Source organism: Aythya fuligula, chromosome Z (genome assembly GCF_009819795.1).
Source record: "Aythya fuligula isolate bAytFul2 chromosome Z, bAytFul2.pri, whole genome shotgun sequence".
In the NCBI taxonomy this organism is placed as follows: domain Eukaryota; kingdom Metazoa; phylum Chordata; class Aves; order Anseriformes; family Anatidae; genus Aythya; species Aythya fuligula.
Genome location: NC_045593.1, coordinates 51478699 through 51622877, shown reverse-complemented (window position 1 = coordinate 51622877; position 144179 = coordinate 51478699). Strand labels below are relative to the sequence as shown.

Below are 144179 nucleotides of genomic sequence, written 5' to 3'. Positions count from 1 at the left end.
AAACTGAGCCTCAAGATTTTGTAATTATGTAATAATTATGTAATTATCTGTTCAAGGACTTCCACTTTGTAAGAACAGAACAATATACCATGATTCAAAGGCTATAACCAACATATATATAGTTCTTTTAAAACATGCCTACAATTCTTCAATAAGGCAGTGTAAATCAATCAAACATGTAGAAATAAACAATCAAAAATTGTAGGTGTAATATTTAATTTTAATTAACAATTCTTTACTATAATGAGCTTCAGAATGTTTTTAATATTTGTCACATTTTCATAAAGACAAATAAAGCTTTAAGTACTTTCAGCCATTAAGTTTAATTGCGGTTAGCATGTGCTAGCATGGAAAAAAAAATGACAGAATTGCAGACCTTTTATTTTGGTTATAAATTATCATTGACTGAAAAACTGGATGGTTACACAGTTGGCAATGAAATACTCTTGAAAATCCTTGAGTCTTTAAATTCACCAGTTCAGTGGCATCACCAAAAATTGTTTTTATGGGAAATATCGCAAACAAATTACAGGACTTCAAACAGGCCAGATACAGGATCTATACTTGAAGAATTCAGTCAATACAACAAAGTAGACCAGACGACAAATAAAAGAAAATGGGAAGTCTCAGCTTTATGTTAACAGTATCACTTGAGTAGTTATTTAAAGTGAAATAGGAAGAGTTTTGAAAACTGTTTTATGAAAGAAGATTTCTGGCTGCAAAACTCCAGCCCTTTAAACAAGGCTTTTTATGCAATGAGTGGGCTAAACTGCATCTGTGTTTAAAGTGTTGACAGATATGGCTCAACACTTGCAAGAAAGAGATAACTGCAAAATACATTGTTTAAAATGTTATAAACATTACATCAGTTTCAGAATTTTTCTAATTCTCTCGTATTAGCAATTAAAATCTAGCATTTTGAGGGCCTTCTGCTATGCTTGTAGGAAATTTCTTCTAATTAACACAGACTTATTTCCTTTAAATAAATGTATAAATTAACCTGTTACAATCTAGCAATTAAATTGTCTTTAAAATAAATGAATTTTGGATCCATTTAAAAATTCAAACTGAGCATGTTTTATACCAGAACAGTAAGACATAAATTGAATCTCCATGAATTTCTGGATTCTATAGATATGTAGTCTTTCTCTTTTGACTGGCAACAAGTGAATTTGCTGGGAAATGTTCAAATAATCTGGATGACATCAAACTGACATGAAGGAGTAGATTGAGACAAGAGGCTTAAATCTTTAAGAGAACAGCACAGCAAAAAAGCAACCAACAAACTAAAAAAAAAATAATAATAGACTTGCAACAAATTTTGTGGGATTTTTCTAAAGAACGAAGAAGAAAATATAACAATAATAATTAAAAAAAAAAAAAAAAAAAAAAAAAAAAAAAGAGAGAGAGAGAGAGATGTTGTCCAAGACCCAATTTAACACTTTCTATCCAGTTCACAGAGGATGCTTTCCCAAACATGGTCACAAACAGGATGTGGTTATGCATAACTAACAAAACATTTGTGAACTCCCATGTAAAGAAAATGGGCAGAATTCCTGTATATTCTTCTGTTTCCTCTTTTATTTTCATGTATCTTTGTGGGGATTCTTGTTTAAATAGTAAGATCTTTATGCATTTGGATCCACCCATGGCAGAAAACGTTTTACAGGTCTCTTTAAACTTCTACTTTTGCCCAAAGTGTCATTTGACATTTGCACCATTAACTTAAGAGCAGCTGAGGAAAGACTGTGAGCTTAAATTTTTTCATAATGGTCCCACCTATACTTTAGTGCTGAATATTAGAGAAAAGATGGTAACATGCTGATTTATTCTACTGCTAACATTAAATTATTTGCATGAAAGTAAACAAAGCTTAAAATATTTTCCTTATTGTAACCTAGAGAACCTACTTACTATGATTTTTGTACAATATCTTTATAACTGTTTTTTACATGTCAAATCTACTTGCAGGTCATTATGTGATACTCATGATCTGATGAAAGAGTCATTTTAGAGTGAGACATAAAATAGTCCACTCCAGAGACATACATTTTGCACTTGACTCCCTATACGCAATGTAACAAGTCTGTAGTTGTCTCATGGTTTTCCATTCATGTTAATAAGTGTTCTCACCTTGGCATTTGGTCAGCAAATTTGTATTTGTGTCCTTGCCAAAACAGTGTTAAGTAGCCTATGTAGAGAATAAAATTTAAATACAGTTACAAATCTGATGATTTTTTTTTTTTTTTGAATTCTTAGTATGTCTACAATGTTTTGACATCATATGACTTTAACATAAATTCAGAACAACATCTTAGTGAGTTTTACTTTATGCCCAACTTTTCTGAAATCCTTTTATTCAAATACTTACAGTCCATTAATAACACCAACTGCATTGACCTACCTGATGTTCCTGAGGAGCCTGTGGATAACTCATAGGGCAAGCAATCAGTGATTATTATCAGTTACTGAATTTTAAAATATAAATATTACCCATGAATTTGAAGAAAACTTCCCATGTCAGAACTAAAGAATTCTTGAACCCAAAGGAGACAACATACATTTCCAAGGGTGTGATTTCCAGAATGTACCGAACAGTTTGTTTGAAAATCTGACCCTTTTAAGCTATGCTTTGCTGAAGACAGTTAAGGTTTTTATTTTGTTTTGTTCACCTCCCTCCCCCACCATTTGCATTGATATATATATATATATATATATATTTTTTTTTTTTTTTGGATATATAGTGATAACTGTATGGTAAGAATTATCACACAAGATAATTTGTTATTGATTTTTCTATTTAGTATCATATTACAAATTAAAATGATGAGTTTAGGGGCTAGAAAAAACTTATGCTTATAAATCCAGATAATATGTCTACTGAATATCTTATGGTATGTCCTAAGGAAATTAAATAAATAACCTATATTCCATCCCTTCTTAGTAATAAGTTGAACTTGTCTGCCAGTATAGTAAGCATTCTAATTCAGTGGCATAACATTTTTCACAATCAGATTTTGATACTACTGTTCTGATAGTACACACAGCAATATTTTATCCATTGCAAAGTTCATTGATACGTAATTTTATATTTGGCTCTACTGTTCATTTTGCATTACACGTGGAGGTGTTGGTGACTGCTTCCTGTACTTCAGACATCAGAACTCCGGAAAGGGAATTGTAGGTAAGATTCAAGTTTTTAGCTGAGAACTAAGATGAGGAATATGACCACCATAAATTAATTGATTCAAAGAATCAATACAGTGAGCTGAAGTTGCATAATCTTCTGTTTGTCCCACTTCTACAACAATTGATGGAGAAGGAACAATCAGAAGTTTGTGTGATGATGGAGTGGAAATAAACCAAAGTTGTTTTAGAAACTGTCAGTATCTGTCTCTGTAAATTGTACTCCCTTCTATAGTTGCTTCACTTATGCCGAATTTCACTTCACTTTCTAATGGTTTTAATTGTACTGGAGCAATCATAACAGACCTCATTTACTCAGGGAGAGTCATCAGGATACCACATCGTTCCTTGGTTCTTCTAACTGCATTTCATAGCACCGTTTACAACGTTCCCTATCGTTCTTTCTTGGGCAATAAAATGCTGAAAAATGTTGTTTGACAGCGGGAATAGCGGCACCCTGTGGCTTGTGCTCCACTTTGCAACATTTCAAATACTACAGTAAAGTCTGCTAGATGATGGTTATTATTAAACGTGCATACAAATGGCTATTAAATGCAGATTTTGTTTAGAAACTTCGATTCTCTGCATATGAGATAGAGTGTATTCAGAGCAAGAAAATGACTTCCACTTAGGAAAGTTATCTAAAATAAACGGTTTTCACTCTTCTTCACCACTTTTCTGTTATTCACAGAATGCTACAAAGTCATCTCTGAGCACATACACATGCGTATATGTATGCAGTGGTATGGATTATAGTGAATCAAGTTGGTCGGAACCTCCAGCTGTGCTTCATTCAGCGTTTTACCAGCCTAGAAACCCAATATGTACTATTTAAATTCAGGTGGGAAGTTAAGTAAACCTGCTAGTCACAGAGTGTTCAGATTATAATGAATAAATGCAAGCACATATTCCAGTTTCAGGAGGCCCTGTGTACCCTTTTTGGCATGTGCAAAGGGCACTAAATAATGAGATAATGTTCTGTACACCTTCCAGTGTTGCATCTACTGCACACCGGCATCTGGCTGTTGTGGCAAAGACTGGGAGGTCTCCGTAGCTTCTTTGGGTGTCTGTCATTAATCATGTTTTGACAAAATTCAGCCACAACAGTCACAAATATGAGACAGTGACATAATGACAAAGGATGCTATTGTTTGTGCTCTTACTCAACTGTTTTACTTACTCCTTGTAAACCAGCCCTAAAATCACTACAACTTCTTTCACAACTGATGTAATGGTATACCACTCTTAATAAACACACCAGAGTTTGGTTCTCTACTTGGGAAGAAATGGAAACATTGACAAGGGTCTGCTTTGATAGCCACCAAATTTATGGTGCTTTGCAGGGTTCAAACAACCCTGGTTGATGGATTTTGTTCCAAAATCACAAACTCTAAATCCTGGTCCTGAACACTGAATATAAACCATAAACTGTGTTTCTTGGTCAGTAAAGTATACCTAAAGAACATGGAGAAGTGTAAGGGGTGATGTCTGGACTGAGTTTGGGTGGAATTTTGGTTATATTGATGAAAACATGGCTTAACTTGTTGTTCAAAACCAGCCCAGACTGTGAAACATTTCTAGTAATAATTTTCAGTTATTTTGTTTGCATATAGGTAATGCTGGAGGTGCTTATTTCATATGTCACATCCAAGCTAATGTATGCCAACTTTTCTCACGCATGCTAATTTTTCACTATTTTCTCAGACATTTGCCTTAGACATTGAAACAAGAACTGGGTAGACTCTGATAACAGATTGTTTCTCAGATACATTTAAATGAAGGTGACCATTTCAGAGTGAGCAATGGTATCTGTTTGTGGCTGGGATGGAAGCAACAATACTGAGGCATGAAATCCCAGAGCAACTCAAGTGGCAAATGTAAGAAAACAAAGGGAAAGAGGGCTGAACAAATGGTTTTGTGCGTGCTAAAATGGGAGGAAAAAAGATCCTTTATTTATTTATTTATTTATTTATTTATTTATTCATTCATTCATCTTTGACAGCTATCTATCAGATTATCCTTCCATGCAGAAAAATGATGGAAACAAAGAATAGGGATGCCTGAGATTGTTTTAAACTGGCTTCATGCAATACTTAGCAGCTTTGCTGTACAATTATAGAGCTCAGTGGGGAATTAGTCTTAACGAGAAGTTAACTAGCACATTTATGTACTAATAGCTACTTACTCTCACAGTCAATAGTTCTAATGGCTACGTATTATCAATACTTAACAATACCAATCATGTCTTTCAGGTTTGGACTGTTACATATTCTGCCAAAAGTTCAGGAACCAGCTCCTTTTGAATGACAGAACTATAACATTGAAAATTTAGTGAGCAGGTCTTAAGGAAATACTCCTCACATTTCAAGTGGATTTGAGAAAAGAAAGCATGATTTTGGCCTCTGAATCATTAGGTGTCATAAGTACCTTTGCAATCATTTATCCTTTTACATTCTAATGCAGAACAGAAATAATAATTCTGACACATTTAGAGAAACATACTGAAATCTGTCAGTATGAGATTTCAGTAACTGTGCTGTGTTCTGCCTATGGTTATTGATGGATGGAGTTGTTAGCAGTTCAAGACCTTCTATAATGAGATCCTTAAGAGAAGTCTGAGAATGAGATTTAAGGTATTGGGAGGTTTCTAGGTCAAATCCTGCTTGTGTTTATCTTCAAATGTATAAAGATGAATATGAAATTCAAAAGAACAATCCAATTATTCAAAATATAGTATGAAAGATATGTGCTTTTTTCCAAAATATGTGTTGTATTTAACATTTGAAGAATTTTCCAAACATATCCTGGGCTGCATCAAAAGCAGTGTGGTCAAAAAGCATCCGCATTATAGTGGATGGAGTGTCTGCAATTGTTTGTGGGACAGTACAATGAACTATAGAACACACCATGCAAGTATTCCCCCACTACTGTATTATGACTCTGCTGGTTGTGAATCTATAACATAACTAAGGGAACACACATTAATAGGCACCATATAGACTTCCAAATCTTTCAAATTCTGACATGCGAAAATAATTTGTCATTTCTATGAGTGAAGTTAATATTCACTTTAGGCAAAATGAACTTCATAATTAGTAAAATAAACAGTAACACTTCTCAACAAAGTGCAAAGTGTAGGGTACTTTATGGAGTAACACTTCTCAGCAAAGTGTAGGGAAAAAAGAAAAAGTTGTGCATACTTTCCAGTGAAGGTAGACTACTTCATAAAAAAAGGAAAAAAGATAGTTACATAAAACCCAAAGGTTATAATAATGCTATCAATGCATGCTGAGCTGCAATGTGGTTGCTTTCCAGTCTGAGACTCAGAAGTTTCTGTACTTGATCTATTGCCCTCAACATCATAGGGATTTTGCCAGTAGCACTGCATTGCTGCAAATATAATTGCCTTATTGATTTCTGTCCTCTGAGATATCAATGTGTGCAGCAGGAGAAGAGAGCTGTGTTGAACACAGACACATCTGCAATGTCTCAGAGTTGCATGCAACATCTGTATGTTTTCTGTGCAACCTATTTCCATATATCCTTTGTAATGCAACTATCCCATATCCTATTTATGTTGCACTTAGGGCACTGGGCAACATTACTTCCAGATGTCCCACATGTTACAAAAATTGGAAATGTACAACTACATAATGAAAATAAATGTCCAGGACTTGAGTTAGTGCAGAGTGCATGTAGCAAATAACCTATGGCATATAATTGGTTTTCAGGCTGTGGAATTACATTGGAGGGAATGTGGCAGTATTTTGAACTTTTATTTTTCTAGCCTGGCAGGCTTTTCTAGACTTTTAAATTCCCAACTCTGACAGAAAAATGTAGCTATAAATATAGCTTGCATTAACTTTGAATAACATGCCTTTAGCAAGGAAGACTAATAAGATGTTTAACCTAAATTTGCAATTCAAAAGGCATAATCCCACAACACAATTTTCTTAAAAAAGTAAATAAAAAAGCACTAAATCTTTAAGGAGGGTTAATTAAATGCTCCACAGTTTTACATGCTACAGAATCTGAAACATTTAAACATGTATTTGAATATATAAGGCACCTCTGACAATTCCCAAAGCAAGCCAGTATGTCAGCAGTCAATGCCAGGCAGCACATAGCACTCCAGTGTTTGTGGACCTAATTAAGTGATAATTTACTTCTGTTCCCTGCGTGTAAAGGTTTGATTGATTTACATTGCACTCAGTTTTATGAGGCTCTGAACATCTTAATTTTTTTCTCCAAACTTTGTGGATGGATTTGTGTAAAAGCACATAATTCACTACTTAGCTTTAAATTTTTGGTAAAACAGATTAGATTTAAAACAAAACAAAACAAACAAACAAAAAAGAAACAAAACAAAACCAGACAAACAAACACAAAGTAAAGAAGTTCTTAACAGCCAATTTACAAATGAATTTGCCTCATTTATCTAATTTCTGTGTTCTTGTTAATGTTAAATGTCTCAACATATCATCCTCAGGATTTTTGTAGCTAGGTTGTCTGTTGAGATTTCTACTTGGATACCTTTGCAACAAATGAACAATTTCCTTTTCTTCCTTATGCTAATGTGATGTACCTTACTGAGATGTTATAATGAACTGGAAAATTAATTCTGTTTTCTTATAAGGTACCAGAACCTACAAAAGAAGCACTATATTTTTCCACTGGGTTCAGGAAAATCTTTTGCCTTTATGTAATGCAACAAAATTAAAAGTTTAAATATGTTACTTAAAAAAAAAAATAACTAACTTCAAACAATGCTCTTTATTTGTGTGTATTTTTTCCCTACTGGGTTGTCTCAATGTTAGTTTGTCAACACCAACTTGATAGGCTATATACAAAATTACTTGAGACACAAGTGATCTCAAAAATTACCGAGCTTATTCCTGTCACCTCAAACCACGTATTCCTCATTCATATATGTAGAATCTAATATTGGAATAGGATAAGTTATAGTTTTATACTAGACACTGAATAAATAAAATTGCCATGGCTCTTTTGGCTACAGACACTTCTTCTAGAGTATGTGAGTGAGTACAGAGAGCAGAGCCTCATCTATTGTCATCATGTTCATGAAAATGTCTTTGCTAGATTGGAATTGTTTCTTGGTATAGACTGTCATATACATTCATTTTTGTTTATATGTAATGTTACAGACAGAATACCTGCATTTGTTGGTACAGAAGATTGTATGCTGGGCCTGAAGTATTTTTCCAGAAATGAAATTTGAAGACCTTACTAGCAACCTTGAAGAATTTGAAGTGACAGCCAGTCAGCATCTAGTGTAATCAGAGATTTTGGGCTATGTTTTTCAAAAGTTACTTGTAATGGGGAGAGAGGGGAAACAAGGATCCTAATAGAGAAGCTGTTGAAGTAAGGGCTGGATGAGCCAAAAGTGAGGTGGATCAAAAAGTGACTGAATGGCTGGATCCAGAGGGTTGTGGTCAAACTCTAGCTGGAGACCAGCAACGAGTACAGTACCCAAGGGGTCAATAATGGTTCCACTCCTCTTTAACATCTGTGTTAATAATCTGGAAAATGTGGTAGAACGCACCTTCAGAAAACTTGCACACCACATGAAACTACAGAGAGCGGCTGACTGACCAGATTGTCGTGTTGTTATCCAGAGGAACATTGACAATCTGAAGGACAGAGTGGCTGGAAAGCTGTGCAGAGGAAAAGGATCTGGGGGTGTTGATTGACACTCACCTGAACATGAGCTGTCAGTATGCCCAGGTGGCCAAGAAGGCCAATGGCATCCTGGCTTGTATCAGGAATAGTGTAGCCTAGAGAGTAGGTGACTGTCCCCCTGTACTCTGCTATGGTGAGGCATCACTTCAAGTACTGTGTTCAGTTTTGGACACATGAAATGTCCAAAAGAAAGACATCAAGGCCCTGGAGCATGTCCAGAGAAGGGCTACAAAGCTGGTGACGGACCTGGAGCACAAGTCCTGTGAGGAGTGGCTGAGGGAACTGGGGTTGTTTAGTCTGGAGAAGAGAAGGCTCGGGGGAGACCTCACTGCTCTCTACAGCTACCTGAAAGGAAGGTGTGGGGATCTGGGGGTCAGCCTCTTCTCACAGATAACTAATGATAGGACTGGAGAGAATGGCTTGGGAGTTTCAGGATGGCAATTGAGAGATATTTCTTCTCCTGTAGAGTAGTAAGGCATTGGAATGGGTTGCTCAGGGAGGTGGTGGAGTCATTGTCTGTGGGCGTGTTGTGACTGCTGTGAGCCTTCTGGTCCCAAATGTTTGACAGCATGTGCCACACATGCCATCTCAGCCCCGGCATCGCCAGCTCCTGGGGCACTGTTGAAAAAGAGCAGTGAGTGCCCTTCTTTCAACGCCCTGCCTGCATGCACTGTTGTAGAAGCATATAATTTTCCAGGTTGGAAAAGACGCACAAGATTATCAGGTCCACCCATTAGCCTCACCTAGAGTCCCATGATGAGACCATGTCCTTTGGGCCACAACCACTTATCACTTAAATACCTCGAGAGATGGGGATTGCACCTCATCCCTGGGCAGAGAAGCTGTGGATTCCCCTTCGCTGGAAGCGGTCAAGACCACAGTGGACGGAGGTTTGGGCCTCCTCAATTAACGGCAGGTGTTCGTGGCCATGACGGGGCATGGTGGGAGGGGTAGTGTGACTGGGTGGTCGCGAGGGACCCTTCCAACCCAAACCATTCTGCGATCCTATGGTTCCAAGGTGGTGTCCAGCAGGACCCCAGAAGCTTCCCAGCAAAGCCCTTCTCCCCAGCTGGACAGCTCCCAGCGAGTGCTGCTTCCTGGGGCCGTTCTTGCTCAGCTGCAGGACTTTGCCCTTCACCTCGTTGAGCTTCTTGGGGTTCCTGCCTTGTCTGGACACCGGGCAGCTGCAGACGTGCAGGCCTGGAAACGGGCAGCAAGCGTTTTTGGGGGGAGCAGCTCAGTAGTGCCTTGTTCGTGGGGAAAAATCACACCAACACCGACACCCCAGCTGGCCCTGTGAAGGGCTGCATCGACGTATCCTTCTGCCACCTGTCTGAAGCCATTGGCCTTCAGGCCCAGCGGACACACGAGGAAGTGGTGGGAATATCAGGAGGCAAAGGGGGAGGAAGCAGCGAGGGTAGGGACAGAGACACCAGCTGTGTTGTCACAAATACTGAGACATTTTCTGCAGTTTTCATGGCTTTATTTGCTGTCTAAAAGCCTTAGACTGCTGTGAGCCTCCCTGTTCCCCCCCGGTTGCCGGCAGTGCCCCATCTGCTGGCCCAGCCCCAGCTAGGCCAGCTCCTGGGGCACTGCGCTAGTGTCGCCGGCGGGGTGGCCTCTTTGCGGGTGGGGCAGAGTCCTGGGAAGTGGGGGCCCTCCTCTTTGCAGCTCGCCGGGGCCCCCTGCGTCTTTGGTCCCTGCCCTGGCCGGCAGTGGAGGGACCGGCCGCGGCCTCCTCTGGCTCCTCCGCTGGCGCTTGTTGGTTTCCAGGCGCAGGAACCGGGGTGGATGGACGGCGGCTGGGTCCCCGGCGGAGGGCAGCGGATGAGGTGCCAGGGAGCTCCTGTGCGTTGCTTCCCTCGGAGCTCTCTGGGCCGGCTGCTGGTGTCCCCAGCGATGCGGCGGCGTGGCTGGGGACTGCTGCAGGGCTGCCCTCCTGTCCTCCGGCAGCTGGGGAGGCCCCCAGGCCCAGGATGTTTCGGGCCTCCCCGCTGCAGCGCTGCACGGCAGCGGCAAGGAGCCGCTGCACGAAGCCGGCCGTCTGCCTTCCCAGGGAGGTCCTGAGCAGCAGGGCGAGGGCCCCCTCGTCCAGGCCAAAGAAGCGCAGCCCTGAGATGACGTTGCGCTGCGCTTCTGAGGCTGCCCTGCCGCCATCCCCGAGGAGCTGCCCCAGCTCGTGGCGCAGCCAGGGCAGCAGGGGCTGGAGCACAGCAGGGTAGACGCGGAAGAGGGACGCCCAGACGAAGGGGTGGAGGCCGCCCACAGAGGCTGTGGGCACTGGTCCTGCAGCCTCTGGTCGGGCAGCTGGCTGGGCAGGAGCTGCGTCTGCATCTGCCTGCTGGGCGCTGACCGGTGCCTCCGCAGGTGGTGGGATGACGAGCTCCTTGAAGCTGTTGTCCGCCCGCACCGAGTGCACGATGGAGCTCACCCTGCGCTTGCAGAGGGGGCACTCGGGCTTGCTCTCAGCCCACCGCTGGATGCAGGCGAAGCAGAAGCGGTGGAGGCATGGCAGCACGTAGCTGGGGTTCACCCAGCTGTCCAGACAGATGGGACAGCGGGTGTCCAGCTCCGTGGCCATGCTCTCCACCTGCTGAGGTGAGCTGGGGAGAAGTGGCGATGACGAGCCGCTCCCTCTCACCGGCGCTGCAGCAGCAGGAGTCACGCTGCAAAAGGCAGACAAGAGGCCATGGTCATGGGCTGAGCCGGGGGCGGCTGCAAGAGTTGTGCAGCTCCCTCCAGGAGGAAACCCTTCCAGCTGCCCAGGGCCCAGGGCGGGGAAGGTGTCCCCACCGCGCTCACCTCTGCTGCTCTGAGCGCTCGTCCTGGGTCTCCCGACGGCCCGAACGACGCAGGGCTGCGGAAGAAGCTCCGATGGCTCTGGGAAGGGCACTGAGAGCTACTGCAGCAACTCCCAGGGCACGACACCAGCACCAAGGCCAACCTCGCTCCTCACTCCAGACCTCACGGAACCGCTCAGCCGGAGTGCGGGCACTAGCCGGCGCGGTGGGACTCTGCGCCCGCATATGAGCAGCGAGGGCCACGCAGTCACAATGCGTCGCTCACGGCTCTCACAGGGCATCGCTCGGAGCCATCACAATGGGCCGTCCTGCCCCGCAGCGCTCGCTCTGGCAGGGCTCTGGCCCCGGCACCTGCGTCTGTGCCTAGCACAATGTCATTACCACTCTGCCCCACAAAGTGGTTGTCTTCTTCTGGGCATCAGTGTTCTCCACCAGTCTCTGCAGCCTTGGCTGTGTCTCCCCAGGGCACCATCAGCTCACCCTGACCACGGCAGACATCTCCAAGTCCATTCGACGACAGTGTCCAGTCAATAAAACCTCACGCCTGCCTTTGAGGCAGCACCACACAGTCCCACAAGCTCTCCCCACCCTCCAGCTCTGCTGGCCAGTTCTCTGAGTTGCCCTGCTTCTTCCCACGCCAAGCCAAAGGCAGCCCTTGACTTGTTCTCAGTGTTTTTCTCCCTTCTTTCACCCCTCTCTGGGGTCATCTAGAGCAGATGACCCCAGAGAGGGGTCAGCACTTGTCATCCTTTGGGGGTCCTGGGTGGGAGAGACATCAGCAAGCCAGAGGGGTTCAGGAGAGGCCACTGATGCGGTGGGGCTGGAGCACTTGCCCTGTGAGGAGGGTGCGTGGAGCTGGGGCTGGCTCAGCATGGACCAGAGGAGGCTTAGGGACACCTGACAGCACTGCCTGGCGCCTGGGAGAAGGGATGACAGGGATGGGGACAGGCTCTTCCCAGCGGTGCCTGGCAACAGGAGCAGAGAAAAGCAGCATCAGCTGGGACTGGGGAGGTTCAGGCTGGAGATCAGGAAATACCAAAAGTTCTGTGAGGCTCACAAAACACCTGAATGGTTTGTCCAGCAAGTTGTTGGCATCCCAGAGCTTGGAGGTTTTTGAAACCTGCGTGGGCCCAACCCAGGGCACAAGTGTCACAAGCCCATGTAGGGAGGGACTCCCGGGGAAGTCCAGGAAGATACAGCATTGCCAGTGTGAAATCCAGCAAACATTTCCAAATATGCAAGAAATTCCAGAAGTAGCTGTTTCAGAGGGTCCATTGGCTGCAGAGCTTCACCCAGCTCAGCTTTTCCCCAGGTTCCTGCTGTGTGTCTGCAGGGTCCGATGTGGCTCTGCCATTGGGACCTGGCTCTCACTGGAGGACCCTCCAGCAACTCTTGGTGCTCCAAAGCAGCAGTGACTCCAAGGTGGAGTCCAGCAGGACCCCAGCTCCTTCCCTGCAAAGCCCTTCTCCCCAGCTGGACAGCTCCCAGCGAGTGCTGCTTCCTGGGGCCGTTCTTGCTCAGCTGCAGGACTTTGCCCTTCACCTCGTTGAAGATCTTCCCCGCTGTAGCTGGCAGGAAGAGCAGAGGCAGATCTGGGCCTGGACAAGTCCAGGCTGGTGATAGGGAAAACCAGAGAAGTCTTCTCAGGGTTATGAAGAACAGTCAGGAAGCCCTGTCGGGCTTAAGAGTGGGTTTTCTAGCAAGTTGGGGTCACCCCTGAGCATGGGGGTTTTCAAGAGCTGAGCGGACCCAGCCCAGAGCACAAGGGTCACAAGCCTGGGAAGGGACACACGAGGAAGTCCCGGGAGGGAAAGCGTCGCCCGTGTGAAATGGAGACAGGGTTCCCAAATGAGCTCACTGCAGCCCAGGCAAGGCACAGAGGCTCTACTGATGCAGAAGGCCCAGCTCCATGGGGCGCTCTCTCCTCAGGGCGCAGAGCCCCTGCGAGAGCACACGTCCCCTCTCTGTGGAGCTCCGAGCAGGGCTTTCGAGCCCTGTAGGAGCAGAGGGCCAGGTGCCATGGTGCTTGATTCAGGGAAAGGGCACCGTAAAAGGCCCTGGTACCAGCAGTGGTGGGACATGAGTGAGCGGAAAGAGGTCCAGCAGGAGCAAGCAACCCAGCTCAGAGGTGCTCAGCTCAGCACCAAGAAGCTGACTCGTCTATAGCACCAGGCCCCACGGTGCTCAAGGAAGGGAAAAGGTCCCCTGCAAGAGTAGAGGGCTCAGCTCCTTCTGCTCTGGAGCAACAGGCACCCAGAGAGCTCAGCTCCAGGCCCCACGAGGGACAAATGGTGGCAAAGAGGCTGTGCAAGAGCAGCCAGAGCAGCCCCCCAGCGCTCTGTTGACGACAAAGAGGCTCTGCAAGAGCAGTGGGCAAGGACAGCTGACCCAAACTGCCAAAAGGGATATCCCATACCAAACTGGGATACCAATACAGACGATACCAAAGTGGGTGGAGCTGTTGACTCCAGCGAGGGTGCTGAGGCCCTGAAGAGAGACCTAGACAGGTTGGAGAGCTGGGCAATCACCAACAATCTGAAGTTTAACAAGAACAAGTGCCCGATTCTGCACCTGGGAAGGGGCAGCCCTGGCTATATGTACTGCCTGGGGGTGAGATGCTGGAGATCAGCCCTGCGGAAAGTGATCGCGGGTTCTGGTCAGCGGCGAGCTGAACACGAGCCGGCAGTGTGCCTGGGCAGCCAGGAGGGCCATCCGTATCCTGGGGTGTATCAGGCACCCAGCCAGTCGAGGCGTAGTGGGTTTACGTGGCAAGGGTTTTGTAGCAGAGGGCTGCAGTGGTGCCCTCTGTGAGAAGAGCCCAGCAGCCGCCCCGCGTTAGATGAGGGCCGATTTCAGCCAGATCCAAAGGGACCCGCTGCTGCCCAGAGCCGAGCCAGTAAGCGATGTCTTTTGCACCTCTGTGAGAGCAGATTGAAGTAAAGGAAGAAACAAACCAACCAACAAAAACCAACAAACAAACAAAAATCTACTGCACACCAGCACGTGGTAGGGTGAGGAGTGAGAAGCAGCCCTCCGGGACAGTGCAGCAGGGGGGCAGGTGGTGCTCCAGGCAGGCAGCAGCACTTTCCGCAAGGCCTGTGCAGGGAGAGGCCCCTGGAGGAGCAGGCTGTCCCCCTGCAGCCCATGGGTGCCACATGGAGCACATCTCCACGCTGCCTCATCTCAATCCTTCTGATGATCTGGCAGGGAAGAAGACTGGTGTGGCTGAACAGGGAACTTTTGCTGAGTCTCCGGGAGAAAGAGAGTCTGTATCCAGTGGAAGAAGGGACAGGCAACTCGGGGAGAGTACAAGCAGTTTGCTAGCACATGCAAGGAGAGAATCAGAAAGGCTACAGTCAAACATGAGTTTAATCTGGCCACTATGGTAAAGGATAACAAAGAAGGTTTTTCCCGATATATTTACAGTATGAGGAGGGCCAAGGAGAATCTCCATCCTCTATTGGACTCAGGGGGGAAGACGAGTACTGAGCATAAGGAAAAGGCTGAGGTTCTGAATGCCTTCTTTACATCTGTCTTTCCTAGTCAGACCACTTATCCTTGGCGTACTCAGCCTCCCGACCTGGAAGTCTGGGATGACGAGCAGAAGAAACCCTTCACAGTTCAGGGGGAAACAGTCCAGCTCTCAGGGGGAGACCTGCAGCTCCCCCTGGACTGTCAGTGTCTCATGGGGCCAGGTGGGATCCACCCGAGGGTGCTGAGGGAACCAGTGGATGTGATTGCTGAGCCGCTTTCCAGCACCTCTCAGCGGTTGTGGTCATCCGCAGAAATCCCAGATGACCTGAGGCTTGCTAACATGATGCCCATCTCTAGGAAGGGTCGGAAGGAGGACTCGGGGAACTACAGGCCTGTCAGCCTGACCTCGGTGCCAGGAAAGGAGGTGGAACAGGTCATCTTGAAGGCAATCGCACAGCATGTGCAAAACAAGCGCAGAATCAGGCCCAGTCAGCGCGACATCATGAAAGTCAAGTCCTGCCTGACCAACCCCATCTCCTTCTCTGACCGGGTCACCTGCCTAGCGGATGAGGGAAAGGCTATTGACATAGTCGACCTAGACTTCAGCAAAGCCTTTGATATGCTTTCCCACAGTATTCTTGTGGAGAAGCTGGCAGCCCGTGGCTTGGACAGGTGCACTCTTTGCTGGCTTGAAAAGTGGCTTGCCGTCTGGGCCCAGCGAGTGGTGGTGAATGGAGTGAGATCCAGCCGGAGGCTGCTCACCAGTGGTGTTCCCCAGGAGTCGGTGTTGGGGCCCATCCTCTTTAATGTCTTTACTGATGATTTGGAGGAGGGAATTGAGTGCTCCCTCAGTAAGTTGGCAGATGACACCAAGTTGGGGGAAAGTGTTGATCTGCCGGGGGGTAGGAAGGCCCTGCAGAGGGACCTGGACACGCTGCAGTGATGGGCAGAGGCCAGTGGGCCACTTCAGCCACAACAAGGCTATGCACCGCTACGGGCTTGGGACAGAGTGGCTGGAAAGCTGTGCAGAGGAAAAGGACCTGGGGATGTTGATCGACGCTCACCTGACCATGAGCTGGCAGCGTGCCCAGGTGGCCAAGAAGGCCAACAGCATCCTGGCTTGTATCAGGAATCGTGCAGCCAGCAGGAGCAGGGAGGTGATCGTCCCCCTGTGCTCTGCTCTGGTGAGGCTGCACCTCGAGCACTGTGCTCAGTTCCGTGCCCCTCAGCAGAAGAAAGACATCAAGGCCCTGCCTGGAGCATGTCCAGAGAAGGGCTACGAAGCTGGTGGCGGACCTGGAGCACAAGTCCTGTGAGGAGCGGCTGAGGGAACTGGGGTTGTTTAGTCTGGAGAAGAGGAGGCTCAGGGGAGACCTCACCGCTCTCTACAGCTACCTGAAAGGAAGGTGTGGGGATCTGGGGGTCAGCCTCTTCTCACAGATAACTAATGATAGGACTGGAGAGAATGGCCAGGGGCATTTCAGGATGGCAATTGAGAGATATTTCTTCTCCTGTAGAGTAGTTAGGCATTGGAATGGGTTGCTCAGGGAGGTGGTGGAGTCATTGTCCGTGGGGGTGTTTAAGGAAAGGTTGGACCTGGAACTCAGGGACATGGTTTAGTGGGTGATATTGGTGGTAGGGTGGTTGTTGGACCAGATGATCTAGAGGTCTTTTCCAGCCTATCATAATGATTCTATGATCTTTGCGGGTTCCCTCAACGTGGGTGTCTTCTACGATTCTATGATACCGAATGCTGCCACGCTCAGCAGTAAAAGCCGGCGTAAAGAAGGAGGAAGGAAGGGCAGGGCATCTGAAGTGATGGCGTTTGTCTTCTCAAGAAACCGTTAGGCATGATGCGCTCTGCTTTGCTGGAAGTTGCAGGCTGAACAGGCTTAGTGACCTCAGCCGTTCCTCGTATGCCTTCCCCTCTAGGCCCTTCTCCATCTTAGTGGCCCTTCTCTGCACACTCTCCAATAGTTTCACACCCCTTTTGTACTGAGGTGCTCCGAACTGCTCACAGCGCTCGAGCTGAGGCCACACCAGCGCAGAGTGTAGACGGACAATCACTTCCCTCAACCGACTAGCAATGCCACGCTTGGTGCACCTTGCTAACTAGTTCCCTGAGCAGCCTGCAGTCTGCTCTCCCCACATGCAGGGCTGAAGTTTGGGTGGCAGTTTTCCTCCTGTCACCAAAAATTTTAAACTCAACCACTCCATGGTCACTATGACCAAGACGGCCACCCATTGCCATGTCTCCCACAAGACCCTCTCTGTTCTCCAGCAACAGCTCTAGGAGGGCACCTTTCCTACTTGCCTCCCTTAGCACCTGCACCAAGAAGATATCAGAGAGGTGCTTTAGGAACCTCCTGGACACGCTTGGGCTGACCATGTGGTAATCCCAGTTGATGTCTGGCAACTTGAAGTCCCCCGTAAGGACAAGGGCAGTTGATCTCGAGGTATTTCGTAGTTCCTCAAAGACTAATTCATCAGTGTCGTCGTGCTGGCCAGGTGGTCTATAACAGACTGCCACGACGACATCCCCTTTATTTGTTTGTCCCTTAATCCTTACCCGGAGGCTCTCAACTTTGCCATCACCAACAGCAAGCTGCACACAGTCCAGCCCCTCCTTTCCCCCTTCGATTCTAGTTTAAAGCCCTATCTGTCAGCCCCGCTAACTCCTGGGCAAAACTCCTTTCCCCGCTCTGAGAGAGGTGCATCCCATCTGGTGGTGCCAGCGGGCCTGGTGTCACGTAGACCTTCCCATGATCAACAAGCCCAAAGTTCTGCCGGTGGCACCAGTCTCAAAGAGTCACATTTGGACGAGCCGAGTCTGCCTGTCAACATTGATCCCTCCCATCGGAAGGACAGAGGCAAACATGACCTGTGCCCCTGATCCTTCAACCAGTCGACCTGAAGTCCCTTTCGATTGCTCTTGGACTTCTCCTTGCTACGTTGTCATTCCAGCCTTAAAAATCCATTAGCGGGTAGTAGTCAGAGGGCTGCAGCAGGCGAGTGACTTTCCTGGCAATGTCTCTTACCCGAGCCACAGGGAGGCAACAGACTTCATTGTGGGTTGGGTCCAGGTGGCAAATCTCTGTCCCTTTTGACAGGGAGTCCCCCATGGTGATAACCATTCCGTCTTTCTAGACAGGAGATGGAGTGATGCAGGGGGGAGGCTGCCTTGTCTTTGGCACCCCCTCCAACCGGGATGGGCTTTCATCTCCATCGTTGTTTTGACTGTCAAGTTCTATGAGCCTCATACCTGTTACAGAAGGGTGGTCGGGAAGGTGAGGTGGGCAGGGAGAGGGCTCACCTACCATGCCGAGCAGAACCCTGCTTCCGTTCCCCCCTTGACCTAGGTCCCCTCCTACTGCCTGGCGCGATGGGGGAAACCTTGTCTTTTGGGTAGTGGCTGCCTGGTGGGACGGGGGACCCTTTGTTTCTTGTGTGGCGGCTGGCTCCTGTGTCTGTCTCCGGGTGGCTGGAGGATGCTTCCAGCAGCCAGTTGCCCTCTCTGACTCCCTGATGCTCCTCAGCATCACCTCCTCGCAAAGCTCTGCCACCAGGCTGAGCAATTCTTCAGCCTGGGCACACCTCCCACAGGCATACCCAGCGCTGCTGCTGTCAGACACTGACAGAAGACTCGGGCACAGCCTGCAGCCCAAGAGCGGGACGGCCGCGTGTTTCCCCGGCACCTCCGTCTGGGTCGCCACGTCGCTAGCTGTGGCTGGAGAGGCCGCGAGAGCTGCGGAGGCCATGGCTTTCTGCGGGGTGGATACCATGGCTGGGCTCTTCCCACGCAGCGGACAAGCACGGATGGCAAAGACCGTTGCGACAGACCGTTAGCAAAGACCGCTAGATGGGGATCCCACCACTTCCCTGGGCAGCCCGTCCCGAGGCTGGAGAAGCCTCTCCAGGAAGAAACTCTTCCTAACAGGCAAGCCTGCTGCAGCTGGAGCTGCACCCTGCGCATTGCACGCTGGCTCCGCTTTGGCCACCAGCGGGTCCCTTGTGGGGGAGCCAGCTCCATCCCGCTTCTGGCAGAAGCCGTCCCTGCAGCTCCCCTTCATGGTCTTGCCACGTCAGCCCAACGCACTTCCCCGCTCAGCATTACAAGGGAAGGTAGTGATAGGAGAAAGGGTGACGCTTCTATACTTCAAGAGGGTAGACGTAGATCAGACTTGAGGCAGACGTTCTTTGCTCAGAGGGTGCTGAAGCACTGCAACGGCTTGCTCAGAGAAGCTGTGGATTCCCCTTCGCTGGAAGCGGTCAAGACCACAGTGGACGGAGGTTTGGGCCTCCTCAATTAACGGCAGGTGTTCGTGGCCATGACGGGGCATGGTGGGAGGGGTAGTGTGACTGGGTGGTTGCGAGGGACCCTTCCAACCCAAACCATTCTGCGATCCTATGGTTCCAAGGTGGTGTCCAGCAGGACCCCAGAAGCTTCCCAGCAAAGCCCTTCTCCCCAGCTGGACAGCTCCCAGCGAGTGCTGCTTCCTGGGGCCATTCTTGCTCAGCTTCAGGACTTTGCCCTTCACCTCGTTGAGCTTCTTGGGGTTCCTGCCTTGTCTGGACAGCGGGCAGCTGCAGACGTGCAGGCCTGGAAACGGGCAGCAAGCGTTTTTGGGGGGAGCAGCTCAGTAGTGCCTTGTTCGTGGGGAAAAATCACACCAACACCGACACCCCAGCTGGCCCTGTGAAGGGCTGCATCGACGTATCCTTCTGCCACCTGTCTGAAGCCATTGGCCTTCAGGCCCAGCGGACACACGAGGAAGTGGTGGGAATATCAGGAGGCAAAGGGGGAGGAAGCAGCGAGGGTAGGGACAGAGACACCAGCTGTGTTGTCACAAATACTGAGACATTTTCTGCAGTTTTCATGGCTTTATTTGCTGTCTAAAAGCCTTAGACTGCTGTGAGCCTCCCTGTTCCCCCCCGGTTGCCGGCAGTGCCCCATCTGCTGGCCCAGCCCCAGCTAGGCCAGCTCCTGGGGCACTACGCTAGTGTCGCCGGCGGGGTGGCCTCTTTGCGGGTGGGGCAGAGTCCTGGGAAGTGGGGGCCCTCCTCTTTGCAGCTCGCCGGGGCCCCCTGCGTCTTTGGTCCCTGCCCTGGCCGGCAGTGGAGGGACCGGCCGCGGCCTCCTCTGGCTCCTCCGCTGGCGCTTGTTGGTTTCCAGGCGCAGGAACCGGGGTGGATGGACGGCGGCTGGGTCCCCGGCGGAGGGCAGCGGATGAGGTGCCAGGGAGCTCCTGTGCGTTGCTTCCCTCGGAGCTCTCTGGGCCGGCTGCTGGTGTCCCCAGCGATGCGGCGGCGTGGCTGGGGACTGCTGCAGGGCTGCCCTCCTGTCCTCCGGCAGCTGGGGAGGCCCCCAGGCCCAGGATGTTTCGGGCCTCCCCGCTGCAGCGCTGCACGGCAGCGGCAAGGAGCCGCTGCACGAAGCCGGCCGTCTGCCTTCCCAGGGAGGTCCTGAGCAGCAGGGCGAGGGCCCCCTCGTCCAGGCCAAAGAAGCGCAGCCCTGAGATGACGTTGCGCTGCGCTTCTGAGGCTGCCCTGCCGCCATCCCCGAGGAGCTGCCCCAGCTCGTGGCGCAGCCAGGGCAGCAGGGGCTGGAGCACAGCAGGGTAGACGCGGAAGAGGGACGCCCAGACGAAGGGGTGGAGGCCGCCCACAGAGGCTGTGGGCACTGGTCCTGCAGCCTCTGGTCGGGCAGCTGGCTGGGCAGGAGCTGCGTCTGCATCTGCCTGCTGGGCGCTGACCGGTGCCTCCGCAGGTGGTGGGATGACGAGCTCCTTGAAGCTGTTGTCCGCCCGCACCGAGTGCACGATGGAGCTCACCCTGCGCTTGCAGAGGGGGCACTCGGGCTTGCTCTCAGCCCACCGCTGGATGCAGGCGAAGCAGAAGCGGTGGAGGCATGGCAGCACGTAGCTGGGGTTCACCCAGCTGTCCAGACAGATGGGACAGCGGGTGTCCAGCTCCGTGGCCATGCTCTCCACCTGCTGAGGTGAGCTGGGGAGAAGTGGCGATGACGAGCCGCTCCCTCTCACCGGCGCTGCAGCAGCAGGAGTCACGCTGCAAAAGGCAGACAAGAGGCCATGGTCATGGGCTGAGCCGGGGGCGGCTGCAAGAGTTGTGCAGCTCCCTCCAGGAGGAAACCCTTCCAGCTGCCCAGGGCCCAGGGCGGGGAAGGTGTCCCCACCGCGCTCACCTCTGCTGCTCTGAGCGCTCGTCCTGGGTCTCCCGACGGCCCGAACGACGCAGGGCTGCGGAAGAAGCTCCGATGGCTCTGGGAAGGGCACTGAGAGCTACTGCAGCAACTCCCAGGGCACGACACCAGCACCAAGGCCAACCTCGCTCCTCACTCCAGACCTCACGGAACCGCTCAGCCGGAGTGCGGGCACTAGCCGGCGCGGTGGGACTCTGCGCCCGCATATGAGCAGCGAGGGCCACGCAGTCACAATGCGTCGCTCACGGCTCTCACAGGGCATCGCTCGGAGCCATCACAATGGGCCGTCCTGCCCCGCAGCGCTCGCTCTGGCAGGGCTCTGGCCCCGGCACCTGCGTCTGTGTCTAGCACAATGTCATTACCACTCTGCCCCACAAAGTGGTTGTCTTCTTCTCGGCTTCGGTGTTCTCCACCAGTCTCTGCAGCCTTGGCCGTGTCTCCCCAGGGCACCATCAGCTCACCCTGACCACGGCAGACATCTCCAAGTCCATTCGACGACAGTGTCCAGTCAATAAAACCTCATGCCTGCCTTTGAGGCAGCACCACACAGTCCCACAAGCTCTCCCCACCCTCCAGCTCTGCTGGCCAGTTCTCTGAGTTGCCCTGCTTCTTCCCACACCAAGCCAAAGGCAGCCCTTGACTTGTTCTCAGTGTTTTTCTACCTTCTTTCACCCCTCTCTGGGGTCATCTGCTCTGCTCAGCACTTGTCCTCCTTGGGGGGTCCTGGGTGGGAGAGACATCAACAAGCCAGAGGGGTTCAGGAGAGGCCACTGATGCGGTGGGGCTGGAGCACTTGCCCTGTGAGGAGGGTGCGTGGAGCTGGGGCTGGCTCAGCATGGACCAGAGGAGGCTTAGGGACACCTGACAGCACTGCCTGGTGCCTGGGAGAAGGGATGACAGGGATGGGGACAGGCTCTTCCCAGTGGTGCCTGGCAACAGGAGCAGAGAAAAGCAGCATCAGCTGGGACTGGGGAGGTTCAGGCTGGAGATCAGGAAATACCAGAAGTTCTGTGAGGCTCACAAAACACCTGAATGGTTTGTCCAGCAAGTTGTTGGCATCCCAGAGCTTGGAGGTTTTTGAAACCTGCGTGGGCCCAACCCAGGGCACAAGTGTCACAAGCCCATGTAGGGAGGGACTCCCGGGGAAGTCCAGGAAGATACAGCATTGCCAGTGTGAAATCCAGCAAACATTTCCAAATATGCAAGAAATTCCAGAAGTAGCTGTTTCAGAGGGTCCATTGGCTGCAGAGCTTCACCCAGCTCAGCTTTTCCCCAGGTTCCTGCTGTGTGTCTGCAGGGTCCGATGTGGCTCTGCCATTGGGACCTGGCTCTCACTGGAGGACCCTCCAGCAACTCTTGGTGCTCCAAAGCAGCAGTGACTCCAAGGTGGAGTCCAGCAGGACCCCAGCTCCTTCCCTGCAAAGCCCTTCTCCCCAGCTGGACAGCTCCCAGCGAGTGCTGCTTCCTGGGGCCGTTCTTGCTCAGCTGCAGGACTTTGCCCTTCACCTCGTTGAAGATCTTCCCCGCTGTAGCTGGCAGGAAGAGCAGAGGCAGATCTGGGCCTGGACAAGTCCAGGCTGGTGATAGGGAAAACCAGAGAAGTCTTCTCAGGGTTATGAAGAACAGTCAGGAAGCCCTGTCGGGCTTAGGAGTGGGTTTTCTAGCAAGTTGGGGTCACCCCTGAGCATGGGGGTTTTCAAGAGCTGAGCGGACCCAGCCCAGAGCACAAAGGAGGCCACAAACCTGTGGAGGGACACACGGGGAAGTCCCGGGAGGGAAAGCGTCGCCCGTGTGAAATGGAGACAGGGTTCCCAAATGAGCTCACTGCAGCCCAGGCAAGGCACAGAGGCTCTACTGATGCAGAAGGCCCAGCTCCATGGGGCGCTCTCTCCTCAGGGCGCAGAGCCCCTGCGAGAGCACACGTCCCCTCTCTGTGGAGCTCCGAGCAGGGCTTTCGAGCCCTGTAGGAGCAGAGGGCCAGGTGCCATGGTGCTTGATTCAGGGAAAGGGCACCGTAAAAGGCCCTGGTACCAGCAGTGGTGGGACATGAGTGAGCGGAAAGAGGTCCAGCAGGAGCAAGCAACCCAGCTCAGAGGTGCTCAGCTCAGCACCAAGAAGCTGACTCGTCTATAGCACCAGGCCCCAGGGTGCTCAAGGAAGGGAAAAGGTCCCCTGCAAGAGTAGAGGGCTCAGCTCCTTCTGCTCTGGAGCAACAGGCACCCAGAGAGCTCAGCTCCAGGCCCCACGAGGGACAAATGGTGGCAAAGAGGCTGTGCAAGAGCAGCCAGAGCAGCCCCCCAGCGCTCTGTTGACGACAAAGAGGCTCTGCAAGAGCAGTGGGCAAGGACAGCTGACCCAAACTGCCAAAAGGGATATCCCATACCAAACTGGGATACCAATACAGACGATACCAAAGTGGGTGGAGCTGTTGACTCCAGCGAGGGTGCTGAGGCCCTGAAGAGAGACCTAGACAGGTTGGAGAGCTGGGCAATCACCAACAATCTGAAGTTTAACAAGAACAAGTGCCCGATTCTGCACCTGGGAAGGGGCAGCCCTGGCTGTATGTACTGCCTGGGGGTGAGATGCTGGAGATCAGCCCTGCGGAAAGTGATCGCGGGTTCTGGTCAGCGGCGAGCTGAACACGAGCCGGCAGTGTGCCTGGGCAGCCAGGAGGGCCATCCGTATCCTGGGGTGTATCAGGCACCCAGCCAGTCGAGGCGTAGTGGGTTTACGTGGCAAGGGTTTTGTAGCAGAGGGCTGCAGTGGTGCCCTCTGTGAGAAGAGCCCAGCAGCCGCCCCGTGTTAGATGAGGGCCGATTTCAGCCAGATCCAAAGGGACCCGCTGCTGCCCAGAGCTGAGCCAGTAAGCGATGTCTTTTGCACCTCTGTGAGAGCAGATTGAAGTAAAGGAAGAAACAAACCAACAAACAAAAACCAACAAACAAACAAAAATCTACTGCACACCAGCACGTGGTAGGGTGAGGAGTGAGAAGCAGCCCTCCAGGACAGTGCAGCAGGGGTCAGGCGGTGGTCCTGGCAGGCAGCAGCACTTCTTCATCCTCCGGGTCGTGCACTTCAGCCACAACAAGGCTATGCACCGCTACAAGCTTGGGGCAGAGTGGCTGGAAAGCTGTGCAGAGGAAAAGGACCTGGGGATGTTGATCGACGCTCACCTGACCATGAGCTGGCAGCGTGCCCAGGTTGCCAAGAAGGCCAACGGCATCCTGGCTTGTATCAGGAATCGTGCAGCCAGCAGGAGCAGGGGGGCGATCGTCCCCTTGTGCTCTGCTCAGGTGAGGGTGCACCTCGAGCACTGTATTCAGTTCCGTGCCCTTCAGCAGAAGAAAGACATCAACGCCCTGCCTGGAGCATGTCCAGAGAAGGGCTACGAAGCTGGTGGCGGACCTAGAGCACAAGTCCTATGAGGAACAGCTGAGGGAACTGGGGTTTTTTAGTCTGGAGAAGAGGAGGCTCAGGGGAGACCTCACTGCTCTCTACAACCTTACAACCTCCTGAAAGGAAGTTGTGGAGAGCTGGGGTTCAGCCTTTTGTCACAGATAACTAGTGATAGGACTAGAGGGAATGGCCAGGGTATTTTCTCAATAGAAATTAGGAGACACTTCTTTTCCTGTATTGTATTCAGGCCTTGGTTGGTGTTACCCGGGAAAGTGGTGGAGTCACTGTCCCTGCAGGTGTTTAAGGAAGAGTGGATGTGGTACAGAGACATGATTTATTGTGCAATATTGGTGGCAGGGGCATGGTTGTACCAAATGATCTTGGATGTCTTTTCCTACCTTAATGATTCTATGATTTTCAGTCCTGCGTGTGGTGAGGTGCAGCCCCAGTTACAAGGTGATGCTGGGAGTCACCCACATGAAAATCAGCTTGGCAGAAAATGACCTGGAGGTCCTGCTAGACACAAAGTTGTTCATGAAGCAGCAATGTGCTCTTGCTGCTAAGAACGCTAATGGTATTTTTAGCTGTATGAGGAAAAGTATCACCAGTAGATCCAGAGAGGTGATCCTTCTGTTCAGAATTGAGGCCACACCTGGAGTATTGTTTTCAGTTCTGGACCTCCCAATAAAAGAAAGACTTGACCAAACTGGAAAGAGTCCAAGATAAGGCCACCAAGGTGATGAAGGGACTGGAGTGTTTCTCCTGTAAGGAAAGGCTGATACAGCAGAGACTACTTACCCTAGAGAAGAAGAAGTTCAAAGAAGGTCTTATCAATGCACTTGACCTTAAAGAAAACTGTACTGAACTTTTGGACCTTTGTGATTTCTATAATTCTACAAGCAACACTAGTTATTAAATGAAGGAGACAATAGGTTTACTTCCAATGATGGGTATAAACATGTGGTAAAGTATATCTGATTGATTATGCCAGTGATTTTGTGCTATTCATGGCTTTATTGCTGCAAGGGATATTACTAGCTTGGTTGCATATGCTGGAAATAGCTTCCTTCTATTGCATTGACTGTTCCACACATCAGAAATTGGTCTACAGTCTAGCACAGAAACATAAAAAATGAGTGAAATTAAAAGATGCTCCTCTTCTGAAAACGAATACATATCTTTTAACATCTTATGTGGGAATACTGAACTTGAATTAAACTGAACTCATATTTCTGCATTAAAAAGATTTCAAGGACTAGATAACCAATCAGCCTGAAGTTTTGGCAACTCTCCTTCCTTCCTCCTGCTCCCTTCCCTCTCTGCCCCATCCCCTCCCACCCCAACCTTGTATTATAAATAGTTTTCGTACAAGTATAAGCATTGCTACAGAACTCTTTTGAAGTAGATTGTAGCTCTGTTGCCCTGCAACAGAAGTGTACTTCACTAATGTGAATGCTTTGGAACAGTATTATCATTTAGAAAAGAGAAAGTTCATTGTACATGGGTATTCTTTAAATATGCTGTTTAGATTTTTAAGTGGAAATATGTGAGTTTGGTCTGAGACAAACAAAAGAAACAGAAACATTAAATATTTTTTTGCTAAAGATAAAAGAATACCTGTAGCATCGTTAACTGAGGTGATGCTTAGCTGTTAGATGACCTGTTCAGATTATTTTTTTTATCACTGCGTACCACTTAGAGGATATAAATGCAATATCATGTTGAAATATATATCTTTGCTTGTTGTCTACACTAAGCTTGACCATATTCTGGAACAGCATGAGGAAACCCCTTTCTGGCTTCTGCTACCAGCCTCAGTGCACTACTCTGAGCTGTTGTAAACTAGCAGAACGTTTGGGTCGTATTGTGTGATCTGAACTGCCCATTTGTCTTCTTCCAGGAAATCAATAGCAGAGAGACAGTGAGAAGATATGGGGGCACACTTATGCAGAGCATTCCATGGGGAAGGGGAGGGAGGGGGCAGTCTCCTTGACTGGTGTCACCTCTGATTGGAGTATAGTACCCCACTTGGGCATTACCAGTTCTGCTTACTGGAAAGTTACAAAGCAAAATCTTATTTTAAAAAATAAAATGCATTGCTTTAGTTTGCTGGAGTGTTTTTTAAAGAGAATGTACCTCCATTTCTGTCAGTAAGCCTGAAGATGCTGTTACAGCTGCTCTTTTTACCAGTGAGTAAAATCTGAGCTTTACTGAGAAGCACACCAGGCAATGCATTTCATTCTGAGGTTTCAGAGAAAAACAAACAAACAAACAAACAAAAAAAAAAAAACAAAAAAAAACACCACTACTCCACTAATTCCAAGTTTTGGTGGTGGTGTGGGGCTGTGTGTGGGGAAGTATATTTGTAGCAGTGTAGAAGTCTCATATCGTATTGGCAAATAGGGAATAAGGATTCAAGGCATTCACACTCATTAAAGATGTTAAGATAGGAGGAAGCCTAAACTGCAATGACCACACCCTGTTTGCGTTTGTGATCTCAAGGGATGTGGACCTGGCTAAGAGCAAAATCAGGACCCTGTACTTCAGAAAAGCCAAATTCTAGCTGTTCAAAGAATTAGTGGAAGAGATCCCATGGGACACAGTACTTAGGGACAGAGGACCTGATCAGATCTGGCAACTCTTTAAGGATATTTTCTTTGTAGTGTAAGAGATCTCTATTCCCATACTTAATAAATAAAGCAGGGAGGTGAAAACTGGCATAGTTGAATAAGGATCTGCTGGTCAAACTTGTGCAAAAGAAATAAAGTCACAGATGGTGGAAACAAGGCCATTGTGCCCTGGGAAGAATATAAAAATGCAGTCTTGATGTGCAGGGATGGGATCAGGAAAGCCGAGGCACTGACAGAAATAAACTTGGAGAAGGATGCAACGAATAACAAAAAGGGTTTTTACAGGTACTATGGCCACAGAAGAAAGACTAGGGAGAGTGTAGTGCTTCTGACAAATGAAGACAGAGAACATGTCTGATGACATGAATCCCAGGGTCCCAAGGGAATTGGCTGATGTAGTTGCCAAGCCTCTCTCCATCCTATTTGAAAGGCCTGGGCAGTCAGATGAAGTTCCTGGTAACTGGAAAAAGGGAAACATCACTCTCATTTTTAAAAACAGTAGAAAAGAAAACAAGGGGAACTACAGACTGGTGAGACTCAGCTCTGTGCCTGGCAAGATAATGGAACAAAGCTTCCTGGAGGCAATGTTAAGGCACATGCAAGACAAGGAAGAATACAGAACAGCCAGCATGGCTTCACCAAGGATAAATCATGCCTGACCAATCTGGTGGCCTTCTACAACAGAGTCACTGCATCAGTCAACAAGGGAAGAGTGATTGATGTCATCTACCTGGACTTCTGTAAGGTCTTCAACACAGTGCCACATGACATTCTGATCTCCAAATTGGAGAGATATGGAATTGAAGAGTGGACTATTTGGGGGATAAGGAATTGACTTGATGGCCAAACCCAGAGAGCTCTATCAGTCAAATGTTCCATGTCCAGGTGGAGACAGGTAACAAGCAGTGTCCTTCAGCAGTCTGTCTTGGGGCTGTTGCTTTTCAGCATCTTCATCAATGACATAGGCGATGGGATTGAGCACACCCTCAGCAAATTTGCAAAAGACACCAAGCTGAATGGTGTGGCTGACAACAAAGAATGAAGAGATGCCATTGAAAAGGACCTGGACAGGCTGGAGAAGTGGGCCCATGTGAACTGCATGAGGTTCAACAAGGCCAAGTGCAAGATGCTGCACATGGATCATGGCAATGCCAGACAAGAGCACAGACTGGGAGAAGAACTCATTGAGAGCAGCCCTGTGGAGAAGGACTTGGAGGTTCTGGTGGATGAAATGCTCAACATGAGCCAGCAGTGCGTGCTTGCAGCCCAGAAGGCCAACTGCATCCTGAGCTGTATCAAAATAGGTGTGACCAGATGGTCAAGGGAAGTGATTGTCACTTCTGCTCTGTTCTTGTGAGGCCCCACCTGGAGTGCTGTGGACATGTTTGGGGGCCCCAGCATAAGAAGGACACTGGTCTGATAGAGCGAGTCCAAAGGAGGACTCAGAGGGGCTGATGATCAGAGGGGCTGGAGCACCTCTCCTATGAAGAAAGGCTGAGAGAGGTGGGGATGTTCAGCCTGGAGAAGAGAAGGCTTTGGGGTGACCTCATTGCAGCCTTTCAATACTTAAAGAGATCTTATAAAAAAGATGGAGATGGACTGTTTACTTGTGTAGATAATGATAGGACAAGGGGGAATGGTCTTAAACTAAAAGAAGGAAGATTTCGACTAGACACTAGGAGGAAATTCTTCACTCAGGGGGTGGTGAGGCACTGGCACAGGTTGCCCAGAGAAGCTGTGGATGCCCCATCCCTGAGGTATTCAAGGCCAGGTTGGATAGGGCTTTGGCCAACCTGGTCTAGTATGTGGCATTCCTGCCTATGGAAGGGGGATTGGAATTAGATGGTCTTTGATGTCCCTTCCAACCCAAGATATTCTACGATTCTACGATTCTTATGTGGTCTGTTTTAAGCTCTATCAGTCAGCCAGGCTGAGTCTCTGTTTACTAGTGTATGTGAGATAAGGATCTCAAAATTCTCTGAATTAATGCTTGCAAGAAGCTGAGAGTTTTTTGATAAGTAGTGTTATAAAAGAGTGAAGAAATATTTTTAAGAACTCTACTTAAGTTACTTCTGTTTGTCATTTTATTGGCAGTAGGATAAGCAGTCCTGGATTTTCCTATTACATTCTTTTAAATATCACAAGCATGGAAACAGTATTATTTTTCTAAGGAAGATCATTGCAATGTAAAGATAATTTTTCTGTATATAGAAAACACCTCTGAAAAGCCAATACTGTAAGTTATATCTTATTTCAGTTTATTTTGTTTTGATGGGATTATTGTACAAGAGTGCTTGCATCTGCTGTACCTATTTTGTTGGGCTTGGAATGTTAAGTAGTTGTCTGCTGGCAGTAGTACATATATTTATTTTTTTTTACCTGACAGCGTCCTTGGGTGTAGCCAAGGTGATCAATGTAAAATGAATAAAATCTGGTTTTGAAGGTAAACATAGAATGTCTATTATTTCTTACACAGTGAAAACTTAGGAATTCCAACAATGAATGTCTTTTTTTTTTTTTCCTGTGTCTTCATATAGCAGATGGTTCTATTATTACACTTAAGTTTTTGACATTTTTTATCTTACAGATTCATTTGAAAACCTGTAATGATGCATCCCCAAGTCTACAACAAAAAGAAATGGAGATCTTTGTTAAAAGAAATAATTGTTGACTAGAATATTATGTTAAAAAATAGCCATTGATTTTTAAATTGTTCCATTCTATCTCAATGTCACATGTCACAGAAGGATTACCTCTGCTACTCGTGCCCAGAAATAGGCCCACAATACTGCACAATACAGTACAATGCTGTAAAATGATAAGAAATTGTAAAAAAAAAATATTGTTTTTCTTGTAATGCAGCATGGATTTAAAGACCATGACAATTCAAAAAACATTCTTGCATGTTCTCTTCTGTATATTTTTTCTTACTCCTTTCTCCTTCCTTGGTCTACTTATTGCTTTGCCTTTTTATCCTTGCTATCTTTCTACGTTTCCACACTCATTTCCTGTCTTTCCTTACTTTTGTTCTCTTGTTTTCCCATCACCATTCCCCAGAGCCTTTTACATTCAAGTTTACGGCCAGCTGATGATCATTTCAACTTTTACTTCTGAAAGCCAAAGCACAAATAAGAGGAGACAGACTGATCTCAGTGACTCCCTTCTTTAACTTTTTCTCTTGCCTGTTTTTACAGTTTCTAACAAAGTAACACTTCCCCTATCACACACACACACACACACACACACCAAAAAAAAAAAAAAAAAAAAAAAAAAAAAAAAAAAAGAGAATAAAGAACCACTCAGAGAATGCAGCAGCATTACTCTGCTTTCCTGGGCCATTGAAGAGGTTATGGGATGAGAAAACCACTTTGGACTGGGAGTCACACCATTTCTCTTCTTTGTACCTCATTTTCTGAGAAAGAATACCTCACCTTGAAATCATGACAGTGTGAAATTATAGACACAATCTGGACTGTGATTGCAGGTTTTGTGTTCTAATGAAACATGTTGCTGTGTTGCTGTTGAGTCAGTCAAATTATTTATTTTCAGGTGTAATTATTTTCAGATCAAATAATTTTGCTTGATAAATTATTGGTGATAAATAGAAGTGGTCCCAGTCTAGAAAATATTGTGTAGGTGTATTTGTAGATAACACTTCTTGTGCTGTACTTATACATGCATATTTTATACCTCTGTAATTCTTTTTCTCAGTACACATTGTTCAGCACCTTTTCTCTTCTGTATCTGTACTCCTCCTGTTGATGCTTTACTACTTACCCAGTGTCACTTTGGAGTGTTGTGTTACATTATGACTGTGCTCAAAGGCTTTGAGATATTGGTATGACCAAAGATGATCCCCCTGTGATTTCTAATTGCTATCTAGAATCCAGAAGTTCCACAAAATAATTTAAAAGTTTTTCATACTGAAAAAAAGAAAAAAAGAAAAAAAAAAAAAAAAAGAAAAAAAAAAAAGAATCACAGACACCATCATACAATTTACTTTTTCTGGGCAGTCAAAGAGTGGCAATGGCTATTGTGAAGAGGCACATCTGTGGAGAAATAATCACACTTACACAGAAATTAAGGCAGACCACATATGGACACTCCACTTGGAATGTTTTGAAACTAAGACTTGTTGGTTGAATTGAAGGGCTTTACTGATAGCGGGAGAGCGTAGACATGAGAAGTCTCATTTTTTGTCCTTTAATCCTCAGAATTATTAATACTGTTTAGCTCTCATTAACAAGTCAGGCATTTTTATCATCCAGCTGTATTCAAGATATACAGCTTTCTCCTACAATTCAGAACAGGAATTACATCTTCATTGTTTCTACAGAGAAAGACTGTAGCTCACCATGAGCTTCTGGCTGGCAATCTGGATGCACTGCCTAGAACATCCCTGAGCATGCAGCATTGAGTGGCTTTCATCTCACACCACCTATCACTGAAAGATAAACATCCAATCTAGGTTGTGTTTAGTCAGCAGTGATAGACAAACACCTTTAGAGGCCAATTCACCACATCCCAAGAGCAGTGTCTTATCACAGCCAAGTTGAATTGCCCTTTGCAATGATGACTAGCTTAACCTGATGTTTAACTTTCTGTGATGGCTGTATTTTCTTATAATGTTTGATCTTCTGCAGGTTCATAATTTTTAGAGTAACCTGTGAACTGTCAAATGAGTTTGAGCATGTTTCCTGAACAGTGTTACAAACTTTGTCTGATTAAGGAGGTCAGATTAAGATGGTTGAAATGAAAACACAATATTGTTCTACACTTGCAGTTACTGAGAATAATACTCCAAATAACCATAAAACAGTGTAGACTTTAAGACTGAGAAGTAGGAACTAGCTTCTAAAGCAAATAATGCTGTCTCTGTCCCTGATTTGTATGTGTCACAGACCTCTAAAATGGACACTGATTCTTAACCTAATAGTAAGATGTGGACTATCTGAAGATTTCCGTTGGAAGCCATACAAAGAGAAAGAGAGAGAGAGAGAGAGAGAGAAAGAGAGAAAGAGAGAGGAACTTCTCAAAGGAGATGCAGTTTTCCAGTAGAAGATCTCTGTATCACTTGTTGCTAAGTTTGTTCATTTTCAACTTGGTATGCGCATTTCCATGACAACTGTGCTAAAGAGGAAGTTGTCTTCAAATGGGCACTTAGGGCCATATTCTTACAGCACAGTTCTTTCTGCAACTTCCCTTTAAGAAAATGATACAATTCACAAAAGAATGTGGTTCTCACTGCAAAAGGGGATGAGGAATATAAAGCACTATTCCCACTATTTCATGTGCATATGCATATGTAACAGTTGAGATTAAGAGAAACAGAGAAAATGTCCTTCAACTTGTGAGAGATGCCAAGGAGTAGCACAGCACTAACATAACTTTTTTTTGATGTGTTGACTAGGATCTGAAAATGAATATTTAAGAATATCCCTTTCAGACACCAAAACTGGAGGAGCAGTGATTTGCAACTAAATTATGAATTTACCATTATTTGGAATGACTGTTGTGTTTTAAAACACTAATAAGTATTAAGGCACACATATTGAGAATGAACAAACTGATACATTCTCCCATGAAGGGCAATGAAGCTAAATTTAAGCAACAACCTCGGAAAAGAGAATAGTAATCTTTTTCACTTGGGTAGAAAAGCTCCTTTTGCAGACAAATCCCACTTAGTTCTGGATAGTCTTAAAAAGTCTAATCAGGATTTTTAATCTGGTTCAACCTGGAAATAAACTTTTATTATTATTATTATTATTATTTTATTATTTGCCATCTTAATGTTATTATTATTATTTTTAAATCACTTAGACTTGAGATCTGAACACCTTCTAGTGGGGAATGCCCCTTCCCATGGCAGGTGGGTTGGCGTTAGATGATCTTCAACCCTTCAAACCATTATGAGATCCTGTGAAAACTGCACTTAGCTCTAACGGGATCAGACACAGGGAATAGGAGTGCACGTAACAAGAGCGTTTGGCTCATCGATTTTCCTTCTTTTTTTTTTTTTTTTTTTTTCTTTTTTGATTTTGATTCCTGAGAGCTGAGGTGGAATCAGACCCGCAGGCCTTCACCTGCCGGGTCTCCAGGTGCCCGCGGAGCCGCTGCAGCTCCGCGCTGTGCCCAAGGGAGGGCGGAGGCGACCCGTCCCGGCAGGTGTCACTGCTCCCCACAGCACCCGGCAGAGGTCCTCGGGCCGAAACCCACCCGCTCTGCCGGGAAGCCGGTGATGCTGCCTTGGCACAGCTTCCCCGTGCGGGAACAGCAGAGCCCGGACCTCCATCCCCGGGAAGAAACAGCGCTCAGTTTGCCCTGAGCAAAGGGCTTCTCCTTGCAACAGCCAATTTGGCAGATTACATACTATCCCGGGTATTTATGGTTGCTTTTTTATATTTAAAGCGTATCAACCAACGCTGCAGAAGGTGTGCTAAGAGGAGTTTTAGGGGATAGGATTGCGTTTGTCAGTCCTTCTGGGGCTCTTCTGCGAGGCAGTGCTTGCTTAGCTTGGCGAAACATTTTCCTCCCACGTCCGATTCGCCTGAAACGTGTGGGAAACAACCCAAATCCTCTCCCCACTTAATTTCGCGCGGGCACACGGCAGCGGAAAAGCCGTGATGTCCTTCCCCACCCGAGCGGTGCCGAGGCGGGGGGCACGGGACGTCTGTCTGTCCGGGCAGGGCTTCGCCCCTCGAGCACTAAAATACACCCAGCTTTTACCAAACAGCCTCCCCGGGTAATTTTCACGCCGCACGAAAGGGACTGCACGGGGATTATTTGGGGAGGTGGTGCAGCCCTGCAGCGGCTGAGTGCTCGCCTGTCCCTCTGTCCGTCCGTCCGTCTTTCCGCCGGGGCGGTGGGGCTGGGGGGGGGAGGGCCGGGCCGGGCCGGCGTTTGGGGCGGGCGGAGGGAAGGAGAGGAGGGAGGGAGAAAGAGAAGGGAGGGAGAGGAGGGAGGGAAGGAGGGGCAGCGCCCCGCCGGCCTCGCTGCTCACACCGACCGCCCCTCGCCCGGCGCAGCGGCGGCGGGGACCCGGCGGCGGCAGCCAGAGCCCGGTCGGACGGGGCAGGTGGGCACGGGGGGGTCTGCGGGACGGAGGGGTGCGGAGGGGTGTGGAGGGGGGCTGAGGGGTCCTGAGGGATCCTGCGGTGACCACCGGTGTCCCCCCGTCCTTGCGGGGCAGCTGGCAGCAGCCCCGCGCGCATCCCGCTCCGCGTCGCTGATTTTTTTGGGGGGTCCGGCTCTCGTTGGCGGGGCTGCGGGTCTGGGGGTGTCGCTGCTGCCCCCCGAGCCCACGCTGCGGGGTAGGAGGCAGCTAGAAGCTCACCCCCTCCGCCGGCTTCGGGCGCGCTGGTTTGAGCGGTTTTATTTTGTTTTTCAAAGGTCACCATCGCTGTCGTGGAAAGCTTTCGGCAGTCCTGAACAGAGACTGAAAGTAGGGCGTACAGTGAGGGAGAGGGATGTTTGTGTGCGTATGTAAATAAGCATGACCTGCACATGGAAATGCACATCTGCCTAATAGCTTGACTTCGTTCCAGCAGACGTCTTCCTGCACAGGCTGCCTAGAAAAATTCGCACTTGTGTGGCATCCCGTACATATTTTGTTTTGGCTGCAGTCATAGAAGTGTAAATATTTCCTATTTTTTGTTTCAGCCAAGAAGGAGGCTCAAATTGGAAATGTAGGTACAAATCAGTTAGGGAAAACGAAACACCCCAAAATAGCTGCTTTTCCTAGAATGAGCTGGGAATGTCGTTTTATTTGTAATCTTATGGATTACTTAAGTGTTGCTGCCAATCTCTGAGCGTTTTCATGTAGTCAAAGCAGATGTGCAATTTCAGTATCCCTAAATGAACTCTGAAGTTTTGCTTGGGTACCCAACTTCTGATTAGACAGAGTTTAAAACCTCAACTTGGAATATGCCATCAGTACTGAAGGTGTCTGATGTTGTACTTTCTCAGGTTTGTAACTGAGATTTGGCAGCAGCAGATTAATATAATGACTATATGTAGGAAAAAATGATTTTACCCACCAGCTTGGGGAAAAAAAAAAAAAATAGTCTGGAGAGTGACATTTCTTTCCCAAGAAGATAAACTATAGACCCGTGTGGAAAATTCTTAGATGCTTTGACTGACCCGCGTGTCTGTCGTGAGACTGAAACTGAAAGCTGGCTTCAGGCATCAGTTTCCCTGTCAACACCCCTAAATGGCATTTGTGCCCAATAACACAATAATGGGAGGAAAGCAGACATAATTAGTCGTGTGTGTTCTTCTTGAAGTGTGTGAGTGTGTGTGTGGGGAGGAGGGAGTATGCAACTCCAGAGAAAGAATTTAGGAAAAAACTGAATGGGTGGGCAAATTATCAGTTGCTACTCTGTGGACCTCCAAGTAAAATGGTGTTAGGAAGCCTGTTTTTGTCTTCCATCTCCATTGCCACAGGACCTGGAGTTGAGGACCCTTACAGGTCCCTTCCAGCTCAGGATATTCTGTGATTCCCTGATCTTGAGTCAGAAATGCTAGATGAGCAGGTGTGGTCTGGATTTTTCAATAGGCTGGACAAACAGTGTAATTTAGATACAAGTTCCTAGTTGTTCATACAACTCATGTGGCTGCACAGCTTCAGAACATCAGACCTAATCTAGTAAAATGTAGTATTTCACTTCTTACAAAGGCAACTGCAATCACCATGTGCCGTTGTCATACAATCAAATTTAAATGCAGATCACTCCCACAAGAGGTAGATCAGTTGCATCATGCTAACACTGATTGTTAATAATGCTTTGGAGACAGTACAACTTTGCATTTGAGTTCTTTGGATGCTGAATTTGTTAGTGTTATAGATTTAAAGGAATCTCTGGTGGAAGCTGAGCAGCTCCCAGGACTGGCAGTGAATTTTCTATTTCTTCCTCACTGGTGCAAATCCACGTTTTGGAAAAAAAAAAAAAAAAAAAATCACAACTGCTGGCTGCTCAGTGACCTATGGGAAGTGAGTTGGCTGTGTCTATTTAATTTTCCTGGAAATTGCCAATCATACTTGCACTGTTCTCCAGGGGCAGGACACTGTACGTGTTTCAACCCTCCATAGGCAGCACCAGTAGACACAAACTGTGCTGCCTTTGCCTCTGTTATGTGATTTTTCACCCCCTTTGTATACCATGACTGTTTAGCTGCTGTAGCTGAAATACACATAGCTAATGCCTACACTTCAAACACGATTAGAAGCCTGGACTTGTGTGGCAGGTATCCAGGGAAGGCAGAAGGTGGAGGAGGAAGGAGCCCAGGGGTGACAGTTTTGGCCTTGTGAGTGGTCCATTGGTGGCTTTCATAACAATGTTTTCCACAAAAGGATGTTCTACTAAATGGGGGTGTAGACCCAGGGAAGCAAAGGCACTTTAGCAAAAGCAGTTAGCTCAGCTGTGCAAAGAGCACAGGAACCACGCATTAACATACTTAAGTTTGATTAACATCTAACAGAGTTTGGAGTGGGCTTTTGACTGCAGCTGGTAAGTGTCCCTTAAATTTATATTCAGATTACTTGGCAGGAGTTTTGCACCATGTCTCTACATACCTTTTTGTTGTCTAGGCACTTTCACTTCTTCTCATTAGGGAAAGTAAGTGGCTTTTGAGGGGAAAAAAAAAAAAAAAGATTCTCTTCACATGTGATACAATTTTAGTCATAATTAGAGTAGGTTAATTCTTCTGTGGAGAATGCTGCAACATGGATGTGATATAGTTTGTTTTTTTAAAAAACACAGAATACAGCAATAAAAATCCACAGTGAACCTTTTCTTAGGTGTGGGGTGGAATAGAGCAGTGGAATTACAGTCAAGGTTCTTACACCCATATTCCCGTTAGGTGGTGTCTTGCTTGATGAACGATGCCAGTGGCACTAGATTTCACTATATGGTAGTTATGTTACCAACTGGCTGTCAGCAATACAATTTGGTTCTGATTTTTAATATTAAGAGATTGGTTTCAGAGTAATTGGTACTCATATTTCCCTTCAAAGATTTGAAACATGCACTAGAATCAATATATCATGAACTTAGATGAAAAAATAATGCAATGATATCTATGATTAGATTCTGTTTCTGGATATTCCAAATGTTTTTCTTATGAAAAGAGTAATGTATGATCTAAAGCCATCTGTCAGAAAAGTAGGAGGAGTATTCTGGGCAAGGATTGGCTTTACTAAAATAGCTTTATTGATTGTGTCAGCATTCTTGTTAATTAACCCATTCAAACTGTCTGGATTTTAATTGATGTTTTGCTTGTGTAAGGATTTGTGGTTCATTCCTTTGGATGTACACATTAGGTTTATACTAAAATGTAGACAGCCAGCTCTTAGTGTTTTATCTGTGTTTTGTATCTGATTGTCAGAGAAATTAGCCCACAGTCAGCAATGAGGCACTAATTCTGAGTCTTTTCAATATGCAAGACAATGAAAGAATATAGATTGGTAATCAGAAAGCATAACTTTAACTTTGACATTGACTTGCTGTGTGACCTCAGAAAAGATGTTGATTTTTTTTTTCCTGCGGCTGTAAAAGAACACTGCTCCTAACACTGCTACCAAATTATTTTTGTTGAAGAGATGCAAGTTAACATTTGCAAAGTTACTGGAATACAAAGACTTACTATAAAAGTATCTTATATTTAAAGTAGAAATACTAGCACTGCTAACAGCTGTAGGTTGTGCAGCTCTAGTAACAGGAGCTGTATAACAGCACAAAAACAAAACCAAAAATGATCTTGCCTTTTATAGTCTAAAATCTAAGACAAAAGACAATAGGAAAAAAAAAAAAAAAGAAGAACAATGAAATCATAAAAACAGCTGTCAAGCCACAGTCATAGTATTGTCTAGAAAAATCATGAAAATATTTGAAGAGGTTAATGTAAGTTTTTTCAGGTACTAACAGTTCCTCCTAAGTGGGTGTCTTTAAACAGAAGATGGCACAAAACTGTTTCCCTGCAGAACTAGTATATTGCCAGTGAGGGCTGGTGCCATGGCCCTTCCAAAAAAGGGGTCAGCATCTTGTTGGATACAAGAAATGATGGGTATGGGAAGAGGCCATGAAAGGCACGAGTTATGAAAACAGGAAGCAATTCAGGAAGTGTTTCAGTGAAATAGCTGACATGTTGTCACATAGAAATGGGGAAATATTCTTTGTAGCAGTCTTCTGAAAGTATATGAAAAAGTATTGATCAGATTTCCAATTCACAAAAAAAAAAAAAAAAAAAAAAAAAAAAAAAGCTGCAATGGTCAGAAAGGTGTCAGACTGCACAAGAGCTTTGTGTGTGGATAGAAAGTTATAATTTGGACATTTGCAGGAAACATCCAGGAAAATTGAATTCAAAACATAGGAATATTTAGAGAGAGAACTATATCAAAGATGATTCATCAGATACTGGCCTGAATGGCTAAAAGGATGGTGTCCCACAGATACCGAGAAGGTTTTCAGAAGAGAGGAGAGCACTCCAGCTTTAGTGGTAAAGAATTTCATTTGATGTCCCAAGAGGCAGTAAGTGAAATAGCTTGAGACTGTGTGTTGGCTCAGAGGAGTCATGAGCTTATGGAGATGCAGAAGGCAGAGTTGTCAGCCTGGTCTAGAGAAAACCAGCAGGGCTTTGTGGTGTCAGTGAAGGTGTCCAGACATGAAGATGGGGGATCCTGACCTGTCCTGGTGGTGTCTTTCAGGGGCAGTGCTGGTCCAGGAGGGAATGCTTGAAACAATAGCAGAGGATGCTGAGAGCATGGAGGGCTGGTTGATGAACCTAAAGAAAGAAACATGAACAAGAGAGCAATAATGTGTGCTTAGGGTGACTGACACATCTGTGAGCAGTAGTAGGATAGAATATGAAACCTGGGTTTAGCAGCAGTTATGTTGCTTTAAGGGACTATAAAGGAAAGAAAAATGAACTGGGCAGGAAACAAATAAACAAGCTGGTAGTTTGTTGTTTTATGCACACTCCCATGTCTTTTGGAAAGAAGCCATTGTTTTTTAAAGTTTTGCAAACATTGCAAGCACTATGCTGTAAGTTTTGCTACACTCCTTCAGGGTTAGATCCTATAAGCCCTCTTCAAAGTGAGTAGTACTATATCCCATAAGCAACAGTATGAGACAAATATATGCAGTGCAAAATGTTTCAAAGAGACGGTGAAGACATGAGGATGTAGTTCTTAACATATTTCAGTCTTAGCCTTGTGAGAAGACTTTGTATTAATGAAAACAAAGACATCTGTTTAGAGTCTCAATGAGTTCAGCATGTGCACAGCATCTTTTGAAGTTTCTCTTACACTAAAATCTTGTTTATCTACTTTTCAGGACATTTTTTGTAACAGAGTCTGATTGGGTGCTCAGTAAATTTAAAGGATTAACATAACAAGTAATAATATTTTCACCTGCTAAGTTACTCATATTTATCTTGTAGAAATATTTTGATATAAATTTTATCTTGCAAGCATTTTTCTAAGGTACAAGAGAAAAATATTCAAGGTGGAGAAAGGGAAAATTTCAAGTCAAAGCTGTCTCAGGCTGTTATTTGGAACAAAATACTTGACTACCAAAAGAGCCATGATGTAAAGCCATGATGAGATCTTCAGCCATAGTCTGCAGTGTGTCTGGTGATGCTGTCCACTGACTGAGCTCGGCAGTCACACCACAGCTCTGCCGCAGTGCTATCCCAGGTTTTGGGAGCTCTCCCAGAGCTCCCCAGCTTCAGCTCAGACCATGTGTGGGGGCTTCACATGAGGAACCAGCGTGTGCTCGAGGAAGCCATATGCTGCAGTCTCGTTGTGACATGCAGTTAAGACGTGGTCATAATTCATATCTAAAGATCAGGGCTGCAGGGTGCATCTGCCTTGCATTATAGACCCAGACAGGAACAATGAGGTTGTTAGCTGGTGGAACAAAGCAGAGGAATTCGCAGCTGTGATGCGGTGCTTGTCTTCTCCTAAGCTGGATTTCAGGGGGATCCCACTAACATGGTGGTATACTGGTTACATCACATACTGCAAAGGTGAACTAGATTGAATTTTTTTCTGTTTTCACTCAGTGTTGGCCTTATTCAGACCTTTTGTACCATAGCTGTCTGTTTTTTGTATTAAGCTCTTGAGTTTGATTTTGATTCATGCATAATGATTTAGCTGATAGTTATTTTACATTACTTGCCCCTTTCTTTACATAGAGAAGTTTTGGAATCAGTTGATTTGGATGACAGCTTTTGAATCCTTATGTTTAAAGTTTCAGAATTGCTAAACTGATTAACTGCAGGAGCGAAAGAGTCTTCATCACAGGGTTCTGCCAAAAAGAGCCCCCAAAGTGAACGTTTTGTGTGAAAGCATGCCTTGCAGTTTAAGCCTGGAGTGACAATAATTGTAACACAACACTGTTCATGTGACAGCCAGACAAAGAGGCCATTATGCATGGCTGGCTGGCATCAGATCCTCCGAAAGCCAATAGTCAAACTAAGCTTGGTAGCCCTGAGAATGTGAATATGCTAGAAGCAGTTGCATGTTAAAAAGAAGGAAAAGACATGTATGTGTCCATGTGTACACACGTAGGTGTGCCAAGGTCTAGTTAAACGGTACTACAAAATAACATAACTGGTTTGTGTATTGTTTTTGGAAGTTGCTGTCAGAAATCAGCAATAAATAAATAAATAAAAATGTAATGTAGAACTGAGAACAGACATGGTGGAAATCAGAAAGAGTATGTCAAGAGACCATGCAGATCTTTCAGTTCCTTTTGCCCAGTGCTTCTATACAGTGCACTTTTAAGCATGCATAATTGAGTTATAATTTCCCCTAGAGTGTTTACAAAACTTAGAACCACACTGGTCTGTCAACACATACATGTTATGGTTACTAGAACTTATACACAAATAATGGTCATGTGTGTTTGTGGGAAGCAGTTCTTTGGTGACTTAAAATCCCTCTTGAAAGGGTTCAAGTTGATATATGAAGAAATGTCTTTAATAACTTGTGAACTGCAGCAATCTTGGCCCCAGAGGCAGCATACTTGCATCAGCCATTGTAAATGTACTTAAAAAATAGGATACAGCAGCTGGAGTGGAAAGCTCTTCAATTAGAAATGTATTTGTATAATACCAACTGTTTTGCCTTTGCAGCCCTGAGGGCTGGATTGTCTTCTCCAGCACACATGCAGTTGCACCCAATGCTGGCCAGATCTGCTGGGGATCATGCCTGGCAGAGGTGCCTTGGCCTCATTCCTCACATACTGCCATGCATTACCTTTTTTGTTTGAATTCTGATGGAAGACTATTCAACTTGCCCCTAAGCCCTCAGCTAAAGGGAAATGTGATTTACAGTGGTCTTTGCCTATTTGTTGGTATATTAGTACTAGTATAAAAACAGAGCGCTATGAGGTCAGTACCTTTAATTTCCTGAAAAGTTCAAATATGTGTTTTTCATTTGTGACTATTATAATTTTGAATATAGAATTCAGAATAAAAAATATTTCTGTATTCTGTGGTTGTGTTTTTTTTACACTGACACATAATTCTTACTCTGTTTACACTTTTCTAGTGAATATTTTACATTAGAAAAGCTTTTGAAGTGCTCAGAGAAAGAGAAAGTTTTTTTTTTTTTTTTTTTTTTTTTTTTTTTTTTTGTAACTACTAACGGAGTTGTATTAAATAATTCATCTTCCTATTTATTCAGTCCTCTGTCATAAGGCTTTTTAGTGGAGGGTTTTTGTCTATACTTTTGGGAGAGGCTCTCACCAAAATTACTTATGCTTGTATTAAGAGTTCTGTGTCAGCAGAAGTAAGCTGGAGAGTGTTAGGCTGTATTTTGTGTTTGGGGTACAAATTATAAATCAAAAAGCATGGTATATTGATATCTGTATGTTAATAAGTGCCTGGAGAGCTGATTTTTGTTTCTTGCACTTGCACCAACAAAGGTCTGAGCTCTGCCCTGCTTCATCCAGCCTTTTGCCACCCTCACTTCCCACACACCAAAAACATCACTGTCAGGTGTTCTTGCAGGCTGTATATGTACTCAGCACAGATTATTTTTAATGACAAGTTGCGTGTGGTTGAAGGTCAAAAGTGGAGACCTTAATGACTTTATCTGAATTTTGTATGTCAATAAAAATCCCATCTAATTTTGACCTGACCCCTGGACATTTTTTTGGTGCTTGTTGCTTCTTTCTTGTGCCTTTAGTACACATGAAGGACACTGAAGAGTTTTGTTGGGAAAATACCAGGAGGTGTTGGTTTTGGGGATCAAGACGAGCATAGTTAGACTCCTGACCAGCTTCTTCGATACTTAAGTTATGTATTTTAGTAAGTTTTTGTAATAGAAAAAAATATATAGTGAGGATACAATTACTTTAAAGGAGGCTATAGTTAGGCAGGGATTGATCTCATCTTCCAAGCACCAGGTGGGTGATAAGACAAGAGGAAATAGCTTCAAGTTGCACCAGGGGAGGTTTAGGTAGGATATTATTAAAATACTTCACTGAACGGGTTGTGAAGTATTGGAACAGGCTGCCTAGGGAAGAAGTTGAGTCACCATCCCTGAAGGTCTTTAAAAAACATATAAATATAGTGCTTAAGGACATGGTTAAATAGTGAACTTGCCAGTGCCAGCTTAAAAATTGGACCAGATATATTAGAGATCTTTTCCAACCTAAATGATTTTATGATTCTGTGATACAGCCTAGCTGGCATCCAAGAAATTCATCCCATTGATAAAGAAACCTGCTGGGATGAATGGTTAGTGAGTCAGATGAATAAAGGCTTCCCAATAGTAAAGCAGGGCTAAATAGGCTAATAGGCGGTTTGGTTTTTCATTTGTTTGTTTTTGTTTTGTTTTGTTTGTTTGTTTTTGGTGGCGGGAGAAAAGGAGGTGTGTGTTTTTTCTCCCCAAACAGTACTCAAGAAAAGGATTTGGTACTTCTCCATATTTTTAAACTGTGTTAGGAGGATGACAGCCTGTGTAGGAGCTGGGTTTCCCTTTTCTCCTGCAAGTGCCATGGAAATGATGCTTGTGACCTCTGTATGTGCTGCCACTAAAGGATGTTTGTAGGCCACAGCACAGCCTTTTTACTGCAGTGGATTTTAATTATCCATATAATTTTTCTTTTTTTTTCTTTTTTTTTTTTTTTTTTTGTGTGCATAAGAATCTCTTCAATTATAATGTCATTTCTAATGTCTTTAAAGTGCACATCATATGAAACAGGAAATTGTCCTGTTCCTAAAAACAGCAAAGCAAGAAGACTCTTCAAATTTGAAATCCATTTTCTCATGTGGCCATTATTCTCAGTGAGAGGAAATTGTTTTCAAATACCAACATTTGGATTTGTACAAATGAACTCATGTCCAAAGTATGTTTTTCTGTTAAGATCACATCTGTCTGTACTGTGTTTGTTTCTGAGGCCACAAAAGCAGGACATTTGAGTATGTATTTTAAAAATTAGAGGTAGGGCATAATGCTGAGATGGCACTGTATGTTTCTCGCTTATTTCATACAGTTTGGTGTCACTGTCTTTCATGACATAAGATCCCACAGTCCTGCCTGATGCTGTCAGATTCCCCCAATCTTTTGGAATTTTCTGATGCATTGAAAGTATGCAAAATACTATGCTTGGTGACTATTATTATACTTTTATTATATATATGTTTTTTTCTTAATAAATACTAATATGTAAAATATATAAATAAACCAAAGTTTTAGTACATCAAAGTTTTCTCTTAGGCATATATCGTAGAATCATCAAACAGCTTGAGCTGGAAGGGACCTTAAAGCTCACCTAATTCCAATTCCCTGGCATGTTCTCTTGTGCCACCCACTAGACCAGGGTGCCCAGGGTCCCATCCAACCTCACTTTGAACACTTCCAGGGATAAGGCATCCGCAGCTTCTCTGGGCAACCTCTTCAAGTGCCTCACCACACTCTGAGTGAAGAATTTCCTCCTAACATCTAATCTAAATCTCCCTCTTTTAGTCTAAAACCTTTTTCTCCTTGTCCTGTCATTGTCTGCCTGAGAAAAAAAGTTGCTCTCCACCTCTTTTATAAGAGGTGGAGAGCAACTTCTCCACCCTTTTAAGTATTGAAAGGCAGCAATGAGGTCACCCCAGAGTCACTCTCTTCTCCACGCTGAGCAATCCCAGCTTTCTCAGCCTGTCTTTGTAGGAGAGGTGCACCAGCCCTCTGATATATGTGTGCTTTTTTTTCATCATGGTTTACAACAATAATACCAATATAGAAAAATAAAAAATGACAAAGGGAAAAATAAAGAAATAAAAAAGTAGATAAGAGTGCATTATCAGTTTCTTTAGAGATGACCAAGTAACACACATTATAATAATTATTATAATGTACTTAGTTATTATCATTGTCATAGCAGGTTCTGGTTAACCAAATGATTGTTTTACGTGCCAATTGAAAAATAGTTTATTCTCCTGACATAGCAAAGCCCTTGGCCAGTCTGGTGCTGCCACTGCTTTGTACCTGGGGTTGCCTTCCTGGCATAGTGTTAAAAAAAAGAAAAAATATTGAAAACTGCAGTTTCTCAGAGTCTTGTTTACAAGCAGAAGAACTGGAAGCCAAAACCCACCCCCTCTGGAGCATGCTGATCTTCTCCACAGAGCTGGGCACTGGTGGCCTGCATGGGCGCTGTACCTATCAGTCATGCCTGGCCTGTGGGGCCTTGTTGTGAACTGTCAGCCCTCCCTGATTGCCTCTGCAATTGAGAAAAATCCGAGAAAAATTGATTCAGTCCCCTGTGCCCACGCATCCCCTGCCATGGGTGGCATGGAGGTCGTCTGGGCACTACACCCCAGCATCGAGGGCTCCGTGGCCCCTGCGCCTCACAGCCTGGCCTGCCCCACCATGGTGCTACCCAGGCCTGCGCCACATGCGGGTGGGTGACCCGAGCAAACCCTGCGGGAGGACAGAAGCCCTGTTGTGTGCTTGCAGAGCAGTTGCTCAGAAGCTGGTGTACAGCTGTGGCCAGGCTTGTTTAGAAGTGAAGAGTAACTTGATCCTTTAATCTTTTTTTTTTTTTTTTTTTTTTTTTTTTTTTCCCCCAGACTGATATTGTAAATAACAACTGTTTCTGACGGGTATCTGCCAGTGAGATTGAAGTGTGTATTTTAAATTGAGGAGTACATGTCATGAAGATTTATGCTGTCTGCAAATATATGTATTTTAAATTTTACCTATTTTAATTTCTTCTAAAATAAAAGACATAAGAGAACAGAGGCCGATGGCCTGGTGTTCCCACTGGCATCGAGTAAACCAGTTAAAGCTCAAGTGAAATCAGTAGATGAGGTGAGGAGTATGAATGCAGCACCTTCACACTTTACCTGGGTAACGTGCTATCAGGCATGTGAGCATTCAGAAATCCCAGCTCTGCGTCCACACCCAGAACAATTTATCTCTTTTACCAGATTATTATTTTTTTCTTTTATAGAAGAGCTGCATTGCCAACTCTGGGATGGACTCTGCTGAGGACGCATAACATCATTAGTGCCCTGTGTGCTTCAGAGTCACTTTGGATGCAGAGCTAGGTGTTGTAAGTATTGCTGTGCAGGTATACAACGGGGCATCACCACTTTAAGACAGAAGATGGCACTGAACAGAAGTGAATTTCAGTAGTTCTGGGCAAGCTACCATGAATTCACAAAATAATCAAATTTTAATTATTGAGTAAGCAGGTTGGGTGAGTAGCTGTTGAAAACCAAAACAAAAGCACAGCGAGGAATATAATTCCTCACTGTAAATATCCCTGCTGCTGTCAGTTGATTTTTCCATCTCCATAACCTATTTCAGAGAGCCAGGAGACTTGGTCATATCTCTGAAATGGTATTGTTGTTCTGTAACTTTAATGCACTTTCAAGATGTGCTCAACTCTTTCTTGCTCAATGCTAGTTTATGCCAATTTGCATTATGTACGAATAACAACAGCCAGAAGTTGTGAAGTGAACCTCCAAGGATGCAGTGATTTGGAGAAAAGTCCAAATTTGCAGTCCTTGTCTGCACCACTAAAATACAGATTTTTTTTTTCTTTTTTCAGTCTTTGAAAACTGTCAAGCTTTCTATGCACACCCCACCCTTTTACAAGTTGATTTCTATTTTGACAGTGAATCAACTTCAGAAAATAGATTTTTGTTTGGTTTGGTTTGGTTTGCTAAAGTAGTATTGGGATGCAGGGAGGAAATGCTTTTCTCCTGGCAATGAGAAATGTAAAAAATTCCTAGCTTTCTGCTTCTTGTTATTTGGTAGGAAGCTGTTGGAATGAAGTAGAAATCCACTGCAGTCACTCCAAATATGTTTAGTGGAATTCAGAAACATCTGTGGAGGCTGCATGCGAGGACATACTTGAAGCTTCCTTTTCCTCTCCTGTGGGAGTCTCTTACCACACTTCCAAAAATTACCCTGCTTTCTTCTGTATTGCCTGTCTCCAGGGAAATACCAAAGTTTCAGTACATGAAGGTTTTCTCTTAGGCATGTATGTGTGTTTTTCTTCATTGCAGTTTACAACAAGAACACCATTGGGAAAAACACAGAAATGCAAAAGTGAATAGATAAGGGGACATTACTGGCCTCTTCTGAGACAAACCAAATCTGTTAAAAATTGTCTCAGTCATGATTCTCTGTGCAATGATTCATTTTTGAATGCCCAGTAGCCCCAAACCTGTCTTTTCAGGTTCTAATAATGATGCTACAGACATGGTATGCACAATGTGGCAAAATAATATACTGGAGGTATTGAGTCCTTAGGGTTGCCTGAAAACAGGGACTAGGAGACCTAAGTTCTATTTTCTGCTCTACTGTTGATGCCTTTTATGAAATTAAATAAAACATCTAGACAGAAGTTTAAATACTTTGTATACACAGTGTGTTTCTTGATAGTAGCCTAGAGAACAAAAAGCCTTACAGTGTTGGAAAAAATGTAGAACTCGAAGGGAGTTATGCTGATAAAAATACAATATGCAAGATTATTTCATGACATACACTTAAAAGTAATTTTGCTTAAGTAAGTGAAGCCTAAATTAAAGAGAATAAGGGAGATCAGGTATTTGCAAAAGGCACATAAGAAGAAAAAGACCTGCAAGGTAGAGAACTACACAGGAACTTGCTGGAACTCCTTGTAGTCTGGAGCAGCCTTGGACTCCTGAGAGCACAACAAAGACCTTCAGACAGTAGCAGAGAGCATCTGCCCTGGCTCATCTCAGCCAGTGAGGAAGACTTTCCAAAAAATGTTCACTTATTGTCATGGAGGGAGTGAATTGGAGTGTCCCAGTGTGCCCTCCAAAGAGAAGAAAGGTTTATTCATGGATTAGTTCATGAGGCAGCTGATAGATTGGGTTGGATGAAGTGACCGTCTTTTGTCCCAGCCCATGGTAGACAGCGGTTTTTTTTGGCTTTCAACATAAGGACATCCTGGTGCCTTTCAGGAGAGGATGCAACGGATATTGGTAGAGTTTTTGTTGCTCTTCTACGCATTCCTACCTTTCTTCTGACTTGCTAGCACAGAGCAGAAAATCAGTAAGGAAGGTCAAATAATCCCTTGCTCCTTACTGGATGAACTGGATGAAAAGAAGCAATTTTAAGCAATATAGCAGCTGGCCTGTCCATCTTCCTTGGTAACAATAGCAACATACATTTCTGTGCATTTAGTAAAAAGGCTGTGTGAAATTGGAAAAGAGCAGTTAGTTGAGGGAGAATGCCTGAGTAAGCTGAGTCATTTTGCTATGTCAGGACTAGTAGATGTGAATCATTTGGATTTTAGAGACAAAAGAGTATCAGCTGGTAGTAAAAACACTGTAACAGTGGTCATACACCAGCCTAGGTGTGGAGTTGTCATAGGTGTCATTACCATGAAACTGAGTCTTCAGTTATAAGAAGTCAGCTGTCAGCATCATCCAGCATATTGCCATGGGCAGGAGGAGGGATGTGCTTCCTCCTAGCATCAGGCAGTTCCTCAGAGCGGCTGCTTTGATTGCTCCCACTAACATGGGCTTTTACCCTACCTGTGTAACTGCAGTTAGGTTTGCTACCCCTGCATGAAGTGCCCAGTTAAGATGCCTGGGGCATCACTGCTGCAGTCAGCCAAGTGACCTGGCAAATGTTGGCAGCTTTGAGCTGTTGGGCTGCTCTGTATTTCAGAGGGAATAAGAAGTTTCATGACTTAATTCAGGTTTCATCCCAAATTTCCACACCAATCAGAGGAGAGTGTCCATGTTTGTTTGTTTTTTTTTTTTTTTTTTTCTTTCTAGAAGCTCCCTGACTGTGACTGTGCAATCCCTCTGCAAATTCTGTGCTGTTTTTCACTGTCCTCTCAGCTGGTTGCTCATCTGCTATCAAACTAAAACAGCAGTTGTACTACTCAATGTTAAATTTTGTCCTGGTTGGTTCTACGGATTGCTTATATTGCTCATTAATTAGTGAGAGATGACACATTCACACATTCAAATGGCCATTGCATTTCCTTCTGAATGTTGCAAATGCTTTAAAAAAAGCACTTTTTTTTTTCTTTTTTTTTTTTCTTCTGATGAATGTCTGAATCAAGGCCAATGTTCCTGTAACTTTAACTGAGTAGCAGCAGAAGTTGTAACAGAGATGCTGTTAATACCAGTTGAGCTATAAGTTATAACTCTGCTTACAAAGTTTGCCTGTTTTCTGGCATGGTCTCTGACACATACACTCCAGTCAATCACAGTGAAGTGCCTAATAACAGATGTGGCAATTAAGCTGAAGAATTCTGTCTGTCTTTTAATTTTTATTACAGAGAATGACAAAGTACCTCATTAAACCCACCATCATAGAGATTCTTTGAGTTTGGCATACAAATGTCTGCAAAAATTAGATCTCTGAATAGAGTGCCTTGTTACTAAAGGTGCTTTGTCAGACAATGCTATCAATAGGCCGTTTTTGTAATGACTGATATGTGCTCATGCTACTGCTGTCCTTTTACAACCCATACTGCAAAGAGGTACAGATTTAAAGAATGCAACATGTGTCCTAAAGGATAACAATTTGAGGGATTTAAGACCTTGTGCTCAAGTTAATAAAAATGCAGTCTTGATTCTTCTAGCTTCAAATTACACTGCTTTCAGCTGGAATTAGCAGCAGACATCATTTTTAGGAAGGTTTCAGATAACCTGGAACCAAAGTGAATTAACATATTTTAATAGGAAAATTTATCTTGAAAGAAATATTAATTAAAACCAGAAAGGTCTTCTTTTGATTGTTAGAGCTTCTAAGGCAATTGCCTTCATTAGTTTCTTTTAATGATGAACCAGGAACTCTTTTTAAAGGAGATTCTGGTTCATCATTAAAATAAATGAATTTAAGAATGTAATAATTTGGAATGTATTCAAAATTGAGGTAAGAGAAAACTGAAAATGATACAAATCATGATTGGGAACTTTGATATGAAATTACTTTCATATTATCAAAATATTTTTATGCATAAAATGCACAGTTGTTTACTTTGTTATTGTTGGAAATAACATGCTTTATTACTACCAGTCACTAGTGTTGGGTAGCAGCTTTATTTCTTTAGAAGTAGTATTTATTCCCTAATGCACAGCACCTTGCCTTGCAGCTGCATCTAGTTAGCAAGTAGTACAGTGAATCTGTATGTGTCGGTGTGCATTTACCTGCATCTATATATATGCACCAGTGTGTGTGGATGTGTGCAGGTGTTCATGCATGCAAACGTGGAAGAGAGAAAACCTCTAGACCCCATAGGCCAAGCTGAACTTCTCTCCAGGGCTATCTTTTCCTCTCTGTTGACAAATAGGAACACTAAGTACTAAAATTACACAATCATAAATATATTTTTAAGTTTGATTTTTATTTTCTTTTTTTTTTAAATAATGAAATGTTGGGTTTAGGTGTCTTAAATGATCAGCTGTTCCTTAACCCCTTGGTTATTTATATGTCTGCAGATATTACAGGCTACAGATGGAGCAATATGACCAATCCAGATCGTTACCCAGTAATGTCAAGGAGCAGTACAAATCAAACAAGTTAGTCTAAAGTAAAGGTCAGGGATTATTTAGAGAGAAGGCTTACACATGCAGGCATTGTTTTCAGAACTGCAGATGTTCATAAGCTTTACGAAGGGCGTACAGTTAAGAGTAAAACAAAGTCTTGCCCATGCTCTCCTGGGGGCAGAGGCAATGAGGTAGAGTGACGAACCACTATAAATGGACATGATGTGATCACTTGGCAGCATCTCTTAGGGCCTTCAGATGTAGTTAAGTAGCTGTGGTGAAGGAAAATAAGTGAGAAGTGAAATGACAAGATGGGAAAGTTGGCCTGATCTTGCATGTTAGTCTATATCTTGTTCCATTTATTCCAGTTAGTAACAAATCCAAAAGATGCACTAAAAGGAGCTCCCACTGTTATTAAGCCACTTCACTGTGGTAACCATGGTCTCAACATGTTGTTCACTCTGTAGGTTATCTCCTAGGCTCACTGAAAGCTGTTCAGGGAAGAATTGCCTTTGACTTTAAGGGAGTAGGGTTTACTCCTTTAACTGTGGGCTTGCTAAATAGAATTATTCAGGCTCATTTGGTCTTGCATTATGGTCTTCCATTTTCCCCTTTGAGGAAAGAATGGAGGAGTACTTTCCCATTGTAGTATCCATTCTAACTTTTTTAAAAGCCAAAATGTGAAAGAAATGAATGAATGAAATGTGAAGGAAGTTATTTTCACAAAGTTCCTTGTTCTTTTATCAGAATGTTTTGGGTTTACTTTGTTGTGGGGAGGGGACTCTTGTTCAGGTCATATATGTTTTGAAATAGATTGCTGGAGATTAAAAACAAAAGTTGGTGAGTATTGCATTAAAATGTTGAGAAGCTACATAGACTGTTAAAATGAGTTGGCATCAGAATTATTTTTTTTCCTTTGAAACTTGAAGACTGTAACAAAGTTATGCGATAAGAATTTCCAGAAATGAAATGCTCAGTCTAAATCACGAAAACATGAGTTAACTGAAATAACAATTTTGTTTGCTAAAGTGTCATATGTAAATGACATTTCCTTGGATGATTTAAAAATATAAGTGTACTGACACAGTATTACCAACAAATTTATTCACAAATTACAGCTAGTTGTTAGCAAGTAGAAAATGCCAGTGAAAGGCTGTTGCAAGTGTGGGGAAGTGCAGACTGAAGATTTTTGTCAGTGATAACAGAGGCTATGTCAGGAAAGGAGAAGAATCTAATGTAGGAGGGCAATGTATGTGGAAAAAGAGAATGTGTATGTAATGGGGGAAGGAAAAAAAAAACAAACAACAGAGGAGGTCTTTGAAGAGAGCTGAAACAAGAAAGCAAAAGACTGTTACATGAAGATGAACACATTTGAAATGGATCCTAAAATGCATAGGAAGCTCAAAGTCTTGTGGTTGTGCTCCTTTATGCACTGGCAAAAAGTTGGATACAATGTCTGGAAGGCTGGTACTTGAGATAAAAGGAAAAGAAAGTTCACAAAAGCTACAGTCAAGAGAGGGTAAAACCATGAATTAAAATTTCCGCATAAGTGGAACCAGGGAATTGGTGTATTAAGGCGACCACAGGATTGTGCCAGGCAACTTGTCAGCAACCACAAAGTTTTCACAGTTGCATCCATGAATTCAATATCCTTAGGGGAAAAAAAAAAAAAGAAAAAAAGAAAAAAAGAAAAAAAAAAAAAAAAAAAAAAAAAAAAAAAAAACAGATGTCTGGTCATGTGGTCATGTTATCTGGTGAAGGGACTATGCTAAAAATTCAGTGATCTAAATTTAGAAATAATTAGTCCTAAACAAATGCATCTGGATAATCTGGATATTAGACCTTAGTGCTTCAGCCTTCACCTGTACTATTGAAACAGCACTGGGATTAATATACAGACTGATAGTCCAGGAAGGAGTGCATTATTCGACTAAAAAGGAAAAAGGGAGGGGAAAAGTCTGTCTCTTTGGATATAGCTTTTAGATCAACTCCTGTAGTGTATAGCCTTTCTTAAAATGTATGTTATTTGCTTTCTGTTATCTGTCAACAGCCACATTGGGAAGGATGCCCAGGGCTGATGGGTGCCATCTGTGTACGGACTGAAAGCTGCTGGTGCACCTCTGAACAGTCCCGTGCCTGCCAGCCCTGCAGACTCACGCCTGGTGCCTGCCCCCCTATCACTGCAGCCCCCTGCACTGGTGGCATCGTCCCAGCCGGGGGAGAGCACCAGCCAAATCCCAGCTCCTGCATGTTCCTATGTCCTGCCACTGCTTTCTTCCAAAAGGTGGTTGGTGGCTTCCCCAGGAGCAGCTGGCCAGACATGGGGCCTTCAGATGCTGTGAGAGGGGCTGGAAGGAGAGGAGGAGGACCTCAAAGGTCTGGCTGGAGGCAACAAACAGGTGTAGCAGCTTGCTTGTGTTCAGGTGGTCTGCTTGGAAATGGTAACCTCTGAACAGCTACACAAAACCTGAGAGAAAGATCAGGCAAGACAGGCTCCTGTATGCACTTCACTTTGTGTGGAAGAGAGAGACCAAGGTTCTCCACTGGTGAAAGCTGCAGGTTGCAGTGACCCTGAGGCAATGCTGCCATCAACGTACAGACACAACCTGTTAAGATTTTCAGTGATCTGTGTTTACAAAACTGGCTAATTATAAATTCTTCCCAGAACTAATTTCCATTTGTTTGTACTTCCTCATTTCACATGTAGCTTCTCTGTCCATCAGTTACTCTTGTTACATTATTTGGCTTGGGATGAAGGAACATTAAACATATTGAGGAATTTCCTTCTTTTTTTGTTTGGTTTTGTTTTGTTTACTTTTTGTATGAGAACTAAATAAGTCATTCTCCAGGGATACCCAGAGCAGAAATAGATACTAAGATAGTAAGTACACTTACTTGACATAGTTTTATATGGTTCACTTCATGTTTCTTGTTTAAAAGAAGTTATATCAGGATTTATGCTCTAGCTGACATTTCATCTTCTGAAAGTGTGCTTTTCAGATACTTTGGCTTGGATTCTAGACAGCTTTAACGGTCTTTATTTGGTAACTTTTCATCTGAGTAGAAAATAGGTGGACAGCACATTTAGCCAAAAGATTTATTTGTTAACAATTCATCCTTTCAGCTTCCTGTGTGAATTATCTTTAAACATGTTCAATGTGCCATTCACACAGTTCCATGTGCTATGACTAACCTTAATGATCACAAGCTTGCATGTTAAAGACCTGTACTTGTTATCTTCCCAGAAAAAGAGAAGGAAAAAAAAACAACACAACTTTTAATGTGAACAGTGCTCTGAGCACAATGACAGCTACAGTGAAATGACCCCATGCTTGTGATGTTTGGCAGCCTGCCCCAGAGGAATAATAATGAGTCCATCTGCAAAGGATCTGGCATGCTGGCATTTGTTCTTTACCATGCCTCCTTGCCCCATGCAAACTTGATTTCCACTGAACTTTCTTTACTTTTCCTTTTAATACTGATCTGAGGGAGGAGAAGGGGACTGATGAATGGATGTATCATCCCTGGCACCTTAACGCCTGTGGAAGTTCTCACTGTGCAGTCAGCGTGTTGCATGGCAGTAAGTGAGTCTGGTGAGCCAAAGAGAGTCTTATTTTTCAGGAGGCCTGAAGATCCTAGGGAAATGCCCATTTAGTTGTTTACAGTGAGGTTGTATATTGTGAAGAATACTGCTCAGTGACTTGCAGGGAAGTCCCAAGTGCTCAGGACAAACTACCAGTATCATGCCAGTGATGGAACAGCGCTGTGTTTTGTGTCTGTACTGCAGTGTGATGCTGGGCAGCAGTGCTGCAGGGTTTCCAGCTGTCTGGACCATGCTGCAGCACTGGGTGGCACAGCTGGTGTAAAGCTGAAAGTTTGCTGAGGGTTAAAGGTTTCTGATTCTTCCAACATGCATTGTTACTCTATTTCATTCTGGAAATAGAAACGTCCTTATAATTGAAGTCTGGAGCAATATGCAATGTGACACTAGCCAGCCTCTCCAGATTCGCACCTGAAGATTTTCACGCTTAAGTAGAAGGTGCTCCAAAACACAAATCAACAAGTTCTCTCTGTTATTTAATATAAAATCACATATTAGTCTTCTTTTTATTTTGTTTTTATTTATTTATTTAGAAGAAGCAGTTCAGACATGCGGGCTATGAAATGATATCATTTGTTAAAGGATCCTGATGCTATAGCTTCCAAATCAGGCATTTCTGTGACTTATGGGCAAATAATTTCTGGTCATCTGCAGACATGGATTGTCAGTGGATTCTCTGGAACCTGGTGAATCAAGACTTCTTTCCCTCCATTAACTTCACTTGAAATGACCAACAGATTTGGAATTTATTGGAACCATTGGGGCCAATACATATACACAATTAGTAGGATTACATAAGCCTCATTTTTTTTAGGAACTTTTATAATTAAAAGGAGACAAAAAAAAATAAAAAGTAACTGAATTAACAAACAGTGATTCATTATTTGTTTTTCTTCATAATGTTACCCTTGAAAAAAATAGCAAAACATCTGTCCCCATAAAGGAGAATTTTTCCAGCACACTCAGCTTTTAATTTGGTTATTTTACAGATATCAGCCTAACTTCATGTTTTTTCCATTAAATTTTCATGGTCTGTTTTAAAGAGCTTTGGACTCTTGAAAGTTTTCATTTTTTTCACTTCGAATATTAAAGACGCTAGTTTTTAAGTTTGAGATTCTGTCTGAGATATAGCTGTTCTTGAGACTCTTAAGGATATGCGTGTCTTCATGCAAGACCTGCTAACAACTGAGAAAGGGTGTCTGGGACATTGCTGGGTTGCTGTGTTAACTGGCGTTAAACTTGTGTTAACTAGTGTAAATGGCTACCATCCCCCTAGACACTGCTGGTATGAAAAAGCCATTGGAAGAATAAATGTGTAAGGAGTGGGAGGCTGGAGGGACTAAGTAACTCTGGTCTTGTAGGATGTGGAATCAGGAAATCAACATCCTCTCTTGTGGGGACAACTTGCTCGGTGTCTGGGTTACTACATGTCATGGCTAGTCATACATCTAGCATATTCAGCAAGTAAGGTCAGGTTGTCATTAAGCATGTGGCTGAAGTGGCCTGTCAGTCAGTAGACATTTGGATGTGCATTACTGCTTAAAAGTAAAGAAGCACACGTTAACAGAGTTAACTTGATTAAGCTGCACCAAGAAAGGGCCTCTTGTCATCTCTGATCATCAAGGTGTGAAAGAGTCCTGCAGTTTAGGGCCCTATCAGGTTATCACTTAGCTCCAGGTTCCACACATGTTCTGTCAAGCATGTTCCATACATGTTCTGTTCAGCCTTGCCAGATGAGTTACAGTTTGGTCTCTTCTGCACTCCCCTAACTGGGGATGATGCCTTTGGAGTGACATATTTTGAGCACTCAAGAAAAGACAGTTGCTTTATTTACATTTGTTGTGGATTTTATTTTATTTTGTTTTGTTTTGTTTTGTTTTGTTTTGTTTTGTTTTGTTTTGTTTTATTTTATTTTATTTTATTTTATTTTATTTTATTTTATTTTATTTTATTTTATTTTATTTTATTTTATTTTATTTTATTTTATTTTATTTTATTTTATTTTATTTTATTTTATTTTTATTTTTATTTTTATTTTATTTTTTCTCCAGCCAGTCTAGGCTCTGTGTGATAATGCTGCCATTAAGGTTGGTTCATGTTTGTTTTATGGGTGAATTTTCATGTGACACCACATCTAACTGACAACCAAAGAAAAATCACCTCCTATTTTTCATCTATTATTTTTCAAATGTAATCAATACAAGAAGTCACTTTTGTTTGTTTGTTTGTTTGTGGGTGTGTGTGGGTGTCTCTGATAGAGCAGCTGAACCTCAAGAGTGAGAATAGTATAATGCTATGGAAAACACTAAATAGGAAGTGAAGAACCAAAGAACTCACCACAAAATCTTTACAAAAAGTCTTTTCTTACCTGGAGCTGTAATTTCTAGTGGGTACTAGCAGTCATTAAGCCTATTTTGGGTCTCTGGCTTAGTCATGGTATGGAGGTGGTGAAGGCAGAGGTACTAGCAACAGAGTCTCCACTAATGAGTGTGAAGTTTACAGATTCAGTCTGGGAGTGGACAGAATGAAGATTTTTTTTTTAAATAGTATTTGCTGTATATGTAGGATAATTCAATGTTAGCATAATTAAAAACAACCCATTGGATTACAGCCCAGATAACATTATTTGACATACTTCTGCTGTATCACTGCAGAAAGATGGAAATGAGTGTTGTAAAACCTTGGATACACCATCACAGAGTATGAAAAGCTCTTACTATCTGGAAGTTCTTCCTCTAATTATATTGTATGTTCTTGATGCATTTTTTATGTTGGAGTAGTAAAAACACTTTTGCAACAGTAATGAGAAAGCTACATCAGCATTTCCCTTGCTCTTGGGTCCATTATGTCATGTTAGCAACTGTATCATCGTATTCTCTATTGCTCATGCAGTGCTAATCCTGCTTAATTCACTAGCAGTGCTTGATTTTGCTGACCATAAAATATTTGTTCACAGCCTTGAGCAACCTTCACTTTCATGTTTTGCATTGCTTTGTTTCCCTCTTCACCCCCAGTTCCACCTATTTTTTTTTTTTTTTTTTTTTACCTTTTGTGCAGACCAACATAAGGGAGAACTGTGTGCTCTGTGTTCTGCTTGTAGCTCTGCTTGGGGTAGGTGGAGAAACTCATTTGAAATCATGACTTCGTTTTCAGTAGATGGAGGAGAAATGTTTGGTTTTATTTTTTATTTGTTTATTCTTTTTCTAGTTTTGATTTTGGACTGTACGGGGAAAAAAACAAGTGTACAGAACTGGCAGCAGTCACAGAGAAGGTGCCTACAAATCTCAGATCATGTGTAGCATGGTTTAACTGTCTGTGTTTATGCAGTACACATACAGGCTTTGCCATCTGCTTACTAGTGGGATGAATATAATTCATCAAACATATTTTAGGTGAATACCTGTAATTTGTAGGAGTATATTTTTGGGATAACTGTACACCTGTTATACCATCTTAAAAATGAACTTGATAGTAATTTCAATATGCCTTGGGATGATCAGAAAAATTTGTTACTATGACTATTTTTGATTACTATTAATATCTTCATTTGATATAATAGAGATATCACTAGCTAAATTTATTTAATAGGAATAGAGAAATGCATGGGGGTAACCTGCAGATGTTTCATGCAGCTGGGCTGTTCTCCTATTAGAGTTTAAAAACCACGGACCTGTATTAAAGTTTGTGGAGACAGAGACATCTCAGAGCTAAACAGACCATGACCTCATATTGCACAGGCCTTGCCTTAAAGATCGTGCTCAAATGGGAGTAAAGCTGCAGCTTTGTCAACTAAAGTTTTTTCCTCCGATACAATGTCAAGGGGCAGTAAGATTTTAGTGCTCTGTTTAGATATGTGTGTTCTGTTGTGCACTGTACTAATAGTACACTATAGTGTACAACACTAGAAAGACCTGGCAGTAAAACACCTTAGGCTCAGTTAAATTAATTGTGTGTTCAGTTAGATGTTGAAGTCATAGATTGAGAGAGTTGCACATGCTGGTTAACAATCCAAATGACTGGAATATGAATTTTGCTAGTTTCCCTATGACTTGGTCATTGCCATATCGTCTTAGCCAGCGGTTCTATAATTTTGCTTTTTGTTTAAATTCTTTAAACAAATTGTTTAAATTGTTTAATTGTTTAAATACAGTTTCAAAAGTGTCATTTTTTTCTGTATATGCAAACATGTTGCTGGATATTAGAGAGTGTTTGGGAACAACCATTTGCCTCTTTGAAGTTGTTCTTCATTGAGGTCAACAGTGCTTCTCACAGGAGAGGGCTGGATGACTTGTAGAAAGTGTTTATGGCTTGGGGATGTGAATTATAAATATATGCTGTACTAGGTTGGAGAAGCTTTCTGTTTTAGCCTGAATTACTATTTCCCTCATACTTGAACTAATCATTGATTTACATAGAGAAAGCATTCTGCAGCATGAGCACTTTTAGTACTGAAACCACAGGTACTATGTATACATGTAAGTATTTAGACAGCGAAGACACTGATGTTGTATTGGATAAGATGATTTAAGCAATAAGCAAGAAGAAAAGTGAATCTCTGAACAGGGTATCTCAGTGCCAACTGCAGACAGCAAGAGTTAAATCAGTCATCTGCATTTTTTATTGCTAATATAAACACTTTAGCAATGCTAATCAGTGGTACTGATTTTCTGTTTTGATTTTCCTTAATAATTAAGCAAAAGATTGGGAATGCAATCAAGTTTTACACTAGGGGGTTCATGCAAATTATTATTTTTTTAATTTTAAATTTTGTTAAATGTATCCAAAAGGAAAGTTACTGAAGTTGAGAAGAAGAAAAAAAGAAAATACAGTTTATAGTCTGCATAATCAAAGTGCATATTTCTAATGAGGGAAATCACCACTTCGTTGAAATTATTAACTGAAAATATAGCTGCTTTTATTCCGTCTTAAACTGCTCCACATTGACGACACTGCTATGCGGTGTTTGTGCACAGAAACAGTTATAGACCATGAAATGTCCTTCAGCAGCCATGGTTTTTCAAGAGGGATTTAGCAAAATGGGATCATCTCTGTGTCCTCAGATATCTTAAATATAATATTTTCATTTTTTTTTGGTGAGCTTTTTATGTTGACTTCTGAATAAGTGCTTGTAAAGTAAGACTATTACATCTCTTTATTTTCATGGATAAGTGGACTTTTTTTTTTTTTTGTCTTAATTATTGGTGTGTTTTACTCTATTCCGTACCGTAATATTTAGAGTAAGACATTTATTTTCCTAGTTATTTTATTTTGTTAAAAATATGTTATTTTTGTTAAAAAATATTTAGAAGATAAAATTAGAAGTTATTTTTTTTATTATCCTATGGATTACACTCAATTATCTCAATTTTTGGTGTGATATCAGAAACCAGTATTAATATTTGTGTGAAAATGAAGATAAGAGGTCAAATGTTTCCCAGAAAGGGACGTTTGAATCATTACAGGTAACCTTCTGCCAGCTTTCATTCTGGCAATTTTGAACTAATGGTAGGTTAGATTAAAAGTGTTTTGGTATGCAAATGAAATCACTTGCTTGAAAACTAAGATAGACCCAGTCAAAGTACTGTGATAATCTTTTAGATTTTTATGTTATAATAGTAACTTTTTTATGAGCAGAAAGCTTTTTCTGTTTGGGAATTGTACAACTGGCATAGAAGGGGATATTTATGCAAACTATACTGGGAATTCAACTTAAAAGAGCAGTAACGCTAGAGAATAAAATGTGAGACTGTCTGTTAACAATTTAAAGCAAAGTCATTTAAACCCTTCCCCTGACTGATTAATTTGCTTGCATGGGAATTATTAGTTAGTAAAAGGCACTGTGCCATTTTTAGCAAGTCCTGAGCTGACATTGTAGCTACTAATAATGATGTTTAACATCTTGAAGAACTGAGGAGCATTCATGCATATATATATAATTTCACGTATACATTTGCGTAAAAGAATAGCACACAGACATACACGCACCCATCACAGAATCCTATAACACTGCTTTTTGCTCCTCTGACATCCATCTCTCTGCATTACGCTGCTGCGTCTCCCCAGAGAGGCACCTGGGTTTGAGGCACTGCCCCGGTGTCGGAGTACAGCCTTTCCCGAGCATCACCCCCTTGGTGGCCCAAGTATACTCAGTGCTCTGGCATCCCTAGGGATGTGCAGTCACTGTGTGATTTGGGGGTGAGCTTTTCACAGATGGTGCTACGTGGATTAAAGCTGCTCGAGGTGGGGCTTTATCTGGGGTTTTTAAGAAGTTGGTGCTGCTATGCACTTAACCAAAATGCTAATGGTGTAGCATTTTGGTTAAGTGGTCTTTAGGCTTTCTGGTGGCATGTTATCAGCAAAACCTTGAGCAGAGGTGTTTCCACGCTTGTGGTCTTGAGCAAGTGCCAATCTGTTTTAAAACTGCAGCTCTGTTACCTGGTATGTATGAGCCATCTCTAAACAGACTGACCCTGGCCGCCTGCAATGCGGTAGGACTTGCTGGCTGCCCTGCTACTTGCATTAATTACTCTATTTGTCTTCTTCTACCAGAATGGGCATGTATTTGCTGCCACTAGGCATGCTTCATGTGTTTCTTGAAGTACCTATTCATATATATCACTAAACCTTTGATTTTATGCATAGCCTAATAAAATGAGTCAATGGTTTTGGCTCCTTTATCGTTTATGTAATAATTAATGTATTTTATATATATATATATATTTTTTTTTTTTTCTTACAGGTCACCTTTTTGAAAAGATGGTTCTTAACTCCTTTTTTGGCTTTCCTGTCATATTCCTGTACCATTGGGTGGGGATAACTTTATCTTTGAACCTTGAAGATCCAAATGTGTGTAGCCACTGGGAAAGGTAATAATTTCTTTTATGTAAGACTTGACACAAATTCTGATTGTAAAAGTTTTGGTTTGTTTTGCTTATTACATTTTAATTGATTTATAACTTTCAGTTAAATAATGATCTGGGAATAAAATTTTGCATAACCATGTGGGCAAGGTAAGTTCATGCATAACTAAAAGACTATTTCACAGTGGGTTGAAGTGCAGCCATCTTTGCAGTAGTGGTTAGGAAAAACACAACAGTGGCACCAGTAATATTACAGAACTGTCTAGGGACAAGAAAGAAATTAAAAATAGCTTTTTTCAATTTAAGTGAAAAGGAGGTTTTACATATGCAAAATGTAATTAGCCATATTGGAGTTTGGCCAAATTTGATTATGCTGATTCTTTCTTTTTCAACATTACTGGAATCTAAATTAAGATTTTTTTTTTTTTTTGATGAGGTTCAGAAATTTATAACGTGCAGCTATAAATTCATCAGTTTAGTTAGTCCAATTGTTCACCCAATTTCAGGTTAATTGCAAGTGGATTGCTCACAGTGGGTAGGAGAGGTTGAACCACAAGCATTTGTTGTAGTTTTCTTGAGCAAAGATTATAGTAGTGAAACCAGCCTGAATGTCTCATTATTATTATTTAATTAAGCCCATGACTGATCAGCTAACCCCTGAGACAGTCTAACTGTTCATTTGAGACCATAAGTATTTCCTCCATTGGAGGTAAATTGTTTTTTATGTTTAGTTTCTGGAAATGCTGCTGAGCCACTGTACATATATTTGCAATTGTTTGGGCTAAATCTTTGTAGAGGAAGTTGAAACTTGTATTTAAATTTTTATGGTCTGTATATCAAAAAATGTACTTAAGGACTTCCCCCAGCCATTTATTTTAGCTTATGTGCAGCAAAGGTCAGAGCAGATTCTTGGTATGCAATTTGGCATATACAAAATTTTGTATATGAAGTAATTACCATACTAAATACCTGGTTACAATATTCAGGCACAAGACTAGATACCCATGGTTAGGAAAAACACAACAAGCCTGATACTACTCCATGTTGTGTATCATTTGTTAACTGTTTTTATCCATGTAAGTGTTTTTTTGAGGGAAGAAGCAGCATAGTGAAAGCAACATGGAAAAAAAATATATATATAGTGCATAATGTATTTTAAAACAAAGTAATTAAAGTCTACAGAAGAGAAAATACACTCATTGACTGTTTCCAGTTTGTTGAATGAACTGAAAGATCTGTGCTGTGTCTCAGAGCAGGCAGCAGGGGAACATAGCTACGAATGAGTAAAACCAACAGATCCCAGTTCATTGCTGCTGCTGTCACTGGCAGCACTATATCCTTTAAATAAACCTACCCCACCCTGTCATGAAACATTCTTTACAAATGAACTGCGATCACAGCAAGAGCGGATGGGCTGAGCATCGTGTCCAACAACAAGCGCAGACGTTTTGTCGGGCTCGCTCTGACAGCTGGAGAGATTAGGGATGCTTGCCTCTATATGGGCATAGGGAAAACAGGGAGCAAGTGCTGGGCAGCGAGGAGTAAGTAGATCTGGACATGTTTTCTCTAAGTGTAGGTGATGACACTAGGAGGAGGAGACTGTGGCTTTTACCCTGTAGTAGGTGCTGAGGGGGTCAAAGTGTGAGTAAAAGCCAGATGGGCTGTGCGCTCAGCAAGTGTTTTGACTTGCTGAGCCAGCCCAGGAACCAGCACTACAGCAGGAACGGACCACACTTTCCCATATTTTCTAACCCCCTTACGCAACCAAGGACTGTCGGACTGCCAGCACAAACAGTCTGTGCAAGAATTTTCTAGGGTGATTCAATATTTTTCCCTTCTGCAGCAGGGCTGTGTTCCTCTGGCCCCACTGACAGCTCTGGAGGCTCTGGATTTTCACTATATTCATAATTTGACAGGCAGAAGTAATAGGTCTTCAGTATAGTACTTCTGACCAAAATATAAATAAATAAAATAAATAAGTAAATAAAAATCTCTGTTCAAAATTAGCCAGAAAACAAGAAAAAGTACACATTTAAGTATTTTATAACTTCTGATTGCTCAACAGACTGTTGGATGGTACAGTTGTCCTATCTGTTTTCAGTAATTATTATGTGGGTGTACTTCTATATTAACACCCACCTGTATATGTAAGTACATTGACAGACCTTTCCACTACCGATGAAGATGTTTTATTACGGATACAGCTACAGTTTTTAAAAATATATATTTTTTTTCAGAAAATCCTGTGAGATTTTTCTGTTTTGTATGACAAAAGAATAAATATAATCTTGTCTCTTAACTAGTTCTTCAGCTCTCCAGTGATGTTAGTAAAGCAGGAGAAAATGTGCCACACATCTCATTGCCTTGCTGCTTCAGTTAGCTGCTCATTCGAGACAACAATTGCTTTTAGAATTTAAACGTAATTACTTTTCTTTAAATGTCTAGTAGTACCATTTCATCAAATGTATTACACAGAGACATGATTGCTTTCTACATGTATGTTTTTCTTCCCTCAGTGGATAAAAACCCTTTCAATCCATATATTCTATTTTATAAAGTTAGCTGGTTCATATTTAGCCTAAACTTGCACTTGCTGTTTTGTTGCATATGAATATTTTGTTATTTTTTATACCTTTATTTTACGCATTTCCTCATGAATTTTAATACATATTTTATGCCTCCCTTTTTAAAGAGGAAATTAAGAACTAGTAGCATTTAGATAGTAGTTAAAAACAATAGCAGACTATAATAGATCCTTTGTAACAGACAGCATTAGGCTGAAATTGACTGAACAACTTTGTTTGTGAGGGCTTATGGAGCACCTTTTTAGCAGACTCCTCACCTTAGAAAGCAAAGAAGTATTTGTCAAAGCCATGACTGTCTATTGCTAAGTGTGCTATGACTGTGTGTACATCCAGAAGTTACAGGATGTGCCTAAAAGGTGTGCCTTGTTATCTGTTCTTGTTATGTGCCTTGTTATCTGTTCTAACTACAGCTACTTACTAGGACTTTGTTAAAGACTTAATAAAATCACTGTATTGTAAAGGACTTGCTCAGTAATCTGTTCACTCTCTCTCTCTCTTTTTCCCCAGTTATTCAGTCACAGTGCAAGAGTCATATCCACATCCTTTTGATCAAATTTACTACACCAGCTGTACTGACATCCTAAACTGGTTTAAGTGCACACGACACAGGTGATGTATAATTGCTAAATTGTCAAACTGCTGATATTGTAGATATGTGTAGAGACCTTGTGTCTGCTAAAATCAAGCATGGCATATAGGATATTTCATTTATAGTGAGTTATTTGTGTAGCACTGATTGTCTGAGTCAACTGAAAAATGTCTGATCCAAGCAAAGTCACATATCTGTCATTAGCATGTCAGGGTATATCACCCTACTGAGGGCTGACAGAAAAAGAACAGGTTAGGAAAAAAGCATGCAGTGCATGAAGTGCAATTCTCCAGATCCTACCAGGTGCACTTGTTCAAAAACTTCATGAGACACTTTGCTGCTTTGAACCTTATGTTCTGGGGAAAATGTGTGTTACTTGAAAAGGAAGTAAAAAGAAGGTTGGAAGGCACATCTGGAGGTTATCTGGTCCAACCCCTATGCTCAAGCAGAGCCACCTAGAGCAGGTTGCCCAGGATCATGTCCAGGGCAACCATATCCTTAGAGATATTCAAGACATCTTCAAGTGTCTTAACTAGCACTTCTCTTGTCTTAATCAACACTGTCCCAGAAACCAGACTCACCCTTGTAAGGATAAACCCCAAGTAGTCTCTCCTTGGAAACTGACACCAGTAGTGATCAGGGAAATGGATTTGTTTTGCCACACTTTAGTCTCCATTGGGAATGCTAATGGTGGAGGCAATGATACTGTAGTTTGTGATTTGGTTAAGTAGCCAGAATCCTTAACTTTACTGCTGTCTGTCCAACCATGGAAATAAGGTTTGTTGTGGAACCCACAAGACTATTAAATACATCAACAGATAAATAAAGGTCTCTTTCTGGAGAATTCTCCGAGATATCTCTGATATCTCTGATATTTCTGAGATATCTTTACTGCTATCTGAAGATTTTAAAAAATATGTAAGCATATAAATGATTTAGTTTCTGAACCATTAAATATATGCATCAACCATTCATTTTTTTTCTTTAGAATCAGTTACCGTACTGCCTACAGACATGGTGAAAAAACGATGTACAGACGTAAATCCCAGTGCTGCCCTGGATTTTATGAAAGCAAGGAAATGTGTGTCCGTAAGTCTAGCTTCTTTTTGCTTTGAAATTCCGTATATTCATTGCAGGGCTGGTTTGGCTCCCTTTTGGGGATGATCTGTGGGAGCTGCATTACTGGGGGCTCAGTTACTCATCAGTGGTGCATATGCAGATCTTGTTGAAGTCAATTGGTGTTGTGCATATGGAAATGACAGGATAATTGGATCTCAGAAGTCTAAGTAACCAACCTTGATGTGATTCTCACTAATGATTACATGGCACATTACATCTCAGACAGCACAAGTGTCAGAGCATTTTTCAACACAAAAAACAAACACCAACAAAACCAGGAGGGAAATGCAAGGCCTCAGCATGGGCCCAGGTTGATCCCTGAGCAACTCTTGAAGGTATGAAGGTCTGTAACAACTGTTTGAAGGCAGCAGCACCACCCTGTTGTAGGGCACATGCTGCTGTCTCCAAAGCTTCCTAAATCTAGAATTTGAAGAACTCTGTCCAGACTGGCAGTAACCCTGGCTTGGCTCTCTTTCTCCCTCTTGCAAAGCCTTGTGAAGAACCTAGAAAGGTCTGATTCTTAAACTAATATTCATTCAAGATCACAGCAGAAAGGAGGAATGAAAATAGAGGGTGTGTTAATCCATAGCCTTGAGAGTACATGTGAGTGGCTGAACACAGGTCAGGTGGAAACTTGTTCAAAGCTGTACAGCAGACTGGACAGCTAGGGTCTTCCACTGGCAAGAGTGACAGAGAGGAGCTTATAATAGGTGAGCACATGTGAAAGGCAGTGTGTCCTCAAAGTTGTGTAAATGTGTACAGCTAAAAATAGAATTAATTCAGTAGTATTTAACATTATTTTCCTCTGTGGATACACATGTACACAGCATGGACTGTAGCTGTAAATTTTCCAGAAGTCAGGACACTGAATTTGTCTTAAACTTTTAATCTCCTTGAAAAACTGGGTTTATCAGAGCCAGTCTTTTGTCAGTAATGTCATTTGTGGGTGTCTTTAAGAGCAGCCCAGTGAGGGGCTGGAGCCTCTGGATTGTGGGGGCTGGTCCCAGCTTGCCGCCCAGTTGCTGAGCAGGCCTGTGCTTGGCAAGCCCAGCCAAGGGAAAAATGTGACAAGCCCTACGTACTGGGAGAGCTGCAGCGTGTACGCTGCCCCGTCAGACCTGTGGGCTGCTTGTGTGTGTAGATCAGCCTCATGTCCCCCCAGCCCAGGCCTGGCCCCCAGGGCCTGCACAGCGCAGCCTGCGGGTGGGCTCCTGCCATCCTGGGGCCGGGCAGGCCTTGGCCCAGGTCACCTTGTGTCTGTCACCACACACCTCCTGCCTAACCATCTACAGCACTCTTTACCTGGTGCTTTTTCTCATCTGAGAGTGGGAGAAACAGAGATAATTTCATAGATTTATCGCCTCCCTTACTGCTTCAAAGACAGTGGTGAAGCATAGTTTTCAAAGTTTGGAGGAGCTGCTCCAGCAAAACGCTCTGCAAAATAACAGATAACAAGAGATTTGCCATTGCTGCTGGATTTTGCAAACCATGTTAGGAGAAGTCAGTACAGTGGATGCATCTTTGGTCTCTGGTAAACAGAGTCTGAAAAATTAGCATCAATACATACATTAACATTATTTATTCAATATAAATGTGAAACAATGCCTAGATTTGTTCAGAGGCACAGTTCTGTGTTTTGTGAAGTGCATACTGGAAGTGACTGATCGGATTTAGTTGTATATTGGAAAATTGTACGCCGTGAATGTCAAAACATCATGAAATCCTCATTTACTTTTTTTGTTTTATGGCACTCACTGGAATTTGAAAATAAAGCAGTAAGATCTTTGATTTAAAATGTATTTTCTGCACAAGACAAAGCAAGGTCAAAATGATACTGAAAAAAAACACCCTACTTTAAAAGAGAATCAATCTAAGATCAGATCAGCATTTTTTTTATCTTTTTTTTTTTTTTTTAAACGTATTTATTAGACTTATAAGAACCAATTTTTGTCTATATTTGGTTATTATATAAATGAGAATGATCACAGAATCATAGAATCATTAGGTCAAAAGACCTCCAAGATCATCTGGTCCAACCATCCCCCTGCCACCAATATCACCCACTAGACCATGTTCCTAAGCACTACATCCAACCTTTTCCTAAGCACCCCCAAGGACAGTGATGTTTTTCGTTTGATGTTTTGTTTGTTCCTTTGCTTGACTTCTCAGTTTAAAAAGCTCAATTAGAAAATTCTACTGGCAGATGATTTTGGTATGACTCAACACTTCAGTGCATTTAGTGATGAAGTGAAATCTTGTGACTTCCTTTTTAAAATACTAATTAGGAATTTACAGCATGAATACTCACCAGTGCCTATTGTCCTAGTGGTAGCACTTACTAATGGTAGTGCTACTGCACTATTGTGGGAAGAGAATTACTTGTCACTGTATAGAATTATAGCAAGAATGTGGGTGCCTCACATTGCTGAAGTCTCTAAATGTAGTATTCACAAAGAAAAGAATGACCAACAGCAAGAGAAAAGCATGGGCTGAAATTTAAGTGGTTTACATATATGTTTTTGATTTTTTCCAAGTTCATTCTGAACATATGAATTTGAATTTGTCTTAGGATATAAGTTTTCTGTGGAATTGTGACTCTAACTTCGTAGTTGTTTCTAAAATCTTTCAGTTTCAGGTGATTCAGTAGGTGACACTTCTGTTAAGATTTCACTTTTCAGTAAAAATTACATTTGTGTTTTGTTTTTGGATTCAGTAAGTAAACTCATGTGTGGAAAATACACAAACAGACCTTTTTATCACTTAAACAATAATTTGTATTTTGTTTGTTCTTCTCTAAACAACAAATTACTGTTGTAATGTAAACTGTTCAAACCCAGATTCAGAGTTTTAGTATCACCTTTTAACTAATGCCATTGATAAGCCTATGTATGGTGCCACAAAGTGAAAAATCAACAATATAAATACACATATGATTGCTCAAAAAAATCCAAACTCTTTCACATTTTAGCCAAGAAACAGGCAAGTAACACTAGTGGCAGAGACTATATCAGAATCAGATATTGTTAGCAGTATCAGTAGAAAAATATCATGACACTGTCTGTTAAAGTAGAGGTATTTACATGGATTGCATAATTCTGACTCGTCTCTTATTTAGTTAAGGAAGTGCATTGTGAATATTGCAGCTCTCATTTATTTATTTATTTTAATTTGGAATATGGATGCTAGTCTGGGCTACATGCTGAGACACCTTTTTATTAATAGTGTATTATTATTATTATTTATTAAGTTTACAAAATCCATTCAATTTTATCATGTTTCTGAAGCAAAAGGATTCAGGCTTTAAGATGTCTTCTGGTAGCTTTGCTGTAGATTAACGCACATAAAGTAGATTCATCCTTGTAGCATATTGGTAGTGTGAACATTAATTTACAGTTTCTGACAACATAGCAGGATTAAGCCTGTTGAATTTCCTTGAGAAAGAAAATGGAGAATAGGAAGAATATAGGTAGAATTATGAAGCTATTTTACCAAGTAACTGAATTTCCCTCACCTTAATAAAAAACAGATGTTAAGCACAGAAGAAAAAAAAAAAAAAAAAAAGGTTTAACCAAAGGATACGTTCTAGCATATAGTATGGAATTGAAGAATTTATTTGAAAGAACACATTTACAATGTAGTTTAAAAGTAGTTATGTGTGTTTCATTTTTCACAGAAAATGCTGAGGGACTATATTTTAATTAATTTCAAGGAAGTTGAAGTTAAATCTTGTACAATATGTGGAAGAGTTCTTTTACATTTCCAATCTAACTTGGTTTATGCATTCAATTTTCATTCTCAAAATGTTGAGGACTTTAACAGATAAAGAAGCTTATTTTTTTTTTTCTTGAAAAGAGATATATCTCTTCAAATTACTCTTTCTGAAGACTCTAGGAATCCAAATCAGGATACAGTGGTATTAGCACAAATGACAAACACAGAGCATGCAGTCATGCATGTGGTATGACTTCTTTTGTTGGAAGTGATTTATGTGAAAGAAATAATATGGAGATTTACTTACAACCCCAAAACAGACCTTGTTCAGGTATCACTTTTTTCCTTCTAATATAAATTCTCAGTGCAGTTGATCAGAATTATATTTAATATGAGATTTATTTAATGAGATTTCAGGTATGAAATTTCATGAAATCAAGTATGTCTTCAGGTAGCTGCTTATCTGATGTTGTGACTCATTTGTTTTAAAGCTGAAAGTTTAAATTGGGAACCATAGTGGATTCTCTTGGTCATTTACATACATAAATAATTACAGACAAAATATCTCAAGCTTTTGTTTGTGTTAGTTGATTTACGCCTGGCTTTTCAAAGGAAATAAATGACAGATAATATGATCATAAAAATGCTTTCATGAACTTCCATTAAAGATAAAAATAGCCTTTTCACATTTTATAACTGGAAATTCTTCTGTATCTTCTTTTAACATCAGATAATGTAATGCACAGCTGTCTAGATGTTGTCTATGGCGATTTATCATTAAATAACTTCATATCACTTTCTTAATCACAGAGAGCGGATTCATAAAATGCCATTCAGAAATTTCAAGTCTTATCATATTCCACTCTTCATACATGCTCTAGTTCAGAAGTGGAAGTGGCATGAGGCACTGGAGTTACTCCACTCAGCTGTGATACTTTAAGTAGGCATCACAGCGGAGGAGCAATCTGCATTTCCACCGCAGGTGGTATGGTGGAACCCATCAGCATTTAAATAGGTATTTGAATTGTAATCTTCTCCTGAGTTGGAGCACTCTCTCCCTCCCTTCATTGGTATCAGTATGAGCCACGTAATCAGCATGTGAAAATGACAACTTGATCTAAGATTGCAGTACACGTGCTACGCTTCTGGCACGACTGGCTTAATCCCCCTTAGTATGAAGCTATAGTGCTGCAGCATGTCTGTGAGCACTTTTGCGAAGCCCTTGCTTCACACTGCTTTCAGCTTGCTGTACTAGTTGTGTCAACGATCTGCACAGGTTATACGTGTCTTTTCATGTTAATTCACATTGCTGAGTTTTCTCAACAGGGCATTATCATTTGGCTGGGTGCAGAAACACCAGTGCCTGGTGTTAGGAACAGAGACGAAGATACACTTGTGTCTGGGGAACTGGGCAGCCCCTTCCTGCACGTGTGCACAGCAGCAGGTGTTTTGTAGATACTTCAGGTTGGCTGATGATACTCTGTAGTCAGAAAAAGCAAATCTACCTTCTGTGTTTAAGAAAATGAAAAAGATGTGACCTGCTGAAATACAGACATGTAAGTAGGAAAAGGCAAAATTTTAGGGAAGATTTTGAAAGAAACAATAAGAAACAGAAGAAAATGGAAAATAGATAAAAAAGCAAGTATGCAAGTTTAAGCTCTCATTGCTTTTCATATGTTGATTGATTTTCCTTTGCAAAAGAATAAGATATGACTTATGCAATTTACTGCTGTCAGTGAATTATTGGTGCTTCTTTACACTGCTCATTATCAAAGAGATTTCACATTAAATTTTTCATCTGTTTTTGCCCATAAATATTTTCTTACATCTTGTGTACAAGAAAAGTCTCTCTGTTCCAGATGTACTTCAGGTCTTTTCAGCCTGAAAGCTGAAAAGCCTTGCACACTTTTTAGGTCATGTAGTAAATTGTGGTTCTCTTGTCCCAATGTTCAGTGAAATAATCTTGGTATATATGCTGTCTCTTAGGAATGTTAACTACAATTCAGTTAATAAGAATCAGTTAGCCCAGTTAGTGTCTGGAGAGTAATTTCTTTTGGTTACAAAATAGGTATATCTAGAATATAGAAGGAAATTGCTTATTGATCAGATATATTTTGGGGCATTAAGTAACTTAAAAAAGAAATAAAGGAATACTGGATAGTTATTTTTTATAAATCTTGAACATTTTTGAAATATTCTTGGCCTTTAACTTCTTCAAAGTAAAGAATTTCATGTCACCCTTCTCAGAGAAAGAAATTTGTATGCCATATATGTATATATACACACATGTATATATGTATATATATATATATATACACACAATTTTAAGCGATCTTTATTATGTTTATTTGGAAACAATAGTATTTACATTTTAAGAGGTCTTTCATTGGCCCTTATCCCATGTTGTTTAATTGCTGAAGTTAGCAGAGGTTTGGCTGTCAAAAAATGTATACAGTGGTAATGATTTTGGGTAATGTATGTTGGTATTCAGTAAGTTATTCAAGCATGCACACATAGCATGTATGTGCACTGCTATCTCATGTTGTTTTATGGTTCACTGGGAAGATTTTTCACACACTTGGTTTAGGGAGAGCTTCAGTGCCCATGTCACCACTTATTATGCAAGAATATTCAAAGATGTAAGTAATTCATATCTAGATGTAAAACTAATGGAGTTGTGGGATGTATTATTTAGTCATTATTTCCGTAATAGATAGAATGAAATAGCTTTGGGAGTATTAATACACATTAATGTTTTTAACTTTTGACATTTAAAAATACATATTCTCCCTGTTGAAGGTCATTTTAATGCACATCTGAAAAGTAGCTTATTAAACATAAAAGTTGCAAAGGAAACCTAAAGGCTGTAATATGTAATTAGTGTCTGGGATCCCAGATAACCAATGATTTAAGTAATATATACTGTTGATCTCTTTGTGGCTCTCTTTCTTTGTGACCACACAAAATATAAATATGACTATCCTGCTTCATCATGTTTAATTAGAAAAACTATCACAGGACATTTTACAAGTATTTGCTCCAATTATTGTATAGCACTTTCAATCTGTTCAGCACAGAAATGATTTGTGTGAAGTCTCATTAAAATTCTTGTATACACCAACTTTGTCTTTCCCCATTGTTCACCTTGTATTAATTGGTACACTGATCATATTCCTGTCATTTTTTAATTTTTATTTTTTCTGGAAATGTAGGTTCAAAGAAAATTCTCATCCTGTGCACATTTTTTAAGTTTTATTGTTGTTTGAACTGGATGGAAATGATTCCAGTGTATATATTTTGGAAAGCTGAGGGCATTTCCTTATGAATATAATGCCAAAAAAGTTGCTGGTTGCCAGTTCTTCCTTTTGTATTATGAGTCAATTATGTTGGTGTGCAGCATACAGAAGCTAATTCAAGTTTTCTTTGTGTCAAAATGAGGTGTCAAATAAGACTTATTTCAAAATAAGCCTTATCTGCAGAACCACACACATACATTCTTGCAAATCATAACAAAAAATAATAATGAAAACTTTTAAGCAGCTCTGATTATCACTTATTAAAAAGTTGCAGTGATTCATAGGGTTTGTACCTTGTGCCTTACCTTAAGTGTCATCAGTGTATTGTTGTGCTTTATTTGAACTATGCAACTATTCAGAAAAAGCAATATTAAAGTCCTGACGTGTTGCGAATCATATTTTGTCCATGCTGTTTCAAGAGAACCACATGTTTTTGGCTTGCAGTTTTCCCTTTCTTAGGGTAAAGGGTTTCACCCTTGCTCAAGCAGGGCCACCAAGAGCAGGCTGCCCACGACCATATCCAGGCAGCTCTCTAAGCTAAATTACACTATGACTGTTTTTCCATTGAATGTGGACAATTTTCTCTTTGTTAAATGCAGAAGTATTTGAGAAGCACCAACCTGGATTAGTTGGATCCTTCAGAATAAGGCAAAATGGAAGAGACAGAAGTCAGATAACTTATTTTGAAGAGCAGCCATCAAATATTAATGTGCTAATATTTATTTTACTTTTAAACGGTATTTGAGGCATGAAACATCTGGAATGAGAGTAAGTTTTGAATATCTTTCCAAGTGTTAAGAGCTGTAATTAATTTTTATTCTTATTTCCTTCTCTGACAGCTCACTGTGCTGACAAATGTGTCCATGGTCGCTGTATTGCTCCAAACACCTGTCAGTGTGAGCCTGGCTGGGGAGGACCCAACTGCTCCAGTGGTGAGTTTTCACCTGCTTCTGCCTGTCTTGGGCTTTTTCCAATGTGTTGTCCTCTATTTTGGGTGGATTATCACTGATCCTGTGCTTGGTCTCCTGGTCAAGGCATTTGTTTTGAGTTGTGAGGTTCTGTGTCTGTTCTGATTTTTTTCTTCATTTACTTGAAGACAGTGTTACCTTGTAGCAGCACAAAATGTCTTGAACTATTTTGTGCTCAGAAACATTCCAAAAAGTACAGATCTTAGTATCTGGAGTAAGTAAACAAAGTTGTATTTGAGCAGTAAAATCTTTTTTTTTTTTTTTTTTTTTTTTTTTTCCATTATTTTCTTGCTCTGTGAAGAATGATGGTGCAAGGTCATCTACAAAAGCTATAAGTAAATCTTCCAGACAACCCTATCTTCCTTTTTTTTTTTTTTTTTTTTTTTTTTTTTTAACCAGCTGTGTTCTTCTCTTGCATCAATACTTCCTCCCTGTTTGCTCATTCTCTTTACATTTTTTTCTCACTTCAGTCATCTTTCTCCAACTGTCTTCTCCTTCCCCTTTGCCATAAGAGTGTGTGCAGAAGAGAAGGGAAGCAAGAAAGGAGTATCGAGGACATATATAGGATGAGTCTGGGACACCTTGCTATGGTGTCCCGGTTGATATATGGCTTTAGTCACACATCAGCCAGCTGGTGGTCATACTTAATAGGGAAATTATGAAGGTGGAGGCCATCACACACTTCATACAAGAACATAGCAAAACCATGTAATGAAGTACTAAAGTAATAGCAATTAACAACATTTTTAGGCATTGCAATTTTCTAGACCCTCTGAATGTGAAACCAGGTGCTGCAGTCGAGGAACGAGGCTGTCATAAGACAATGAGTCTTGACAGAGGGCAGAAACCCCTCCATAGTAGGAGTGGCATTTTGTGTACTTTGTCTTCATCTGTCAAAGGTAAACAATTCATGGTCTGCACAAATTATTTTTTGCCTTTACCCAACATAGAGTTTCTCAGAGTAATTCTGTATTTTTGCTCATTATAACAAGTTATTTATTCAGTCTTTCTATTCCCTTTCATAAAGTCTTTGGAGATATTATGTTTAGTCTAACACTAAATCATGTACTTCATTACAGTCAAGTTCAAAGTAGGTCACTGCTAGTGACTGTCCACTTGAAAGGAATGCATTATTTTTTTTTAGTCAAAAATAAAAGATATGTTCATAATTTAAATTTAACAGACCATATAAAAATATAATTCATAAAACAGAGCTTATGTTTTGCATAGCTATTATGCTACCGGTTTACTTAGTATGGGATTCCTGTAAAAAATAATAACTGTGAAAAACATAGATAATCAATAGGACAAAAATAATTTTGGTTATATTTTCACCCTCATTTTTTTCACTTAATAAAAATATGGATTTTTTTTTTTTTAGTAAGATACTTTAGTGACTCTCCATCTGGAACTGATCATGTGTTGCTTATTTTCTGAAATATGAGAGAGAATTAATAAATTACATGAAAAAGAACTTACTATTTTAAAATTATTATGTTTGGTGTATAGTCTTTGTATATACTTACAAGCGCTTCTTCTCATAAACAGCTCTAAAGAAGCAGCAAATTTTGCTTAAGGCATAAAATGGAAAGAGTTGGCATTGCAGTGTTATGGTAATGCCGATCTTAATCTAGTGTGCTGAATTGTAAAAGGAAATTGTCAAGAAATATTATCTTTCTTTTTGAAAGCCTTATGAATTGAGCTCCTCTGTAACTAATCAAATGTACAAAAGAAACGTGTATCACTATACAACCTAGAATGAGGAAATACTTTTATTTATTGAAATTTCCAAGTTTGAAACTAATTGAAAGGGCAATTTTGATGAGAGAGGAATCTCTAAATCTCTCTTTGGAAATAATCCTTCCTCTCACAGGATTTTGTAGAATCCATTTCCCTTACCTGTCTGGTATAATTCATTCTGAATACATGTGCGGCTATTTTCCTGTGCTTCTTCCTCAGTTCACTGCCTTTTACTGCTTGTCATGGCAGTCTCAATAGCAAAAATACTTTCTGGTGTGAATACACAACAGGCCAAAACTGAAAGAGCCTTTGTTCAAGCACTTTTGAACAGCGTGATCTCTTGAGAGTTTTGTGATCCTCAGAAGGCTTCTGCATGACATTAGAGCTAACTGGAACTGCAGAAATTTGTTTCAGATTGCTAGTGTGGCCCTAGAAGTGGGGTAGGCTGAGGAGGGGGATAGTTTTGTTCATGTGTTACTGGGAGATTTGGCTTGGAATTTGTCCCATTCCATGCAGACAAATTTAAGTAAGATGTTGCTTTCACTAGATTGTCCTTTTGAGTGTTAATGCCGCTATTTGTTGCTAACCATGTGTGATGTACTTGTCCATGTGTCTGAGAGCTACAATGCAGATCACATCAAATTGTAGAGCAGACAGTAGTCTTGGAAAGATAAGTTGAATCTCTGGCACTGGCTTTTATTGTTGATTGCCCTGGCGCTTGGTGTAGGAGATTTTCAAATTTTGCTTTTAACTGTATTTTCTGCCTGATCCCTGACTTGATTAGTGTTAGTAACAGAAAGGCACAATGGGATACAATGAAGAGAGAGCTTTATTTTTGCAATCATTTCTGTTGATACAACAAGATACTAATTAAAGCAAAATACACGTAAATTGCCATACTGTATTAATGTGCATCATATAAACACTTGATTACTTAATTAAATAATGAAGCAGGAACAATGGTTAAAAGACATGCCAGTACAGTAGTGGTTACTGATGACTAAATAAGATAGTCTGACTGAAGGGGAGAGACTATTCTCAAAGTGGGAGATCCTAGGCAAACTCTCAGATTTGGAACTCTGTTCATTTTCATGGACACAGATACCTTGGAAGCAACTGTTTTCTACCTAAGCACAAAAATTTTCATAAAACTTCAGAACTAAAGATTTTCTTCCAAAATATGATCCTTTCTCTATTGGGATTGATTATTCTCCTTACAAAGGAATTTCATTTGCAAGTATCAGAACAACACTGCTAGACCTGTTGCATCATCTGTCCATCTGCCAAATCACACCCTATGCTTTATTTGTTGTCTCTCAGTTCTATTTACCCACTTTGTTTAAAACAATTTTTTAAACCATATGCTGTGGCCTCTGTATTACAGTGGGTTCTGAATTACGGTGGTGGTAATTGCAGACAAGTGCTTCCCGAACACTGTAATATTCTCTCTAAAAGTGATAGTAATTGCATGGACTAAATTGGTGTATTGTACAATAAAAGCTGGGTAATTACATTTCCTCCTATCTTTGCACACCATCACATGCTATGGTCTAATAAACTTGTCAGGGACTAAACTTTTTGGTGGACTCTCATTTCCTTTTGTGGCAACCTTTACATCCCAATAGCTTAGGTCAGCAGCTTCTTTCAGTTCGGGGGAAAGAAGGATAAAGATTTAAGTAGAATACTCTGTCAATGTCTCTGAGGCTGTCCTCATTCAGTGCTTATTTCTAACCTAACCCTTAGCTCTCCTGTCCTTCACATCCTCTGCCGATCTGAAAACCTTATATCCTACCCCAAAAAAATGTATGAGTGGATGTTTTCTGCTGTGTGTAGAATATGGATCATGTTTTATGAATTTGACTAATTAAATTGTATCTCCTTGGAGAATGTTTCCTCTGTGAAATGTTGTTGTTTGTTTTTTTTTCCTTCAGGCTTTTTTTCTCTCTCTCTCTTTTTTTTTTTTTTTTTTTTTTTCCCTCCAGTTAAAGGTATTGCAGCCTATTAGGTAGTATTTGCTTGCAGTGAATTTCAGTGGGAATTGATGAAGGAGATGATGCTAACATACATCTATCTAAAAAAAAAAAAAATTTTTTTAAATCAACAACTTGAATTGGGATGTCACTCATTTACACAATACTTCCATCCTAGCAGAACGATAAAAGTCATACAAAATAAGTTATTCTAATAAAGATTTATTGACTGAGCACGGTATACAGATTAATGACAAATGAGTGGACAGAAGACATGTTGAATGCCTTGAAGTACCTTGAAGTGAGTCAATCAGCACAAACAGCACACTCTCAGCACCACTTTGAAGTGTTTTTGAACTTCAGGAGTGTAAGTTGATAGGTCCTGGGGAGAAGGACAAAACTCAGAAAGAGACACAGATAGATATGTTTATAGGTGAAAAATATGAACAAATAAATTTTATTGAAAAGAAACATCAACCAACCAACCCCAATCTTTCCCTGCTAAACTAGATTGCTAAACTAGATTATTGTTTGTATCAGATTTTTAAACTGTGTGTGTCAGGTTGCGTTGTTATTTGTTATAAGAGCATTTTTGACTATGGGCTGTATATAGAAGTCTTCTGTAAAAGTTGCTAAGTGTAATGATAGCTGGCTGTCCAGACGTGTAGAGCAGATCAGACTCTGTTTTCCATTTATAGATTATATTTTCTGCCCATTTTCTTTTCTCAATATTGGAACAGTATTTTGCTGTAATACATAATATACAGACCTCATCATCAGTTTTGAATGTGTGTGCAAGTTAGATACATATGCAACCTAATGTGGATCCCCAGTAAAGCAATCATGACGTTCACTTTGTTTTTCTTCTTATGCCCAGTAGTCCACAAATAATTCCTTCAAAATCAATAGGACAATTTCTGAATAAGCTGGAGCAGAGGCAAAAGGCCAAAATCGATATTTCACTGGCATGTCTGCAAGGAATATAGCCTTCACAATCCCCAGCTAGCTTCAGTAGTAAGGCAGAAAGGGAATGATATATATTCCATTTTGGTTTATGACAACTATGCTAAGACTGTCTATGGAAACACGAATATGCACTTTCTGTTCTGTTGTGTAATCTCAGATTTGTTTGAATTATTGGATTTTCATTTGTAATTTAATTCTGTTGGTAATTAATAGAATAATATTGTGACTATAGTCTGAAGGCATGGAGGTAGAACAAGTAGCTTTATGGCATTAAGCAGTTTGACTCCAGAGTTCTATAAACCATGAGAAAAGAACAGCTTTGTTTTTTTCTTTAGTATTTCAAGTTGAGTGTTTAAAGCTGTCAGCTCAGAAAAACATCTTTGTACCCTTAAATGCACCTGTTAAGGAAAGGTACGGTAGCCCTGCTACTGTCAGATTTCATTTACTCTTGTGGATGTTTATAAAGTTTACAAATTCCATGAAAATCTTGCTGCTTTCTTCATGGCACTTGGCAGATGCAGAGTGTGGCAGAAACTGGATCCCTTGGCATAGCTTGTGTGAGACACTCACGTGAGCTGCAGACACTGCCAGTTTCTCAGTGGGGCTTGTAGTATCCATTAACCCTGAGGAGGTGGATGTGTGAATATTTTCTGCAGACAACATTACACCCCAAATAAAACAGCCCCCAAATTCTAGGTGCTAATCAAGGTGCCTAGGAGCATCTCATATGTGACAACACAACTTGTGAGCCTTGAATGCTAAGGCATTGCTTTCTGTTTTGTTTCTCAAAAACATTTGAACTGAGAGCTTGCGAGATAGAGAGCCTAGTTCTTCCTTAATTTTTCTAAGCCATTCAACAGGCAGTAGGAATGAGTTCTGGTTTTAATCACATGCTAGTACTACAGAGGATTAATTCACAGAACTTAGTAACTACTAAACACACTAGTAAAACTGCAGAGTGTCCTGATATGGAGCCATTTATTTTTATAGAAAATGTAGAGAATTAGCTCATTCAAGTAATTTAGAACCTCCCTCCTGCCCCTCAACTTCAGAATGGCCACATATAAATGCATTATGTTAGCAAAAGTGACAGAATAATATAAACAGTCTTAAATTCAAACTTTTCCTATTATGCATATCCTTCTTATAGTTTTTACTTCTCTTAGGTAGGACTTCTATAATTCCATAACTGACATAGCAGTTTTGCCAGCTGAACAATTTATTTTCTCCTCTAACAAGGCTAGTATTTCTGGGATGAGAAACCGACCCACCAGCAAGTCAGGACAGGTGCTAACAGGGAAAACAGATATTAATGGAAGTAGCCATCATGTTCATTGTCAGTGAAGTCACTGCAGTGGGATCACAGTAGGTCATATCAAAATTCCCAGGGCTACACAGAAGCTGTGCTTTTCTGGAGTACAACAATGCATTTAAAACTATATTATTATCATGTGTAAGATCATTTCTATAAAGCAAGTGAGTTGCGAAGTTTTAGGATTTATATGATGCTTCATTTTTTTCTGATGGATTACCATTTCAGTCTTGAAGTGAAATCATAAACAAAAATGTATATTCTACAAAGCTGAGTTATCAGTTACAGAATTTACTTAAACTGAGATTTACTGAAAAAAGACACCGAAGTAAGTGGCAATCATTTTACTCATTTGTAAAAAAAAAAAAAAAAAAAAAAAAAAAAAAAAACTGGATCAGAGAAGTCTTTCATTTTGTCTTTGACCAATTTTTTAAACTCAGTGTATTTGTGGTGTTTACCTGAGCTGATTTGTTGGATAACCTGTTTTTTTTATATTTATTTTTTGCCAGTAGCAATGCAGAAGTATTTTTAGAGTTGGTTTCTTTTCGGTCTGTTTTATATATTTGGTCACTGGCTCATTTAGCAGGTTTCAAACATGTGAAGGATAATTATAACATTTTTTACTAACTTAACAGTTAAGATGGAATTTCCCAATTAATTGGGGGAAAGGAAAGGAAAGGAAAGGAAAGGAAAGGAAAGGAAAGGAAAGGAAAGGAAAGGAAAGGAAAGGAAAGGAAAGGAAAGGAAAGGAAAGGAAAGGAAAGGAAAGGAAAGGAAAGGAAAGGAAAGGAAAGGAAAAAGCTAATTTATGGCCCTACTTGGAGATCTGTGGAATATTGGAATCATGGACAACAATATATTTTATACAATTCAATCTTTTGTAACTTTTCTTATAATAGTGATTATTTTTAACACATTTTATCTCAGTACCAAGTAAATTGAACATCAAGAGCCATCTGTATGTGTTTTCCCTAGCCATTATCCAGACTTGTGTTCTGATGTCCAAAGCACTTTAAAGAGTCTTCTGAAATTTATGGCATGTGAAAGGCATATAGTTCTAGTCTTTTATAGTATCTGAAAAACACATTTTCATTGTTCTTCCACTTCACGGATCAAAAGGCTTTTACAAAGTAATAAAATAAAATAAAATCCCTAAATTAAATTAAAGCTTAGCATTTTGAATCAAAATCCTTTCTTTTGCACAAAACAAAAAGAAAGAATGAAAAATATGCCACAGGGTAAAAAGCCTTCAATATAACAAATGAAATCAGATAGAAACAAAAGATTCAAAGGAAATTCAGATTTTAATAGAAAGCATGTTCTGAAAAACAAAAACAAACAAACAAAAAAAACACTGTGCATTTCTGTGTCTAGGTTGTTGACATACTAAGTCTTTTACTAAAAGTCAGTGATATTTTATAATTATTATAAGTGATTCTCTGCAGGAAAAGATTTATATTCTGATATGTATGTGCATGTATTTTCATAAAATCCTGAGGTGTCTAGAACAGCATATCCAAAAATACATGGAGAATAATCTCATTTTTTTTGTTAAATCAGACTTTGAAACTTTTCTAGAGGATATTTTTATTCTTGTATTCAGAATAGCCAGCTTTGTTTTCTGGCCTTTTAGACTCATCTCTGAAATTTTTGTTTGTCATGTTCCATGTTTACTGTCTTGCAGTCTGTGCTGACATACAGGTTTTTGGCACTAGGGGCTTATTGCATCTTGTCAATTTTTGAACATACTTGGTAATTTATAGATTTCAGAATCAGCAGGACTTGAATTTTATTTGGTTTTAATTCCACTTGGGAGATTAATTATCCTGCAGGAATGTTCCGAGGGAAACAAATGCTATCAGTTCAGATCCACTGCTAACCAAACCGTAGTATCAGAGAATAGTTTTAATGCTCTGTAAACTTCCCAGTAAGGTTGATCTGGATTTAGATTGGTGACAACTTTTATATTTTTGTCATGGCTTTTGCTTAGTGAATCAACAGATGTTGTTCTAAACACAAACATGCTCAGAAATTGAGTAACATCTGCATGGCTAAGACTTTTCCTGTTCATATCAGCAAAGAGTTATTGAGGATCCATAAAGTGTTATCACATTTAGTTTTGTATAGATCAAAGTTACATAATGTATTAACATAAAATATGATCTGACTGCTGTTATGTATGTGAAAACCTTGTTTTCTGTGAAGGTTATTGATGTAATTTTCTGACAAGATTTTAATCTGGAGTATGGTGTATGCCATGCCTTTGCAAACCTTCATATTGTAATTATAGGAATTGAGGAAATTCCCATAATTGGGGAAAAGAGTGAACACTATGTTCATGTATGCAATACATGAATTAGAACTGAATTTCCTTTTTCCTGTTGACAATTGGAAGTCAGATGGGGCATCTGTTGTTAATTGAGAAAGGGGAAGTATGCGTGCATTTATTTATTGAGGTCCTCAGAAGGGTAGATGAGCTGAGTGGCTATTTCACCATGGAAATATAGCCTTCATAAAAAGTCATTTTGTTTTGTTCTGAATTTCTTACTGAGATCCATCAGATTCTACTTAATACTGGATATCTGAGATATTAGTTCTATTAACATGTATTTAGGTTAAGACAAGCATTTTTTCACTTCTGTAGTTGAGGAAAAAGAAGCTATTCCAAATTCAAAACTATGAGTAGCTTTTGAGTGGTTTTTGACAGCCAGATTGTCATAAATCAAAAACTGATGTTTAGATACATCAAAGTTTTCTCAGTGTTAGTCTGCTTCATTAACATCGTCAATTCTTAGCTGTTAGTAGCTGTTATTCCCTGATAATCAGAATTATAGAACAGTTTGGGTTGGAAGGGACTTCAAAGACCATCTAATTCATGCCCTCCCCCCCAGCCATGGGCAAGGACCCCTTCCTCTAGATCAGGTTGTCCAATGCCCCATCCAACCTGGCCTTAAACACTTCTAGGGGTGGGCATCCACAGCTTCTCTGTGACAGTGCCTCACCACCCTCAGAGTAAGTAAGTTCTACCTAATGTCTAATTTAATTCTCCCTCTTTTAGTTTAACGCCATTCCCCCTTGTCCTATCACTTTACTTCCTGACAAAAAGTTCCTCCTCAGCTTTTCTGTAGTCCCCCTACCACCCTTTTAGGTACTGGAAGGCCACTACAAGATGTCCCTGGAACCTTCTCTTCTCCAGGCTGAACAACCCCAACTCCTCCAGACTGCCTTTGTAGGAGAGGTGCTCCAGACCGTTGATCATCCTCATGGCCCTCATCTAGACTTGTTCTAATACATCGATGTCCTTTTTGTGCTTGGGGCCCCAGAGCAGAATGCAGCACTCCAGGTGGGATCTCACAAGAGTAGAGGGGAACAATCACCTCCCCAGCCCTGCTGGCCACACTGCTTTTGGTGCAGCCAGAATACAGGTGGCTTTCTGGGATGCAACTGCACATTGCCAGCTCTTGCCAACCAACACAAGTAATGCAAGTCACCTGTGGACACTCCTAGAAATGTTACTCTTTTCTTATTTATATCCTCTGCTTCAAAAGACTGGAATACTTTTTAAACAGGATATGTTACAGTTGATATACTCCTAGTTGTAGATGGTGGTGGTTCCTGGAGTCCTTGTAGACATCTTTTCTGTCCCTGCAGTACCCTGTACTTATTATTATAAAGTAGTCTTAAATTCTTTCTGCAAGAAAAAATGCAGAATAGAACATTGCTTCTGTCCTAGAGAACCCATCATTGAAGGAAAAGACATTAACACAAAGCTCAAAACATAGGAGATGAGGAAGGAAGCAACACTGACAAATGACCATAGCAGATACTGATTTCAATGTACTTGCTGCTTAACGTCTACTTTTTGTGGACTTCATGGGAAGGAAGAGTTACAAGGTAGGGGCATGGAGAAGAGCAACATGACAGTTTTATAGTTTGGGGTTGTGGTGAGCTGTGCCAAGTAGTAGAGGAAACTTGAGAAGCAAGAAAAACAATGGTCTGAAAATGTAACAAAGGGGCTAATGTCATGGACAGTGTAAATGTGGTGGTTGATATTTGTATACTGAATGATAAATGATAAATGAGGGATAGACCACAGAGGCCACGAAGTAAGGACAAGTTAATAGATATCTGAGAGTCAATGGAGGGACGCAAAGGGAAGAGCAAAGATTTAGACATGTCCTTGATATGGCAGCCTAGAAATGAGGAAAGGACAGCCACAGATATTACAGGCAGCTTCAGTTTGTTTTCCATACTGAAGCAAGGAAAAGTAACTTTCATTTAGAAAAGGCTGTGATTCCTTGAACATATATGAAGAAATTTTGCTGATGTTTTGGAGACAGAAAGATAGGAATTCTGCATATTTGCCACTGTTTATTTTAAATTTGTACTTGACAATGTGTTTGCAGTGAGAGAGTGGTTTAATGTATTTCTGCCACTTGTGGAAGGGGATATTATTTTAAGTTGTTTTAAAAGACCATAACAATATGATAGCTATGCAGTAAGGGTCTCCTCTGTTTTGCCAAAACCACACAACAGCATTTTGCTGTACAAAAGGGAAGATATATAAACCAAAATAAAATCTTGGTGCTACATGTAAGACAGCTGCAAAAAGCAATGGTAAGAAAAGTAAAGTTTTGCTGTGATTTTTTTTTTCCTTTTACCTCCCCATTAGCCTAAAAGAAAGACAAAAGGAGAAGGAAGTCAGATTTCAAAACAAACAAAACATTGACTTGAATGTGATGTTATAAAGGGAGCTATAGCATACTTAAAATGTAGTCGTAAGTCAGAGTTTCTAAAGAGAATTTTCTTCTGAAATGTTCTTTGACTTGATTTGATAGCCTTATTTTGTTCTCATTATGGGCCATTCTTTACTGAAGTATAGAATTGTAGGTGATCAAGGTGGGTTTGTTGAGAATACTTGCTCATTCATTTTTTTTTTATTTATTTTTTTTGCCTTTCAATGAAATCAACTAAAAATGAAATGAAATCAAATTAAAAAAAAAGAAAAAAAAAGGACAGAAAAAAAAAAGACAAATATGCAACCACATTTTGTTAAAAACATCTTTGTTTAGAAGGAACAGAAATAAGTCATCAAATTCTTCAGATATGCTTCTAATTATTATATAAACCAATATTCTGTGATATAAAATATCAGGGCTCCCTGAACTGAAATTTGCAAGTCACCAGCCGCTCACAGAAACCATTTGCATAAAAACATATCTCACCTTGTATAGTAAATATGTGTGTTAAAGTTATAGGAAATACACAACTTCAGTTTTTCAAAGATGCTACAAAATGCCGAAGAATTATAGCAATTTGCGTCACAGATTTATTTTTTTTTTTCCATGAAAGATTTTTTTTTTTACTTGAATCTGTGAGCTTCTCCTTGTTCCTAAAATCATAATTTGGCACTCAGTTTCAGAGAGCATTTTTTTTATGTCTGCAGACTATTATCTTATATTTTCAAACCATTCTTGCTTATTTTACATGAGGGTTTTTGTCCCTATTGCCAAAGGCATACTTTCACTTTCACTGAGCATCCTTTTGAAGGAAAAGTTCTTTGTATGGTATTTGTAGCACTGTATGACGTGCACTGCATGCACCATGGAGACTAAAAAGATGCTCCCAGATGAACAGAATGTGTAAAAACAGCAGCAAGGTGTGGCATCAATACCACAGTGTTGTTAAACATTTCCTTTGATGCTTTTTTTCCCAGCGGTGTAAGATGAAGGTAGTGAGGATCCTGAGAATCTCCTACAAAAACTGGTAGTGAGCATTACAGCTAACTATCTTGTCTGTTTAAATCAGAAAAAAAGGGGGTGAATGCAACATATGTGAAAAGGGGAAGGAGAGTGACCTTTCTAAGAATGGTGCTCTGCATGAAACAGCAGTATCAGGCAAGTTGTATATGAGAAATACAGAAAATTAACCCTGGTTTACAGATTGGGTCTTGCATTTCTGCAGTATTGAGACTGTTTTCAGGAGTCAGTGGGGCTAAGATGCATTGTCTTTATGTTGAGACCATTCCGAACAGAGGACTCCTCTCTCTCTGCTTTGCTTCTATTTCATGCATACCCTCTGCTGACAGATGATGTACAACCTCAGCTCTGTTCAGAAGCCAGGAGCTGGCACTTTGGTGCGTGTGTGCATGTAGTGTTAGCATATGCGCGTGTCTGTGACCTTGGTGCAGTCAGGACAGTGGAGCAGCTATTCTGATTAAACTCCAGCTGACAGTCTGTAACCTGACAATAGTCATTAGCACAAACACTATCCATTCCACCAGATTAGCAGCTGTGCAACTTCCAGTCCAGCTTTCTCAGTTTCTGAATAATAGGAAGCAGCAGAAATAGTCTGGTATTGTAGCTGGTAAATTTAGCTTCCAAAAAGCAATTAAAAATAAACAGAACTCACCACAGAAAACATTTCTACCCTTTGCCCTTTTCTGTTTTAATAGTAAACTGTGTATCAGTTTCTGACAAATCACTTTAATTTCCTATGGGGACCATTATTGATTAGCAGTCAATGGACATAGAGGTAAAATACATGATTTATCTGTCTCATTCAAAAATACTGCTTTTTCCCATTAATCCTGCGAATTTCTCCATGGCTCTGCCCATAACTCACAGTTAGGTACTACACTGGTGACAGAACTTGCATAATGGACTGTTGTGCAGCCATGCTATGGTATGGCCATCATGATCCTGGTGGGATGCTTCACTGTTGTGATGTAGTGAAAAATTACATAGTCAATATTTGTTACCCACCTGGCCATTGCCAGGAGAATGGTCATGAGACTGGAAATCCTATTAGCAGCCATACCATGCTTTTTATTTTAATGATTTCCTGCAAGCATAATGTGAAGATCACGTCAGGAAACTAATAAATTATTATGTACTGTGCAGTACATGCTCTTGCAGTAAAATAGTCTAGAGAGGTTCAAGTTCACAGACACAGCACGTTCACCTCGAACATCAGTAAATCTGCAGGTGTCAGCAGGATGCGTTCAGGGAGGCAGACTGGGGATGGGGCTGTAAAAAGAGCAAGGGGGCTACGAGGATCCTCTGCTTCACAAGTGAGGCAATCTCTAGCAAGGCAATCTCCATGCCTGGGTGTCTGATGCAATGGTAGATGCGTGGTGGATGGTTTTGGTCTGTATGGCTCTGAGACTCATTGTGCTAGTTCTACAAACAGCTATGTGTTGGGCTCCACCATTTCCAGCTGTTCGTGGAAGAGCACAAGCTGGAATTTTTCAACCAAACACTGTCTGTCATGTCTTTATATCTAGGGTGGGTTCAGGCCAGTTTCATCCTTGAATGAGCTCTGCACTGGAAGAGCCATGCTTGGTCAGTCTGAATTCTTCTGTTTATCAGACATCTCAGGACCTTCTTTTTTGTTTTAATTATTATTCCATGAGGAATAACTGAAATTTAAATTATCTATTTTGCTTGGGAACAGAAGGATGACTGTTATCTGAATCCAGACTAATGTGTTAAGTAAAAAAAATAAATAAAATAAGTATAGGGATCAGAGACATGCAACTGTCTCAGTCCCACTGCCTTACATATAAATATATCTCCAAATATCTAGTTTGCTGAGGACAGTTTGAGGACTGATTAAGCAGATTACATGTTCTGCTCCATGCAGACATTTAAAATAAGTTTATACAAGTTGTGAATGAACGTGAGTTATCAAGGGTAAAGGCATCTTGTGACATGCTGTGTGGCACAGATAGCCATGTGTTGTGTGTATAGTTCAGAACAGAAAATAAGAACAGAAAATAAGCATCTTCAAATAGGTAAATGGAGAAACTATGGCAGTAATCAGATGGGCAGTCACTCTGTCAGTTTGAAAAGTAATGCTGGGTGCTTATAATGCTTTAGGTTGCTCTGCATTTTCTTGCGTCTAGATGCTCCCAGTATCTCCATTAAGCATGTGCATTCTTGTGACCTTTGCTGGGGAAAAAAAAAATCTTAAGGAAAAGATTCTTTAAAAGACCTTAATCCCTTTTTATTTGTGTAGCCTAAGTGAACAGCTCCCATAGCTCAATAATTCCTACCCTGAGGATGTGTCTTGAATTACATCGTCTTACTCTCAGAAAACGTGCCTGTTCTTTGCCTGGCGTTTTTGCCCCAGGAGAAGATGGGGAGAACAATGCTTGTCAGTCACCAAGGGGAGAGCCCAGACTTCCAGTAGCTGCAATTGAGGCTTTTCTGTTGCATTGCTGTTATCAACAGAACATAAAAATAAAACCAGGTCATTTGACCATATGATTAGCACATTCCTGTTGAACTCTGTGTGACCTTAATCTTCCGGCTATTTACAGAATTCCTATGTTTCTCTCTTAAGAAAAATTTCTTCATAAACAATGTGTTTTTTCTTTTGATGCTGAAATATCCTGACTGGTTTGCTTATAGGGCTTAATGGGCTGCATTGGGGCAGACAAGGAAAGATGCACTTGAGTGATTGTGATGACACGTTAGATAACCAAAACTGTAACATCCATATGTTTTAACACCAAGTAGTTAATTTCTATTAAGGAGCTGAGGAAGCACCACATAACCTTTTTTTTTTTTTTTTTTTTTAATTTTTATGGTTGACTCATAGTATCTTCAGTGCTCTACCACAAGCTATTTACAAAAGTGCTATAAATTGTTCCTTCTGCCCTTTCAGCATGTGACCCTGACCACTGGGGACCTCACTGCAGCAGCCGATGCCAGTGCAAAAACGGAGCCTTGTGCAACCCCATCACAGGAGCCTGCCACTGTTCCTCGGGGTTCAAGGGCTGGCGCTGCGAGGAGCGCTGTGACCAAGGGACGTATGGAAATGATTGCCATCAAAAATGCCAGTGTCAAAACGGAGCCACCTGTGACCATGTGACTGGAGAGTGCAGATGTCCTCCTGGATACACTGGTGCCTTGTAAGCAGAGGGAATATTATAACCTGGGGGGAGGTTAAGGATTGAAATAGTGCTAACAGGAGAAATAAAGTCTGGAATAAATTCTGCCACTAAGTTGTTGTTCATTCTGCTGTGTAACACAGAGAAGCAGGGCTGGCTGAGAGGCTGCTGTGCAAACCATATTTCACTGCGTCCTCAAGTCGTCTTGATCTGCACTGCTAAGTAAAAGCCACAAAAAGTAGCAGCAGGAGCTTCTTTATGACAACCATGAGGATTGTTTGGCTACAAGTTTGGAAAACTGCGTTGAAACACTTACTTGGTTTTGTCCTAGCAGAATATATATTGAGTTTGTCAGCAGAAGTGAATGAACACCAACCACTGCAGAAAAAAACATCTTTATGAAGAAATAATTCTTAGTTTGCTATGTCTGTTCCCTAGGTTTTGTTAGTTTTTGTTTTTGTTTTTATGGATGCTATATTCAGTTTGCTTCTCTTTATTTTGGACTGCTTTCTGTTGCATACTTTTGGCCAGAAAATTTAACAATAGCATTAAAAATGAAGAGGTGGCTGGGGACTGGGGCACGTGCTGAAGTAACAGTTGTCTGTTGTGCACCAACTCCCCAGCTGCGAGGATCTCTGTCCCCCTGGGAAGCATGGGCCGCAGTGTGAGGAGAGGTGCCCCTGCCAGAACGGAGGCATCTGTCACCACGTGACCGGGGAGTGCGCCTGCCCATCGGGATGGATGGTAAAAACACTTTCTGAAATCAACACGACCCCATAAAATTTCCATATTTGTAGATTTCAGGCAGCATCAGGAATGGATAGCCAAGTAGTATAGCAAACACAGTCTCCCTGTAGCCAGGAGTACTAAGAAGTGTACTTTAACACAAGGGACTGGAATAAAATACTTGCAAAACCATCTGTTACTGAAAGTCCTCCAGTTCTGTGCTGCCTTTTTAACCGTGTAAGATTCTGGAATGCTAAGGACATGAATCACGCTATGAAGAGACAATATCCTTTAAATTTTGTCTAGAAGGTGCTCATTTCTAGATATAGTTTGGTGCTTTAGGGAGATCATAACCTTCCTAGGTACCTCCCTAGAGAGAGGTTATTTTTTTTTTTAATTTATTCATTGGTTGTGGTGGATTTTTTATCTGTTCTCAAGTGTATGGTATGCATACATTTCCAAGAAAACACCAAAGTACCATGTTAAATGGTTAAATGGCGGTGACAGAAATAGAACAGATCTTGGACATTATCTTTAGACTTCCTACCCTCTTGTCAGTGGGTAGGGAAAGAAGAATCTACCTCTGAGCTACAAATGAAATGCCTTGCTTATCTGTAGGCCCCCTTACCACAAGGCTGCCATGCCAATTCTAATTTAGAAAAAAAAGGAGTTGGAAGGTGACCAAAAAGTTGGAAGTAATAAAGCCCAACTATTTTCTTAAAATACCATTGCTGATAATATTTATTAATTGTATTTATTAATAACTTTTTAAAGCACATTAAGATAGTGGGGTGGGTAAATAGGTGGATAAAAAAACACATTTGTTTTTCTTTTAATTATCTCACAGTACATGAGGACTTTTGTGGTGGTGGGTTTTCACCAACTAGAGAGCTTTTCTGAAAGTGGATGATGTCTCTTTGTGTGTTTGAGTAGCACTGTTTACTGTCTCCCTAGCTTGGATTGTGGTAATTTTTGCTTTTTATTCCACTTCATGATAGAAGAACAGAAATTACTGATAAATTTATGCAAATAAATTTAAATGCAAATACTCAAAATATTTGCATAAATTCTTTACATTCTCTATTATCCTCAATGCAGCTAATGAAAAACAATATAACCTATGAAGAAGTGATGGAAATTTTATACCAATTTTATACCTTTTTTGCTTTTCATGTAATGATGGAATGAAGAAGCCTGGTACAAGCTCTGTAGTGTCTTACGTATGCTAAAATACCTGTGTATTTTTCATCTGAGATGCTTGTAAATCTGCTTCACTTGAATTAGCTTCTTAAAAGTCTTAAGGTCTGATACTCCTATCACTACCTAGGTGCGGTTAATTCAGTGATGTAATTAGCAGTGCAGAAATTCAAAACCTGTGGAAAAGAAGCAGAAATCCTACCTAAGCTTTTAAAATATACTGCTTTCAATGAAATTAAAGGAGCTTTTCCTTTTGTCAGAAAAAAAAAAAAAAAAAAAAAAAAACAACAACAAACAAACAAACCATAAACTAGTATAATTGGGGCATTACAGCAATTACAGATTTGTAAGCCACTATTCATTGGAGGGCATTTCTAGATGTCTTGAGGTATACTACTCCTGATAAAGAAATTGGGAAGAGACTGACATCAATTAGACTTAGATGTGTGAGTTTTTTCACTGTTGCTTAGAGATAGTGTTTTCCCTGAGCTTTGGCCTGCAAAATGGAAATCCTAGAAGATCGTTCCTACATTCCTGAAGCGTACCCTGTGTTTAAAGCTGGAGAGGAGTCTGGCATTTCCAAGATCAGCACTAGATGAGTGACACGATCTTGATCTTCCTTCATTACAAACCTTTCTTCACTGTCCATCTGACCTGCAATTCCAAACCTAATGTTAAGATTTTTTTCTGTATACACAGGGCACGGTTTGTGGTCAGCCTTGTCCTGAGGGTCGTTATGGGAAAAACTGTTCCCAGGAGTGTCAGTGCCACAACGGAGGGACCTGTGACTCAGCGACAGGCCAATGCCATTGCAGCCCAGGTTACACAGGGGAACGGTAAGTAAAAGTGTTTTTTTTGGTGAGACTGTTGAAACTGCAAGGGGTCTGCTACAACAGAGAAATTTAAGAAGCTGCTAGAAAGATGAATGAGAATGCCCATGATATGATTAAGAGTTTTGTGAAATGTGTGCCATGTTGCTTAGCTGACACTGGGTCACAATTTAAAAAAGCCTACATGATTACTCTTCTGTGAAGATTTGCTCTGTTTTAGAATTTTTCTACTGTGTCACATGAGTTGCCAGTATCCTGTGTGTCTTCATTTGAGTGCGGTGCAGAATAATGCAGTTTGGGCTGTGGGGTAAGGTGGGAAGCTCTTGGTTTTGTGCAGATGTTTGGCAGTGGTAATAGGAAGGAAAGCTCATCCAGCTCCTCTTCAAAATGAGCACACAGGAGAGTTGTCTCATAAAGTATTCCATTCAAAGTACTGAAACTTCATTATTTTCAGACTTTGCTGATAAAACATCTTTAGTAGATGTCAGAGAAAAGAAAACATAGCAAGACATCATTTGTGAAGGCATATTTGAAAAGGTATAAAAGAAGTGCTTTTCTGCATATATTTTAAATAGTACACAACTCATTTGCTGAAGTCAGCAGTAGCTTAATCAATGGGGTCAGTCCAGGGGATCTCTGCCAACAATAGTAGGTATTACAATCATATGCACTTCCCACGCAACTGTTCACAGGACATGGGGAGAGCCATGCCAGGCATAAGGGAAAACAAAATCATGAAAAAGAGACACAATTAGTCCAGAGCTTGCAAAAATTAAATTTGCTTCTGTGAAGAAACGGTGCAGAAGGTGGCAGATGCATTTAAAGAAAAACATTTCAGCAGGGAAATCAAATGAGTATCAATGTGAGAATACACATACCACGCTCTGATGTGTCTTAAAGCAGTTAAATTTTATGTCTTGTAATTTAAATCTGACTGTAATCAGAAATGCCTTACAGGTTTCTGTATTTTGATCCATTTTGCAAGTCTGAACTCCCTCTTTCCTGCAAAACAGGCTGTATTTGCAATTGTTTTGTTTTTCAAGATACACTAAGGGCAGGAATGGGTCAGAAGCAAGGTTGTAGACAGCTGGTTCTTATTTCACGTCAATGGATTGGCAAGGGATGGAAGTACTAAAAGAATTGTGTGGGCATTGGCTGCATGCACCAGCAGAAAAAAGGACAGTATTTAAAGGTTCTAAGCTATTTTTCAGTTTTGTTCGTAACTTAGTGGTGTTTATCTGAGATTTCAGTGTGGTAGTGACTCCTGGAAGTTGGTCTAATAGCAAGAAACAGAGAACTCCTCAGGCATATTAACACAGGGGCATGCAACTTAAACTAGAACTTTCTGAGGCTGAAGAAGATGAAATTAAAAAGAAGTAGAAAGGTTAAATTTTGTCTAATTTGCCTGGTGTCATTGATGGTCATTTGGAGAGATTTCATTCTCACCTTTATTTGTATAACTACATTAAGAAATATTTAGACAGGACTGTCCACTTTAGTGTAATGCTTCAGCTCTAAAGTAAAAGGTATTTTATTGCTGGCTCCACTCAGAACAGGGATAGTGTTGTCCAGAAGTTTCAAGGTATTTATATCAATTTGAGGCAAATACTGCAGAAGTGTGAACTGAACAGGTCTTCCTATTAAACCTCAGGCAGAGGGCTTTGCTAAATTGTTACATGGTGCAGTGTCTTGTATCATACCAGTCTTTGAAATTCTTCTGAAATCAACCATAAAAGAAAAAAATAATTTAAAAAGAAATGCTATAAGAAAATTCATAAGAAAAATGGAAAGACACCACCATGGAGATTCTTTTATAAGACTGGGGAAATGAGCAGGTTATAATCTGATAAAAGCATTAACAGTGTGCCATATTATCAAGTAATCAGTAACTTGATATAATTTACAGGCATCCAAGATGTTCTGTGTGTGATATTCTGTGCTAAATTGACTGCAGACTTCTGACTTTCAGTGTCATCATGTTCTGATCTGATGCTTTGATATTTAACTGTTTTATTGTTTTTGTTTCTGTGGAATGGTAAACATAATTCATAATTTATAGGATGCTTATATTGATAAATAAGGCGCATTTTCTGTGTCATGCAAGCTATGAAAAGTTGTCGTCCCTGACACCAAGGCATGAACATGTTTAGCTGAGAGGTCTACCCTGAGGCACATATAAAATATTTTAAGTGTACTTATTGCTGGAAACTTTAGTTATGCTGTAGAACTATTGACAGTTAAAGCTGAAAAAAATAAACTTGCATCGTGTCTCTTAAAATCACCAAATGAACTTTATGAACTTTTGAAACCAAATGAACTTTTGAAGCTCATTAGTAATTGATTTGGAAGTTATAGAAGTGGGGTATTGGAAATTGTCTTTTAGTAGTCAGGCTGGTCATCTAAACATACAGTCTGATAAAGTTAAATTTCTTTAAGCTAAGTTGTATTCCTTTAATGTTTTACATACTAAACATCTGTCTTCTGAAAGCTCTGTGAATGAAAGGGAAAGGTTTGGTGAAGAACTGTCTTTATTAGGAAACATTCTGCTTAACAAGAAACAAAAAATATTACTACTCTTCCATATGGGTTAAACCCAGGTTTTTTCCTAACATATGAACATAAGTAAAGTCAGATGAAAGAAAGAATTTGGGGATGTTGAAGATTTTCCTATGTTGTTCTATGAATTTTCGAAGGACAAATACAACTTAAAAAAAAATAAAATAAAAATGTTTAGTGTAAAATTCTGAAAATAAGGGTATTCTGGAAACTTCACGTTTGCAAACATAATTAGAAAATACTCTCTTCAGTCAGCTGATAGCAGTTGTCAGGGAACCTCCAAGCCTGAGTGCAGGGGCACAGATGTCTGCTGGCTGTTCACAGTATTACTAAGTGGAGAATCCAGAACACTTAAAAAGAAAGGGAAAAAAAAAAAGTTACAGGTAGACAACTTTTGAAACAAAATACTTAACAATTTATTCCATTTCATTCCTAAGGTCTAATTTAAGTGGATTCATTTTTGTTCTGTTTTTTGAATGAGAAATGCAGTGTTCTCCATATGCATGTTTTCTCCTTTACTGGAGAGAAGGGAGAACTTTTCCAGAGAAATCTGCCGAAGCAATGTTTTAACGTCTTACTTACTAAGCAGTAAAGGAAGCCAGAGAGACAGACACTTTAAAATATAAAGTTATATAAATTCCTGCTCTACTTATGAGGAGTTTTAGACCTGTATTAGAAATTCCTCATAAATCCTACCTCCCTTAAATCCCCCAAAACTATAGTTTATGGGAAGTAAACTTAATTTTTGTTTGTTTTTCTCACAGATGCCAAGATGAGTGTCCGGTGGGGACTTACGGAGTACGGTGTGCTGAGACCTGCCAGTGTATGAATGGTGGGAAATGCTACCATATTAGTGGTGCTTGTCTCTGTGAACCAGGATATACTGGAGAGCGCTGTGAAACAAGGCTTTGTCCTGACGGAGTTTATGGTCTCAAATGTGACAAAAAGTGTCCCTGCCACTTGCCTAATACCTGGAGGTAGGCTTTACACCATTTAGTGTGTTCTCTTTTTCTGGATAGGATGTAGAAATCAGGATATAATCTGGAAAAATTATATATATTCTGAGGTAGAAATGTTTCCTGATATACTTTCATGCAAACAAAAACAGCTGAAGATTTCTGAGAATGCTTAGTATTCTCTAACCATGTCAAGAAAGAAAACACCAACCCAGACCTTCTGCATGTTGGTGTTTGCAACTATATTTGATCTTAATATTAACCTCCATATTCAATCAATGATCCATGAAATAAGACAAAGTATGACCTTTGTCTATATTTATCACATGAATAAATCTTTATATTGTTCACTATATGGAGCCAGTATTCTCACATATTATAAATGAGAAGTAACTGAATTGAAATCAATGGAGATATCACATTAAGAGATAAAGCATAAGAAGAGAATCCATTTTTCTTCCTACTCCTCCTCTATATGTATAGAAGAATTGGAGTAGGTTCTTTTAATAAAAATATCTGAAGTCCTAGCAATTGTAACTCTAGATTTCAGAAATACTGTTTTGTTTGTTTCACTTAAATATTTTTTTCTAGAAACAGCTTAAAATCTGATCCCTAGAAATCAAATGAAAATAGTTTTCCAGTTGGCTTACCTTCTATCATCTCTCCTCATTCAGGGATAATGAGTCCTATTTTTGGGTTTTGTATGTCTTCGTGGATTCCACACTGTTTGGACATATTATGATGAAAATCTATAGACTAGCTATTCAGAGACAGTCTTTCATCTGTGAAGGAGGAATGTCAGTTGAAGCAAGCCAACATATTTATAGAACAATTCTTTTCTTATAACAAAACACAATTGTTTTGATGAAATACTTTGGTTGTTGTGCATGAGTTTATATACATGACTGTATTAATAATCACAGTACCTTACATAACTTCTGTGAGCATACTGTAAGGTTCAGCTGTTGAAAGCTGTTGTGGAAGAAATTTGCAGAAATCGACTGTTGCATAGAATGGTGCTGTACTTTGTATACAAGATGCAGTTTTCCTCACAGATGAAACAAAAACCTTTAGTCAGAATGTAAAAGTAATGTTAAAACACTCAAGCACTTATGTGGAAATACCTGCTAGGCCTCTGTGAAAAATTACTTTGTGGATTGCCTGAGTTGTTCAACATATCTTTTGCTGGCGAACCATGTGACAGCAAACCGAATTTACTTTCCATTCATACTCTTACACAGTTGTGTGCTTGCACTTCTGTTTATCCCATTTACTTGAAAAGCCTTTTGAAAAAAAATACTGAGTTTTCAACATAAAATCAAGCCATTTATTCTCTCGGCAATGCATTCAAGAATAAATGGAACTATAATGCTGACCTGTCCAGCTCTCAAATTATGCTAGCAGACTGAATACTATTGTGTTATGAATTATGGTTAGCTGCGTTCCTGAAAATTTGTCTCTAGACTGTTGTAGAAGCTTTGTTTGACAGGAATGCATGACGTGTATAGTATTTCTGATATTACGGGGATTACTTCTGATTCATGTTCAACACAGCTGTTTCTTCATTTATACTGTTGCAAGACAGCTTGTGGTCAAATCGGATCACAAGTGTTCACATGTAAACAATAGCATATGGTTGGTTGGTCTTTTTTTGAACATTTTTACCTCCATATGACAAATCAAAACAGCACTTTAGATTTGGAAGCACATTTGCAAAGACATAATAAAAGTGAGGAAAACAAAAATTTTCCTGACTTTACAAGTGTATTTTTCATATACATTTCATCCCCTAAGGTCAGGAAATGATTAAGACCACCGAATAAGAAAAATCAAAGGGTATCTTAGGAACAGAATGGAAGAGAAAGCTCCCTTGCAGACATGTTCCCTTATGCTTTTGAGAATCTTTTTAGGGGGTTCATCTGTGACTAAATATCAGTCATTCAGGAGACAACTTGCTAAATAATTCAGGGAATAGCCTCATCCCTTACTTGCTTACCACAAGTAATATTTAGGCTGGTAGTAGCCAAAGGATCTTCATGGCATTAACCATTTAGCAGTGTAACAATGAGTAATTCCAGGTTACTTAAAAGGGGGTATATTTCCTTCTTTGAATAAACGTTGTGTGTCTGTATATCTAGTATTCTGATGTGACCGTTCATCTGGGTATGACCACTGGTTTAGATGTTCTCAAAGAGGAGCTGTTAGTCAGCCTTGAGCCCCAGGTTATTGCTGATGTTTTTGTATAAGAAAATGCTCAGAAAATGAACTAAAAGTTAATTAAAAAAATGCTTAGCAGGAAAAACAAACAAACAAACAAAAAAAACAACTGTAAAATATATGTAGGTAAGTCGAACCATACAAGAATGTAACTAGCCATTTTCTTCAAATGCTTAAAGGAACAGATACATGATATAATTAAAAAATATGTATTTCTATTTCTGTACATTGACTGAGGAAAATTCATCAGAACAGCTTTGCCAATCAGACTTTGTTTTTTTTTTTTTTAAAACCTGAGTCAATTCACGTTTTGGGTAGGACAAGCTACACTGATTTCACTGCTGCTGTTGGTTTATAGCACTTGCTGGGAATGAGAGGCATGCCCATCATTGTTCTTGGGTATACCAGCAGTGAAGCATTCCATAAAGGGTTAGAGATAGATGTACTTGAGATATTTTGTTCTTTTTGAGTTGCCCAGAGGACAGCAGTGGATAACAACCCTCATGTGTCAAGTAATTTTTTTACAAATGGTTCTTCTCTGTTGCATCTTGTCATATGGATGAAAGGATTTGAGCTAGAGCTCAAATCAGACACAGACCTCCCTCTGAACTCTTCGACTAGGTGACACTGTTGATTTTTCACCTTTTCACTAGGTAGTCAACAATAAAACTAGATTGAGAGTTAGCTGGTTGAGACTATGACCACATAAAACGCTCTTCGTTGACAGGAGCAGTGCTGTGAGATGGTATGAGCAGACCCATGTGTGCCTGCCACCCACACCCACTGCATGTGGGACTTATTAAAAGTTGTCTTTATGATAATCTAGTTTGCTGGAATGAGCACAAAAGACTTCCTGATCTGCTTTTGTCAACGTGACTACTTCATTTTTTACAGAAGCGTTCTAGGCTAAAACGTGGCTAGGCTGGGTTTCATCATGGCTTTGCTCAAGTAACACCCAATGATTGTTTGAAAAATTTAAAGAGATCAGACTGTAGTTGTGTATTTGTCTAGAAGCTTTACAAAGATTTACATTACACCTGTGTTACTGAATGAGTACTCCTTTCAGCTTGATCTACAAGCTAAATTTGATCTCTTCTTTTAAGCTCTTTCTGGTAATCTTCCACTACTCGTTAGATACTACTGTAGGTAGTATAATCTGGGGTCATTCTGGATTACCAATAATTTCCTACGGTTCAGGCTGGAATTAGGGTTTATTCTTGACATGAGCCCTAATGGCATTTCTGTTGTCTTATGCCTTTTCTGAGAAACATACAGTTGAGGGAAATTTTATGATGTGATACATGCTTAACGCAGATAGTCTAGGGGTGTTTTTAAAATCAAGATTCAGGAATCTTGTGATTTTGCATTTTTCTGATGGGCTTGTACATACATGTAGAACTTTTCATGGAAATTTTGTACTGCATAAATTGATACAGAATTTCAGTGTATCAGGTTGTTGTAGCAGTTTAGAATCTATATAAATCATTAGAAAATGATCAACTTCATCTAAGTCTTCCTAATGTATATTATCAATTATCCACAAATATTTTTTGTCTGTGTACAAAATAAGGTTGTATTTCCAGAAAGTGTGAACAAAAGACCAGGAATAAAAGCAAATGTACTGGCAGCATCTCTCAATGTATCTTTATTTCCCTATCTTAACATATAAATCTTATTGCCAATTAAGCTAACTGCATGAGAAGCCATCAAAAAGCTTCAGAAGTGCTCCAGCTTCCTGCATCTAATTACAAATTATGGAATACTAATTTTGGTGTCAATCAATATATGTGCAAGTATGCCTTAGTAACACTCACTGGGGGGCACAGAATATCAATGCCTCTGTCTGCTTCATACCCAATGCTTGCTCATGCATGTAGTCTCCCCTTCTACTGAAGGGAAAAAAGCCAACAACAAATAATGCTGGGGTTTATGTCTTAAAATGACAGTACCACTAATTTTAAAATTTAAATAGATCATAATTCATATTCTAATGACTATTTGTTCAGGATTGCACAGTCTTTCCGTATTCCTCTGCTGGTAAGAAACAGGGCAATCGGATCCAAAATGTCACTTAGGTGCCTACAAGAAGGAGTTATGACTAGGGTACAAGTCTGATTCTACTGCTGTATCGTGTGTTTTCATAATCTCACATTTATTTTCTGTGATAATAGTTCTGTTTCAGTTTATTCCATAGTAAGTGTACTTAGAATAAATAACCAGTACTGTTGACTGTGAATCCCATGAGTTTAAACCAATTCTGCATGTATCATTTAGTTGAAAAGACTTTTCCTCTCACTTCATGTAAACCAGCTTAATACTTTAAAAAAAAATAGATTTTAATGTCTTTACAATCCCCAAATTATCGGAGTTTTATAGTGTAGGCATTAATACAGAGCCATATTAATTACGTAGGCATAATATCATCCCATACCTTTTATGATTCGTGCTTTCTGTGATCATCACTACATTATCAGGTGGTTGCGTTTGTCAACAGAAAATTCCTGGCTTGAAATAATATACCTTGAGACCAAGAGCAGTTGCAACCAATACTGCTTTTCCTTGTTGTGATGCAACTTTTTCAAATAACATTATTATTACTTTTGTTATATCACCTAAAAGTGTTGTAGGTGTTTTTTCAAGCTTTCAGATGGTTAGAAAAATATACACCCCCACACAACATGTCAGCATGTCTTGCAGAACCAGGCTCTTGTCATGGATCATTTAATGTGTCTGGACAAAGGCACATTTTTTCCAGCACACTTAAAGGAACTTTACTTCAATCAGTGGAGACAAATATCTTTAAACAGTCTTCCCATTGTAAATATATTGGATTTGGATATTAAGACTTTCCTTTGGTGAGAATTAAGCAAGTGCTTTGTCTGCCAGAGTGCCACAGAGCACCCCATTGTGTCCACTTTTCCAGCACATACATCTTACCACAGCTGATGATGTCCATTTGTCATGAGGCAACAGCTGTCTGACTGGCCCTTCAATGGAACTGCTGTTCCAGGTAGGGACAGCTGGTCTCCTACCAGGTATGGCCAACACAGGGGAGATACTCTCCAGAAGGTCACAGGTCTGATGGTATATCTGAAGTTGCTAGCTGTCCTCTTTTCAACCAAAGGTTTAACAAAAAAGAGCATGCTTGCTCAGATGTTGTGTTATTATTTTAGCATTAGATGCTGTGATATTATTTTTGTAAAGTGTCATATTTCTCAGACAAAACACGGATGAATGTGGGTGGAGTTATGAAAAGGATCCCATTTTACCTACAATGGAAACCTAGTGATATATTTTGTGTAATTTAATGCTTTCATCACATTAATATGTGTAACTATTGTTATGCATTTTATAGTAAAACCTATTTTTTAAGACACGTTTATTTTCAGCAAGCCATGGAAAAATGATCTATCTTTTTTTCTTTCTATGTTCTACCAAAATGTCTGCCTATTGTACAATGCTGCTTCTTTTTATCTTAGTTAGCATGCATTTATATGTCCTCTCTGTTCTGTGGAGGAAAACCATCTCTATGCATAGAATGCAAGATCCTTTATGCAACCTATCTATAACAGCATTTTGTTCTCTGGAAAAAAATATTGGTGTCATGTTTAGCTCTGAATTATTTATCCTTTCATCCCCTCCTGGCAGCTGTCACCCTATGTCTGGGGAATGCTCCTGCAAGCCTGGCTGGTCTGGACTCTACTGCAATGAGACATGTTCCCCGGGGTTCTATGGTGAGTCTTGTCAGCAGATTTGCAGCTGCCAAAATGGTGCTGACTGTGACAGTGTGACTGGAAAATGCACCTGTGCCCCTGGATTTAAGGTAAATACATTTCACTTTCACAGTCCATTTTCAACTCCTCTGCCTTTAGTTAAGTGTGAAATTGTTCAAGATGCCAGAGTGTCTCTACAACAGGAAAGGAGAGAGAAGAGTATTTGGGTACCACTGGCTGTGTTATAGGATAAGGCCCTGGAAAGGCCTTATGATTAGCTCTCAGTTCTGAAATGAAACCATTTTAACAAAGAAAAGTTCATTGCTTTATAAGACATCGCTACTAATGAGGAGGTGCTCCTGAGGTGTAAAAAAAGGAAGTATAATTTTCAGACATCCTACCACAACAACTCATGATCCATTCAGAGAAACTCTAGATATAAAGACATTTGTTTTTACAGTTTAGGATTCAGTAGCTTTTACACATTTGCTGTTTGTGCATTGGATGCTTATAGTCTAACACAGAAAACATTTTACAGTATGACTGTTCTTCGAGGAATAATAGTTCAACCAAATTAATTCTTAAAAATATTTTACAAGCCATATTATTTTCCATTAAACTACTACCTTAGTGTGTTTTGGTTTTGCAAAAGGCATCCTTATTACTGAAAATACTGTGCATTGGTCTCACCATGTGCTGTTCACCATGTGTGATGAGCTCTCGCAGCAACTAATAGAAAATGAGTGGCTTTATGTAGACCTAGAAGCCATGAAGAGCCCAGCTCGAAGGACTCCCTTTTGCTAAATTTAAAATGACTTTGTGACAACCTGGAACGGTCATGAGTTGCATGTTTTCTGACTGTTGTAGCACCAGAGTCAGTGATCACAGACAGTCAATCCCATGTCTAAGTCACTTGTTAAAGATACAATTGTATTGCTTGATCTTCCTGGAAGAGTTTTTAAACTGTTTATTGTATAATTCAGGGTGCTGACTGTGGTACTCCTTGTCTACCGGGGACATATGGAGTGAACTGTTCTTCTGTGTGCAACTGTAAAAACGAAGCCATCTGTTCACCAGTAGATGGTTCTTGTACCTGCAAAGCAGGTAAGTATGTCTTCAGATTAACTTTCTATAATCATAAAATCAAGTTGAGTGTCTGAAGTAGAGAGGAAGCAGGACATTCGATTAATAGAAGACACCCTAGAAGGCCATATATTCAATACTTTATGCTTCTCCTGACATTTGCTCAGAGAGAATAATATGTACTTTGTGTTCATTCTGAAAGATATGGATACTGTGGCTGGGTGAATTACTGGTACTTACTTACTCAGAGATGAGCTGTGTCTTATCTCTCATGGCAGGGCTATGAGCTGCTAGAATGAGTACTGGTATGCAATTTCTGTGTTGTCAGCCTACCTAACCAAAACACTTAGCCCCATTTCTGCTCCATCTGGATGAATACCATCTCTATCTGCTATCCTCACCCATCTCAGAACCATAGAGGCACAGTCTCCTTTCCTGCCATTTTAGCACTGACATGGATACCTTCTGGCAAGTTTTTCTTCTTGAATACTGTTTTTTCTCAGCAGTTCTCTGACAAATCTTTGTCTAACCCCCTTACATGTATTAGCTTCAGGACACCATCAACAGTGCTAGCTTCTGCTCCCTGCTTCCAAAACTTTCTGCATCTACCAGCATTACTGTGAGTGGGCTCAGGCCTTTCAGCCCCTCTGCTGAACATATCTCCTCCCAACAGTAACTTTGATGGTCAGTGTACCTCCTCCAGAAATTATGTGTGCCTGCCTGCATCTCCCAGCAGCATATGCTTTTGGCAGGAACAAGGATACCTGACAACCTCAGGTGCATTTTGCAGAGATCTTTTCACATACTAAGATCCAGAGATCGACAAGGTTTAACCAAAAATATTATTCTAAACTCCGCTTAGAGATCCCCTCTTGAAATACACATTGATAGCCTGTTGTTTTTTTGTTTTGTTTTGTTTCTGCTGTGAGGAAGGATTTATAGGCAAGCATCTCTTAGCTGTGATGCTGAACTGCTGAGAAGAGAGGGGGCAGGCTGTTGAATGCCCCCAAGCAAATCCCATGCCAGAAAGGTTGAGAGTGGAGAAGAAATGTTAGAGTAAACGTAGACAACGTAGGCTGCTAATTTTCATGGAATGGCTCAGGTTGGAAGTGACCTTAAAGATCAACTAGTTCCAACTTACTGGGGATTGTTACAATTAAATCAGCCCTGCAGTGAATGTGCAGAGTTTCCAGCTTATGTTCTTCTGTTTTCTGTCCAGAGACAGTGGAGCAGATTTGACTCTGTTGCATGTCTGCAGAGTAGCTGCATTATGAGGAGAGAAGCTACTTGAGCCATATATCATCCTATCTTCTTGTGCATTTTAGTCATACCGCACTGGAAAAGCACAGCAAATGGTGAAATGGATTTATTAAACTGAAACCCAACACTCGTCATGTAAAAGATGTTGGATCAAAGCACCAAGTCAAAAGCAATAACATAATGTATCTTTCCATGTTGTCTCTAATAATTAGAGGTATTTCCCACATATGGAATATCTCAGGTGCCCAGCATTTTGGAGGTTGGTATAACACCACTGAGACAGTGATGAAAATCCCATTGATTTCAGTGAAGTCAGAATACCTTCCAGTTTTCAATGTTGCATATAACTGAATATCTTCCCTGCTTCACTCCATCTTTAAGAAAATCCTGCCTCTGCTTTTTGAACTAATAGTCACATTGCTGTTCAGACATTATGTTAGGAATGAGGCAGCTCTAGCTCTGAGAAAAACAGGTTAGTGTGGATGGGTCAGCACGTGGCTGGAAAATATAACCTCTCTGCCTTAGACGATTGCAAACCTGATGTTATATCTCATAGTATTGCCATTTTTAATAGTGCTTATGATATGGGAAGCTCTTTTAGGAAGTGTAGAAGGAAACTTTAAAAAGCTTGAAAGACACTTAGAGAAAATATCTCAATTTTCTATCTACTACAGTATAACATTTTCCTGAAATGACCCCTAAACTCTGAAGTTAATCTAGGCCATGAGGCAGCTTTATTTCAATACATGTGTTTTGCATAGTCTATTGATTAGGCTCAGCACAGAATTATTTTTCCCTTCACTTACTGTAAACAAGGTACAAAATTAGCAACTTGGCCTCTGTCATTGCTGATGATAACATATGACTGGCTCACTCGGTTTCTGTCATATCCAATAGATGATCACATTTTTGAAAACCTATTTACATTTCTTTCTCTCCAGAGCACAGTCTGTGAAGCATTGCTATCAGGCATAATCAGCAGTGAATGCTGCATTTCAGAAACACTTTCCATTGCAATCTATTTTGTATTTGGAGAGAAGTATAGAAATCATCTAAAATGTCTTCTATGTATCCTTGAAGAAATCCAAACTACACTTTGCTTTTATGCTTTCTCTATAGTGTGTTTTTTGTTTGTTTGTTTTTGGGGAGGGGGTTGGTAGCAGGGAAGGGAGGCAGGAGGTTGGGAAGAGTCTAAGATTTCTGTTAAAATTGTGCTGCAGAAATGTCTATTGAATGATGGTGGAAGAGTTATGAAAGCAGCAGCTTAAGTGTAAGGAAAAAAATCCTGTTTTTTTCAGGCCATCCTTTAAAACTTTCAACATAGTTTGGTGCTTCTCAGCAAAATTTCAAGGTGTCTGTGTTTTCCTTTCAGATCTCCCATCAATAGCTCTCATATGTTGGCACCCATCTGCAAAGTATATGCTGTGCACAGATGTTACAAGGTGCCCTTCAACTCCTTTACTCAAATCCGGACAAATCAGCTGAAACAGCTAATACCGTCCTGTAGTTAATGTTACTGGTGCTGTGCATCTCAGAGATTCCAAGTGGGACACGGAGGGAAACATGTCCTTAGTGAGGAATGGAGGGAAACCTGATTCATTTGTCACTTTAATTCTTACTCTTGGCAGGTTGGCATGGTGTGGACTGCTCAATCAATTGTCCCAGTGGTACCTGGGGACTTGGCTGTAACTTGACTTGCCAGTGTCTTAATGGAGGGGCTTGCAATGCTCTGGATGGAACCTGTACCTGTGCCCCAGGCTGGAGAGGAGAAAAGTGTGAACTTCCTTGCCAGGTAGTTTAATAAATATTATTAAATATACCAAGTGCTCAATATTGCACTGTGGAATACTGGGCAAGGGGACACTCCTGTGATTCTCCTGACTTTATGTGTATAAATCCTAAGGATCTCTGTACCTGTTAGCCCATATTTTACTGGGTTCAAGATTAGAAACACACACCAAAAAATCTTCTGGAAGAATCCTACTATGCAGCACACTAAAGCAAACAGAATAGATAGCCACCCAAAAAATGAATACGTACAATGAAGATGCACAGATGAACATTTCCTCTGCTTTCATACTGGAATGTTTAACCTGAGACTTTTCACAAACTCACACAGAATGTGTGGAAACACTCAGTACCAAATTTTTTATTCTTTTTCAGCATCACATGCCATCCAAACTGCTTCTGTTAAACTATTTCTAGGAAGAATGATGAGAGATAAATGTAGCAAAAACATATTCCACATCTAACAACATAATTTTAATTAAATTATCTTATACCTGTGATAAACTTTCCTGTCTTCTCAACCAGACATGAGCAAGCACTCTTTTCACCCAATTCCATGATAGATCTTTACCTTTGTATCAGGACTCAAACTTCCGTCATCTCCCAGACTTTGAGAACAGCACAATTAGAAATCACTGTGTAGATGAAGACAAGTTTCTAGTCAGTTTTGTTCCACATTGCAATCTGTAGCCAAGAGAAGCCATAAAACTATTTAATTTGTAAATACAAAAAATTGGAAAATGCAAAAGCATATTGTTTTACTAATCATTTGTTGTAAGTACATTTCATAGAATAAACAAAAAAAAAAAAAAAAGAAATTTTCTGCGGATAAATGTGGCTTTCCAGATTCTATCTTTTCCAATGGCAAGGTTCAATTTTCTGGGAGATTTTAAACAAATAATCTGGGAGACTTTTTATTTTGTCTCTGCTCTTCTTTTCCTGTCCTTTGAATTTACATGAACCATATAAATTCTCCACCTATGTCATATTCCAGCTTCTGTCATTTTGGATTAGCTCTGCTTAGCAGTAACATGATAAAAGTACCCGAACTACAGCATATGACTGGAAGGCACACCTTTGTTTTGAATAAAAATTTGATCTATTGAACTGTTGTGGTATAGCATATGCTGATTCTGATATAGTAAGTTAAGTGGCAAACAAATATTCTGGAAAGCTCATTAGAATGTCTACATTGTGTGTTTATGCAGTATTTCCAACAAATGCATCTCCATCATAGTCTCCATCAGAAGACTATTTTTTTTGTTTCTAAAGCTGTTTTGTTTATCGCTTAGTGTCCAATTTTGAAGATTACCCAAGATCAATAACTTCCAAAAGTAACTTATTAAAACAAAAAGTATTTTTATGCCATTTGTTCCACTGTTCCAAATATAGCAAAATAATGCTCAAAAGAATTTCTGTCTCAAATAACTCAGCATTTCCACACTCAGTGTCTTAGTCTGTCTGTTTTTCCCTGATTTATTTCTCTCTGCATCAAATAATGTCCATAAACATTTACACACTATAGTGCATATTCTACCTCAAAATTCCAGAGTGGGAGAGTAAAGAGAAATGTAGACACAAACATCAAAGAACAGCAGATGAATTTTGATACAGGTTTAATTCCAGTTTTAAATGTGACTGTGACCAATTTTTAGTCTTGAATGTAAATGATTGGTTAAACGTGGCATGTTTCTTTTTTCCTTTTTTTTTTTTTTTTTTTTTTTTTTTTTTTTTTCCCTTGGTGTGGATAGTCCGAGAAGTATTACGTGAAATTACATTGTGTTTTTCCTTGGATCATTCTTCATTGGTTTTTGCAAAGATTTTGTTCTTAGAGTAATTTTGTATGGAATTATTGCCTAGAAGTGTGTGCAACCTTCTACTGAAGAAGGAGAAAGTCATATTCAAACATTCACATATAGTGCCCTGAAAATTGGCAATGTTCTTTTGGCACAGCTGAACACACTGAGGAGGATATTCAGCTTGTAACATTAATCTCTTGATAACCTTCTTTGTGGGTTCAAAAATGCTCCACATCCAAAATGTAATTTTATTTTTTGTTCCGTGTCATAGGCAGATAACTTCTCTTTATACCATTGTATAACATAGTATATACTGTAGTGCAGAAGAAAAGACTGTTAATTGAAAGAAAGTAGTATAGTTTGCATTGTTTATGCAATAAACTTCACTCTGAACATGTATTTTAATATAACATTTTGCTTCTCTGTTTTAGAAATTATGGCTTTACATGGCATCCTTTTTTTTTTTGGCAGATATGGAGATGTCAGGGTCTGAGACAGAAACGAAACTGAAATACTTGCCTCTTTAGGACCCCTGGGTCCCAGAGTAGGGACTCCTCTGTAAGGGAAGTTAGAAGGACAGTACAATAGAGCTTTCATTGCTACCACTGATAACATAGGCTACTATTTTCTGAATCACAGTTTCCAGACCCCTCAGTCTGTGATTTGTCAAGAGAATTTAATTAATTCTTTATCTTCTCCTCATGGATGAAAAAGTGAAAATGTACAACATTAAACTTTTCCAAAAGCCAGAAGAGTTTTATATTAAGTAAGCTGATTACAGACTTAGCAGAGATCTGAGGTTTCTTTCTGGGGCAGGACTGACCAGAACTTGTTCTCCTCTAACTCTCAGTTCTCGTCATCTCTCCATTTTTTTAATTTATTTTTTTTCCTGGCCACAGGACGGCACATATGGCATGGATTGTGCTGAACGCTGTGATTGCAGCCATGCAGATGGTTGTCATCCTACCACGGGTTACTGTCGCTGTCTACCAGGATGGTCAGGTACAAAAGAGACTGTTGCAAAGTATGATGAAAGTTTCCAGTATGATGGTATTCAATCTTGGCTTTTTGTGGGTAGAGGAGGAATATGTGGGCTTGGAAGAAGAAGGGGCCAGTTCTGTGGCTGTTGTGTCCCTTCCTGTGATTCACAGGCATGGGCACAGAAACTTCGTTGGGTGTGGGTTCCACAGAAAACTGGAAACAGAAGGCAAAATCTTACAGCTTGGGCACCTCCACAATATGACTCCTCATGAAATTGGGGAACAATTTGTAGATAATCAAGATTCTGCTGGCAGTTTTGTTAGAGAAGCATCATATCCAGAAACTGAGGAACTTTGATCAGGCAGCCATAAAGATCATAAGTCATGCAGAAGCTGTGTTGCCATATGGGTTTCTTAAACTTTTGAAAAAAAAAAAAAAAAAAAAACTCTGTATATATATATTTTATCGTGTAAAAGGTTGCACTTTTTTTTTTCTTTTTTACTAGGTTTCTCCAATATTGTCTATGTGGCTTTAGGAAATATATGTATTTAGTAATTTATCAGATTCATGTTTCACACTGTTGTCACCCTGTTTGTGTAAAGCAGAATCTCTGAAAACATGATGAAACTATGCAGAAGTGTGAAACGTCATGAAAATTAGTCACTTCAGGAGATTTAGTTCTCACATAGATCTCTGCTCTAAGTGATAGAAAAGCTGTTCCATCATCAGTAACGACTAATTGACACTGTAAGTTTGTCTGTTTGAGTGCTCAGGACTTTGTGTCCCACTGTGATACTGTACTGTTGCAAGGGTCTGATTTCAAGGAGGGACTCATACCATTTAAGGATGAGAAGTCAGGAAGAAAAACACACTGTTTTGTTTCTGCAGCTTTAAGAAAGGATTATTTTTTTTTATGCTTTCAGGTATAATAGAGATCTAGGCAAATTAGAGAGCAGGGCAATCACCAACAATAAGAAGTTTAACAAGAGTGAGTGACAGATTCTGCACCTGGGAAGGGGCAACCCTGACTATACATACAGGTCGGGGACAAGAGGCTGGAAAACAGCCCCACAGAAAGTGATTGTGTTTGACTGCAAGTTGAATATAAGTCATCAGTGTGCTGTGATAGCCAGCAAGGCCAACTGTGCTCTGGACTGCCTCAAGCATAGCACTGATAGCTAGTTGAGGGAAAGGATTGTCCCTTTTTGCTCTGGGCTGGTGTGTCCTTACCTCAAATGCCGTGTGCAGTTTGGGGTAGTACAGTCTAAAAAGGACATAAAACTATTAGAGAGTGTCCAAAGGAGGGCTGCAAAGACGGTGAAGGGTTTGGAGGGCAAGATATATGAGGAGCAGCTGAGGTCCCTTGGTTTGTCCAGCCCTGAGCAGAGCAGGCTGAGGGGAGGCCTCAAGGCGGCCTGCGGCTCCCTCACAAGGGGAGCGGAGGGGCAGGTGCTGAGCTCTGCTCTCTGGGGACAGCGACAGGACCCGAGGGAACGGCATGGAGCTGGGACAGAGTAGGGGCAGGCTGGGGGATAGGGAAAGGTTCTGCACCCAGAGGGTGGTCAGGCACTGGGACAGGCTGCCCAGGGCGCTAGTCACGGCACCGAGGCTGACGGAGTTCAAAGAGTGCTTGGACAACACACTTAGACATCTGGTCTGATTTTGGGGTGGTCCTATGCAGATTCTGTGCATATAATACGGTATTGTTCTTTCTCTTGACACTTCCAGACACACTAGATGGAGATGAGCAAGTAACATGCAACAAGTTACCTAATGTACAAGTTTAGCAAATTATTCTGCTCAAAAAATTTTCTTTGAGCTTCTAATGTCCTCAGAAGCAATCACTACTGATCTCCTTCTCCCCTCTTCCCCTCCCCCTCCCCACTTTGAGTTTCACATGTTTCTTTTTTAGCTCTGTAGATGGATCACAAATATTGTGTTCAAGCTACTTAGTGCTCTGTGTCTGCAGTTCAGGTTGATTAGTACTTACCCATTCCTTATTTGTGCAATTTGTTTGTAAGATTCTGCCAAGTCCTTTGAAGAGGCTTTTCTCCTTGTACCTCTCTCTTGTTGCTCCTTTCAGTGTGAAAGAGAGAGGCTTCCAGAGCCTCTCCAGCACTCAGCTAACTGTTGTAGGATTTGATTGAATTTATTCTTTTCCCACAAGCTACACTGTGACTTGCAGTCAGGAACTTATACCTCTGGGAAATGAATACTACAATAACGCAAAAACAATAGAAGTGGTTTGAGTGAATTGTAAACAAAACAAACAAACAAACAAAAGATAAAAACATATGAACTATTATTCCATTGATTAATATTTCTAAAGGTGCTGCTTTGTCTTTTAGGCAATCATGTTATGACTTTAACAGCCTTTGATGCTCTCATTGTCAGGTAGTCTCAGAATTGCATGTGTGTGTTTGAACATACTTCCTCAAATTTTTTTGAACTGTTTAAAGTATGATTTTTTTAAAAAAGTCAATAGACATATCCCACATTAAAAATTACATGGTCAGCTGGTGATCTTGAGCAACTTGGTGTAGACAGATATAAGTTCACAAGCTTTAGAGGTACTGTCTGAAAGAAATGTAGCAAGTTTTCTAATACTGAGAGAAATCATCAGACACCAAAAGTATGTAAATGAATAAAGCCAGATTAAAAGAAGTAGTTTTGAAAGGCCATAATAAAAATCTGGCAACTTTTATAACAGATCCAAAAGATTTCCAACCAGTGCAGAATAGCTAATGAAGTATGTGACAAGAACTTCAGGCACAGCAGAAATCTTGCCTGTGCTTGAACTCAGGTGTTGGAAAGGATAAAATATTTTTGCCTTTAGTAAAAGCTTGTTTCAATTTCATATTTAGAAAGCAATAAGATTTCACTAGGAAAAGACTTCTTGCTTGATTATAGATATAATTGAGTATCTGTCCCTGGATGATGTCATCTCAACAGCGTGTGTATCAGACTAGTTTCAACATGTTGGTGATGTCTAGACACACAACATGACATAAATGGGATAGTTTGCTTTATACTGAGTGCCTGGAAAAATCCTACTCCCACACTTCACATGTCAGAGCAGTACCCATGAGGAATCTGTTCTTTGTGTAGACACTTATATTTAGAATAATTAAAAAAAGGAAAGAAGATCTTAGAAACAGGTTCTCAAATAGCTGTACTGTAATGTTACTTCGCAAGGATAGCATTAGTCCACAGGATTAAGAAAAGTTTTTGAATACATGTGTGGATGCATAATACATGAAGAAACAGATGGAGAATTTATTTTTTTACACACACACACACAAACACACACATAGGCAGACACAGATACACATACACGAAAGTACTGAACTGCAACAAATTATATTAGAATAGGTTAGATTTTTTTCTATTAGATTTGTTAAAGTAACTGTCAGACTTAATAGTTTCTATTTGTTAGTGTTATTTACTCCCCACCCACGCCCCTCATCCCCCCAAAGGAAGGGAGAAAATGATTTTGGATCAGTCTAATTCTTATCTAACCCAAATGAAGGTTTTTCTTTTTCTTTTCTTTTTTTTCTTTTTTTCTTTTTTTTTTTTAAACAAGAATAAATTGATGAATCCAAGACAATACAAATGTTTTGATACCAACAGAATCATATAAAGCTTCTGAGAAGCTACTTTAAATGCAACATTTTTCTCAGCCTTCTGAACAGGGCAGATTTCTACTGCTCTATTCTCCAGGGAATTTCATCAGAGGGAAGAGTTTATGTAACTTTGCAGAAATAAATCAGGGTTGGAAGATTTTTCCCTTGCTGGATGACACAGTTGTGCCACAGTGCTGGGGAAGAGGAAATATACTGCCCTGGTGGTGGTCACTGACCCAGTAGGGTGCGTACTCCCTCTGATAGTGAGGGAGCTCCCTGCTTCTGAAGCAAGCACAAGTGCTGTTGTCATGTACCACAGAGCAGCCTAGCTGACATGCTACCCTGTCCTTTGGTCTCAAGACAGAGCTGCAGCTGAGCATTATGTCAGCAATGAGGTCCTATGTGGCATAGTTTCTTAAAGAAGCTTTTCTTTATTTTTGAAAACGCTTGATGTATTATCTGGAAATTCCAGTTATGAATGAAATGGTAAGTTGTTTCTGACTACTGCAGTGTCAATAGCTGTTATAAAACTCTAGAAATAATTAATTTTATTTTTTTTATTGACCTTTTAATTTTAATTTAGTTTCTTTTACCTACTCAGATTTTTCATCCTAAACAAGTCACTTAATTTATAGGACTCCTGTTAGAGATCCTACTCTCTGAGATTTACTGAGTGCTCACTATAGAGCAACTTAATTCTGCTGAGAAAAACAAGAGTTAAGGGTGATGTTTTTTTCCTGGCAATCTCACCATTCCATCACGTTCCAGGAGCCACATGACATGATGGTACAAATGAGAAACATCCGCCCACACTGAACATGATGTCTGCCCCAAACACTCTCATCCCTTGACATTTTCACTAGAATTTATAAATAACTTCTCTTCATTTAGAAGGAGTGCAATAGTCAGACAATGAAAAAGAGTAAGAAGCGTTAATATACAGAGCCATGAAGTAGAGGAAAGACACAGAAAATGTAACCTCCAGTAGATAATAAAGTCTCCTGGTAGTTTTTACCAAAACCTTAAGTTAACTTGTGTGAAAGAAGTTAACCTCTACCACCTATCTCAATAAACATAATCCATCAAGCACCACAGTACCTGTTAGTTTCATCCCATCATTTTAGCTGTCCTGCAAGAAGCTGTCAAAACACAGAGATTTAAAATTTCCTGAAATAGTAGAGAATTCATATTTCTGCAAACTGAGATTTTTCACAGAAGCATTGTAAAAGAGACAAAAGTTTTCTTCTAGACAGTTTGTGTATTACACTGCAACATGAGTGTCAGTGGTAACACATTAATTCCTGTTGTGTTTTCTTGGATACAGTTCTGTTGGACATTTCTGTTTGTAAAGAAATGTCGTGTCATACTAATAACCACACTTGTTATTTTTAAAATCAATTTAAAGGTTGTGTGGTGCCAGGGATTGTGAAACACCAGTAGTCTGCTATCTGAACCAAAACAATAGCATTGGTTTATGGAAAAGACAGATGCAGAAATATCAGCCTATATTTTACCAGCACGCATAGTGTTTATAGGATATTGGTGACTTTCTGCTGTCTCGGACACCTGCTGATGCTAGTCAGATTGTCCATCACCAGATGTGTTGTTGCTGTGAGGAAGTGCTGTGTCTTTCCATGTGCTTCTGACATTATTTCAAGAGGCACATTTGTTACTGGATTATAACAGAGAGGATCGTCATCTGACACCCATCCCACTGATGCAAATAACCAGGTCCACAGGGAAGCACCAACTAGACCTTTCCTATGCTCCTTAGCTTTTAGTGCTTACGCAATTTTTCTTTTTTTCCACTACATGGAAGAAAAAGACACCAAAGCATACTGTCATAGGCCTTTCTCACATTCAGACTGAGAAATGAGATGCTGCTGAGAGTGTGCATAGTGTTTGTGCCTTCATGCACCCAAGCTGGCAGCCTCTTCCAAGACGTAGTTTTTCCTCCATGTCAGCTGATTTTGCCTCTGCTTCTGAAGCAGGAGTTCCTATAGCTGTGAACATAGGTGCACCACAAAGTGAAGCAGTGTCATGATAAACTGTTTGCTTTCCAAATTTTAGTATTCAGTATTAGACATATACTCTACCTCTGGACTTTATTGTGTCTGCATCTCTGTTGCCTATACTTTGCAATAGGTCGTCATGTGAAAGAAATAGTACTATTTTAAAAGAAGAATGTTAAATCAATAAATTAAGTACACTTATTTTATACCTGTCAAGAAGGCAAGAAAAGGAGAAGTGTATTTTTTTCTGTTATTTTCCTGTGGTAGACGGTAAGAAGAGCATCACTGGGTCAGACAACAGTATGCAGCAACAATACAGCCTTCAGAAAGACACCAAGCTTATCTCAAAAGTGATTGTTCCACTAAAAATTACGGATACTGATGTTTGCTTTCAAGCTGATACAGCACTGGTTTTGTAAAGAAGCATTTGTATCTGGCTTCCTATCAAAACTCCTGGGTACAAACTATTCTACTGCCACCAGTGAAGAAGCCACAGTAAGAACATTTGGAGAAAAATCTTTGATCCTTTCCCTAGCCCCTAAAAGAGACAATTATATTTAGTCTTCTGGCTATCTTCAGCTATGGAGCAAGGCCTTCTCTTCCCCTCAGGGCAATGAGGATACTTCTACAGCGTCTCTGAAATGTTCCATCACTTTCCTGTGTTGTTACTTCCTTTTGGCTCTCACCCATTTGACAGAGAAGTAAGGAAGAAATTCTCTGTTTTCCCCCATCAGAAGTCTCAGACTCCTTTAATGGCAGTGATCTAGTGCTTAACAGTTTTTCTCAAATAATCAACAATAATTAAATAAAAATAACCTTACTTTTTAATGTTTGGATAACTTTTATCAGACTAAAGGAAACAAAATAAACTGGGAAATAATGCTTAGTCCAATAATAACTTTAACTTGGAAGGTCATAAGAAATAATTGGTATATTTTTCCAGTTCAAGTGCTAAAACCCATTAACTCTATGTTGAACTGACTTGGACAGATCACTGAGTCTCGACATATTCAGAATATAGTATAGGGATTATTTAAACACTCTGCTAACAAGGGCAGAAACATTCCTATCCTTAAATAATTATTTTCTTCATTCATGCAATCACAAATGCTGGGGGAATGCTGATTTAGATGTGGGGCCCCTGGCATAAAGCCCTGGGCATAAAATGCATGAGCATTTCTTCAGAGCAGCTTAGCTGAAGTTTATCATGACCATTCAGCTATTGCCTAGCAACTTGTGAAGGCCATCAAAGAGCTCTTTGTCCATTGCTCTGGCAAAAACATTTCCTCACAGATATCCTTATCACTATCAAAATCAACATGAAAACTTATCAAAACCAATTTTGTTGTATAAGAAGTTAATATTCACTTAAAACTGTATCAGTCATAAGCTTGCTGATACCATTGTGAAAGGTAAGTCTAATCTTGCTTCCAACTTCTAGTAAAATGTTATTTTCTCCTCTCTAATGTCTAGATTTTCTCTTAAAGCATAGCTCTTTTTATGGAAATATAAAGCATCAGACTCAGGAAAATTCTTCTTTTCTTTTTCTGAACTCTTTTAATATTTCCAATACATTCTTTCTCAAAAATGTATGTAATTAATTCTGTGAAAATTTTAAACTCAGTTTCCCAGTTTTAAATGGCTTTTGGGCTCATCTAAATACCAGTGAGTGAGTGAGACTTACAACAATTTTCTAGACAGAGATGCAGTAAATCCCTGAATCAATTTTTGTTTCTGCCCTGTTACATTCATTCTTGGCACTATCAGGCACAGGAGTGTAATTGATTTTGTTTATGATCAGTAGTGAATTTAATAAAATTCCTTTTATAGTGAAACAGATGCCATACGCAGCACTCTTCAAGTACATTATGTTGTCACAACTGTTATTCAGTGATACCTAGGATGCACTGTTGCTTTTCGAAGTAGAGGGATGTCATTCTGACTACCTCCTCAAAGGTGGTGAAAGTGGGGAACAAAAGCTAAATTTCATTTTCCCTGATGCATAATTTTCCCTGATGTGTGCTGGAGGAACTTGCTCCTTTTTCATTTTTAATGGTGCTCATTGGCTCTTTTAAGTTCTGTGGATCTGTATAGCATGGGGTCCCTTGTCTCTTCTGTCCCAGTATGCCCAGTATCACCCTTTGACACTGCACTGTCATAAAGCATCCTCTGTGCACTGATCAAGACGATATAATTGAGCCTGGTGTTATTGTATGTCACTGGTCTACATAATCTCAGATAATGCACTGTGGTAACTCTTGGCAACCACTGACTTGTTAACAGTGACCATTGTATATTGAACACCACTGAAACCCATTAAGACTCTGTGAAAAATGTCTTTTCTCTGGCAGGGTTCACTGAGTGAAGCTCTGTATGATATGACAGATAACACTCAAGTGAACAGAGTGTCAGGCTCAGCACTGAAAGCCCCTGCATGTGTCAGCTTGTGCTTTCACAGACATAAACCCAAGTTTTCAGATTTGGGAACCTCAAGCAGAGAAGTCTGAAGTGTCTGAAATAAGTGGTCTTGTTTCTAAAATATGCAGTGATCTCATCCTGCTCATGTGCATCATCATCTCTCTGAATCAAACTGCTCTCTTCTATCTGGGTTCATGCACAAGTGCACTTTAGGAAAAAAGTTGTCCCAGACTGCTGAGAAGCCAGTTTATGCTCTCTGCCTCTCAAATGTGGATGCAGCTAGGAGAATGACATTGCCCGTCCAGGCAAAAAATTAAAAAAAAAAAAAAAAGAAAAAAAGAAAGTAATGGTAGAAGAAACCTTTCATTTTTTGTTTGTTTGGCTGTATTCTTGGCAATAAATTCTTTTCAGGTCAGTATTAACTAAATGATCTTGTACAAATTGGGCTTTTAGGTGGCCCATACACTGTCTGCTGATGGTTATTATCTGGCTTCTAAAAATCAAGTGTTTTCTCTACTGCCAGCATTAGTTGGTGCAGTCTATTGAACCACATATTTGATTATTCAATCTGTTGATTTTCTTGCAAAGAAACAAACAATTTGAGTGTCTGGAGTTTCACCTTTCCTTTAATTAGAGACTTGGTCTTTGGATATAGGCAGCTTTACACGGCACATGCTGTGGGGGTTGGGGAATTACCTCTGTGCCTGGCCTAGGAATAAACACTGTAATTATTTTTCAGTGTTGCTACAAACACTGGGGTTTGCTCTTCAAAGTTAAAGATTTTTTCTTGTCACATGTGAAACTGTTTTGCTTTTTTAGGATCCTGGCAGCCACTGGACCTGTGGCATATTTTGCTGGAAATACTTACAAAGCAAGACATACTTGTGGTTGGATTCAGTCCACTTTTCCCTTAGCGAAGGGCTTCATTCAGTAGAGGCGCTACAATAATACTTAATTGTTAATGCAAAGTACTGTAGACACAATGCGGTCTGAGTTCCACAGTGGAGCCTGCTGGCATTTAACATGCAGCGTACTTTGTAAAAGCAGATAGTGTGAAAAAGAAACAGGAATGTTATATTTCATGTTTCTGTGCTGCAATGGAAAAAAAGGCAATTAGGTGATGATAGTTAGTGGTTTGTGCTATGGCTCATGTATAGGGGTTCAGGTTGTGGTGATCTTCGAATCAATTTTATGCTAGAAATGGTTAGACAAAACACTGACTGACCAGCATCCTTAACACTGTTGCAGCTAAGCATTTTGGAATGCTCACATGGTGTGTTTTGAAACTCTTTGTGTGCACTACATTTTTCCATTTGGTATGAGGCTTAGCAGTAATCAGCTCACTACTAATTAGAAATCATTCTGTGTCCTGCACCCCATTATTAGACAAAGTTATCTCAGACTTAAAGAATTTTTACAGTCAGGGGGAAAAGTTCTTGCAATACCTTTTCATCAAGTATTTCCTAACAGAAAATTTGAAAATAAGCGTTTGCTGTTTTAAAGCAGTCATTATGGAGGTAGCAAAAAAACATTGTTTTGCTACATTTGAATTACTTTCTACTTTCATTTCTCTTTATTGATACCAGTGGTGAAAGTGAGAGGAATAAAAGACTTTTTTTTTTTTTTTTTTTTTATATAATATATATGTGTAACGGTCCTGGAAAATGATGGAGCTCTTCGTAATACCGAGAAATTTGCATTCATCTTTGTAGTAAGTCTTAAAGTGTTTGTGGGATGGAAGCCTAGAGTTAGCATCCCATGGAGCTCTTATGTTCCATGTGAATTGGCTGCGGAAGTGCTTTCCTGTTACGGAGCTCAGGATCAGCCCTTAAGTACATTTCATCAAGCTGCAATATAAAAGAAACTCATTGTTTGGGGGTCTGGGGAAGGCAGGAGCAGAGATACAGGTTTACCTTCTTCTCGTTCTATTCTCCTGATTTTGGTGAAGTTTTCATAAGCAGTTTTTTGTTAGTAGTGTTTTAAAAAAAAGTCCTCTGGGAACCAAAGGTTTAAAACAGCTATGCATAACAGTGCTTTCTATTTATGAGCTGACCATTTGTTTTTTCTTTGTGGTTGCAGGCATACACTGTGACAGTGTGTGTGCTGAGGGACAGTGGGGTCCAAATTGCTCGCTGTCCTGTTACTGCAAAAACGGGGCATCTTGTTCTCCAGATGATGGAATCTGTGAGTGTGCACCAGGATACCGAGGCACCACTTGTCAAAGAAGTAAGGACAAAATAATTGCTTTAAAACTTCTGCTTCTTCATCCTGTAACTGGAATACATGAGATACATGTACTTTGTTAATTGTGCTGTCAAGTACAGTCCTTGATCGGACATTTTAATTGTTAAAATGTATGAGTGCACAGAAATGTGTTATCTGAACTCAGTAAATGTTTCCAACTAGTAGTGCTCTTCTCTTTGTTGTATAACATTACTTTTATTCACATTGTGTGCAGTGACATTGTTATGCACATGACTTTTTGAGAAACAAATAGAATAGGGGACTCTGCTCTAAGGCCAACATTTCCAAATGTTATTGACAAATGTGAATTTCTCAGTACACATCTTGACGGGTAAATAAAACATCCATGATTTTCAGAAACTAAAATCCTTAGCTTCCCACTGTCCCACTGAATCTGGTAGGAATCATTAGTTTAACTATTGCTTTTTTTTTTTAAACATTTATTATGAAGCATCAGAGAATGGCTAATAGGATCAGGCCTCACAGTAAGTACAGGATAGCATAGGTGTGTATGCTTGCATTTAAAAAACTTGTCCTTGTAAACTTTTAAGTGTTGCAAGAGGAGAGATACAGATGAACTGAGGCAATTCATACCAGAAATAAGGAGGGAAAAATAAGATAATGTACAGATATCTACCCACCCAAGAAAATGTATCACCATTTTCCAGCAATGAAGCTTTCTTCAGTTTACATTGTTGAAGCTCTGAGGGAAAGGTGCTCAGGGCAGAGAAATGTGAGTCCTCTGCAAATGGAAGGTAACAGTGTTTTCATAGCTCTCCCAGGAACAGGGTCAAGAAGCAGGGGGAGTAAAGCCCTGGCTATGGTACTCAGTCCTCTAGAAGTGGCAGAAAAGGAAGAAGGAGACATGAAATGATTACCAAAAGGTAGAGTGACGAAAAGGCAGAGGAAGACAAACAGTCCAGGAATGGGCAAGATTTCAAGCTGAAGAATGTGATTGCCTCTGGTACTTCTAAATCCCACATCAGTGGAGCATTAGTATTCCTTAAGCATTTCTAAGTGCAGTAATTATCCTCGCTATCTAATCTCTAAAGGACTTGCGGTTAATCAGATAATCCAAAGGTAGAGTAAATGTAACACTACATGTACAAATGTCCCTTGTGTTTTGGAACTATGCCTAAAATCAGGACAAGTGACTTCCATGCTAGTGCATCTCAGAGCCCCTCTCTGGTGCATGGTCTGGAGGCCGAAAGACAAAGGTCATAAGAATAATTTGGATCCCAATCAGAAAGTGCCTTTTCAGTAAACAGGAAGACCTTTTGGCACGGTTTCACTTGGAAAAGTTAGTTTCTTAGAGAGATGTGGCCACCTAATTTGTATTAAGCGTATAACCAAAAGACTGAATCTTGAATGAAATTGAAATATCAAAAGATTCCAACAGAGTTTGTGTCAGTGCTGATTGCTGCTGTGCAACATGTATTTCTCTTGATTGTATCACATAATATTCTAATTTACAAGGAAAAATTTATAAAAGGAATTAGAGCAACAAAGAAAGAGATTTTATGCAAAACTCCAACTCCTCTCTCCTCCTTCCCAACCCCCAAAGAAATGAGTACCTTTGGCATAAGTATTAAGTGGAGCATTTTGTATTTTTCATCTCTTCTGTAAAAGTTAGGTGGTGTGTAGTTGTCTGCACAAGGTAATGAGTTACGATGAGTATCTAGATGAATGCATGACTTGAAAACATTTGTACATTTTTCTGAGTGAAGAGCTGGCAATTTGTTTGCCAGGTTAGGAAACAGAAGAAGTTAAGGTTTAAGGTGACTGTATTCATCTACCGATAAAGCTAACCCTGTTTTTTAAGGTACTTTTCTTCCAATATACTTTAAAGGACATTCACATTGTAGAGGGCTTATAATGTATAGGCAAGTATGCATAATATATGAAATATATATGCGTATCAAACATAACACAAGTAAAATATGGCCTGAGAAGTTACATAATGTCAGATAAGTAGTTACTGACTATAGTACAGAAAGCCCCATAGGAAGATGAGCAAATCTTACACAGGTATAAAGCATTAATCTGTATTAGTATTGATGACCATTACAACCCTTGCATATTTAGAAAGCAGAGCTAATTAGAAGTTATAAGCAATTGCACTAAAGAGCAGTTCATAACTGTGTATAAAGTGCAGGAATCAATGGCAGTTTGCTCTTTCTGATTCCAGTTTGTTCCCCTGGGTTTTATGGACACCGCTGCAGCCAGACATGTCCACAGTGTGTACACAGCAGTGGCCCCTGCCACCATATTACTGGATTATGTGACTGCTTACCTGGATTTACTGGAGCCCTCTGTAATGAAGGTACAAGCTATAGTAAAGACTCTGTGGGATGCAGAGACCAAGCGCTGTTTTTCATTCCGTCTACTGAAAGTATAAAACAAAAAGTGATTTCTGTTGTGGTATGTGCAGTTTACAAATATAGAATCTTAAGCAGTTTAAAGCTCTCTGAACACTTGATCCTTAAGTATGAAAAATACCTTTCTTCAAAACAGCACTTTATGCTTATATATATTATTTTTATAATGAGTATGTATAATGGGCTTACCAGAACTTGTAATGCATGCTGCTATATTATACTAAGAAATACTTTTCTTGTTCCAAATATAAATCTCTTATTCTTGAAATAAAGAAATCACAATTTTGTGCTGATTACTAAAGGAATTCTAACACTGGTAACTTGTTCTCAGTATGTCCCAGTGGCAGATTTGGCAAGAACTGCGTTGGAATATGCACCTGCACCAATAATGGAACATGTAATCCTATCGACAGATCCTGCCAGTGTTACCCTGGTTGGATTGGTAGTGACTGCTCTCAGCGTAAGTATCAGCTTTTTTTCCTTTATTTTTGAAGCAATCAAGGTTCAGCTACATAAATTCTCTCCTTGTTGGTAAAGAAATACTGTATAAATCAGAAATGAGGACTTCGTGGTATTTAATTAAGAGATCCTAAAGTTTACTGCATTTCATTTGCACTATCATAAACACAATGAATTTTCTAGTAAGTGGGCTGGAGCATACAACTGGATAATCCATTTTCAGTCTTCCTCTGCCTAAAGAGGAGTTTTAGAGAATATGCATCAGGCTTGTCTCAGAAGTGTGCTGCCAAAGGACAAGAGACAGTGCTCACAGATTACATCAAGGGCAACTCTAACAGGATGCAAGAAAAAAATTTCTCCAAAGCTCCAAAGTCTCCATTCTGGAAGAAGTTGTGAAATTTTTATTGTTGGAGATCCTTGGAGTGGAATATTGGACCAAATGATTCCAAAGGTCTCTTCCGACCTGAAGCATTCTGTGATTTGTGAATTTGCGTTGTGCAGAGGGTACATGACCTGTTATTTGCTAGCATGTGCAATTATGTAGTCTCCTCACAGTAAATGTTGTAAGCATCCCATGATTTGTATCCTCAGGACAGTTTTATGAATATTCGTGGCCTTTTTGTTTTGTTTTGTTCAGTTTTGTTTTTTAACTACCATTGCATAGAGAGCTACAGGCAAGGCTCAGAACAAAGCCAAGATTTTCTCAAGTAGCAAGTCTGTACTGTGGTTGTGAGAACAAGCTCATTGTTCTTAAACTTGTTAACATCTTATTAGGAAATCTCTTTCGCTATGACTTTTTGTAAGTACTTTTGTTTTTTTAATTCCTTTCATAAAGAAGTTTCACAGATGCACATTCTTAGTGTTGTTCTACCTCACTTGATTTGTGCATGGTCTGCTAATCAGTGAAGACTTTGTTACTGACATAAAAAGTAGGCCTGGGCCCTAGTTTTCTTACATTTGATCAAGTTATTTTATTAAATAATTACTAAATAAGGCATTCTCCAGATGCCTTACTGGATCCATACAAATTACTATTGACAAGAAAGAACTAGATGAAGCAAAATTTTCAGAGGAAGCACATAGCTAATAGTATAAGGTACCAAAATCCACACAATCTCCAACGCATGCATGTAAAAATTTCAATCAATGTTACCCACTAAACCATGTCCCTAAACACCAGGTCCAACCTTTAATGTAGCATCTAAGAGTGTATGTAGCATCTAACAGTGGAAATGCAGGGAGTAATCTTAGTATTGTTCTTCAGGTGTAGGCTACAAGATATATTTCAGACTTCTCTGTTCTCCACAAGAAAGCTGGTGTAAAGTGTCCTAGTTACTAAGAATTGAGTATGTATCACTGGTTTCATACATTAAGTCTTTTTGAGCACTTTTTTTCTTTAGTAAAATGAATCCATAATTTATAAAAGTCTGTGGCTATTGTCTCTAAATGGAGCAGCCCAAAATATTTGTTTAAAAGAAAAACAACAAACCCCAAACCAAACAGCCCTCTCATGTGCTTGTAAGCAGCTCTCCATTCATGAGTACCAAAGAACTTGTCATTTGTGATTGATTACTTGCTCTGGGTTGTTTCAGCTTGCCCACCTTCTCACTGGGGACCAAACTGCATCCACACGTGCAACTGCCATAATGGAGCTTACTGCAGTGCCTACGATGGAGAGTGCAAATGTACCCCAGGATGGACTGGCCTTTACTGTACACAGCGTAAGTGACTGTTATTGTCCATTCATAGTCTTAACATGCCTACAAATCAGTGACAAAATTTGCCTTCAGTATTTTCACACTTTGTTAATTTCTTCTGCTGCTGCTAAACCTTTCTCATCCAGAAGATGCAAGGCATAACCTCTACGGTTGCAGGGGAAGGCCCTGTAAAATCACTGGAGGCTTGCTGGCCATTGCATTTGTGCTCCTTTTTAGCCTTCCTTCAGAGGAAGATAACCTTTGGCCACAGGCAGACATCCCAGTGGAAAAAGCTGTCATGTGCACATGCAGAACGAATGACTGGCATTCAGGTGCTACCACTATACCTGTACAGTTATGGCTGCGGACCATAGCATGGTTAATATTAAATATGTACCAGGCAAGATGATGGTACCATGTAAATCTTTCACTCTCCAAAACCTCCCTAAGAAATACTGTTGCAGTGGAGAACCAACAACCAAGATAATAACATAACACAATGCTGACAAAAGCCATGAGAATAGCTTCTGGCTTAGCTGTGGCTGTGATCTACCGAGGTGTAGTCCCTGTTGTCATTCCAAAGTGGTCAGACTACATCTCTGACCTGTAGCTGTTACATCCAGGGGGCAACTGCAACAGCAGCTGTAGGTCAGTAGCTGTAATTCACAGTTCTATGTAGAAACAATTTTACTTGGAACTTAGAAACATAAATTCACTAAGTTGCTATTCTATCATTTGTTTTGGATTTTAGGTAATTAGTACATGAATACTGATTTTTTCCTGAGACCTTTTCATCCAAGTAAAAATACAAAAAGTTCAGCAACTGTGTAGGTATGTGGCACACATTATGTGCTTGGCAACAATTCATACAAAGTCTGAGAGAGAAACATTAGATACTGACAAGTTGTTTTCTTATCTTTATTACAAATTATAAATTAATGGCTTCGGTTTGGTTTATCAATACAGGTATCCACACTTTCTGTAATCCGGGCACATCCGTTATCTTCAAACTAATGAAAAATAAGACTTCTGACTGTTTTGCATGCCATGTTTAAATAACGTTTTCATAAAATCATAACTCTCTTTTTCAACTGAACAATGTCATAGTGGCAGGAAGTAACACATACATTATAGTGCCGTATGGATGCAGCTCTGGAAAACACTCACTGTTTTGGTTCAGCTGTCAGCTATCATGGTTATTTTGCTTCCTGCTGGTGAATAATGATCTCTTTGCGGTGATATATCTTCTTCCTACTGAAATGGCATCTTTGTGAGGAGCTGAGATTCAATATGTTATTATTTTTATTCTTTTATGATTCGACATCAGCTGTGTAGAAAATATGTCCAAAGGTTCATTCATCACTAATCAGAATCACTGCTCTGGTTCACAAAGTACCCTCTTTCTCCTTAAAACATATATCTTCGAGGAGCCCTTCTTGCTGCCTTCTTATGATCATCTGCTGTCCCCAAAATTTGCAATCTCATTTTTATGTACTTGTTGCCTAATGAATATTCTAAATCCCTTAAAATGAGGTAGGTCTTAATCTGTTGTGTTTATACAGTGCCACATTGAAATGGCTTTTCAATGACGTACTTAATCAGAATATTTGAATTTATTGCTAGAGCACCTGTTTCACTCCTTTTTTCCTCTCGCTCCTTGTTTTGCAGGATGTCCCCTTGGGTTTTATGGGAAGGATTGTGCATTGATATGCCAATGTCAGAATGGAGCTGATTGCGACCACATCAGTGGGCAGTGTACCTGCCGCACAGGATTCATGGGGAAGCACTGTGAGCAGAGTAAGTAGGAATGGGAGTTGTCCATGCTTGATAACTAACACCAAATCCTGAGCCAAGCTCCTGTTATTTTGGCAAGTGCTGTGATGCAACCTCCTGGCTTCAATGAGAATCTTAACTGTGCAAGAGCTTCAGGAGTCAGACCCAGGCTATTTCCAAACAGATAAATGCCCCCAGAATTAGTTATTAGGACTGATTATGATGGTGGTTGTTTCTTTCACCTTGTAGCTACATTTCAGAGGCATTTGTACCACATTCTAGCTGCTTTGGACATAATGCTTAAAAAACAACAGCTCTGACACATAAAAGTAACAAATCAGTCTGAGTAATTATCATTAGCATAAAGCACAATGAAAATTATTAGTTAGAAAACTATAGATAAGTAGTATCACATCATTACTAGTGGATAAAATTAAAATTTGTGACGTGTCTTTACAATTCAGATGGATTATAAAAGCATAATAAATGTCATTTTATTTTCCTACATGTGATTCTTTACCCCAGAAAATTAAGAATAGCACCACTGACATCAGTGGTGGTATAATGTTGTACAACATTAAAAGAATAATCAGGCTCATAAAGACAGAAAGCTCGTGAAGACAGAACTCTATTAGTGAAGCATTACAGTGTGAATAGTGCTCTCAATATTCATGCATTAGTGCAATGTGAAGCAATCCATTCCACACAAGGTCCCACATACCCCTAATTTAACTTAATTACTATTTTGAAGATTTAAACTTGTGTTTTTCGTCAGCACTGCGCATAAGTCTTTGTTTTTGATATGTGGGGGTTGTTTCATGTTATCTATGGCATGTCACACCTGGCAGTACTCTAACAGACGGGAGGGGAGGTTACCATGTACTGAACTTTATCCCCACAGACACAGTTTATTCCCTCAGCAGTGGGCCTAGCTCCAGCTGCAGGAGGTGTTTTGTAGGTAAGGCTAATGGGCACCTGGGGTAGAACCACTGAAAATACAGTAAAGTACTTTTTTTCCTAAGAAAAATACAGTTACAATGAAATAGAAATATTTTGGGGGAATATGTTTATTTCAGTAAAATGATACATTGCAACATGTCATTATTAGTTATTTAAATTTTCTTATTCTACTCTGATGATATCAGGATGTTTTACTTAAAAATGAGAATAATGCTTAGGAAAAGGTGAAGTTTTTAAGATGCTCTTCTGATGTCATCATATCAAAATATTATTTCAAATACTTTAGCAAATCTAGCTGTGTTAGGATGTTTATAGATTTGACATTTTATACTGTAATTTGGTAATGATGGTTCAACAATATTAAACTAAGTGTTCTGATATTTATGAATTGGAACTTCAGTTTTAAAGAATTGACTTTGTATTCCAGTTTAGATTTCAAGATGCCAAAATATATCTTGGAATAGTATCTTTTGCACAGACATTGACTTCATTGGTTGTAATCTTGTTTTATGGAATGTAACCAAGAGAAGGTGGTGGTATATAAGCAGGAAATTACATGTGCATCTGGATTTATCAAAATTGCAAAGAAGTTTCTTTGTCACCTATTGTGTTATATTATCTCATAAATTATTGTAAACTAGGAACACATAAAAGATGTGTTAGATTTTTTTTTTTTAAAGGACAAAATAATGTAGTTAAAAATCCTGAGGTTCAGAAATTTGAGTCTCAGAAAGAGAAATACCACCCTTCCTCAAACTATCAGTACTACAACAATGTAACAAGTCACACAGTAACACAGGTGTCAACATGAAAGAAATAATTTTTATCAGTGTAGGGTAATTTTCTGTCATGCGAATTATGTGATGTAGGATACATTTTGATTGGTAATTATTTATTGTATACAAATCATTCTGGGAGAGACAAATGCATGTAAAACTGTTCCAATTAAGTTATTTTTCATAATTTAATATTTTTCTACTCCTTGTAGTTTCTCAGTGTACACATTATGGTATCAAAGTATCCTATAAGCAGTCTGGGATCAGTTTTTATGTAAGTAGGTGGTGCATATTAGGCTTGTGGTCCTAGTCTCTTGCCCTGTCACCACATTAGCACATCTGCCATACACATGACACCAGCCAGATGCTGAGCATCACTCCTATGATTACAGGGTTCTTCAAGCACTTAGATCTGCGTAACCTGTGAGACCAGGCATGCCTAGTCTTCGCTGTCTTCTGCCTTTCTAATCTATTTCTTTTTCCATTTTTCACACGCACACACACACGTAGGTAGAGCGTTCCTCTTCATAAAATCTTTCAGTTCTACCACTAATAAGATATCGCCATCTGCTGGCCATGTGGGAAAACATCCGTGGTTAGACAGCAAATGGTAGCTGGTGTAGTGCTGTAGGTCTGTAATACATACAGATCTGTACCCATTTCAGAAGTGGTAACTGTCTGCTTTTCATTTACACGTATTTTATCTAATTCTGTGCAGAATGTCCTCAAGGTACCTATGGGTACGGATGCCGGCAGATATGTGACTGTCTGAACAACTCGACCTGTGACCACATCACAGGGACGTGTTACTGCAGCCCGGGCTGGAAGGGGGCCAGGTGTGATCAAGGTAAGGTGCCAGAATTACTGTAGATGCTGAAAATTACTGTAATTACTTTCTCTAAAACTTAGTCAACCTATTCAACTATTTGAGGTCAACCTATTTGACAACCTATTTGAGGTCATCTATGCATCAGCCATTAAATTAATTTTGTGTGTGTTTAATACGTGTTTAAATTGTCTTTTACTAAATTGTATATATTTTGTATATTTGTGAGTATTAGATGCCTCAGTAGTAGTTTATTGGACCAAAGCACTCAGGTGCTGATTGAATGAAATGTTTTACAGTGCTGTACTGTCCAAAGCTGCTGATAAGAGTGTGCACTTTATCTGCTTTGCACTTTTGCCTAGAAAATTTCTTTTCTTTTTTCTTACTTTTTCACCTCTTCCTGTGAAAAATATGAATGACTTTCCTCCAGGCTAGGGCTGTTTTTATGTTGGTTTCTGACATAGTTCTATTTTGGCATTGTGAAGTACAGTTAAAATTAACAGAAAGAAAGATTGAGAAGTGAAATATTGTCTTCTGCTCCTGACATGTGAGCCTCATAATTTATGTAATATATTTTCATTTCTTTTTGTATTTCAGCTGGTGTAATTATAGTGGGAAACTTGAACAGTCTAAGCCGTACCAGTACTGCCATCCCTGCTGATTCTTACCAGATAGGGGCTATAGCAGGCATTATCATTCTTGTCTTGGTTGTACTTTTCCTGCTAGTGCTGTTCATCATTTACAGACAAAAGCAGAAAGGGAAAGAAACAAATATGCCCTCAGTGACCTATACACCTGCTATGAGAGTCATCAATGCAGATTACACCATTTCAGGTAAGTGAGATTTAGAACAGATTGTTTCCTCTGTCTCTTGACTTTGTGTTTTCAGTCGAGCTCTGACAGGGTTCATATAACAGGGTTGAATGTGCGTGTTTCACCTTTCTACATTAGTGAAGGCTGCTCTGAGCAGGAGCATATTTGTCTCCAGAGAGTGCATCTACAAGTCTGCTTTGCAAGCCTCCCTTGAAAGAGACGGTGAGGGTTCTTCTGTCTTTAGGAACGAGGAGTCAGATTCACTGTTTCCTATGGCACTTTATAGTAGAGCAGCCCCTGGGACCACACTACTTACTAGTAAACCAGCACACCAGAGCAGTGGCAGGCTTGTGTCACCTTCCAGCTGCCAGAGACAGTTCAACATGGTTCAGAAGGATGCTGGTTCAGCATCTGTAACTGTTTAGTTTGTTCTGTATTGTAGTCATTTCATCTGTGCATTTAGTACAAAAAAGCTGGTATATGCTTGTAACATAAAGGATCAAGTGATCATATATCTTGCTTTACTCAGTAACATTTTACACCCCTAAATATTTTTCTGTGTTAACCAGGGGATATATGAACCTCACTATTCCTCTGTGCCTAGTTTTAAACAGACTTGGAAAGTGTGGCAAAATGTAGTTTCTGCTGAGACTTCAAATTCAATGCCAATAGCTTGTATACAGAAAGACTGCTGTAGATTGAGGAAATCAGAATTTCACACTAGCTGCAGCAAGTCTGTGTAGAGGGGCAGAGTGGTCCAAGTTTGAAACAGGTCAGGGGAAGGAGCAATGTTCCTGAAACAGGACAGGAGTTTTTGATCCATGGATGTGAGTTGGGATGCAGGTGTACATGAAAATTCAGGTAATCCTTTGTTTTGCTCACAGCTATTAAGGAAGCTGGCAGCTAAAGAAGCCAGCAGAAGCATTTGTCAGAGCAGAGAAAGATATACCAGCGAAGACAGTGGTGCTGTTTAAGCACCAAAAAATGTTGCTGTGAACTCTGTGGTGAAAGTGTCTATGACTTGGACAATGCCATGGTTACAGATGCAAAATGAAACAAGGGATCAGAGCAGAAAGGCAAGTCATTAAGTAACACTTGAGAATGCTCTTTGCTAAAAGTGGGGATGCAACTAGTCAGTTACTGCACTGTATCTCTTATTCATTTAGAAGTACGCAAGATTTCTAGATTTTTATTCAAGAAACTCCAGACTAGATTCTGAAATCAATGTAGCACTGTGGAAAACATAGATTAAGAAAGAAATTGCATGTTATTTTAAGTTGATCATTTTCTTTTCTTTTCCTTTTCAGAAACCATCCCTCACAGTAATGGTGGAAATGCTAACAGTCACTATTTCTCTAACCCTAGTTATCACACTCTAACACAGTGCACTACCCCACCTCATGTCAACAACATGGACAGGCTGACCCTGGCAAAGGTAAAGCTGAAAAATCTAGATTCTTCTGTGTAGATTAGCTGCCAATTTATTTTACTGTGTTCCCTCTCATTGGATTTATTTTGCTTTCCCTGACTATCTCCTAGTGGCATGCAGCAATCCCCTAACAGTTTCAGTTTCTATTATCTGTCTTTCTTTGAAATAGGCAAAAAACAATCAGCTGTTTGTGAACCTTAAAAATGTGGAACCTGGAAAACGAGGCACCATGATGGACTACACTGGAACACTGCCTGCTGACTGGAAACATGGTGGTTACCTCAATGAGCTCGGTAAGAAAAAAATCAATGTTATTTTTATTGTAGCTGAGAAGGAATAGAAAACAGATTTTTTTATTATTTTTTTTTCTGTGTAGAACATGTTCTCCAGTCAAGGTATCAGAATGGTTCTTCTGTGACACTAGTAAGCCTTGTTTGTAATTTCAGGTTTGTCAGATTCTGTGAGGCTCAGGGTTATGGGTTTGTACTTCCTTTAAGGCAGTACCCATACAGATGAAAAAGTGACTCCTTATGAGGGACTGTCAATCAATCTGATGCTCCATTTCATGCCCCATGGAGGTGTGATATGCAAAAGATCTCATTTTTATAAAAAGTTTTTCATATTAATTAATGTCATAATGCAATGAATGTTTTACAGTAGTGTTTTTGTTTGGCAAAACTACAATTTCATATTAAATAAATGAGAGGTTACATATATCTTTTTTTTTTTTTAATCCCCATCATCTTGAATCTGAGATTTATATTGAGATAAATTTGTTCCTAACAGCTAATTGTAAAGTTGTAGACGTAGGCACTAGTAGTTCAGGCCATTCCCTCAGGTCAAAGAGCTGTAACAGAGTGACCTTGGACAACACAGTGGGAGTGATTAACTGTGAAAGCAAAATACCAAGAACTGTAGTGAACTTCCATACTCTGAGGTTTTCAGGTCAAGATGGGATGCCTTTCTGGTAGATACAGTTTACCCAGACAGAAGATATGTGTTAATCAAACATCAGTTATTAGGCTCATTCAAGAGTAACTGGGCAAAATGTAATGGCCTGTGACTTGTGTGAGGTCAAACAGGTAATTTCATACTCCTTTATAACCTTACCCACCTTTCTTGTTCAGAGAGCTACTGAAAGCTTGCAGATACTAATAATGCTTTTGCAACCCTATATTGGGCAGTCTCACAGGGCTTATGAGAGAATACTTCCACTAAGGTAGAAATTAATCCCAAAAGTAATTTGAAAAATATAGAAGCTGTTATGTAATCAGTTTTCCTTGATTTTAAAACTTCTCTGGTTTTGATATTATTTTTCTCAGGTGCTTTTGGACTTGATAGGGGATATTTGGGAAAATCCCTGAAAGGTGAGTTTTTTTCTCTTGCATCTAGATGAAATGACATCAATATTCAGTTTACTCTTATAAATTATATTTGATTTCTGCAAAGAGAATATAATATAATTCTGGACTAAATTACTGTGTAATTGAATCAATGCCATAAATGCATGAATTTTTGTTTGTGTATTTTTTTGTTTTGTTTTGTGAGGGTAGGTTTCTTAAAAACAAAATGAACCACAAACAAAAAAAAAAAACAAAAAACCTCAAGGCTTTCTAAGTCCATTATGTGTCCCATACAACAAATGTTTCTGTAATGCACAAGGCACAAAATGGCTCTTATTCTAGCCAGGTGAAGAAGAATTTCAGCTTAGTGAGTTAGGTAAGGATGCATGCTGCCTCAGATGAAAGGCTTTAAAAGAGAACCAATTCCTCTTGCAAATGGCATGGACAGTGTAGGACTACATAATCACAAACAAGCCTGCAATGCTTCAACATGCTCACTGCAGGACTTTGGAATGTTTATCAAAGTATGAATGCATAGAGAAGAATAAAAAGCTTGGGACATTCACGGTAATTATGGTATTGTGATATTTTGAATTATCCAGTTTACTCATAAGACTTGATGCTGGACCATACTTGTGTTTTTGTTTTATGACTGAGGTATAGCAAGGGTGATCGGAATGTCTGGATATACAAACAATGAAAAAAGTGTAGCTAAATAAGTTAAATATGTTGACAAGAACAGCTGGTTTGTCACCTTATTTATAATACTGGACAATTTAAGCTGGAGAAGTAATTTGCTATATATTGCTACTTGAGATTCCCTGGTTTTGCTGGACTAGAAGGATCTTAATGCAACATATCTTAAAGGAGACACAAGTTTATGAGCACATACCCACTGTCAGGCTTACCAAAGTCATTCTCAAGCTGAATCTTTACTCAGGAACCAGTTGAGAAAGTCACAGCTCTGAAGTTTAAATAATACAACATACCACAGAGCAACACAGAGAATAAAGTAACACAGACACTGCAAAATCTCTTAAGAGAAACTTCTGAGAAACTCTTTTGGTGTGGCTGCATGTTCAAACTTTGCACCAAATAGGCCATCTCTAGAAGCCACCTTGCCATTGCTATCAGAAATAGTCTGTTAGATCACTTATTTTAATCATGTCCTTAGTTCAGCACTTGCAAAGGCAAAAGTATTCTGAAGACCGTATAAAAATCTGATTCTACACATTGTCTGTATTTAATGCTAGCTTCTATCTTAATCAGAAGTGAAGTTACTCGGATGTTTTGCTGATGGCAAGATCAATCCCTTAAAAGAGCAGACCAGTAGGGGTTAATTGCTGTATAACAATTTGGAAATGTTATGACTAGTTTCAATATAAATACCCATGTATGAGTGACTTTTAAAACTCAAGGTTAAAGAAAGTCTGTGTAATTTCAGAGTTGTGTAAAAGTGGAAATGCATTTTGCTCTGTTTAGTATCAACATCCAAATTACATCGTGTACTTGAGAGAGTATGTTTTTCTTTTTTCAGATCTAGTGAAGAACTCAGAATACAATTTAAGCAATTGCTCATTGAGTAGCTCTGAAAACCCATACGCTACTATAAAAGACCCACCAGCTCTTGTACCAAAGAGTTCAGAATGTGGCTATGTTGAAATGAAGTCACCAGCTCGCAGGGACTCCCCATACGCTGAGATTGCCAGCTCTGCTTCAGCCAATAAGAATGTTTATGAAGTTGGTAAGTAGAAATTCTGCTTCGAGATTTTGAAGGTTAATAAGAGGAAGCACAAAATTCTTTTCCTTTGAATCAATTTAATGAAAACACATGAAAAAATACCTACTGAAAAAAATTATGATCCTTTCAAATTCTATTTTTTGTTCAAAAACTGTAAAAACAAACTCATTATTTTCAGATAAGTGGTGTAATTCACAAGAGCACCATTTAAAAATGCCTTGAGCTCTATGTTCCATAATCCACAGCTACCTCTGGATTTCCTTAGTTGGAAAGTCTTTCTGTAAACAACTGCAGAAGATATGCTCAGTTTTTAACTGCAATATAATTCAGATCTGTTAAGTACTGAACACAGGTGGAACAAGTGTATATAGGAGGGATAGAAAAGGTCTGTTTCCTCTCCTTGAGCAGAAAAGTGCATTTTCACCCACAGAAGTGATATTTTAATGATAGGAGTCCTATATGGTTGCTGCATTACTGTAGTTACAGAAAACATTAGGGTCTTGTAGCATATTATTTCCCTAATGGTCTCAAGACCAGAATAATGTGTGTGTCACACATTACAGGACACCATTTTCCATTACTGTTCCCAGTTAGCTATTCTTCTGAAATCCATCAGTATCTGTGTTGTATTTTTTAAGGATTTTTATAAGATCTTGATTAAAATCCCCCATTTTTAAAAAAATTAATCTTTATTTTTTTTATTTGTCCATATAGAGAGAACATACATGTACGCTGATCCACTTGGTTTTGTCATTAAATATACTCATGGTAGGGCCCCGATGCAAGCTTAGAGGCACTATTTGGTGTAAAGCTCGAATGCCTTAGCATCAACTCACCAACACACCTTCATTTCAGGACTCAGCATGACAAGGAATCTTTGCCTTGGAGCAGATAGAATATTTTGTTATGCAAACTGCAACGAAATACAGTGTTTTCTCTTTGCCATTTCTTGTGCTGAACATATGTGCTCTCTTTTATTGCAGAACCAACAGTGAGCGTTGTCCAGGGAGCATTCAGCAGCAGTGGACGTTTCAGCCAGGATCCTTATGATCTTCCGAAAAACAGCCACATTCCATGTCACTATGACTTGCTACCAGTTCGAGACAGCCCCACATCCTCTACAAAGGAGGTTGGCAGTGAATGACCCCAAAAGCTGAAGTGTAGCACAGTGGGACTCTCAAGGGGACAAGTGGCATGGCTCCTTCCTCTAGTTTACCATCCTATGGCTCCTAATCTGTCCAGCAGGCGATTGCTGTACATAAAACAGGAATCTCTACATGAAGTTTGTATTGTGTATACAAGTGACGGATGGACAAATGCCACACTTGGGAGACCTTGATTGTTCTTTTTTTTTTTTTTTTTTTTCATGGCAGTTAATTTTATAGAAACATGTATGCAACACATTTATACTGTAATATACTGGCTTAAAAATCTTAGTTTGCAGTTTTGCTAACAGATCCCACTTCAGCTACTTTATATGTGGACTTGATATTTGTCATGTTTCAAAGTAGAAAATACTCCCAGGAAAGTGCAACTTGCCAAATGCCACTTTATACAGGTGATTAGTTATGTAGAAGAAAAACTGCCTTGCCAAATTTTACCTTCCATTCTGATCTTTAGTCAAGACATACTAAGAAACAAGATCAGATGGGTTGTGAGTAAGCACAATGCTGCAATTGTTTGGGAATTCCATCATCAGGCATTTTTTGTCCCTTACTGATGGTGGGAATACTTTGCTTGAATAGTTTTGAAGATGACAAAAGCATTGCATACATCAATATTATACGATGCCTCAAGATCTCTGGGTACTCCAAACCCAGCACCAGTCCTCAACAAATCTTTTGCTACATTTCAACTCCATATGCTGCAGTTCTGACCACTATTTCTTCCATACACAACTAATAATCCACAACATATCAGTAATTACTTCATAAAATATGTAAATTAAATCAGATTATTTTTGTCAGCATGGACTGAGTGTGTAAGGAGTGGAAAAAGGTGATGAATTATGTAAACCTGACTTGCAATGAAAGGTTTACATTTTATAAACAGGTAGTAATAATTACTGTAATATAGGGTAAAAACAGTTAAATGTTGTGATTTTTTTCTTAGAAATAACTAAGCAATCTCTGTGCATACTTGCTAAAGGCACCTTTTCTTTTTTATAGTTGATGTAGGGAAAAACATGCTTAAGCTGGTCTTTTGCATTGCTAATAACGTGACACATGTACTCCCATTCTTCATTAACTTCTGTCTCAATTTTTAAGGTGTACATCTGTGTTCCTAGTGATCTAGCTTGTAATTGCAAAAATTTTTCTACTGTGTTTCTTTTTTTATTTTTTTTTTTTTTTTTTTTTTTGCATTTTTGCCAACTGGCCTTTACTTTGTCTGGTTAAAGAGACCTCTGGGTGGAGGAAGAGGATTAAAGTAAGGATAATGTCATAGTGATACTATAAGAGGTGGTGAGCAATTACATAATAGTTTAACTTGAATTCTAATGAATTCATTGGAAAAATAAAATATCAAGGTTTTTTTGTTGGGGATAATAACAATGCAAAAAAAGTATTAAAAAAAAAAAAAAAAAAAAAAAAAAAAAAAAGAACAGACTGCCTCTTTGAAGTGTAGCTCATTCTGTTGACTACATGGATGGAGACCATCCTTCCAAAAGGATCTTTTCTCTGTTTGAAACGGTCTGAAAAAGATACCTTTAGAAACCTAAAAAAGATATTCTCAGCTGTTGCAATATTACTTCCAGCTGCTTGTACGGTGATGCCATCTGCTGATGTGCTTGTGACACAATCGCAGCAGTCTTCACCCTGCCCTAGTACCAACTCTGTAGCTTGTTATGAGGAGTTTAGGGATATAGGTGCTTGCATACTATGGCATACAATGGGAAGCATAAAGTCCTACTAGTCTCTTCTTTTCTGCACTGGAGTCGCATTTTGGCACATGAGACCTGTGATACACTCACTATATGATGTGAAGTGGAGCTGATAGGTCAGTAGTCTGGTATGTGTGCCAGCTCAGCACAGGGACCGCTGTGACAGTTTTAAGCCTGGAGTGCAGCAGAGCCTGAGACAATGAATTATCTATCATGGTGGAATAGATGCACTCCTGTGAAAATCATAACCAGTTGCCATTGAAATACTAAATGCAGCAGGGTATCAAATGGAAAAACAAACAAACACACACTTTTGGAAATGTTTTTGAAAACAAACCCCTGGATTGAAATGGAAATAGCATGTGCTTTTATTTGTTGTCATTGAAGTGGTGATAAATGAGAGTTCTGCATCAGAGACTTTGTAGCAGGTGTGCTTAACCTCGGGGAAAGCATATGCCTGTTTGCAGCACCCCTTAATGGTCCTGGCTCTTGCTGGTTGTAAGCACTGACCTTTGCACTTCCTTGGAATAAACTTGATCAGCTTTGGTCATTGTCAGCATAGCAATTAAATACAAGGTTTTAAAAGCCAGTCACCATTTAATCCCTCCATAAAACAAATTTGTGTGCATATAGGAACGTGTAGTGCTAATGGTATATACATGTGTTTGTACTGCGTGAAACAGACTTTAAAATAAAACCTTTCTCTGAAGCCGTGAATAGAAAATGCTGTATTTGGCAATTGTAAGCTCACAAAAATTTATTTTCTTACTCTGTATAAAATGTGGAGACCTCTAGATAAATAAATCCTCACCACAGAAACAGTTCTTTTTTTAATATGAAGCAATGAAGAGCTCAATACATGATTTTTAATTGGTTTGAAAACTTCCTCTAGTGATATATTCAGCCAGATATTTGTGAGAACAAATGAATTTCTGATACTTTTGCCATTGTTTATGTTCTAAGTATATACATAGCCATGTATACATAGCCAGCCTTTCTGTGAGTAAAAATCCTGCTGTGTAGTCAGCGTAAGCAATGTCTAGATATGTCTGAGCTGTATTTGCAGTACATCTAGGTCAAGTAAATGACTTGTGAATTCACTTAAGCGGATGGTTGTTGGTAGACACTCACAAAATGGGTTGCCTGTAGGGGTAATACATTCCTCTTGAATGGAACCTTTATATCATTCATTTGAGAGGAAAAAAGCACCTGGGACTTCTGTTTGCAATCCTTCTATCTCCTGCACGGCTGTTAGGGAGGCTAGCTCTGGAGTACATCTGTTGTCAATTTAACAGATTCAAAACTCAACTCTCATGACTGTAACAATCCTTTTTGTAGATCATAGTCCACTCTTAAAGAACTAAAATGCTTTTGAACATCCATTCCATATGCTGGTGGGAACTTAATGAGTAAGTTGATGCAATAGTTTTACCAAACACCAGCTACACAAAGAATTGGCTTCACCACAGATAGGATTGGAAAGAAATGCTTGTTTCTACATGTTCACATGATAAGAGTGAGCAATATAGCACTGAAAAATTGAGATAGCTATCCCCTAGCAAGTTGTTTAGCAGTTTAATAAAGTGCAAAATTCCGCACAAAGTGAATAGCTGATTTTAAAGCATGTGGTAAGTATAAACTTTAAGTTTAAATAGTACAGGCTTATTAATTCTGGTCACTTAGAAGCATAATAAACCCCAAGGGCTTTTTATTTTATCAAATATTTTTAATATTTTAAACACACTGTTATGCATAAATTTTGTCCTTATCTTGATCTACTCAGAGAACTCCCATCAATTTTAATTGTAAATGCACGTGCAGATTAGAGGAGAATGAAGATTTTGTTGTAATCGTACTTTCTGCTAAGACAATCTGCAAAGTCAAGTTAATACTGAAATTAGAATAAAAATTCAGAAGCAGAAAATGCATCATTTAACATACGTTGAATTTTCAAAGTACTGTGACTACAACTGGATATTTTAATTAGATGTTTCCAAATAGTGATCCTTACACTGAAGCTCTATAATCCAGACTGAAGAATACAGAGCTAATTTTGACAAAAATGCTTTATATTAAAGATTGTATATATAGTAGTTTAAATGACTGAAAACAATTGTGTGTGTGTTTATTAATTACTGTATAGAAAATCTTTCCATTTTTGGTACACTTACACTAGTGCTAGAGCACTGAACCTAACTCTTATATTTTCATTTTTTTAGCCCACAAGACTTCACTTTGATAAGACTGAATTGTAATATATTTTTAAAGAAAACCTATCAAGTATGCCTGGATTCTTTTTTTTTTTTTTTTTCCTTTTTTTTTTTTTTTTTTTTTCGTAGCTGTAACAAAACAAAAACAAAAACCTGTTTCATTGTTAAAATATATCTATTTTCCAAAGATGACTGATGTTCATCATTTTGCCCTTCACTACCATTTATTTCACTTCACATACTTGTAGGTTAACATAATAAAGTTTCTAATGAAAGATGGGAAATGGTTGAATTTATTTCTCCTTCCCCCTCCCCCTTAGGCTCCTTACGATGAATATTAAATTGAATGGGAAATATAAATAATGTTATCATTGCTGGACCAACAAGTAATGTATTTTATTTTCCCTCTTATAAAAAGCCAGTAGTTTCTGAGATGCTTTGCAGAATAGCAAGGCTGATTTGGGATTCTAAACTGCTGAACTTTTATTACTGTCAGATCACGCAGGAATCAATTCTCTGAAGCGGGTGACTCTTTCAAACCTGTCTCTTGAATGCATAAAGCTTTGCCCTTGAAAAAGATGTGGAACTGAACTGCCAAAAGCAAGGTGATTTTCCTTTTTTGTAGGACAATAACATTTGACTGACCAAAGCCAAAGTAAAAACCAAACCATGTAAAAACATCGGGTAAAATGAGATGCTGTTCTTTTTGATTTTTAACTTTGACTCTCTATATGAACCTAAAAGCAGTGGCTACAGGTATGTGGTGTGGGAAATTGTTCATTGCTATCACCGTTTGCTCAAGGATGAGGGATTTAGCATTAGATACTAACAGGAAAGCGTTACATCCCACAGAAGATTCTTAAGGACTAGTTCAATTATGTTTCGCCTTAAGCAAACAAGTAGTAGTTAGTTACCGTGACACCTACACTGAAGATCATGCCTCAGATTTGTGAGTGATTGTGTGGGTTATACAGATTACTTCTGGGGTTCTAACCACCAATAGAAAGTAAAGACTCTCTAGTTCTCCCAAGACCATCGAAAACACTGAGTGGACTGCCTTCAACAGGATAGCCAACAATAAATGAAATGCCTCAAACATATGTGCATGTTTTCCAAAAACGACAGGATCTGATAATATTTGCATGGGTTAAATTACCTCATTAACACCTTAAATTTGTGATGAGACTTTACACTGCAATCAGCCAAAGTATAACCTCAGCAGCAGCTGAAAAGTAGTTTTTCAAACCGATTACTTGCCTTTGAACAAGTGTCCCACCTCACTACACCCTCCAGCTCATCCCTTCTCTTCAGAGATAATTATCAGAGATAATATAAGGAAAATTTGATTTCCATTCACTTTAATCTTCCCCTAAATCCCTATCATGGCAGTGGTAATGGTGTGTAGGATTTTGTTCCACATAAACATAATTTTAAAATAGGGAAGTGGAAAAGATAATGCTTTGAAAACAGCAGCAAGACAAAGAAAAGACTGGATACGAGCTTTTTCTAGCCATTGGTTTATTTTATCACCATGGAACCTAGCATGGTTACTGTATGCTCTGTATGGCACATGAAGACGAAGAGTGTTCCATCAATCAGATTCTTACCGTCATGAGTCCGTGACACAATCAGCAATAATGGATGGCAATGCAGAAGCTCTGCTACATTTGTCTGAAGAATGCAAACAATTTCTGTGTACCATTATGGTTAAAACCTGCTTCTACTTATTCTTTGAATAACAAAAAAGTATGTTGCAAAAAAAATTTGGAAAGTAAGGTATTACCAGATGTGGTCTAGAAAAGCACTTTATTATTTTCTTCAAAATAAAAAGGAAAACCTGCACTTCGTTTTCTACTGCCTCTTAGTATCTTCCTACTCTTTTCCCCTTTTGTCTATGACATTGTTGACTGTGACTGAGGATGGGTAAGAGCTGCAACATTAGTTCCTGAAATGACAAGACACAGCACTATTGTGCTTTTCACACCAAACAAAAACAAAAATAAAACATATTAGTGAGTTACTAGTTTGAAGAATAGAGTATGTGAGTCACCACTTTGACTGCTTCTCCTCCTTATACGCTTCTTTTAGCTACCTCTACAGTCTCCAAAGAGGGCCTTAAAATGTCATTTCTATTTTAAAAGAAGAAAATCCATTCTGCACACAAAAGCATATATAACATCACTGATTTATCAGCATTTTCTTTGTAATCGCTAATTGACTTTCTTTTTGGTTAATTAATTTAAAAAATGCAGAATACATGTATAAGGTTCATTTGATGCAACAAAAACATCTTTGAAACCCTACATTACAGTCACTTAAATGATATGGTGCCAAATGATTTGTACCCCTATTCAGAATCTGATCAGAATATGGAGCTGAATGAAATTACCCCTCATTTCAAACATATTATATGTAATTAAAATCCACAGAATTATAGAACATCCTAAATTGCAAGATACCAGCAAAGATCTTTGAATCCAACTCCTGGTTTCACACAGGGATGCGAAAGAAAATCAGACAGTGTGTCTGATCAACACTTTTGCCCCAGTTTGCTGTCATCTGCAAACTTTCTGAGGGAGCACTCAATTCCCTCATCCAAATCATCAATAAAGATATCTAAGAGGATGGGCCCAACACTGACCCCTGGGGAACATCATCGGAGACCAGTCTCAAGCTGAATCTGGATCACCCAGCACAGGTCCCCACGGGTGGGCGGCAGCTCCCCCCAGACCCCCTGCTCCTGCGGGGGCTCCTCTCCACGGGCTGCAGCTCCGGCCCGGGGCCTGCTCCTGCGGGGGCTCTCCATGGGCCGCAGCCTCCTCCAGGCCACATCCACCTGCTCCACCGGGGGCTCCTCCACCCATGGGGGGGCTGCAGCGTGGAGATCTGCTCCATGTGGGACCCATGGGCTGCAGGGGGACAGCCTGCTCCACCAGGGGCCTCTCCCTGCACAGCCCGCAGGGGAACTGCTGCTGCCTGCCTGCAGCACCTCCTGCCCTCCTGCGGCACTCACCTGGGGGCTGCAGGGATATAGCTCTCTCATTTCTCACTCCTCTCTCCCAGTTGCTGTTGCACAGCAGTTGTTTGTTGTTGGTGGTGTTTTTTTTATTCTTTTTTATTTTTCCTTTTTCCTTTTTTATTTTTTATTTTTTTCCACAGTTTTCCTAAATCTGCTCTCACAGATTCTGCTGGGCCTGATTCTGCGCTTGTTTTGCACATGCTGTGCGATTGCCTTCAAGATGACCTGTTCCACCTCCTTTCCTGGCACCGAGGTCAGGCTGACAGGCCTGTAGTTCCCCGAGTCCTCCTTCCGACCCTTCCTAGAGATGGGCATCATGTTAGCAAGCCTCAGGTCATCTGGGATTTCTGCGGATGACCACAACCGCTGAGAGGTGCTGGAAAGCGGCTCAGCAATCACATCCACTGGTTCCCTCAGCACCCTCGGGTGGATCCCACCTGGCCCCATGAGACACTGACAGTCCAGGGGGAGCTGCAGGTCTCCCCCTGAGAGCTGGACTGTTTCCCCCTGAACTGTGAAGGGTTTCTTCTGCTCGTCATCCCAGACTTCCAGGTCGGGAGGCTGAGTACGCCAAGGATAAGTGGTCTGACTAGGAAAGACAGATGTAAAGAAGGCATTCAGAACCTCAGCCTTTTCCTTATGCTCAGTACTCGTCTTCCCCCCTGAGTCCAATAGAGGATGGAGATTCTCCTTGGCCCTCCTCATACTGTAAATATATCGGGAAAAACCTTCTTTGTTATCCTTTACCATAGTGGCCAGATTAAACTCATGTTTGACTGTAGCCTTTCTGATTCTCTCCTTGCATGTGCTAGCAAACTGCTTGTACTCTCCCCGAGTTGCCTGTCCCTTCTTCCACTGGATACAGACTCTCTTTCTCCCGGAGACTCAGCAAAAGTTCCCTGTTCAGCCACACCAGTCTTCTTCCCTGCCAGATCATCAGAAGGATTGAGATGAGGCAGCGTGGAGATGTGCTCCATGTGGCACCCATGGGCTGCAGGGGGACAGCCTGCTCCTCCAGGGGCCTCTCCCTGCACAGGCCTTGCGGAAAGTGCTGCTGCCTGCCTGGAGCACCACCTGCCCCCCTGCTGCACTGTCCCGGAGGGCTGCTTCTCACTCCTCACCCTACCACGTGCTGGTGTGCAGTAGATTTTTGTTTGTTTGTTGGTTTTTGTTGGTTGGTTTGTTTCTTCCTTTACTTCAATCTGCTCTCACAGAGGTGCAAAAGACATCGCTTACTGGCTCGGCTCTGGGCAGCAGCGGGTCCCTTTGGATCTGGCTGAAATCGGCCCTCATCTAACACGGGGCGGCTGCTGGGCTCTTCTCACAGAGGGCACCACTGCAGCCCTCTGCTACAAAACCCTTGCCACGTAAACCCACTACGCCTCGACTGGCTGGGTGCCTGATACACCCCAGGATACGGATGGCCCTCCTGGCTGCCCAGGCACACTGCCGGCTCGTGTTCAGCTCGCCGCTGACCAGAACCCGCGATCACTTTCCGCAGGGCTGATCTCCAGCATCTCACCCCCAGGCAGTACATACAGCCAGGGCTGCCCCTTCCCAGGTGCAGAATCGGGCACTTGTTCTTGTTAAACTTCAGATTGTTGGTGATTGCCCAGCTCTCCAACCTGTCTAGGTCTCTCTTCAGGGCCTCAGCACCCTCGCTGGAGTCAACAGCTCCACCCACTTTGGTATCGTCTGTATTGGTATCCCAGTTTGGTATGGGATATCCCTTTTGGCAGTTTGGGTCAGCTGTCCTTGCCCACTGCTCTTGCAGAGCCTCTTTGTCGTCAACAGAGCGCTGGGGGGCTGCTCTGGCTGCTCTTGCACAGCCTCTTTGCCACCATTTGTCCCTCGTGGGGCCTGGAGCTGAGCTCTCTGGGTGCCTGTTGCTCCAGAGCAGAAGGAGCTGAGCCCTCTACTCTTGCAGGGGACCTTTTCCCTTCCTTGAGCACCGTGGGGCCTGGTGCTATAGACGAGTCAGCTTCTTGGTGCTGAGCTGAGCACCTCTGAGCTGGGTTGCTTGCTCCTGCTGGACCTCTTTCCGCTCACTCATGTCCCACCACTGCTGGTACCAGGGCCTTTTACGGTGCCCTTTCCCTGAATCAAGCACCATGGCACCTGGCCCTCTGCTCCTACAGGGCTCGAAAGCCCTGCTCGGAGCTCCACAGAGAGGGGACGTGTGCTCTCGCAGGGGCTCTGCGCCCTGAGGAGAGAGCGCCCCATGGAGCTGGGCCTTCTGCATCAGTAGAGCCTCTGTGCCTTGCCTGGGCTGCAGTGAGCTCATTTGGGAACCCTGTCTCCATTTCACACGGGCGACGCTTTCCCTCCCGGGACTTCCTCGTGTGTCCCTTCCCAGGCTTGTGACCCTTGTGCTCTGGGCTGGGTCCGCTCAGCTCTTGAAAACCCCCATGCTCAGGGGTGACCCCAACTTGCTAGAAAACCCACTCCTAAGCCCGACAGGGCTTCCTGACTGTTCTTCATAACCCTGAGAAGACTTCTCTGGTTTTCCCTATCACCAGCCTGGACTTGTCCAGGCCCAGATCTGCCTCTGCTCTTCCTGCCAGCTACAGCGGGGAAGATCTTCAACGAGGTGAAGGGCAAAGTCCTGCAGCTGAGCAAGAACGGCCCCAGGAAGCAGCACTCGCTGGGAGCTGTCCAGCTGGGGAGAAGGGCTTTGCAGGGAAGGAGCTGGGGTCCTGCTGGACTCCACCTTGGAGTCACTGCTGCTTTGGAGCACCAAGAGTTGCTGGAGGGTCCTCCAGTGAGAGCCAGGTCCCAATGGCAGAGCCACATCGGACCCTGCAGACACACAGCAGGAACCTGGGGAAAAGCTGAGCTGGGTGAAGCTCTGCAGCCAATGGACCCTCTGAAACAGCTACTTCTGGAATTTCTTGCATATTTGGAAATGTTTGCTGGATTTCACACTGGCAATGCTGTATCTTCCTGGACTTCCCCGGGAGTCCCTCCCTACATGGGCTTGTGACACTTGTGCCCTGGGTTGGGCCCACGCAGGTTTCAAAAACCTCCAAGCTCTGGGATGCCAACAACTTGCTGGACAAACCATTCAGGTGTTTTGTGAGCCTCACAGAACTTTTGGTATTTCCTGATCTCCAGCCTGAACCTCCCCAGTCCCAGCTGATGCTGCTTTTCTCTGCTCCTGTTGCCAGGCACCGCTGGGAAGAGCCTGTCCCCATCCCTGTCATCCCTTCTCCCAGGCGCCAGGCAGTGCTGTCAGGTGTCCCTAAGCCTCCTCTGGTCCATGCTGAGCCAGCCCCAGCTCCACGCACCCTCCTCACAGGGCAAGTGCTCCAGCCCCACCGCATCAGTGGCCTCTCCTGAACCCCTCTGGCTTGCTGATGTCTCTCCCACCCAGGACCCCCAAAGGATGACAAGTGCTGACCCCTCTCTGGGGTCATCTGCTCTAGATGACCCCAGAGAGGGGTGAAAGAAGGGAGAAAAACACTGAGAACAAGTCAAGGGCTGCCTTTGGCTTGGCGTGGGAAGAAGCAGGGCAACTCAGAGAACTGGCCAGCAGAGCTGGAGGGTGGGGAGAGCTTGTGGGACTGTGTGGTGCTGCCTCAAAGGCAGGCGTGAGGTTTTATTGACTGGACACTGTCGTCGAATGGACTTGGAGATGTCTGCCGTGGTCAGGGTGAGCTGATGGTGCCCTGGGGAGACACAGCCAAGGCTGCAGAGACTGGTGGAGAACACTGATGCCCAGAAGAAGACAACCACTTTGTGGGGCAGAGTGGTAATGACATTGTGCTAGGCACAGACGCAGGTGCCGGGGCCAGAGCCCTGCCAGAGCGAGCGCTGTGGGGCAGGACGGCCCATTGTGATGGCTCCGAGCGATGCCCTGTGAGAGCCGTGAGCGACGCATTGTGACTGCGTGGCCCTCGCTGCTCATATGCGGGCGCAGAGTCCCACCGCGCCGGCTAGTGCCCGCACTCCGGCTGAGCGGTTCCGTGAGGTCTGGAGTGAGGAGCGAGGTTGGCCTTGGTGCTGGTGTCGTGCCCTGGGAGTTGCTGCAGTAGCTCTCAGTGCCCTTCCCAGAGCCATCGGAGCTTCTTCCGCAGCCCTGCGTCGTTCGGGCCGTCGGGAGACCCAGGACGAGCGCTCAGAGCAGCAGAGGTGAGCTCAGAGCAGCAGCGGTGGGGACACCTTGCCCTGGGCCCTGGGCAGCTGGAAGGGTTTCGTCCTTGAGGGAGCTGCACAACTCTTGCAGCCACCCCCGGCTCAGCCCATGACCATGGCCTCTTGTCTGCCTTTTGCAGCGTGACTCCTGCTGCTGCAGCGCCGGTGAGAGGGAGCGGCTCGTCATCGCCACTTCTCCCCAGCTCACCTCAGCAGGTGGAGAGCATGGCCACAAAGCTGGACACCCGCTGTCCCATCTGTCTGGACAGCTGGGTGAACCCCAGCTACGTGCTGCCATGCCTCCACCGCTTCTGCTTCGCCTGCATCCAGCGGTGGG

General features: G+C 40.7%; 1 protein-coding gene across 1 annotated transcript; it reads left to right on the top strand.

The window, feature by feature from the left end:
* The first annotated feature begins 34417 nt into the window (after positions 1–34417).
* MEGF10 (multiple EGF like domains 10) lies at positions 34418–132927 on the top strand. The gene is made up of 26 exons (XM_032206397.1): positions 34418–34482; positions 45854–45955; positions 60728–60854; positions 63941–64042; positions 65011–65111; positions 72988–73080; positions 87775–88021; positions 88624–88744; positions 90623–90759; positions 94074–94286; positions 100131–100305; positions 101179–101299; positions 104167–104330; positions 107025–107127; positions 117239–117385; positions 119592–119726; positions 120113–120241; positions 121833–121961; positions 123606–123734; positions 126165–126293; positions 126870–127106; positions 128393–128520; positions 128684–128807; positions 129837–129881; positions 131395–131601; positions 132582–132927. Exons 3-26 carry the CDS (start codon positions 60745–60747, stop codon positions 132740–132742), a joined length of 3387 nt encoding a protein of 1128 aa, XP_032062288.1. The 5' UTR covers positions 34418–34482; positions 45854–45955; positions 60728–60744; the 3' UTR covers positions 132743–132927.
* Positions 132928–144179: the final 11252 nt, after the last annotated feature.

Coding starts and splice junctions, on each gene's coding strand:
- MEGF10 (XM_032206397.1), top strand. CDS start 60,745: ATGGTTCTTAACTCCTTTTTTGGCTTTCCTGTCATATTCCTGTACCAT. Junction 73,081..87,774: donor AGGACCCAACTGCTCCAGTG/GTGAGTTTTCAC, acceptor CTGCCCTTTCAG/CATGTGACCCTGACCACTGG. Junction 121,962..123,605: donor TGGCCTTTACTGTACACAGC/GTAAGTGACTGT, acceptor CTTGTTTTGCAG/GATGTCCCCTTGGGTTTTAT.